Genomic DNA, 144,179 nt, shown 5'->3' on the forward strand with positions numbered 1-144,179 from the left:
TAGTCAAATCGACCCAGCCGTTCTGAACTAATGTGTTACTATACTTTTTAAAATTGTTTACATATAGATTTACAGAAGTAGGTGTAGGCAGTTCCTGTGACCCGAAACAGATACATAGGATTGGAGTCGTATTCAAAGTTATATCTTCATTATTTGGCAAATATAAGGATCTTAAATAAAAAAATTGTGGGCGTAATAGTAGGCGTGGTCAACATTTTTTTCTATATATATATATAAAACATTACATTTCAAAAGCTAATATATCACATTTTTAGGAATTAGTATGAATCGTTAAAATCAGTCCAGTTCTGTCTTTCGGTATTTTGTATTATATATATATGTATATATATATATATATATATATATATATATATATATATATATATATATATATATATATATATATATATATATATATATATATATATATATATATATATATATATATATATATATATATATATATACATACATATATATATATATATATATATATATACTAGCTGGCCCGGTCCGCTTTTAGCGTAATAAATCACAGATCTGACTTATGTAGGCGGCACAATTTTGATTATAAGCAATGACGCCATTATAATTACTCCAATTTTGATTATAAGTAATGACTTGATTATGAGTAATGACTCCATGACTAAATAAAAATTAATATTCATGGCAAAAATTATAATTACCGTCGGTTTTAAATATTTTGAATAGCCTGATCTTATTTTTCAGCTATAGGCTTTAATTGGATTGTTAAATACCTATATTATAAAGAACATCTATAATAGCCCCATGTAAAAATTCAGCTCAATTTTTGATATTGTAAAAAGCATTCAAATGAGCTATAATTTGAAATTTGTATTCCCAACGTTTAAAATCCCGTACTGGGTGGTATTCAGTTTTGTTCACCTCTTACTTGAAGGCAGAATGTTGTCAGAATAGCCAAAAAAATACTCTTTTGCTCCGATTACCGTAAGATGGGCATTAATTGTTTGTCATTTAAATTGTGCGGCGGAGATCCAATAAAGTTACTTTATAATTACGTATTTTTTCATGTTTCTGCCACAATTTCCGACTGAATGAGTCCCAGATTGACATTTCGGAGTTTATTTCATATAGACGTACATTCCAAATCTACGTTCCCAACCAATATTCTCTTGGGGGTTACAAATTCAAAAGAATACCAAATTTTCTTTTCTGACCACACATTGGTTGGGAAGTGGACTTGGGGGTATACTAATGTGGGGACTATACTTAAATAAATTCCTATGAGGATAATTATCTGTAAGATGATTTTCTACCCCAGGTAGCATCAAGACTAATATGCGCACTTTTCCGAAAAATAAAAATTTATAAGAAGAGGTTTTCTTCCCTCTTAGAAACAAAGATGTCAAATAAGGGCCAAAAAATGAAAAAAAGTGGCCAAGACCCCGAAAATACCTTAAATGATATGATGGTGATACCAAAACGTGATAATTTTTTGCAAAGATGGTTTCTTCTTAAATTATCAACATAAGCTAAAATTAGTACGAAAAATATGGTTAAAATGTAGAATATACTTGAAATCGGTTTGTTCCGTTATCAGGGGTTATGATCCATATTATGACCTGCCAAAGCGATTTAAGGTATCTTGAATGTTTATGTAGAATTTCTATTTTGCGTTCTTTATAGTCGGTATTTGACTGATTGCAGTCCCAATGTATTTTGTGTTTTCATTTGACAATTTATTGTCATATGAAAGAAGCAGGTCCACTTTTGGAAATGAACCCCATAACGCTTTTTTGGTCATTTTTGTTTGTTTAAATGTGTTCGCATCTTCCAGCTGAAGCACGATGTAGGTCGTGGAGTAGAAAGCATTTAACATCGTATTGCGCCCTCATTTCATTTTTAATATTATTCATTCAGAATTCAAACCAATAAAAAAATGTTCACTTCAATATAGAAAAAGAATCTTCAACTGGTTCGCTGATTTTTTTGCGGCAAATTTTTAAAGGTGATTACTAAATTTGTCGGTATAATGTACTATTATTTTGATTTTTCCCGATTCTAGAATTTTCGTATAAAGCGACAACGGATAATATTGTTATTTATAGATTTTATGTATTTATTGGGTATTAGGAATAAATACATAAAATCTGTAAATAGCAGTTTTATCCGTTGTGGCTTTATATTACCCAAAAAAAACCTACACATCATATTAGAATTCAAAAAAAAAACACTACAAATGTACATTCTAAAATAGTAAGTCAAAATGGAAAAAAATATGCAATATAAAACATTACTATTGTACATTTTAAAAGTCAAACTGAAAATGTTCAAATTTCACATTTTACGCGATTTTTTTTGGATTTTATTCTTTTCTGCCAAGAGGCAATTCCGAATTTGTCTGAATCATGTCTGAATGTCTTAAATCTGACCGGCGGTCTTTATGTTATAAGAGTAGTAACTAACACAACTTTCTTTTACATACAGAGAGATAGATTTAAAAGTAGGCGCGTTCCTCGGCCCCTAAATAAGTACTTAGGGTTGGATGGAAAGCAAACAGCATCTCGTGTAATAATTCTCAAACCGATATCTTCATTATTTTGGCAAATATAGGGATTTTAGATAAATCGATATAGTGGGCGTAAAAGTAGTCGTGGTCAATATTTTTCTCTCTAAAAATCTAACTCGGGGTATGACGAATGTTTGTACAAAAAATTATTCAAATCGGTCCACCCGTTCTCAACTGATTCCGTTACCAACAAAAAACAATTGATTTTTATATATATACTAGCTGGCCCGGTCCGCGTTGCCGGCCCATACTTTTAGTCTTTAAAGCATAATAAATCACAGATCTGACTTTTGTAGGCGGCATAAGTTTGATTATAAGTAATGACTCCATTATAATTACTCCAATTTTGATTTTAAGTAATGACTTGATTATGAGTAATGACTCCATGACTAAACATAAATTAATATTCATGGCAAAAATTATAATTACCGTCGGTTTCAGATATTTTGAATAGCCTGATCTTATTTTTCAGTTGTAGGCTTTAATTTGAGTGTTAAATACCTATATGAACATCTATAATAGCCCCATGTGAAAAGTCAGCTCAATTTTTGGTATTGTAAAAAGCATTCAAATGAGCTATAATTTGAAATTTGTATTTCCAACGTTTAAAATCCCGTACTACGTGGTATTTAGTTTTGTCCACCTCATACTTGAAGACAGAATGTTGTCAGAATAGCCAAAAAATTACTCTTTTGCTCCGATTACCGTAAGATGGGCATTAATTGTTTGTCATTTAAATTTTGCGGTGGAGATCCAATAAAGTTACTTTATAATTTCGTATTTTGTTGTTTCTGCCACAATTTCCGACTGAAAGACTCCCAGATTGACATTTCGGAGTTTATTTCATATAGACGTACAAATTCAATAGAATACCAAATTTTCTTTTCTGATGACACATAGGTTGGGAAAGTGGACTTGGGGTATACTAATGTGGGGACTATACTTAAATAAATGCCTATGTGGATAATTATCTGTAAGATGATTTTCTACCCCAGGATGTTTTACCCCAAGTAGCCTCAAGACTAAGATGCGAAATTTTCCAAAAAATAAAAATTTTATAAGAAGAGATTTTCTTCCCCCGGTCCGCGTTGCCGGCCCGTACTTTTAGTCTTTAAAGCATAATAAATCACAGATCTGACTTATGTAGGCGGAACAATTTTGATTATAAGTAATGACTCCATTATAATTACTCCAGTTTTGATTTTAAGTAATGACTTGATTATGAGTAATGACTCCATGACTAAATATAAATTAATATTCATGGCAGAAATTATAATTACCGTCGGTTTTAGATATTTTGAATAGCCTGATTTTATTTTTCAGCTATAGGCTTTAATTTGAGTGTTAAATACCTATATGATAAAGAACATCTATAATAGCCCCATGTGAAAATTCAGCTCAATTTTTGATATTGTAAAAATTGAATGCTTTAGCTATAATTTGAAATTTGTATTCCCAACGTTTAAAATCCCGTACTGGGTGGTATTCAGTTTTGTTCACCTCTTACTTGAAGGCAGAATGTTGTCAGAATAGCCAAAAAAATACTCTTTTGCTCCGATTACCGTAAGATGAGCATTAATTGTTTGTCATTTAAATTGTGCGGCGGAGATCCAATAAAGTTACTTTATAATTACGTATTTTTTCATGTTTCTTCCACAATTTCCGACTGAATGAGTCCCAGATTGACATTTCGGAGTTTATTTCATATAGACGTACATTCCAAATCTACGTTCCCAACCAATATTCTCTTGGGGGTTACAAATTCAATAGAATACCAAATTTTCTTTTCTGACCACACATTGGTTGGGAAAGTGGACTTGGGGGTATACTAATGTGGGGACTATAAATAAATTCTTATGAGGATAATTATCTGTAAGATGATTTTCTACCCCAGGGTTTTTTTCCGCAGGTAGCCTCAAGACTAAGATGCGCACTTTTCCGAAAAATAATTTTTTGCAAAGATGGTTTCTTCTTAGATTATCAACATAAGCTAAAATTAGTACGAAAAATATGGTTAAAATGTAGAATATACTTGAAATGGGGTTGTTTCGTTATCAGGGGTTATCATCCATATTATGACCTGCCAAAGCGATTTAAGGTATCTTGAATGTTTATGTAGAATTTCTATTTTGCGTTCTTTATAGTCGGTATTTGACTGATTGCAGTCCCAATGTATTTTGCATTTTGTGTTTTCATTTGACAATTTATTGTCACATGAAAGAAGCAGGTCCACTTTTTGAAATTAACCCCATAACGCTTCTTCGGTCATTTTTGTTTGTTTAAATGTGTTCGCATCTTCCAGCTGAAGCACGATGTAGGTCCTGGAGTAGAAGGCATTTAACATCGTATTGCGCTCTCATTTCATTTTTATATTATTCATTCAGAATTCAAACCAATAAAAAATGTACACTTCAATATAGAAAAAAGAAAAAGAATCTTCAACTGGTTCGCTGATTTTTTGGGGCAAATTTTTAAAGGTCCTTACGAAGTTTGTCTGTAGAATGTACTATTATTTTGGAATTCGATTCCATTGAAAAATTGTCGATTTTTCCCGATTCTAGAATTTTCGTATAAAGCAACAACGGATAAAATTGTATTGATTGGGTATTACGAATAAATACATAAAATCTATAAATAACAGTTTTATCCGTTGTGGCTTTATATTACCCAAAAAAAACCTACACATCATATTAGAATTCAAAAAAAAACAATATGTATATATATATATATATATATATATATATATATATATATATATATATATATATATATATGATTTATATATATGTATATATATATATATATATATATATATATATATATATATATATATATATATATATATATACATATATATAAATCAAGATATCGGGTTGAGAATTATTACACGAGATGCTGTTGGCTTTCCATCCAACCCTAAGTACTTATTTAGGGGCTGAGGACCGCGCCTACTTATATATATATATATATATATATATATATATATATATATATATATATATATATATATATATATATACACTTTTAGAAAAATAAACAAATCGTTATTATTTTTCCCGTTTTACATGAGGGGTTTCATTCACTTTTAAGGAACTAAAAATAAAAATACAAAAAATAATTTTGAACGAAAAATAATATGTGGAAAACTAAAGTGACCCAATTTTTGCTTGGTCAAAACTAAAGCAACTTTTGATTTTTTATTTTAAAATAATTAAATTTTGGCTAGTAGTCGATAGCATAACCATTATTTTTGAGAGCAGCTGCACACCTACGAGGCATTGAATCTATAACACGCTCTATTTGATCCTTGGGTGTGCTTTCCCAGGCACCCCGAATTCTTTAGAAAATGTTGTGCTTATTTATTTCCGAATCTCTCTTGATCTTCCTATCTACGATACTCCAAAGGTTTTCTAAGGAGTTTAGGTCGGGTGATTGTGCCGGCCATAACAAAACATGAATTTTTGACTCCCGCAACTAATATTTTTCACGTCTGAGCCTTTAATATTAAACGTAGACTCATCCCAGAAATAATAGAACTTTTTTAGTAGTAAAACTAGCAGAAGAGAGAACAGTTCGAAATGTCATTCTCATTTAGGTTTACTCAAAAAATAAGGGAACGGAAAATTAGCAGAAATGTGATAAAATGTCAAAATTCAAAATTCCGAAAGTAAACAGCCTAAATCGGACTGGTGAAACCTTAGAGAAAAGAGCGCCAACATTTAAAAAATGAGTATTGAAGAGGATAAGTTAAAATTAATAATTTATAATAATAATTAATAATCTGATTCCTCATTCAGCCAGTCCTCTTCACTGCTGGAATCATCCAAAAGTGAATACATCAGTTGCTCCATATTTTCTCTTTTTGTTTTTTGCACGACAAATATTAGTTTTTCCTTTAGTTTTCAAGTTGATCATTTTCTTTATTGAAATGTATCAATACATTTTTCAACCTTGTTAGCCCTGCCAATTAAATGTCAAATTTACAATATGCACATTTCTGCTCGGCCAAATTCATGTAGCTAAAACAAGCAGAAATGTGCACCACTCAGCGCCATTTTTTTCTCGAGAGAGCTGCAAGTTTTGCTAGTTTTTGGAGTACGGGAACGCGTTGTAGCAGAATTAGTGCTAATTGTACTAATTTGCAGGTTCTGGAACACAACTATTGTTTTTTCCATTGAGCTTGATTCCACTTAATATTATCGTTTCCGAAAGCCTTTTTGATTTTTTCAGATATAAATGGTTTTTTGATGTCTTACGGGCACGCAGACCAGCTGCCACTACTCGTCTACGCACTGATCTCGAGCTTATATCCAATGATTGCTCTCTCATCAATCCAGTTGAACTCTTAAATAGTTGTTTTTTATTTCTCTCACAATTTGTGGATCACTACGAGATCACGGCCTTCATCCGTTATAGACTGTTACTACTGATCCAGTTTCAAAAAACCGATTTAGTATACAGAAATAATTATGAAATCACATAAATATTTATGAAATATTTCTCGGATATGTTGTTTCTCTGTGATATGTTGTTTTGATAGTCACTGATAATTTGCGATAAATATCACAGTAAAAACAACTGAAATTGCAGCGGTTATATGAATGTACAACAGAGTTGCTTTTGTTTTGTCCAAGCCAAAATCCGGTTAATTGACTTTACCAAACATTATTTTTTATATAAAAATGAATTTTGGTTTTATATTTTAGCTTTTTAAAAAGTGAATAAAGTACCTAATTTAAAACAAGAAAAACTTTCTCATTTCTTAATTTTTGAAAAAGTTACGGGGCATTCATTCTCCTTGTAATTTCAGTTGCTTTAGTTTTGGCCACCATATATACACTGGTGGCGATATATACATATATGCACAATTATCCCAATTTATATGGGAGCTATACTAATATCTGAACCGATCTTCACCAAATTTGGCATACTAGCTTCTACACTTCTTCTTCTACACTCTACACCATTTGGGCAAATATTAGACGTTTGGTGTACAATAAAAGGTAAATCGGACGAAATTATATATGGGAGCTATATCTAAATCTGAACCGATCTTGATAAAATTTTGCAAAGGTATTTCTGAGCTGCATTTGATATATTTACCCAAATATTGTTGTTACAGTGCATATTACGGCTGCGGAGGACAAAAATAACAAATCGGTGAGCAATATATATGGGAGCTATAGCTATATATGAACCGATTTCTATCAAATTTTGCACACTTATTTTCAGGCCTAATTTGGTTGCATATGCAAAATTCCATACTATTCGGGCTGATATTACACGTTTGGTGCACAATAAAAGGCAAATCGAACGAAGATATATATGGAGATCCTCAAAATTAACTATGGGTCTATCTCGCTTCCTTCTCCATGTTACAACCAAATGCACAAAGACATAATACCCTTACCACTATGTGGTGTAGGGTATAAAAATAGGCCGTTAATATCGGCTTTGTTTCGTTTTGTATTTGGAGAAAATACAGAACAAATGGGTTGCAAACGTTACCCTACGCTCCCTTGTTCTGATTGTTCTTTTATTTTTTTTGTGTATCTGCACCTATAATCGTTATTTAGCTTCGAGTTGGATTATAATCATGTCTCCTATCCATCGTAAACACATTTGAATGTTTTCCATTTACAACATGTGTTCGTAATATGCAACAATGAAGCACAAATCAACAGTTACAAAGTTGCAGGACAATGTTGCATATCCAAAAAGGCCCTTTAACAAATCCTCTGAAATAACCCTCATTGCCTTGAAAGAAAATAAAACGATTTGATTTACATGTGAATGTATTTATTTGCGTTTTGACGATGTTTTTTTGTTTCGACACATTCGATAAATTATTTCGTTTGTTATTCGATAGATATACGTTGAAATATTAATATTTAGTTAGTTTTAAATACATACAATAGATTAGGATTGAAAAATAATTGGAAAACAATATGTATATTTGAAAGTTTATTATGTTTGTGGTGAGTAAATGTATATGTCTGCATTTAGTGGTACATTTTTTTTCTCGTTTAACCATTTGAATACGGTGTTAATTGCAGAATACATTATGAAAAGGAGAGGCTGGAAAAACAAACAATAATTTCAAATATGTTTTTGCAAACGTATGCGTATAAATAGACCTTCAACTCCATCAAACCAAATGTCGGTCGTCTGATAGGTCTGCACATAGTCCGAACGAGTCCGGCAGATTGCTATCTGAAATCTGTACGGTAGAATAATTTTGTTTTTCTGACATTTTGCTCTCTTTTAAGACAATTTTATATGTTTACTTGTGATTTAAAGCTTCTTTTTTTTGAAGGTGTTCTTGCACTCTGGATTTGTTGTTCTTTTAGAAGACATTTAAAAGTATGGTTGTGTTTTAGACACTGCATATATTATAGTACAATTTTTTACTTGGAATCCGTTCCCGTACACGAAAACCTAGTAAAACTTATAGAATAAAGTTAAATTTGAAGGATTGATATCTAGACATTAGACAGTTTTACTGATTTTCGTTCCCGTACTTTCTGGACAAATCAGTTCTCTCTCTTTCTTGAATGAAAAATTATTGAAATTTGTAAAAATTGTTGAAAAATACATATCATTACAACCTCCCATTTGCGTCGTATAAGAAAACATATAAAAATCTACTTATTTTTGACAAAACACTTTAACATTTTTTTTTAAACTATATTCTTCTACCATAAAAAACAGGAACACAACATATGTGTGAATCATGAAAAATATCCTTATGTTGTGCAAGATCACTTCAGAATTCAACGAACAAATCACAAGTCCATACGATATTACTTCCCAATTAGATTCGAGAGTTTGGACGTCAACCTCCAAATATAAACTTCGGACAGACACCAGAAGCCGAGCTCGTAATTTGCTTTGAACTCACGGTCTAAAGTCGGAAAAACTTGTACAGTTTGGTTGGCTGGATTGTATCATAGCATTTATTGTGTTTGGTGAACATACATACGTATGTGTGTTGGTAGTTTGCTCGTCTAATGTACATATTTCAAGGGCTAGTATTTGTTTGTTTTCCCATGTTTTAATTTTATTTACTTGTCGTTTATTTAGTCTAACTTATTGAACTACGTAGTGTGGTGTGTGTTGTGTATATCTATATTTATATATGTATATATTTATTATAGTTACTTAATGTTATTATTTGAAATAAATATCTTTTTATGGAATTTTGTTTTTTCCTTTAATTTAATATTTTTACATGCGACTACCCAGCTTAGATGTCAGTTCGTTTAAATGTTCCATTCAATTTAAAATTCTTTCTTAAGTTCACCATTGAGCTTTGTTTTTGAAGTTTCTTTGATTAATCTAGGTTCTTTTGCAACGATTTGTTGAAAAATTCGTTAATAATAGTAAAACTCTTACATTATAAATACATCATAGTTTGTATACATTAAAAATACAAATAAATATTTTCACTTTTTTCGGTATAGGGGCTACGACAGCCCCTGCTACCGAATTCTCTGAGGGGATCGAGGGGATCTGGCAGTCGTTCGTCTGTCGGTCGGTGTCGTTGAAAGAGTAATTGGAGGTGCGTTTGACATCATGCGTTTTAAGTTTGTTCCGCATTACAAGTGGTTGTTAGTTGTTGGGTCCTAGGTACATATCTGATGCCGCTAGCGGCTTTTAAAACGGCGAAACTTTATGTCTTCCGGGATTTTTAAATTCAAATTTAGTGATTCTTTGACTTCTTTGATTTACATGTATTACAGGCTGTTGATTTGAGGATACGTTTACATGTTCTGGTATGGCTTTCCGTCCGAACGTTTGTTTGGTCAGGTATGTACGCAGTTGTCACTGCATCGTAGTTAGCAAGGTTTCAAAGAGAACAAGTGAAAAGTATGCTTGGAATTGACTCTCGGAATGAATATTAAAGATGAATTGAATTAGATTTCGTTGTCATTGATGGCTTTGCTATGTATGTGCTGAGGTGAGCTCCAGTGTATTTTCGTATGTGCATAAGTGCTTTTGTTCTGTTCTGCCTGGGTAGCTGACACATTATTATTAATTTGTCTCATATGAGCGTCGTACAAAGATAAGTATGTATGCATGTATGTAGTAAGTAAAATATGTTCTTTATATATAGTTAGTATAGAATGTATGTGCATGAAGGGATTAGATCTTTATATGTCAGTTGCAACTGATTATTATGAGGTTATATTTGTATAAATAATAAAAGTTTCGATGTTAATTATGAAGTATGTAGTTAGTGTTTTTTATGTTAGTGTTTTATATGTTTGAATTCATTAGGATATAAACAAGTGGATACAGACATTCACATATGGGATCATACATGTTAATATGTATTCATTTGTTATTTATTGCGGATTATAAAGAAATATGTATTTGTTTGTATGCGCTTTGAAGTCAAGTCCTCTAAAGGTAGGCATTAGGAAGGAGTTAGAATAAGGATAACAACGACAGTGGCAAGAAGAACAAGTTCGACGGGGTATTCAATTGCAGGGGGATAAACAATCGAATACCCTTGTTGTACTACCAGTGCATAAGACGCAACTGGTCAAGGATGCGTTGCTTGAAGAACGTTCCCAGCATGCCGAAAACTGTGGAAATGGCAGCAATACCCATCATGGCCTGCATGATGCAATGTATGCCGGATAGATCTTCATCGTTTTGCTTTTGCCGATGTCGTTGTCGATGATGACGACGTTCTTCGTATTCACGCAGTCTCTGCAGGCGTTCTAGCTCTTCGTCAAAGTGTGGTATGATTGCAAGATTGACCACCTCAGTCTTCGATAAAATGTCTTCGTTGGCTATTTGGGAACCTTGGTTGTTGTTTTCCATTGCATTAGTACTCATTAGATTTGTATTGAGTTGCGATTTGGCTTCTTGTTCGCGGTGACGGGTTCGTTCGTCTAACATCGTATTGTCTCGACTGAAATCGAAATCGAAGTTTCTCGATCGCGATGACGTTGGATAATCGGCTAGATTTACTTTGGTCAGAAAATGTAGAGTAGTGGAATCAGAGTTTTCGACATTAAGGCTGTGAATGGGCTGGAGTGTTTGTTCTGTGGACGAGGAGGAGGAAATATCCTTAACACGGAACTGTTTGAACTGGTTCTTTTTAATGCCAAGTACCTCGGACAACGGTCGGTTGATCATGGGCAGAACGGAGTCTGTTGGTCGTATTATGAACGACCCCGTTGTAGGAGCCGTTTCTGGTGCTGGTAGAATTGCAGCTTGTTCCTCTTTTGCACTGGTTTTAGATGTTTGCGAATTTTTGTTTGAATGGTCATTCGCTGAGCCAAATCTAAGTTCTTCATCATCATCTACATCTGAAGACTGTTCTGAGTCATCATATTCGTCACTGCTACTATCAACCCCGCTGTTTGTTTTCTTTTCGGAATTATGCTCGGAGTTCTTGTTAAATTTGTGGGTTGTAAGGTTTCGTATCGGTTCATATTTGGAATTTTCGGAGTCTCCGCGATAAAGCAGGGCAACCTTGCCATCGGGTGTTAAGACAGGTGTAATTTTCGGATGAGAGGACGCCAAACGATGACTGCTCTCCGGATCGGGCGACAGGGCGTCAAAATCTGTAAAAGATGTGGACTTCTTTTCGTTATTTTCTACTTCCTTGTCTTCGCCATTTGTTGGTGTCTGCTGGTATACGATGCCAACTTTTCCCAACGGCGTGGAAATTATTTTAATGGCATCGTTTGTATTTTTGCGGAAGTAACGGCTATTTGACTTTCGTTTCGAATTAAAGAACCCATCGCTGTCTTCGTCGTCATCGCTGTCGTCATCATTATCTTCATCATCGTTAGCAAAATTGCCGCTGCTTTCTCGCAAGTCATCCTCCCCTTCGTCACCACTTGTATGGTCACCAATCAACTTTTGTTGTTTTCGCCGGTACTTGTTTATGTAGTCAAATCTAAACATGTCCGTTTGTTTGTCTTTGTGTGTGTTTTTGGATAATCTGCCGAAGTTACCACTGCCTTCTTCATTCACAAATCCTTGTTCGTGGTCTATATTTGAACGGGAACGCGCTTCCTTAGGCCGTTCTACGGCAATGGCAATACGTTCGTCGTCCTCATCATATCCCATGTCTTCTTCCTCCTCATCCAAGTTTGTGGATGACTGAATCAGACCCTTAGCCTCGGGCAACAATTCGGGTCCCCCATCTTTGTCATCCTCGCTCAAATCTCTGTCGTCGTCCTTGTCATAAAGTCCATCGTCGTCTTCCTCATCGTCATCATAGAAGTCAGTACTCGGATTTAATTGCATTTCTCCCGTATAATCGTTAGTCACGTCTTCAGTCTCATATTCGCTCATATAGTCGTCGTCTTCATCCAACTCTGCTTCACGATCCTCGCCGCTTATACTAGAACTATTGCTGTCATCCTCCTGTTCTTTAAATGTTTCCCCAATTCTTCGTTTAACATATTCATTAAATATGGTTTCTGTGACCTTAAAGCTATCCCCTAAAGTATAATTTCTATCTCTAAAACTATTACTACTACTATTATAATTACTACTATTATTATTACTATTTAAAATGGTGAAATTTTTATCTAAGCTGCTGTTGTTTATATGGGTAGTCGCATCTTTCAGTCAGTAGCACTTCTTCGTGCACCCGCACTTTCTTACGATGTCGAGATTTTTAATATACTTCCTATTGTTGCTGCACACCATGCGCACCTGAGAAAAAATATATAAATGCATTTATATAATGTTATAAACTTTTTATGTATGTTATCGTTCATAGCGACGTGATAAGACTTACCTTGCGTCTTCGTACGATTTTCGCAGCACAACATTGATTGCCGCAGCCTCCAACGCATTTGGCGTATTTCAGGGGCTGTCTAGACCTGCAATCATTTTCTGTGTAATACTCCCTCACTTGTTCCTTGCGACATGTCGACGTGACTGCAAATAATGACAAAAATTGGTTGAAGAATCGGTTTTTAAGTAAGAATGAAAGAAGTTTTAAGATGCGACAAATACGAAAATGTGGATAAAATCAATTGAAAATAAAATTTTTATTACGTGCCGTTTCATGGTACTTGCAATCTACCGCTAGCAATTCGTTGTTCGGCCCTTAATTATGGAATAAATAGCTGATCAGACGAAATTTATTGATGAAGCAACTAGTTTTTTCCATGGTATAATAAAATGGTATGGTGGAGCCATGTTGGAATCAAAAAGGTAAAGTCATGAAAACATTTGTTTATTCTTTTGAATAGCAAAAACAATGATTAGAAAAAAAACGCACACTGCGGGTGCGTTTGGATTTATTTTACCATAGAATTGAAATATTTAAGAGATCAACTATTTCAAAGAAAATGCAGATATTTCATTCATCTAAAAATATTAAATAATTGAGAAAAACTTATTGCATTCAATAATTAATAATTCAATAATTCTGACAGAAAGCGGACATAACCTTAGGGTTGTATTTGAGTAGTATTGTACCATAAGATTTAGCATTGTTCAACTCAAATCACTCTTTGAACAATGATAAAAAGGATCCATGCCTAACAAATAAGTACATTTTTGTTGTGACATTTGAAAATGTAAAAAATGAAATTTTACAACATGGAAAATTAAAAGCATGAATGAGTATTGAACGGCGTATATACATGCAAACGAAAAAATAAATTAGTTTTCACAAATAATGCAAAAATTTTGTAACAAAAAACATATTGTGTGAACTTCTGCATTACAAAAAATAAATAAATAGAAAAAATAAAAAATAATAGAATAATAATCACAACGTTTGGAACTAGTAAATATTATATTGGGATAATTTTAAAGTTTTTGAAGATTTTCATGGTTTAATTAATTGCTTGAAGTTCTGGATCTTGTGTATTTTGATAATAAGTAATACACATAATTCTAATTTGAAATATAAATAAAGTCAAATCACAACAGTGAAAAAAAGAATAAATTTATTGTCAAGTGTTTATCAAAGGTAGCCTACTCGTCCGACCAGCTATTGGCCTTGTTTCAAGGCGTATTAAATATGATTCGTTTCAAAATGTTGCCGTGAATGATGAATAGTGTCGTGTGAACTAGTTGATTCGAATACCATGGAAACGTGCTGTTAGTAATGGTATTTATGATGAATGAATGATTAATACCAGTATTTGTTGGGGGCTCTGTGGTGGTGCCCTCACCTTGATCACAATAACGCCCTTTTTGGCCGTGTTTGCACTTGCATTGGTAGCCGTCTCGTGAGCTGGAATTCGGTACGCAGCGACTCCCTCTTCGGCACTTGTTATTTTCACACGGATCAACCTTTAGAAGATTAAACATTATTAATTAATATTACAAATATATGAAGGCAGCTTACTTCTTTGCTTATGTGCGGAGTTTCGTCCATGAAGTCTTGCTCATCATCTTCGACATTCTCTCCTTCCAACAAGGCACAACCAGGTGTAATTTTTTGTTGGCGTGCCGCATTTTCAAAATCTACAAGCTTGTGATTAATCCAGACTTCACGCATGCAACCTTTGAAACTTGTGAGATTGCGTAGCTGCCAATTTTTATAGGCTTGTTGGGCAGGATCTGGGGGTAATCCTCCCAAATACAGGGGTGTTGTGAGTTTTAAATACTCATTTTGGCCTTCATTTATAATCGATCTTGCTAAACCACGATCCACCCTTAACGTAAAGTTCTTTTTGATAGACAACAGCTCGACTGAATGGTACTTACTGTCAGCTACCATTTCAAAACTGTACATTGTCGATACTGGATAATTACCTACGTCGTAACTAACCCGAATTCTGCCGTTAAAAAGTTCCACAGCCCAATGTGCATCTTGGCCGTCGTACATAAGGATGCCATTTTGTTCCGAAGTACTGAAAACAATCGTCACATTGGCGTCAGGCTTTGTGCGTAAGGGTTCCATTTCAACGAATGAGTTGTTGTGCACGAAACTTATACTCGTCAAGTATTCGCACCATTTGCCGGTGTAGCCTGGATGACACTTACATAAGTAATCTGAGCCGGATGGATTTGGTTGGAAACAAACCCCATGCTTGCACTCATGATTTTGACACGGAGACGTCTGTGGATACATCATGGATACCATATTGTGTCCTTCACAATACTTTCCAGTGAAGTCGTCGGGACACATACAGACATAATCGTTGATGCCATCCACACAAGTTCCTCCGTTTTGACATATGTGATTCTGACAATCGTCTATGTTGTCTGTACAATTTATTCCGTGGAAGCCTGGCATGCATTCGCACGTGTAGTGAGTGAAGTGGTCTTGACATTTGGCCCCATTAGCACATGGATTGAATTCCGGACTGCAGAACTCAATTTTCGTATCACAATATTCACCTAAAAAGTTAAAAAAAATTAAGTTTAGTTTCGACAAAGCGTAATAGTTATTTGACTTAAACTGCACTTACCGGTAAATCCAGGTTGGCATTCACATGTGTACGACTCAATTCCATCAACGCAAGAGGCGTTGTTTTGACACTTAATTTCACCTAGGCAATCATCGATATTGGTTTCGCAACGCGCACCAGTATATCCGGGAGCACACTGGCAACTGAATCGACCCTCCTCCAGTACAGTACATGTTGCATTATTTCGACAGGGGTTTCCATAACACGCATCGATCATAAATTCACAGTGTTTTCCGTGGTAACCAGGTTGACAGAGACACTGATAGTCCCGCTCTGGCAAGGACACACATTTGGCCTTATTCTGGCAGGGATATGTAAAGCAAGCGTCACACTTGGCCAGTATACTGTTACTCACTTTGCCCTTGCATACAAAACTGTGCGATGGAGTAGAAAGGATCAGCTTATCTTTCATATGTTCAGGTTCCGAACAGCTCGCAATACCAGGTTCAATATAGTCCAATTTCACCCAATCGGCGAACCATTTTAATGAGCAATCGCAATACAAGGGGTTGCTCCCTAGGGCTCTAAGAACAAATATCATCAAAAAGCTGTTAAAGTACATAGATATCTCTCGATACTTACATGTGTGTTAATGATTTTAAGTCTTCGAATGAACCCTCCGGCATCATTGATATTTGATTTCCATGCAAAGAAAGTACCCTCAAATTATTTAAGCCAGCAAGTGCATGCCTTTGGAGACATTGCAAATTGTTGAATGATATTATTCTAAAATTAACGACAATTTTAATAAAGTGACTATGACATAGTTCCAGTTCTTGCTGGAATCACACAAAGAAAAATTTTATGAGACATTTAAGAGTGTGTAGTACAGCGGAGACTCCTCTCTCTTCTCGTATATAAACTCAAATATTTTTCATGAAAATTTTCTACGTATGTCTTTGGATATACTTACAACGTAGAAAGTTTCGTTAAATTTGCAAACGTGTAGTCCGACAGTATATTAATTTTATTGTTACTCAAATCGCTAAAGAATGAAATGGAAGAAGTAGTTAATTTTCTGGAGACTAAAGCAAATAAAGCTATTACTTACAGACGTGAAAGAGACTTTAAGTGACGAATGCGATCACTATGTATCATGGAAATGTCATTGGATTCCAGGTAGAGTTCAGTTGTTTCACTTGGTATTCCACGAGGAATTTCTGTTAGGTTGTTTCGAGAACAGCGTACAACAGTGCCAGTGCATGTGCACATTGGTGGACAATAATCATCTCCCAAGCAGCCATCATTATTGTCCGACGTACATTTAAACTCGTGGTGGGGTAATTCTTGTATTTGCACATCACGAACCTTCGGCGGTGCAGCACAGCGAGCAGCGCCTCCATTCAGAGCTTTTTTCCGCAGCCAATCGGAGAACCATGCCAAATGACAATTGCAGTTAAATGGATTGGATGCAAGGTTGCTGTAAAACATTGTTCATTGTCAAAAACATTGTACTTGTATTGGCAGGATATATTAAGATCAGTTCAACGACTTTATAATACCCTACACCACTTTGGGAGAATTAAATCAAACAAGCTATGATTATAATTATAATTTAAAGTTCAAAGGACTAAATATGCCGAAGCATTGATATCTTTTCAATTCGGGCTTGTATTGCCCATTTGATGCACAATTAACTTGAAATCGGATAACGATATATATGGGAGCTATATCCAAATCTGAACCGACCTCGATAAACTTTAGTAAAAGTATTTCTAAGTTCTATTTTATATATTTCCCCAAATATCGTTGTTACAGAGTGCATATTACGGCTGCGGAGGGCAAAAATAATAAATCGGATGAAAAATATATATGGGAGCTATAGCTATATCTGAACCGAACATACTATTTGGGCTGATATTATACGTTTGGTGTCAGAGGCATTAAAACTTATAGAGACTTTCACACATCAAATTCCATTATATCGAAAATAATGAACATATACGTAAATGTGGACTAACTATACCGATTTCTGTCAGTAATATTAATTACGTACTTCAAGCCCCAAATTTCAAATAACTCCGTTGACCGTGGACCGATTTATTTCTTTAACTTGACCTGTCTATAGACCAGTCTTTCCTAAAGTATTGGTGGGTTCGCTAGTGGGTCGCGAGAAAATATTGAGTGGGCCCCGAAATTTGGGACGGATTAGATTCTTCTTTGTGGACAGAAGATGAAATGTTACGAGGAGTAATTGATAGTAAATTCTGCACTATACAACTTGATGAATCTTATGACGTTCACGGCATGCCTTATGTTTGTTCGACATATATGGCAAGAAAATGTGCATGAAGTATCAAGAAACTCCCGAATATATAATTGAACATCTACGGGACAAAGAGTTCGTGCTTAAATTAAAATATTTGACGGATATATATTTTTTTTCAAGTTAAACGAACTTAACTTGCATCTGCTTCGTTCAAACGAATCGGAAAATTTTGAAAGTCACGACAAAAGCGGTATCACCACCCGCCAATCGCGAAAAAAAGAATCTTCTACCGTTACAAGCAGGGGGCAAAAAGCAAAAATCAGCAGCGTTTTAGTGGAAACGTTTTAGATAATAAAATTATTTTTAAAAATCAAAAAGATGAAGAGTATGTATATGTATATACACATATCTAACACTATTAAATAGTACACTTTTCATTTTGGAATTCGGTCTTATGTGCCCAAATTCTATTAGAGAAAATTTTACTCATTTTGTGAATGTTAACTATAAAATTTGAAAGTTATATCCTAATTTGAACGCAAAGTTCCAAATTGTTCGTATTTGACCGAAGAAATGAGACGTTTGTTACTTCTACTGTAATATTGATGCAATTATGCAATCAGGGAACAACAAAGTTAAATACCACAGCTACCATTTTAAAAGCTGTAAAACTACATTTAACTATATTATAGCCTTCTTGCTTGCTTTACTTTCATATTTGTTGTTGCAGCAGCTCATACTGCTGTGTTCGATCTGACTCCTCTCGATCTGGTACAGGTTGGGTCCACAACGAGACTGGTGTAAGGTGAGTTGGTTTGGCTGGGCAGCGAAATGGGTGTAGCGTTTCATGTGGGCCTGTGCCACATGCTGGACAGATGCAGAACATCTGCTGTCAATCCGGGCCCAATAGGAATTGAGGCGGCTGTACCATCCGGATCTTAATTGAGCCAAAACTACTCGGGTTTGTCGGGGCCGCTCAGCTGTGATGGGAGGGGGTGGTCTCCTATTACAGCATTCACTCTATATCCTTCCATAACTTCTGAGACCGCGTTAGAGTGAATACTATTCAGTCCCGTTTGATAGACCTTTTGATCTAGAGTCTCTTTTATACCTGAGCGGAGGTTGCCTATTCACCATATGGTGATTCGGATGGCTCTGTCGGTAACACCCAAGCAGGTATTGCATTGACAGCATTTTATTATGCTGTCGCACCGATAAGACCTTCGCCTCCTCTTGTAGGTGTCGACAGGTGCCATGAGGAGGCACCCTGATGCGGTTCTATGGGCGGCATTCTGGCAGAACGGAATATTTTTCCACTGCCGGTATATCGCGTTGTAAGAGGTCAACAAAGTTTCCTTATCAGCTACCCAAGTAGTGCCGGGCAGAGGCTTGAGAACCTTGCTCCTATCGAATGTGACCCCTAAGACTTTGGGTTAGTTGGTGGTCGGAATTACAACTTCATTGACCGGCACATTCAAAGATAACCTCATCTCCGCAGTCCATGTGGTGAAATGTGTGGCGGATATCTTCATATCCTTCACAGTGTAAAAATCGGTTAAATCAACTATGTAAGCATTTAACCAATCGCATATGTCATCTATGATGGGTCCGGACGCCACGAGCGTACGTACAATCATATGCGTACATTATTATCTCTATGCCGTGTGGAGGACTTGGAATGTCAGAAAGGTAGAGGTTAAACAGTTCCGGAGATATCACCCCACCTTGGGAAACTCCGTGCTTTACTCTACGGAAACTCGATTTCTTGTTTCTGAATTTCTGAAACGTTTCAAACTTGGCCTCAAAGGCTTTTGATAAATCAAGTGCCACCATAACTGTTCTGTCACAAGGCCTGTTCTGGTTGAGTCCTTTGCCGACACGTGTGGAAATGGCGTGTATAGCTGTTGTTGTGATATGTGATTTTCGGAATCCGTGTTGATGACCAGCTACTTGGAAACACTGTCTTATGCTGAGGAGGAGTAGAGCATCAAGCGTCTTTGCCACTGGTGACAAATGTGATATCGGCCTGTATGAATCACTTTTGCTGGCATCTTTGCCTGGCTTCAGTAGCCCATTTTCATATTTGTCAATTGTTGTGGTGTCATATCAGTCTTTTGAAAATTGCGCGCTAAGGACATCGTTGACACGAAATCTTATATTGACTTTATTTTCTGCGAAAGAATGTAATGCTTTTTGTGCGTCGATTCTAATGGGAAACAGAGTGGTCCGCAATATATAGAGAGCCCTCTTGATGTCTTGCCTTTATTGAACTTAATTTCAATTAATTAAATCATCGAACAAGTAACGTTGTGTCAAGCCCAACATATAAAGTTGAAGTTATCGCCGTCTCGTACCGATACAAAAAACAGATACCCCATGGAGACATGCATACACATATATGAAACTACTTATAACCACTTAAGCACAGTGCCGCTAGGAGAAATGATGCTATGAAGTTAGTTTCTGTTGTGTATGCTGCGGAAGATGATAATGACGAAAGAGCAATGTGGGGGGAAAGAAAGTTTTTGTTACAAACAAAAGGCAAGTAAAAAGCAACATTAGACCCATCAAAATACAATTAAAATCGATGCATGATTTTATACAGAAATGTATGTACATATACGTGTGGGCAACTTTCCGAACTTTATTCGTTGATGGAAGCCTGTTAAAGTTAGCAATTTCGATATTGTAGCAGTGTGTACTTTTGGGGTAGCTGGACTCTATTTTTATGCACAGGAGGTCGTTTTTTAAAATCACATGTAACAATCGAAACCATTAACCCCAATTTAATTCGATCAGAACACACGTATAAGTAGCTGCAATTAAGGAGAACATACACACAAAACATTTGCTCGCAAACGTCCACACAAAAACAGACATTTTAAATGCAATTAAGAGAATCTTCTCGCTCGCCTTCTCGCCAAATTCAAAGTGATGTTAAACACGTAAAAGTATAAACTAGCACAAAACATAATTACTTTCGTCTGTATGTATGTATGCTCGTGGATACATACATGCATTCATACGTACATCGTACACATACATATAGCAATGACATTTAAGTGGCTGGTATACTTACAGGGACGAAAGTGATGTTAGAAACTCAAAGGATCCCGGCATTACACAAGAAATTTGATTGTCGTACAGATTCCTGTTGAGAATTCAAGTAACAGTAGACCGTTTGCAGGGTGGGGAATGGAAAGAAAATTCAATAATTGATACATTAGTAGTCACGTAATGGGACTAATTGTTTGCAACACCGCTACTTACAAAGATTTTAGCTGATGGAGACCCAAAAACATTTTGTTGGAGACTTCTTTAATTTTATTTTCGGCTAATTGCAGATCCTGTATGTGGGAGGCACCTTCAAATGCGTTCGCATCTATGCTATTGATTTTGTTTCGTCTCAGATCCAATTTCACCAAATGGGGCAAGCGGCCAAATAAACCGTCCGATGTTATTCGTCCCAAATCATTGTCATTCAGCAACCTAATAGGCAAATATTAAACGATTATTAGCTCACGCGTTTCCACAAGCAATATTTGAAATGGATTTGAATTATTACAGTTCGGTGGTGTGCAAAGGTATGTCACGTGGTATTTCCTTAAGACCTCGACCGGAGCAATCCACAATTGAGCCGTCACACTGACACTGTGCGGGGCAATCTGTGTCCAGACGACACTCTCCAGAGAGTTTCATTCGCATCTCATCCCAAGAACCTAAACACCAAAGAAAAAAGAACAAGCAACAGCAAATTGTATTACGTTGATCACACATAAGTAACGATGCATATGCATGTAACATAAGGATACATGTACGGCGATGCTTGAATTGGAGTAAACAAAAACAAAACAACTCACACTTGAATTTTTCCTCCCGCAATGTCTCAATACGTCGACGATGCATGCGCTTGGGCGATTCACACCGAGCACCACTTGTTTCAATTGGGTTTTTGTGCAAGTAGTCGGCCAACCATCTTAGATTACAATCGCAAATAAAAGGATTCTTTGCCAGATGCCTGTGGGTGAACGATAAGATGATGTTCTTTAAGTAGATTTGCAAGTGTTGTTTGGGAGGAGGTTTATGGTTTATTTTCAACAAAAAAGCGAATGTGTGTAAAAAGAGCAATAGATTGTTTATTTCACGTAGTGTCATACATAAAATCCCAATATACCGTGCCTACAACTCGACGATGCGCACTTAATATTTGTATTAGGGTTTCCATTATTGATTAGCCAAATAGGGCTCTATAATTTAACATGACCCAGGAGAAGATTTAATTAAAATAGGTATGCACGATAACCCAATATTTTGTACAAAATATTACAAAATGTTTTTCGATCATAGACAAATGAAAATTAGACTATGAAATCGGATCAAAAAATCGGATCAGCAGTTGTCGTCTATGTCGTTTCAGGTGTGTGAGTGAACATATTAAAGTCACTCAATTCCAAAATGTTAAAACAATCAAACAAAAAGAGTTAGTACAAATTTGTTAAATAATAAAAAAAAGTGAAAATTACGTGATGACATCGAAATATACGAAAATAATCAACTGAAAATCCTGAAAAACGATGAAATGTTTTCGAATTCGAGTAGGTCGACTGAGTGAATCAGCATGTTGCCTATGCGAAAGCGTGCATAAAAAACTAACTTTTCGTTGTCTATAAATTAATTAGTACATACCAAAAAAACATTTTCAATAAAAATATAATGGTTCAACCGTAACAGAAGAAGAGAACAGCTGGCCTTACCGTGTCGCCTTTAAAATAAGCCTTGAACCAATTTCACAAAGACACTCAGGGACCGAATTCAGGCCTTAGTCTTTTCTTGCGGTTAAAAGTTTTTTTGCCGATGGAAGAAAAATGTAACAAATGTTTCTCAAATTCTTATTTACAGCGTTACCTAAAATTCGACGTATTTCACCACACACATATAAAACACATATATTTATACGAACGTCGGGCGTAAAAATTTCAAGTTGAACAAAATTTGACAACTTCAACAATAATAACTGAACAATGTAAACTTTTGTAATTGGAAAAAAATTACAATTGGAAAATTTTAAAAAGGTATAAATTTTTACAACGTTTTTAGTTGGTAGATTCTAAGATATGGGTATTTGGGTAATATGTCCATACAAATCATTTTGCCATAGTGGGGAAGTTGAATATTTGTATACGCTACGTTGAATTTTGGGTAACACAGGTAAACGTGTATATTATCAAAATATTTTTATTTAATTTTGGCACTGAGTAGAAATATTTAACTGGATAAGTATTTTTGCAATGTTTATTGTATCGAAAGCAAAAATATATGATATTTTATTTATACTATTGCTCTTGTTTTGGGCCCTAGTATACTGGAATTTTGAACAATCATCTATGTGATGGAGAAAGATCAACACGTGACTCTAGAATTATAACAGTGCTATTGACATTTGGGTATTCACTTTATCACGAAACATCTCAACAATAAACGCACATTAACTAGAATGTCTGTTCAATGACTATAATTCGTAGGAGTACTTTTGTAAATGTGACAAAAACAGAGGATTAACATACATATTTGCACATTCACGTCCAACAGATGCATAGGGGATGCACCCGTGTCTTGAAAACAAAATACTTACAATGTCTGAATGCTCTTCATGGCATCAAAAGTCCCATTTGCTAGCGTCTGGATGTTGTTGTCGTACAGGGATAGTAAGCTAAGGCTATGCAAGTCGCGAAAAGCATCCTTGCGTATACATGAAATCTCATTGGCATTTAATAGCAGCAGCTGAAGTGATGAGAGTCCTTTAAAAACGCCCGAGGGTAAATCCTTTATTTTATTGCCATACAAGACACTGGAAAGAGAAATAAGAATACAATAAAAGAAAACATGAAAAACATATCATTGAACGGTGAAAAATATCGTTTGTCATTTGCAGATGAACACTCTGCATTCGAAGTAGAAGTGAATCCGCGCAACCACTCAAACTGGTTTCAACCATGCACATGTGCTCACAAACAATCCGATATGCATAACATACACACACGGATATATGTGTAGTTTTTTGCACATCATATTCATAAGTGTTGTGGGGTGGGAGCAGATATACACCATAAATGCTGCACTTTATGTCCTCCGCCATACGTTGGAGAGTATATTAATCCATTCATTCCGTTTGTACCTTCTCCATATACTCATGTTAGACCCTACAAAGTATTTATATTCTTCTAAGTCGATTTAGTGATGTTCGTTCGTTCACGATATCTTTCGAACAAATTGAGAAAGTAGGCTAAAATTTTTAACATATTTGTACATTCTCAGTTGGCAGGCAAAGAGTGATTAAGGGCATATCATCAACAAAATTGTTTAAAAATTGGTATTTGAATCTCGATATTGACAAAAACTTCTGTAGCAAGAAAATGAGTATGTAGTTGGTCGTTTTGGTGCAGCACTAATATAACGGTATCGCCCATTTTATGTTATTTTGAAGACTTTTAATGCAATCTCCACCCGATTTCGCAGCCAAAAATTAAACTAGCTCGAATATGACATCCTGAAGTTTTTTCACCGGAATTGTTTCAACTTTGGCATTTTAAGTTCGAAATGGATACTTCAGCCTATGACAGAAAATTATCTGTACGGGTCAACGTCTTCGTATTTCCCCCATATAACGGTACCTCCCGATATTCGGTATTGTGATGATTTTAGCGACATTATTCACCGGAATTGTTTTAAATTTGGTATTTGAAGTTCGTATTGAATACTACAGCATAAGGCAGAAAATTGTCTGTGCAGGTCCATGTCCCCATATAACGGTACCTCCCAAAATTCGGTATTTTGATTATTTTAGCGTAATTATTCACCGGAATTGTTTCAAATTACGTATTTAGAGTTCGTAATGGGAACTACAGTCTGTGACAGAAAATTGCCAATGCAGATTCAGGTCTTCGTATAGGCCCCATATATCAGTACCTCCTATATTCTGTATTTTGACGAGTTTAGGTACAATACCCACCGAAATTGTTTGAGATATCGTATTTGACGTTAGTAAGGGATGCTATAGCCTGTGACAGAAAATTGTCTATGCTGGTCCAGGTCTTCGCACAGCTCCGATATAACGGTGCCTCCCTATATACGATATTTTGATGATCTTTTTATGATTTTAATGATTTTATTTTTTGAAAATTTCCAAATTCGTTCCAAATGATGGATGGTATTCAATGTTCGGCCCGGCCGAACTTACTGCTTTTTAACTTGTTACTTGTTAGTTATTCCTCTTCGCGTGTTTGTGGGACACTGTTGGAAACACTTTACATCATTGCATTCATCATATGCAGTATGCAAAGCGAATCTTTTCGAATACTAAATAATGCCTGTTTTTGATTGAAAGAAAAATTCTCTACATGCTAAGTCAAATTTCGTATATAAATATTATATTGACCCAGGTAGTCATATACTAAAACAATACAAATGTTAATAAAATAAATATGTATTTTAATCTAATATTAGAAAACTACTTTCTTTATTCCATCCACTATTCCGTTTCTGACCACTGACCCCTTAAATATGTCGATAGTTATGTTCATCTGTCACTTGTGTATCTGTTGAACTGCGGAAATAGTATTCGCAATTAAGAAAATTCTTTGAAACATCGTTCGTTCATTGACACTTCTCCCGGAATAATTAGTATTGAAATGGTGAAATAATATGCACATCAAATTAGATCTAATTAGATCATTAAGGCTTTTCAGTGAAAGACTTCTTCCACACAAGGAGCTATTTCACAGTACGGACATTTTTTCAGAAAACATTTAAATAAGTCCGATATAGTGAATATCCTTGAACAATTTTACTTAAAAAATTCGCAACTGCTGTGCAAAAAGTCCATGGAAAGTGCTTCTTAAAAAATCACGACTGCTGTCCCTAAGGTCCATGGCTGTCTTAAAGTACTAAAAGTCTTCCAAAAATACTTTTTAAAATCCAAAAATTACGACTGCTACGGATATTTGATGTATAGGACACAATTAGTTTTATTTGAGGATTGTCAATCTAGCTCTTTTAAAATATCATCGTGTGTTCCTCAAGGAAGTCATCTTGGACCGGTTCTTTTTCTCTTAAAACGATTTGCCGACTTCAATAAAATATTCCCAGTATCTGATGTATGCAGATTATTATGTATGATATTTTTAAAACACAAGTCCAGTGAACAGTCAGATTTATTGCAATATGACCTCAATAACTTGTTTTCATGGTGCTATCAACATTTCATGGACCTAAATTTTAAAAAATGTAAACATATGTGCTTTTCACGATCTACTCCTTTATCAACTGAATATAATATTAACGGGATCCTAAATTATCTTTTAATAATCATATTATATCAATGGTTAATAACACTAATGGTGTTTTAGGATTCATAAAACGGTGGGCCAAAGAATTCTCTGACCCGTATATTACCAAGCAATTATTTGTATCACTTGTTCGGCCTATACAAGAATATGCTTCAGTCGTATGGGATTCTAATTATGCCATCTACTCCAATAACATTGAATCTTTGCCAAAATAATTTCTGCTTTTTTTGCCATATATTGGCAGACTAAAATTAATTATATTACCTACATTAAAAATCAGGCGTATTATGTTCAATACCATAATGGCGTATAAAATCTTAAATGGTAACGTGCCTTCGGACTCTCTTATTTCTACTTTCAGAATTAATATCTCATTCAGATTAAGCAGGTATTACCAAATTTTAAATACTGATTTTCACCGAACTAATTACTCTTTGGGTGAACCTATAAGTAGAATGTGTCTAGACTTCAATTCTTTGTATGATGTCGTCGTACAACAATAGATTTGTTTCACCGGCTGATGAAATATTTTCTGTAGCTGGTATTTCAATGCCTACTAATTTTCCACCACGATGGGAAAAAGTGGCATTGGGAACGTTCGATAATAAAAAAACCACGATTGCTGCCCTAAATGTCCTTGGAAAATTCTTCTTAAAATATCTACGATTGTTACCCTTATGTATCGTAATTTTTATACCCTACACCACAAAGTGGTAATTATACCCTACACCACAAAGTGGTAAGGGTATTATGTCTTTGTGCATTTGTTTGTAACAGGCAGGAGGAAACGAGATAGACCCATAGTTCCTTTTGATGATCTGCATAGAATCACATTCTGAGTCGATTTATGCATGTCCGTCCGTCCGTCTGTCCATGTATTTTTGTAAACAAAGTACAGATCGCATTTATTGCCCGATCCAGATAAAATTTTGTAAAGATCTTTTGTTTGGCCCAAGGACGAACCCTATTGAAATTGGAGATAATCGGTAAAAATTTAGATATAGCTATATATATCTTCGTCCGATTTGCCTTTTATTGTGCACCAAACGTGTAATATCAGCCCTAATTGTATGGAATTTTGCACATACCCCCAAATTATGCCCGAAAATATGTATGCCAAATTTGATCGAAATCGGTCCAGATATAGCTATAGCTCCCATATATATTGTTCATCCGATTTGTTATTTTTGTCCACCGCCGCCGTAATATGCACTCTGTAACAACAATATTTGGGGAAATATATCAAAAACATCTCAGAAATACATTTGCTAAATTTTATCAAGATCGGTTCAGATTTGGATAAAGCTCGCATATATAACTTCGTCCGATTTACTTTTTATTGTGCACCAAACGTCTAATATTTGTCCAAATGGGATGCAATTTAGCACATGCGACCGAATTGAGTTAAGAAGCTAGTATGCCAAATTTGGTGAAGATCGGTTCAGATATAGCTATAGCTTCCATATATATTATTCATCCGATTTGTTATATTTGTTACCCACAACCGTAGTATGCACTCCGTAACAACGATATTCAGGGAAATATATAAAATACAGCTCAGAAATATCTTTGCCAAATTTTATCGAGATCGGTTCATATTTGGATATAGCTCCCATATATATCTTTATTATTTCAAATTAATTGTGCACCAAATGGGCAATAAAATTCCGAATTTAAAAGATACAAATGCTTCGGCATATTTAGTCCTTTGAACTTTAAATTTAATTATAATCATAGCGTGTATGATTGAATTCTCCCATAAAAACTTTTAATTGTTATGTGGAGCTCTACTTAATTAGCAAAGTGGTGTGGGGTATCATAAAGTCGGCCCCGCCCGACTTTAAGACTTTCTTTACTGGTTTTATTCGCAATTGTGGTCCAAGTGTTCCTTGAAAAAGTTTTATTAAAAAATCTAAAAATATCCACGACTGTTATCCTTACGTTTCGAACAATATTTTTTTAATTCGCAATTGCGTTCCCATTGGTCCTTGAAAAGTCTTATTTAAAAAACTGTTTCATAAAGATATTTTTCTTACAAAATCCACGACAGGTGCGATAAAGGTGCTTTGTGCCTTCTTAAAAAAATATTTGAAGGATTTTTCTAAAATCATTGGAAAAACATTTTAAAAAGCAATTACTACATATTCGAATTCGCGTTTTCCAGCGGGAGTGACTGTAAAATGATGTTTTAAAATCTTAATAGGAATCTTAATAAAACACATCCTCAAAAAATTATCAACGCTAGTCCCACTAGTGATTATGTTTTATAAATACACATTTATTATAAATACTTACAGTGTGGTTAGTGCTCTTAGACCACTGAGTGCATCGTGGGCTATTCTTGAAATGTTATTGTTAGACAAATCGATTCGCCTTAAACGTCGGAAATTCGCAAACGCCTTCGGAGGAAGTTCGGTAATGAAATTTTGCTCAAGACGCCTGAAAAAATACAATTAAAAAGAGCACGCAAGCACATATAAATTTGACAGAATAAGGAATACAAATTCAAAAATTAGGATTGGTCAGTTGCAATTTCGTACTTCTTCATTCATTCATTGTACCATGGTATCAACATAGAACAATGATAATTCCACAAAATAAAAAGGTAAAAAATTATATGTTTTAATATCAGTGAACCATCCTAATTTTACATTGAGTCGGCTGATTCTTATGTTACGTGAACTTACAATTCTGTGGTATCTTCTGGCAGTGTAGCAGGGACCGCAGTTAAGCTCTTTTCGCGACAGTCAACAATGCCATCGGCGCATCTGCAAGGATGGGGACAACTATTCTCTAAGCCACATTCTAGCGGTGCATGTTCAGTTAGACCTAGAAAAAAGCAAATTGTCACTGCCTTGTTTTGGAACAATTATTGAATTATTTTTGTAACTGGCCTTGTCAAAAACAATTGCAAATACGCTTATCTTTTAAAATTGTGTTGAAATTTTAAATAGACAAAAAAGTATAGTTGTGAAACAATTATAAACATATGGATGTACGAGGTTATCTCTACTATTCTGCCATGCTGTTTTTTGAAGTCAGACCCACTTCTTACAAATGTTATCAAAACAAGTAAGAAGTCGTTATAGCCCGTTTTCTTTTTTAATTAGTTTTAGCATTGCAAATTTGAGAACATCTCACGAACATCTGAGTTTAAAATGCAAAACCATGTAAAATAAGCAAGGCCAGTATCATATGATGATATATGTTTGCAGGCGTTTTCTTTTTACCTGAACACTTGAACTCCTGGTCATGCAAATCGGCAACATTTTGTCCCTTAAGTTGTGAGGGCGATTGACAGCGGGTATATGGCGCGAGTCGGGGGGCATTGCGGAGAAATCGCGACAACCACGACAAATGACAATCACAGGAGAACGGGTTATCCGATAGCCGCAGAGCTCGCAATCGATTCAGTCCATTGAATATATTGTGTGGCAATGAAGTTAAATTGTTGTTGTTGAGTGTGCTGCAGGTAATAGTAAATGCGACATATTAGTAAATTTTTAAGCAAAAACTTTTGTTTTTGTACTTACAGAATTTCCAGATCGGCCAACCCTTTGAACGCATGTTCATCCAAGCATGTGATCTGATTATTGTCCAACTGGAGGCTACGTAAAGATTGCGCCCCTTTGAAAACTCTGCGACCTACAGTTGTAATCGCATTATTCGACACATCCCTTTACAAAAATAGACAAAAGTACTTTTATTAGTTGTGGGAAAAATGATCGCACGCTCTCGGAATGCACTGCATTTAGAGGGCAAGGCAATAAAATCTAAAACCATTCACCAAGCACTCGAACAAAGTTTGGAGTCGAGAACTTGTAGCGTAGCTAACAACATGTATGCGCATTGACTGCCAGGACCCCGAGAAACTCCGGTGGCCTGACTCGCTCGTCTGTTGTAAAGCCCCATACAAGTTTCCGACATTTCCAATCGTGCTTTTGCAAAGTGATCATGGCATAAAAAACTACTTACAATCGCAAAAGACTCGCTGAACTTGTGACAAAGTTATCAGGTATTGCCTTTAGTCGATTGTTATTAAGGCGTCTGCAGTCGTAAAAATGCGTAAAGATGTGAAGAGTTGCGTGCAGATAATCGAAAGTAAACACAAATAATATAAAAATAAACAAAACGTAAAAACAATTAAATCAATTGCATTCTAATTGAAAATGTTACCAAATCAATAATAAAATAACTCCACTACAGACAGGTAAGTAATGAAATACTGAATAATTAATCTAAGAACAAACAAGTTTCATTCATATTTTAAGATCGATGGAAAGCTTCAAAAATATGTAATACAAGAATGCATGTGCATGTGTACAGATTCACTTTGATTCCGTACACACGCGACCAACTCAAACATGCTAGTGATCAAGGACCGACACTTACAATCTCTCGAGGGAAATTAGATCCTGTAGGGAGCCTTTCTCAATGGTATGAATTTGGTTGTCTGTCAGTTGACTGTAATCGAAAAGTAGAAATCACTTTAGAATTTAAGGGAGTTGTAGCATAACATCATACTCACAGTATTCTGAGTTTTGTTAATCTTTGAAAATCGGACTCGAAAATCACAGTTATATTGTTCCCCTGTAGGTCTCTGAAAAAAAAAAAACACAGAAAAAGAAATTAAAAATAAGTTAAAATAAATAGTACATTTACAAATAATTGTTATTTTTTATTTAGTACTGGCTGGCTAAAATGCATTAGTTATGAATTTTCATTCCCTCTACCAACATTGTCGAGGCTCGAACAAATCTCTATACTCGGAGACCAAGCAGGCCCACCGTACGATCCACCCCAATAGAGACCCAGGAGATCGATGAGGAGTTTATCGACCTCGACCTCTAAGGTGCGGTAATCGAAGAGGACTCATCACTAAGTGCGAAGTTCTAAGAAAGCATCGACTTGATCTTACGTCGCAACCAACAAACCTTTTAAAATTAATAAATCTGTCGACTGGCAAAATAAACAATTAAATAATGCCAAAAGTTTTTCTTTTCGTCGTGTCTTGTGTGTCTAAGTATAATTTCGTATACTTGTTGCGTTCATTTAGTTTCGGTGTTGTGTAGTTGTTGCATTTACCGCCAACAACAAATTTCCTGTAATTTAGAACCAATAAAACAGATCCCTCGTCCTTGTGGGAAGTCTTTACAAACATCTTTTTTTTAACATTAAAAAAATTAATTTTAGAACTGTTTCATATTTTCATGTGGATTGTTTTTAAAGAGGTTAGTCAAAAATTCTAAGAAAAAAATTGGTGGATGGAGTAGCCTCTAAATAATTGTGCTCTCGAAGCTGGAATTATGTTTGGTTAAAAAATGAAGCCATCATCTTGTACAAAATTATTAGTTTGTGAAAGTTTTTTTGTGCTGTTAAAGCAGAATTTTGTAACCATTTGATATATAATTTTGTTGGGTTATAAGATTCTAATCTTTTATTTCTATTTTATTGAGCGTTCATTAATTGTTTTCTTATTGTTGAGGCTGTTGAGTTGAATGCAACACTCATCTGTTCTTATACCCTCCACCATACTGTCAAGGGTATATTAAATTTGTCATTCCGTTTGTAATTCTTCGAAATACTCATGTTAGAACCTCCAAACTACATATATTCTCGATCACTTAAAATTTTAAGTCGATTTAGCGATGTCTGTCTGTCTGTTGTAATCACTCCATCTTTCAAACGAATTGAGATAAAGGCTAAAATTTTGCACACATGTGTATTTTGAAAGTAGGAGGGAAACGTTCGTAAATGGGCATGTCGGTCCAAGTTTTCGTATGGCCCTGATATAACGGTATCTTCCAATATTCAGAATTTTGATTATTTTAGCGACATTTTTTAGCGGAATTGTTTCAAATCTCGCATTTAAAGTTCGTAATGGGTCCACGTCTTTGTATAGTCTCCATATAACGATGTCTTACGATATTCGGTATTTGGATGATATTAGCGACATTATTAACCGGAATCGTTTCAAATTTCGTATTTTAAATACGGAATTGGTACTACAGCCTATGACAAAAATTACTTATGCAGGACCACGTCTTCGTATAGCCCCGAATAGCGATATTTTTCGACGGATTTTTTTTGTGCTCTGAAATTTTTAAAAGTTCCTTCCAAATGGTGGAGGTTATTAAAAGTTCGGTCCGGTCGAACTTAGTTGCTTTTTTGCTTATTATTACTTATATTTGTATATTTATACCATACAACACTATGTGTTGGGGGTATTATAAGTTTGATTGGGCCAAAAATTATGTAACACCTCGAAATATTGGTTTCCCACATAGAAAAGTATATATGGATCTTCCTAGCTCGCCGAGCTGAGTCGATCTAGCTATGTATGTCCGTCCGTCCGTCTGTCCATGTTAATTTGTAATCACTCTACAGGTCGCAATTATGGCCCGATCTTCACGAAATTTAGAATGGAGGTGGGGCTAGAGTCAGAATAGAACCCTATTTCTTTTGGAGATGATCGCATAATATTTAGGGGTTGAAATGGACCAAAAACTGAAAAATTTCTTGATTTTCCAGTTGCTCTACAGGTCGCAGTTATAGACCAATCGACACGGAATTTCGCATGTAGCTAGAGTTTAGGGCGGGGAAGAAGCCTACCAATTATGGTGGTCATCGGATAATATTTAGCGGGTAAAATAGACCATGTTTTTTGTGTTGAAAAAATTCAAAATTTTTCATTAAACCGCGAATATTTTAAATCCCGGCGAAATCACAAAGCCATGACAAGGTTACTTCTGACCTTTAGATTGATGTTAACATCCAACAAATCGGATATATAGCAAAATATGTGCGATATATATGTCTATCAAAGAAGATATGCTTGAAAGGTCTCTTATATGTCGAGAACGAGTGAACTGATTTCGGCAGGAAAGAAAACCCGTCTAAAAAAGTCGCATAAAAATATCTCTCTAAAGATGAAAACATTGATTTTGTAACATTTTCTCATATTTTTTCAATTTTGTCATATTTTTGGCATATTTTCATTTTGAATTAAACATTTGGTAATATTTCTACAGCTAACAAAACTAAGTAGTTAGGATATCAGGATATCATATACAGATCGCATTTATGGCTCGATCCTTACGAAATTTTGCATGGGGATAAGATGAGGGTCAGAATAGAAGCCTACTCTTTTTGGAGATGATCGCCATATATTTAGGGGTTGAAATGGACCAAAAAACTGCAAAATTGTCAGCCTGTCGTATTTATCGCCTGATCCTCACGCACATTTGAATGGGGGTTACCGGACATTGCAAAAGCCAAACAGTTTTGGATGGCCATCCAAAAATATTCAATGTGTGAAATAGTTTGCCAACTTTTGTAGACAAAACACAAAAATGTCCATTCCAGTGACTTTTTGAAGAATTCACAAATAAAGGAAAGATGCACTTCTGACTATTTCGGTAACGCTGATTTCGTTAAGGAATATAGTCAAATGTCTGTATCTCATATAGATGCGTTTCAGTCAAAAACCAATAATAAATGTTAATCTTTTGCCACTTCTGAGAGATTATAGGTCTTTGGGAAATATTGGTTCCAGATCTAGGAAGACCGTTTACATGCAACATCTACCAATAAATTGGAAATGAGCAAATTAGTTTAAGTTGCTATTATTCGAAAATTAGAGAACGAAACCTGATGGTTTTCTTTTATTATTTGTTACAATATCTTGTGGAATTCTTTCGAGTATCTCGCATATATAAACTGTATCGTTTATTATAGTGTTGTAGGGTATTCAACGGTCGGCCCCGCTCGACTGTAGCCTTTGCTTACTTGTTTTTCAAGTAAAATTTGTATCCCTAACATCTTTTATGATCGAAGCCTACCTAACCCCAGTGCAGTTTCTATAATGCTTTCATGTAATGGATCTACCGGATTTAGGGCACTTTTGGCATTACGCGCTTTTTAAATGAACTTTTTGAAATGTGGATCGGATTTTATCTACTTTTTTAAAATTCTCAAAATACGTAAGTACTCGTTTAAAGAAGTGGACTGCTTATTGAAGTACCAGGAATAGAATTTGTATTGGATCGTCTATCTGCAGCCAATTTTTAATATCACATATAAAACGGTACATTGCTTGAGGAATTCCTAACGTTGCATACTTGACAATGAAGGCATATCGCGTTTTTAATCACTATGTAAATATGATTTTGCCTTGTCATTTGTTTGCGATACTAATAATAGCATCTCTGACGGAATGTTCAAAATTCCACATTTAGAGTTCATAATGGGGTTTACCTCTGGTGGCAGAACATTGTCTACATTGGTCCACGTTTTCCTCTAGACTTCATGTTAAAGAACTTACACATCACATTTTTTAACGGATTTGCTTCAAATTCTGTGCGTGCATACATTCACATAAAAAGATTTATCGGAACAAGAAATTCATGTGCAGCAGTAAAAAAATTGGGTTGCTGAATTTAAACGTGGTCGTACAAACATTGAAGATAGCCCACGTAATGGACGCCCAAAAACAGCAACAACAATAGAAATTGTAGCCAAAGTGCATGATATGGTTTTAAATGATCGACGAATAAAAGTGCGTGAAATTACAAATATCATGGGATTCTCAAATGTCGAGTCCATTTAATATTGAATGAAGAACTACAGATGAAAAAGCTTTCTGCAAGATGGGTGCCGCACAGGGTTTAAAATGCTAACGCAAAATTAGCAATAGAACCGAAAATTTTCAGCTTTGCCTGCTAAAAAATCTTCACAAAATGTAGCCTATCAATGAGCTACGCCAATAAATAGCAACACATTACAAACAATTTAGCCGAGAGAGCTAATGCTACTTAAAATCGTCAGCAAGGACAAAATAGCAGTGAGCGGCTGAAGCTAAAATGAAATTAGCCTTAACATCAAAAAAGCAACATGACTACTGCTGCCAATGTAGATTTACCAGGTAACCGCATCGGCGAATTGCTACAACAAAGCAACTTTTGTGGCACCCTCAAATGTCAAAATTGGCACCTAAGGCGCCATGACATTTAAAGTTTGCGGCAAATTTGTTTCAAACAATCAGAAACGAGGTATTTGTTTACATTTTATGCAGTGTGTGAAATTAAGCCAAGTAAAAATACGACTCTCGGGGACCATTGCAACAGCCCCAAGTTGATAGTTATCCGCCGAAATTTTTATACAAGCCCACAACTGCAGTATCTTCTACGTCGTCGACAAATACCACTAATATTCCAGCCAATGTTGGTGACCGGAGGTTACACCGACTGCAACACATGGCACAACAGTAGCAAGTGTTCCGAATCAAATGGTTTTAAAGAAAGAACATAGCACCAATATCGCCACCAGTAAAAGCCCTTTAAGAATGCCCAAATTCCCCAAACCATACAAAGAGTTTTCACAGACCACAGAAGGCTGGTGGAGCTGCTGCTAGTGGAAGTTTGGATAAGACCAACTGAGTCATAGCTCTCGTGAAAAGCTGGAGCAGCAAAGTAAAATGGCTACACAACAGAGTCAGGCCGTAAAGGGCTAGCATTGACCCAAACAAATCAAAGAGGAGGATCCACGAATGCTGCAAGCCTTCATGGCAGCGGCTGCTGCAGCCGCCGGCTCCTCTGAGCCACCTGAAAATGTCCACGATAAATTACATTTCAAGGCCAGTGCTGAACATAATCTCAACACCTAGGATTTAAAAAAAAATTGCAACACATGACATGAATTCACCCCACGGAACATTTTTTAATTTTTTTGCGGCAATTCACTCTAAACTTGCGCTTAAATTTTGAAATACCAGACAAAAATACTTTTAGTGAAGAAGACATAAACAAACTTTGTTTTTCGGTTGCATTCATTCATTTATGGCTAAATAGCTATGCGCTGAGCTAAATAGCTGATCATGTGCTATTTTAGCGGTGGCTATCAATATTTAATAGCAGTTGCACTAAAAGGCTAGGCCTAATTTCAATAGGTGCTGGCTTTTAAACTCTGGTGCCGCATTTGTTAACAGTCGATCAAAAACACATAAGAATGAACATTTCTCAAGCTTGTTTGGATCGTTTTAGGCGAAATAAAATGGATTTTAAGCGTCATTTCATAACTGTTAATGAGACAAGGATCCACAACTATACTTCAGAGACAAAAGAACAATTCAAACAATGGACTGAAGCTAAAATCAACGAATTAAAGTATGAGTTGGTTGACGACCCACATTATTCTCCTGATTTAGCTCCTAGTGATTTCTTCTTGTTCCCAAATCTAAAAAAAATCCTTGCTGGCAAGTGTTTTACCTCAAATGAAGATGCAATTACAGTTGTAAACCACTATTTTGAAGACATTGATTAAAACTATTTTAATCAGGGGATAAAGTTGCTAGAAAAGCGTTGGACTAAGTGTTTTGAAGTTTCAGGAGATTATATTAAAAAATAAAAATATTTTTGAAGAACTAACTATTCTCTTTCATTGATAGGCTAAAAAGTTTCGTCATGGTGAAGGGTATTAAAAGAAAGGCCGAACCTTCCGAACTTACCTGTTACTTTTTACAATTAATCGGAAAGAATTGTCGTGCACTTTGTACAGAGCTTACTGAATAACAAATATTGGAAAAGTACGTAGACGATGTTGTTATAATGATATATTTATTAGAAGAAAAAAATCAGTTTTTGTTCTTTTAACAAAATACTTTCACTCAAATAGTTCATATTCAAAAGTAATCCTGAAAATAATTTCTATTGTGTGAATTGTTTTCAATAATAAAGAACCCATTTTCAAATCATTGATCTGTTCCAGAACTGAAAGAATGCTAGCCTGTTTCCTACTATAACCGGTTTTCCCTTAATGATATCGAAAAAAATTCACAACCAGTAAATTCTTGCAGGTTCGGGAACAGAGCATATTTCAAAACCAAAATTAATATTTAATGGGCAATAAGTATTACAATTCTTTGGCGTTTTTAATACCTTTAAATAACGTTTTTTTGAGTATGACCTTGTTATCGCGAAGATCATATGTTTATGAATTTATTTGAATATTTCGCTTTCGAGACGAGCTTAATGACCTGAAGTTTGCTGTGGAAAGGAAAGCCCGAGAGACACTATCATTTTCAGATCATTAAGCTCGTCTCAAAAAAGAAACACACAAATAAAACCTTTAAATAAATCACAAATTATTCAAATTAACTATAATATTTCTTCGGAGAATACATGTTTTGTTGTGCTCCACAATTGGTATTTTAATAAAAAATATAGCAAATATTATTTTAAACGGCACTTGGTTATAATAATTCTTTGGACAATCAGTCGACTAGAATACGACTGATAGCACCAGTCACAATAAAACCCACCCAGCCCTGATCAACCTTCATGGACGCTGGCACAAACTTACACGCAGCTAACTTGTGCATGTTTCTTCAATTTACGGAACTCGGTGAGTTCTTAGTTGAAAATGCAATATTTGGTATAATGTTTTTTTTGGAAAAAACGCGAACTGAGTGTGATTCTCATTCATTTGTGAATGCTCCAAAATCGTCACATCAATGCTGCAAGTGACTATTCCATACGTCAGGATGAAACTATGATATTGGTAGCGAACAGCAAACATTGCAAGGCTGTAAGTTTCGTTCTGAAAGTAATACGAAACAAAGTCAAATATTGCGAAATATTCGTTACGTACATTTTCGCGCTTTTCCATTAAATAACAAGTAAAAAAACAGCTAATCTTTTCCATTGAGAGATGTGGATCATAGTATAGGAGTTTGCGAACCACATTTGCATAACTATTTTTTATCAATCTGACAAATCGAACAAAAAACGATCTAGCTTTCATTACAACAATTAGCCATTCTTCGTTTTCTGAATCTATTCATGGAAAAGTATATGTAAATAGTTTAAACACAAAAATAAAAATTATGATCTCTTTTTATTTTCGTCAGCTGTTCGACCCTGACTACACCACTATGTGGATAGGACATTTTAACATAGTTAACATGGACAACTACTTTAAGTCAATACATGGTACAATGAATTCAAGTTAGGGCAGAACTACCATATGATTTTAATTTTTTTTTTATTTTTCTGGCTTAATATGTCAACTTAATTTGTTTATGTGTGCGTATTCTTTTCAATAATAAAAAAATTGTTCAGAAAATATTCAAATTCGGTTGTTTTCAAAATGCTTACTGCAACATATGCATCGACAAAATCTACAGTTTTTGTCGCGAAATAAACCATAAGAGATATATAGAACATGATTTAGAAAAGAAATTTTGAACTATCATTCAGTCTTCGCGGTTTTAAATTATTTATTCAAAATCAATGCAACAAGTTGTTTGCTTTTTCATTGTTTTGATAGTAATTCCGACATTACAAGCCAAACAGGTAGACCTCTATACTTGCAATTTTTTCAAAGTTAGCCTACCTTGTCATGAGTCAATCTATCTATGTGCGTCCGTCCATCTAAACTTTATATGTCATAATTTTGATTGGATCATTGTAAAAGCGAGCTGTAGAATTATCCAAAGAATGAGGGGGAAATAAGAAATGATTTTATTTTTGTGAATGTTTTGATCTATAAAGAGGATACCACAAGCGTCGATGAAGCTTAGAAAAGTTCGGAGATAGGATAGAAATTCTGACATGTGTCACATTTTATATTTTTGGGCAAGCGTTTTTTAGATTCCGTAATTTTGAAGCTTATAAAATTACCTAATGGGATTGAAAATCTCCTGAATATTAAATAAAAACATTGTTAGAAAATTTTTGGTTTCTTATAATTCTAACTGAAAATACGCTTATAATGGGTTTTAAATACCTTAATATATTGAATGTCGGGAGGCACCGTTAGATGTAGACATACGAAATTGGAAATAAATAAAATGGCGATTGGCATGTATTGAGTCATTTACAAAAGATCGCCGGATGAATGTGATGGCCCATCTCAAGGAAGGGTACGCATAGATGTTCTGGGCATTCTTGATCAGAACTAAACTTAGTGTTTCACATTTATTAAATTCAATCCAAACTTCTGAAAGAAATTGTAAATATAGGTCCCAATTTCGATATATCCCCTAAAAAGTACCTCCCATTCTCGGCATTTTGTTGCTTTACAAAAAAAATGTTAATTCCAAAAATATATATATCAAAAACGAATATGTAAGCAAATGTAATTGTTGGGTATGAGAATATATTTTTAGACAGATTTAATTCTAATCCTGTTTTTTCCTTCCTAAAAAGGATTTTGGTGTGAATTTTCCAGAAAAAAAAAGAACTTCACCGAAACAGAAAGAAAATATACTCAAAAGAGGTAAAGAGTTGCTTCGCTTGGCCGAAAGTGGTGAACTACCGAATTTGGTTTTCTCCGATGAGAAAAAATTCGTTGTCCAGCAGTTTGTAAACAAACAAAATGATCGTGTTAACTTGCCAAAGAGGTCAGCTGAAAATGTGCACCGTCGGTTGGCCACCAGAACTTGAGCGCCGGCCATGGTGATGGTGTGGGCCGCCATAACAGCCGATGGTCGCTCTCCGCTCTTATTAATCGACTGTGGCATCAGAATAAATGCCGAATATTGTCGCGAAAATATTATGGAGGGTGTATTAAACTCTTGAGCACGCAACCTTTTGGCCGCAGACCTAGGATACCAATCTGTTGGACTATTGTGTCTGGAGTATTTTGGAAAGCAAGGTTGGCACTAAAAAATACCAAAGTGTCGATCACCCTAAGCAATCGCTTCGCCGAGAATGTGCCAAAATACCGCAGAACAACATTCGGGCAGCGTGTGACAATTTCATTGGCGGTTTGAAGGCCATAATTCGTGCTAAAGGATGACCAATACGAACAAATCTAAACGTATTCTAAAATTTGATGGTATTTCCTACATTTTTTGCTTTCATTCAATAAAATTTAAAAAATTAAAAATTATGGCGTTTGACTTACATGTATACATGTATAGGTTTAGCTACTACATATTGCCGTCAATTCGATTTTTAGCTAATATTTAAGTGAAAATAAAAATGGAAGAAGCAATATTATATACCAAACAAAAAAAAAAGTTGCGAAAAGTTAAGCTGGACATAAATCAGATATAAAACTTAGACACCAAAATAATAAACCAAAAATAGCACTCGTGACCCACTGTACCAACTCAACTCATAATCCAGACTTTGAGAGTGGGAGAATATTCGAAAGTGATGCTGCATATTCTTAATGTGCCAGCAACAAAACGTATGAACTTTAAACGCATTCGACAACAGTGTTTTAAGCTACAGAGTATTGATACCAAAGCAAAAAATACATATAGATCGCAATACAAAACGAAATAACAGTTAAAAATTGACTTGCCGATGGTAGTGAAGCTACTCTACTTTAAAACAAATATTATACTTGACCTCATAAACTAGCCATAAGAATGAAAAACTATGTGATAATTAATGAAATGAGTATTTATTGTATACTATTTATCCTGAAGATGCAGTTCAGTTAATTGCGAAATATCGATATGAATAAAGAACATATTTATAATAATCTGATCTCGAGCTTGAATAGTTATTTAATTTTTGGAAAACAGGTTCAGCGATAGATCTCATATACATTTTTCATCCGATTTGAGATTTAAGCCTTTCGTATGGTGGAGGATATAAATAGTTTCGCATGGTCGAACTTCACTGCTTTGTTTACCTATGCGCATTAGAATATTCATTATCTTCGTCCATGTGACTAAGACGTTGAAAAGGCATAAAATTGATCGGTTTTCATCCACAGCTCGAACGCTTGAACATTGGTGAGTTAAATTGGCCCGATTATCGTCACACTGAAAGGCTGACATGATATGTTCCGCCATCTGTTTCCATCTATGAAAATAACGTTTTGGATCAAAAATTGAGTTCAGTACTTAACTAATTAGATAAAAATCTAGTTTGGGTGTTTAGATTCATGTCATTTAATATGTAAAGCTACTTTTTATACATTTATGTTAACCATTTTATAACATATTTTAAGGCACTTCGCCCAATTTGTTTCCAGAAAGGAAACGCTTTACAGCATCGTACAAAAATTAGAAGGTAGGAAGCTTCAGAATTAATAATAACAAATGCAACAAGTTGCTAGTGACACTTTTCTCATAATATTTTAATATAAGAGAAAATTGCGAAAAGTAAATGGACGACGAAAGTTTTTAACAACATTGGGTCCCTAATACGATGACAATTCTTTTCTTCCCAGAACGCGAAGGTGTAGTATCCACAAAAGCTGTAAATATGAATTTAAATTTCAACAGAATTCGAAAATTTTCAAAATTTCAAAATAATTTTTTGTTTATTATTCAAACCAATCTGTATCTGAATAAACTGTATATAGTTTTAACATTACAAGACTACCAAAAGAAAAAGTTGTATTCAGGTGCTTGCTCTGCCCTACCTTAATTGTGCCATGCTAAAGTAGTTATATATTGTTGTGCGCACTTAGAAGTCTGCTACAAGTGTTCATTTTAAAATATGAAAAATCACTTTACATACGACGCTATCAGAAATATTCGAAATTTGAATACCCTTTCGGAAATCATATGCATGTATTTCAACTTGTTGACTTTGAATTCATCATCCGATTATTTTTTTTAATATAATAGGGGAGGATAGTAATTTTTGTTGGTGCAACGCCTAAGAATATACTAACAAAAAATATAAAAATCCGATAATGGCCTTTTTTATACCCTCCACCATAGTATGGAGCGTATATTAAGAATGTCATTTCATTTGTAACACCTCGAAATATACATTTAAGACCCCACAACTTGATCAGCATAAAATTCAATGTCGATTTAGCGATGTCCGTTCGTCTGTGGAAATCACTCTAGCTTCCGAACGAAATGAAGTACATTGATAAAATTTACTTAAATGTATATTATGTCTGCAGGACTTTTGGTATTGAAAGTCCATTGTCCACGTTTTGGTATAGCCCGATATTCGGTATTTTAATGATTTTAGCGACATTATTCACTTTTTTTTTAAATTTCGCATTTGAATATTGTAATGGCTTATAACATAAGTTACCTATGCAGGTCCATGTCGTCGTATACACCCTAATATAATAGCTACATTCGGTATTTTTAAGATTATAACAGAATTTTTAACGGATTTTATTGTTTTTGAGAATTGGCATATTCATGGTGGAGGGAATTCAAAGTTCGCCCCAGCCGAACTTACAGCTTTTTTACTTGTTGCTAATTACCTGGCCTAGTAAGACAAATATCCAAAAGTAGATCATATTTCATTCATCACAACACACATTTTGTGTCCTGAGTTTATTATGAGTTAAGAACCCTATTTTTTGGCAACAATTAATTTTAAATTAATCAAGCAAACACATTTCTGTTTAATTAACGGGTCGTTTTTTTTAAAGATTTGCCTACCCACAACACGAAATCCGTTATAAAACCCAACCAGTATACATTACAGAAATAATAAAAAGTTTGCAAACAAAGATTTTTTCTATACTTACAATCTCTCAACGTCAGCAGATATTTTACGTGGAACCTGCGTCAATCCACGATGTGAACAGTCGACCGTTAATCCGTTGCAAGAACACACTCGGGGACATCGAGACTCGGTAATTGAGCCCAGACCGATGCCGGGAATATGTATGCCTACAGAACCGCCACCAAATGGATCGGCGGACACCCTCGACGATATGCAAGCTGCGAGTACCACATAACCAGTAAGTATCCGAAAAAGTAACCAGAAAGGAGAAACGTGTACGTTTCCTCTCCGTGTGCCTCCTTTACACCGAATTGGGGCTTTGTAATTCCGCATATTTAGTCTTGAACATGGGCCAGACACGAAGTAACCCACGAATATCCAATGCTACTAATTTGTATGAGGATAAAGTTGTACAATTATCACTAATATCACACTTTCGCACTCATTAATTATATGTTTATTTCACTTTATTTGAATATGTTGTGCACTTTAATAAAATTACGAACGACTTCGTATAACTTTGAGCATGCATTTATGTTTCACTTTCTTTCTAAAGAGCAGATCATTCGTTTGCGGTATTTTCTAACACAACGCATTTGTAGATCGGATGCCGACGGTTTTCATTTGAATCAAAGAATATTAACGCGACCGAGGCATAAACATGCCTTCTGTACACTGACTTGAAAATATCACAAACTCTTCAGTTGCCCTTAAGTGACTACTTAAAACACACCCAGATGATATCGTATGGGAGAGCGCCAGTGAGCGAAGAGAGCGAAATGTAAGCAAGAGCGGGTTGGGTAAAGAAAAGTACCACCAGAAGAATTTGTAAGGCGGCGGCCTGGCGATCGATGATTTGCTCTTCGGAGTTTATTTTTAGTGTAGAAAACAGCAGGTAGTTATCAGAAAGGCTTATTCGTTGTTGTAGTTGCTGGCGATCTTGTCGACGTCGTTGCTATGGTGGTTGTTGTTGTTGTTGTTACCAACTGTAGCATCTGAATACGAATGTTATCCGGTACATCTGATCATTTGCTTGCCCTTAAGTAGACGGCACTGAACATCTGGAATTGAAGAAGATGAAAAGAAAAATATTGATTATAGAGATGCGTGTGTGCGTGTATATGTATCCATTTCATTATTGTTATGTAGGTATCTGCTGTTAGAAGGGAATATGGGACAAACCATTTTTACGCTATATTCAGTTGTTTATTGTTCATTATGGAGAAAAACATTGATAACAAGAGATAAATGTCATAAAAATATTCAAAGTCAATTTGCAAATTTCCACGGTCTTTTAGCTATCTGCATCGACGGCCAGAAGGGCGACAAGACAACCAGCCAGATCATAAAATACACTTTATGATCAGACAAACGATCGAGACTTGAGACGACGACAGAAAGTCTATTCAGTCGATGGTGGTAACTGGTCAGTGGAGAGTACACCACCGCACACCAATGCTGGTGATTGTTGATTTGAGATTCGAAGCAATTGACATCAAATCATTTCATCTCAATTTAACAATGACAGACAGTTCAGCCATTCCTCTGTACACCACTTTGTTGGAAGATATCTAAATTGTACATACATAAATAAAACATGTACACATACGTTTATGTGTAATATAGCATATGTATGCAGAATCTACCATTTTCTTGGTCATACTGGACATAATAGGTGTGTCTGGTTGCCCTAAAATTTGTAACAATTGTTACAAATTGTTACTAGAAGTCGTCTGTTAACCCGAAAGTTCTGCAAAAGAGAGCGGTTGGAGAGAGAAATTTTGACAGTTCTTTCAGTGAGAGTTTGCAAATTCTTGCTGGACAAATTTCTTCTTGCAATCACTTGCAACTCTTCTTCTTCTCATTCATCGACATTCAATCAGATGTTTTCTATTGCTTGTTTATTTACTTTTGTGCTTTCAATTTGAATTTTTTTTTAATTAGCAAGACTAATAGTTTTTGGAGAACAACTTTACAAAATGTGAAAAACGTAAATGTTAATATGTAATAAGAAAATAAAAGACTATTTCCAACATTTTTATTAAAAAACTTGTAAAATTAGTATTGCTTCTTTTGTTTTAATTCTCCTTATGGGGGACAAATTGGTTTGTTGTGACAAATCAGCTGATTAGTGTCAAGCTTCTACAGGAATACCGTCTGTTTACTTTTCGCAATTTTCCTTGCAACAAAAAAAAAAAAAAAATAAAAAATAAAAAAATAAAACTACCTTTTCTCTCAGAAAGAAGTTGCTGAACAATTACTGCTGGAAAAGTAACCAGACACACCTAATGTCTTTGCGGTTGATGAGTTAATTCATAAGAACTTCTTCAATCGTATATGCAAACAGGACCATATTCGTTGGGTGCGAGGGGGCTCGGACATTTTTTCTACATTCTACATGAAAAAGTTTACGTTTTACTAGTCGATCCCCCCAGTGCTTTTGAAATGCATTTCTGTGTACATACGCAAGTAGTTTTCTCACGAAATGTCCACAGCAATCAATTGTCTCTAAAGGTCATTTCATTTAAAAGAGTTCCCTAAAAAATAAAAATAAAACAATAAATATTTTTGATGATTGGGCGCATTTGATATCATGAGTAGAGCTGACATTTGTTTACATTAGAAAACAAAAAAATTTGAGACGTTTAAGATATAGGTATCGAATATTATTATGTAAAGAAAAATTGACATTTCACTCTTCTAGCGTTCTTCGTTTATTTCGTCAATAATCCAATAACAAAAATAACTTTTCACATCACAACTTTTCAATTATCTGGAAACTTCAAAACTCAAATGAAAAAAAAAAAAAATAAAATACTTTCTTCCTTTGTTTTTTTATCACATTTCCTGGCTGATGTAGTTTCTGTAGCCGGTGTGAAACCATTGCTAACCCGCTTTAGTCCGGACTTTGGTGTGTACGCGCTCTCTACGTATAGAGAGGTGGCCCCCGCGGTCGGCATGTGCGGGTGTGAGAGGCGTGGGAACGAACGAAAAAAAAAATTGGATAGAAGTTGTGTTTGCCTCCCTGAAGAAATCGTACTGGCCCCATATAACTGTGCCTCCCGATATTCGGTATTTTAACTATCCTTGGTCACACTTAATTTTCTCTCATCTCTTGTGGTAGGTCATTTTATACATGGATCCAAGCTTTCCTATATCCAAATACAACGGTAGCTCCCATGGTACAATAAAAAGGTAAGGTAGAACTACCACCTGATTTTTTTCTAAGTGTGCCCGACTTCTGCCAATTTTGTGTATCTATTTATTGTTTTGGAAAGTGAAAACAAAATGTTTTCAAAACCAATGATTGGACAGTTTAGCCTTGAAATTGAAAGATAGAACAGTTTGGATATATTTTTGAGAGAAATCTAGCCATTTCATTTCCAGCATTAGGGTTGTATTTCTATAGTTTTACGGAGCAGTTCTACCTCCATATTGTGGTATTTTGATGACTTTATGACACTACACTTTGAGAATTAGTTACTTAAAATCATAAGTGACCTGTCAGAAATTGTGACGCATATGACATACTTTTCCGACTTATAGATCCACGCTTTCCTATATCCCCATACAATGGTAGCTCCCTATATTCGGTGTTTTGATGACTTTAGCCACAAGTAAGAAGTTAGTGGACATACGTTAAAGTAAATTATCACATTATTCCGTGAGACCGAGCATATGATACACTACACTCTGAAAATCAGTTACTCAAAATAATTGTGACGCATAACATACTTTTCCGACGTATCATACATACGTCGAAAATGTCATAATAATATTAAACAGAAACACCCTGATTGAATATTTGTCAAGCTTATTATAATTGTTAATGCCCGAAATCATCTGTTAAATCGTTTCATACATTTTATCAACAGCTCTTTTCTGGTTGCAGAGAGTAAATCTAGAAAGAAAAGCAATAGCTTCAGGTCTTAAGCTTGGCTGTTTTGGATCAACAACACACAGGTGCTCAATTCTTGTTCTGTGAAATCTGAGATAAAAATTTGTATACAAGCGACAAAAAGAAGTAAATAAATAGAAAAGTTCGGAGTGGCCGAAGGAGAAGGAGAGCCTCAGAAACAATAGCACATCTACTCGACACTTGCACTACACTAACGCACAACCATTACACAACAAGACACAAAAATATTGGAAAAATAATCTACATGATTATAATCAAATCATTAAAGATCAATGAACGCACTACATAGTACTACAAATACCACCCGAAGCCCATACTAGAAACCGACAACTATACCATATACTGGGATAGATCAATACTGGTGAATAATCCACCAGATATAACCATACCAAATAGACCAGATATGATAATCATACCAAGACAGCATACACAGCACACACAATAATAGATTTCGCAGTCCCACTAGGCAACAACATAGTAGAAACCATCAACACAAAGAAATCTAAATACCAACCATTATGACAGTACCTGAAAAACTCATTATCACTGCAGAAAATAGAAATTCTACCAATAGTAATAAGCTCTTTAGGTACTATACCAATGGAAACTACAAAATCTATAGAAAAGTTTAACTTACGTAGCAAGATCCTAACCGAAATGCAGAAAGCTGTGCTGATAAAGACAACATCAATAATAAGGGAAACAATCGAATAAGAAAATATAATGGATGCTTTACATCCCAAGAGAGCGTAATTTACCTTGTCAAATTTCACTGATTTGTGTATGTCTAATGAATTCATAAATATACATTTTGATAATGAGATGTTATCAAATGAATCACTTTGAAAAAATTGTAAACATATGATTTTATCATCTTAGTTTTACAATGATTTAGCCTTACATTCGGAATTTGTTGGGCTAACTCAAAGTATGCAATCTAACAAGAAAAAACTTAAATTTTTTTCCAAATATATTACATAAAATTTGAAGGTACATAACCCATAGGATCTACCATGGCTGAATAAGAAAGATTGCTCAACTTCGAAGAAACAAGGAAAATGCAATTCTGTACCGGAGTTTTATAGTGGGAGATATATCCAAGTCTGAACCGATTTCAATATAATCTGGCAAATTTATTTTTGTTCCATTACACATTCGAATTTTGTAGACTATATCTGTAATAGATCAATAGATATGTGCATATAAAATCTAAATTTTTTGGAGTTACCTCCGATTTTGATTTCAAAAATGTATGTAGCCTATGTTACTTTCTGCCAATGTTGTAGTATACTTGGAAATTTTCAGGAAAATCTATCAAATGTACAAACATTTTCCTCGTTTATAGATATAGATGTATTAAATTCTTGTGGTGAAAAACGCCGGAACCTACGTCGGTTTTATTAGGCATGGGTGTTACATTAAGGGCTGAATGTCAACTAATTTTGCTTTTTAAATGAACATATGTCGAGCGTGGCATGGTACAATAAAAAGGTAAGATAGAGCTTCCAGCTGATTACAATTTTTTTCTAAGTGTGCCCGACTTCTGCCAATTTTGTGTATGTATTTGCTGTTTTGAAAAACAAAAACAAAATACTTTCAAAATCAATGATTGGAAGAAACTTAAATTGCGTGGCCAGCATTAGTAATATTAACCAGATTTGCTATGGAATTGAAATATTGAACACTTGGATCATATTTTTGAGAGAACATTAAGGCATTTCATTAATCTTTCGCGCTATTTGACTCATTTTAGAAATTAACAGAAAATACTAAATTAATGAAAACGACTTGTTGCCTATAATTTGGAATAATTCTGACAGGAAGCTGGCATAGCCTCAGGGCTGTTTTTCAGTAGTTTTACGAAGATGTTCTACCTCCTTATAATGGTTAATTTTAAATTTCGTACGCTCCATTTATATAAAAATGTGTTTGTTGTGAAAACGTTGACTGAGCTCGTCGAATTTGTCGTAATGCTATTAGGTCTCACTATTTTGCAACCAACATACTATGTAAATGCAAAACACTTGTCAAATGATCAAACTACAACTGGTCACATATTTAAAACCGTCACATCTGGACTTTTGCTTTGCCCTAAACAGTCCCACATCCCGAACCCGTGCCTTTGAAGTTTCCTGTCATACATAAATCAAAGAAATTCTTTTGAATTTATTTTTTTTTCTTCTCAAACGAATGTTGATGTCAGAATATTCATACACTTTATGTACACGCAGATACAAATAAAAGGAAAATTCCATAGCAAATTCAAAGCATACCACGCATCTTTCGGTTTCGGATACGTAGCCCAGCTTAGTTCTAGTAGACCTTCCTCTGTAAAATTTCGCACACATTCATATACATATATACACATGTAAGAACAAGCACAACTCAATACACCTTCTCTGCAATCAACAACAACAACTACAAACGACAATTGAAGGTACTCCAATGAAGCATTGCCAGTGAAAGGGCAGAATTCTTGACTACTTACAACTGGGAGACATCATACACACATATACGAAGTTGTGGTATGAGTAATATAGTTTCTGCAACTGGGGCCTAGTGTCTCTCCCTTCTTCTGTCGACTAAGATAGCAAACAACAATCAACATCGAAATACCACAATATGAAACCCAATATTTTGTAGCACTTTCAATGACAGTAATCATGCGCCGAAACTGTCGCGGTCTCCAATGGTCAACCGAACGACATGCGACCTGTTCACATTCGTACGGAATGATGGACAGGCACAGATATTGTCATAGTTGTAACATGCGTAGTAGGAAATGAATGTCTTCCCTCAATCATTTCATTCAATTCTGTAAGTTATTTTACTTGGTCGGGCGAAATCAGAGTTAAAATGGGATACAAGTGTTTTCTTATTGTGGACAGAAAGAAGAACCACAACACAAACAATGACATATGATATTGGATGAATGATGCTGTGTATGTTGTTTTTGACGAACAGAGTCGATTGGGTCGGATGGAGGTCGTCGGAGAGAAAAAAAACTTTGGTACTCAAGATTCGACGTTCGTTTGGACGAACGAGACAACGAACAGTAATGGTGTTCTGTCAATTAAAATCATGGAGATTTCATTCAAATCCGAAAGAGGCTTTATTTAAATCTATTGTTACGGTTTGTAAATTGAATCTCACACATTGCGTGTGTGTGTGTGTTAGTCACATAGGAACGGACATTCCATGTGGACAATGCCTATGGCAACGATGTTTCTTTTCTATTCATATTGTTTAATCAATTTATTACATTTCATTTTTGCTTCTTATTTCTCTGTATTTCCCTCTTCCTATTTATTAATTATCTTAAAGCAACAAAACACAATCCGGATGTTATGTTTGATTCTTTTTTGTTTTTCTGCTCTTTCCCTCCGAAAACTTTTAATACTTATATCGGGATGTGTGCAGTGTGTGCTACGACGCCGCTACGCCGAGTCAATAAAGAAAAGTACAACAATAACGAACGTAGAGAAGTCCCATTCATCAACACACACACACACACACACACACATTTTATTGACTGTTGCATTCCTTTGGGACTGAAACACATTCCCCTGTTTGCCTTTCCAACAACGTAATTTCTGCATTAAAACACACGAACACAAACATGTTGCTGGCGCACACTCTCTCAATCCACATTTCCACATAAAGCAGATAAACAAACAAGCAAACAAACAAAAGGTAACAAGCAACAAGGTGGAACATGTAAAAGAAAATACCCCAAAATCACAATATACGCACCGACGAAAGAATGAGCACGAACACACACACACAACCCCACAAAAGAGCAGGCATCGAGACGATAACAAAATACATACATAATAATTCATAATTTATTACGTTGTGCACTGGCATCAATTTTATTTATTATCTGCGTCACTTAATCTCAAGCTTACTCACAAGTGTTTTCTGCTTGTCTGTCGGGATGTCTGTCTATCTACATGACTGACTAACAGTCTGCTGCCCTTCATTTATGTGCTTGGGTTTTTGGAGCGTGTGTTTTTGTTGTTGTGTACGTTTATCGATGGGCGATGGACGCCAGTACTTTTGATACCTATTTTCCGTACTTTCGTAGTTATCATTAAAAACATTATGCTATGACTTCAGTGCTAACCTTCTATGGGCTGTCCTATCAATGAGTCGGACTTAATTTTTAAAGACCTAGTTGTGCAGGTATGAGCATTTAATCCATTATTTCTTTCAAATTGAAAAAGTGCTAGTTTTTTCGTACATACTCATCAAAATGCTCAATGCCAAAGACGCGGTTCAATCGTCGGAACTAAAGATATACGTCATTGCCATTACATTCGTTTTTTTTACAGAAGATTCACATCATTCTTGGATCACAAGCATGAAATTATAACCTGATCTTTGGCATGCCAATTTTCAGCAATTTCTTCGCATGTAACATTACGTCTCTTCTCATGTAACATACACCGATGTTCAATCAAAAGTTGCAGAATTTCTTCTGGTCTGAACTCCCTGATATGCATATAATTTGACCAGGGGATGGATTCTTGATCTATGAAAATATGAAATGAAAAATATTTCCTTTATAAAATTTTTTATTTGACATATCTTTTCCTTATGTAAGCCACACACGTTACAACTGGTTGCACAACTGGGAGAGGTTGTATTCAAGATTGTATCGTTTGTGGCCCGGTTGTACGAAGTTGTGCCTCGGTTGTATTGCAAGCCACACACGTTGTACAACTTGGAGAGTACTCAAATTGTGTGTTTCTGTCACAAACGATACAACTGAGTGCACAACTTCCTTGTACAACTTCACTTTTCGTAGAGCTTATTTGAGTTAAGATGACACCGGAAAAAAATTCTCTGCTCTATAATTGACTAAATAGCTATTATTTATAATTAACTAGCTGACCCGGACCGCGTTGCTGGCCCGTAGCATTAGTGTATAATGCATATTTTTAAGAATCTAATATAAGATGGTTCTTTGAAAAACCTAAACTTTGATATAAATGTTGACTTACAACCAAAGGTTTAAAGGTTGTAAAGGTTTTTTTTTTCAAATTTGGTATTTGATGTTCCTAATAGATGATACAGCCTATGACAGAAAACTGTCTGTGTAGGTCCACGTCTTCGTATAGTCCCCATATAATGGTATCTCCCTATTTTCGGTATTTTGATGGTTTTAGCGACATTATTCACCGGAATTGTTTCAACTTTGGCATTTGAAGTTCGTAATGGATACTACGGCCTATGACAGAAAATTGTCTGTGCAGGTCCACGTCTTCGTATAGCCCCCATATAACGGTGTCTCCCGATATTCCGTATTTTGATGATTTTAGCGACATTATTCAACGGAATTGTTTCAAATTTGGTATTCGAATGGATACTACAGCCTGTGACAGACAATTGTTTTGCAGGTCTACGTCTTCGTATGGCTCCCATATAACGGTACCTCCCGATATTCGGAATTTTGATGGTTTTAGCGACATTATTCGCAGGAAATGTTTCAAATTTGGTAATTGAAGTTCGTAATGCGTGCTACCGCCTACGACAGAAAATTGTCTGTGCAGGTCCACGTCTTCCAATGCCCCCCATATAATGGTACCTCCCGATCTTCGGTATTTTGATTGTTTTAGCGACATTATTCACCGAAATTGTATCAAATTTGGTATTTGAAGTTCGTAATAGACACTACAACCAAAATAAAATTTGAGTCAAATCGGCTAAGCAGTTCTCAAGTTATGTGGTATTATACTTTTTTTTAAGTTTTATACATATAGTTTTAAAGAAGTATGTGTGGCCAGTTCCTCTGACCCCAAGCAGAAACCTAGGGTTGGAGGGAGAGTCGAGAGTACGCCATATACTAACTATTGAACAGATATCTTCATTATTTTGCCAAATATTAGGATTTTAGGTAAATCGAGAAATGTGCGCAAAAGTAGTCGTGGTCACTTTCTCTTTGCATAAAAATCAAACTCGGGGTAGGGCGAACATTTAAATTAAAAGTAGGCGTGGTCAGTTCCTCAGCCCCCAAATAAAAACTTAGTGTTGTGTGGAAAGTCAACAGTATCTCGTGTAATAATTTTCAAATTGATATTTTCATTATTTTAGCAAATATAAAGATTTTAGATAAATCAAGTGAAAGTAGGCGTGGTCTTTAAAAACCTAACTCGGGGTATGACGAACGTTTGTTCAAAAAATTATGCAAATCGGTCCAGCCGTTCTCAACTGATTCCATTAGCAACAAACAACAATTGATTTTTATATACATCATTATATACATATATTATATACACATCATATTAGAATTAAAACACTACAAATGTACATTCGAAAATAGCAAGTCAAAATGGAAAAAATCATGCAATATAAAACATTACTATTGTACATTTCAAAAGTCAAAATTAAAATGTTAAAATTTCACATTTTTACGCATTTTTTGTATTATATCCTTTTCTGTCAAGAGACAATTCCGAATTTTGTCTGCATCGCTAAAATCAGATAAGCGGTTCTTGAATCATAAGCGTAGTAACTAACACAACTTTCATTTATACATATTGATATATTTCGATTAAAAAGTAGGCGTGGTTAGTTCCTCAGCCCCCAAATAAATACTTAGGGTTGGATAGGAAGTCAACAGTATCTTGTGTAATAATTTTCAACCCGATATCTTCATTATTTTGACAAATATAAGGATTTTAGATAAATCGAAATAGTGGGCGTAAAAGTAGGAGTAGTCAATATTTTTCTCTTTAAAAACCTAACTCGGGGTATGACGAACGTTTGTACAAAAAATTATGCAAATGGGTTCAGCCGTTCTTAATTGATTCCATTGCCAACGAACAACAATTGATTTTTATATATATAGAATAAAAGCTATTGAGTCAATTATAGAGCATGATTTTTTTCCAGTGTCATCCTTACTCAAATAAGCTCTACGAAAAGTGAAGTTGTACACTAACTTCTATCGTTTGTGACAAAACAAAAACACAAAAACATGTAGCTGAAATCATCAAAATATCGTATATAGGGAGGTAGCGTTATATCGGAACTGTGCGAAGACCTGAACCAGCATAGACAATTTTCTGCCATAGGCTGTAGCATCCATTAAGAACTTCAAATACGCGACTCAAACAATTTCGGTGGTTATTGTACCTAAACTCGCCAAAATATCGAATATTGGGAGATACCGTTATATGGGAGCTATACGAAGACGTGGACCTACACAGACAATTTTCTGTCTTAGGCTGTAGTATCCATTACGAACTTCAAATACCAAGTTTAAACAATTCCCGTGAATACTGTCGCTAAAATCATCAAAATACCGAATATCGGTAGGCACCATTATATGGGGGCCATATGAAAAGGTGGACCTACATGGCCCATTTACGAACTTAACCTGCCTACTGGAAAAATAAACACGTGTGCAAAATTTTAGCCTTCTATCTCAATTCGTTCGAAAGATAGCGTGAATACAACAGACAGACAGGCGGACATGGCTAAATCGACTTAGAATTTTACGCTGATCAAGAATGTATGTACTTTGTTGGGTCTGACATGAGTATTTCGATGAGTTAAATAAATTGGGAAAATTAACAACCATTACTATTCGGGTCAACCCTGATAATATAGGTAGACGCATCGATTCAGGTGACGGGACAATGAACTGTCAAACCAATTTTAGAATTGAAAAATTATACAAATTTGTAAAAATTGTTGAGAAACACATAGTGTAATAACCTCCGATTGGAATCGTATAAAAAACCTATAAAAGTTTACTTATTTATGAAAGAACATTTTAAAAATTTTGACATATCAGTGTTCTCAAGCGTAGATGCATCTACATGTATTCTTCTACCATGTAATTTACCAATCACAATAATTCAATATATGTGTTCTCCAATCAAATTTATTGTGACTTGTCAATTATCAGGGTTAATCCGGTTAGAGATTTTGTATGTTAACGTTGAGGTATTGCAATGCATAAAAACGCTAAAGTGCTAAACAGAATAAGCGTATTGAGAGTTTGTGCGTGTGAAATATTGTGCGGTATCGGTAAACCCGCCTTCCAGAATGTATACATTTAATAAATCCAGTGGGTATCATTACATATACTTTAATTCTGGCAATCGGTGGATTTTATTTAACATACACTCGTTCCGTTAAGACCTATACGGTCTTTCTGCTTTGCAATTTGAAGTTGAATTTGTACGCGTCAACACGTGACACAAAAAGACATAGTGCGTCTATTCTGCTTCCCTATAGGTCTGCGCGATATATATTTTTTTTACTAAATCGCAAGGAACACTTGCTGAGAACAATTTAATTAGTTATCGAACGACATTCAGTAATAAATTGAGTGTTTAGCGTTTTAATGTAAAGTTATGGTAGAAATTGTAAAAAGCTTATAATCTGCAAAAATTAGATCCAAACATTTACTGCTCTCTCAACTTTCTCCAGTAACATCCAGTAAACAGCGCACGGAACTGTCAATGTTTCTCTCATATTTCGTTCTTTTCAACTGGACAACAACAAAAATACAACATTCAGTAAATCTTGTAACAAATGTTAGAAAATGTGGAGCATGGCGCAATAACAAGGTGCTTATGCAAATTTTAAAAACCATATGCAATGTCACTTTTTTGACAATTGTTTATCTTTTGTTCTGTGATTTCAATCAGAATAATTCATTTTTACATTTCATTTGGTAGTCAGCTGGGCCATGATGTGGAGTATAAATACACACATTAGGAGTTTCCAGTTATTTCCCAGTAATATTTTCTTGCAGGAAAAGAAGTTCACTCAAATGAAAATATGAAAAAAGCAAACAGACTATTTCTAGTAAGAATTAGATATCGAATAAATACATAATTTCAACGATAAAGACAAATATTTATTATACATATTTCGTAGGTCAAACGAGAGCATTTGTGCACAATTCACGAATAACAAGTTGGCCCTAAAATTGTTCTCTTTTGTCATTTAATATGTTTCAAAATAAAAAAAACAAAAACGAAACACATGGTATGTAAAAGTACAACAGATGATTTGTCGAAGGAAGGACGCGTTGTTCGGCTGTGAGAACTGTAATCTGAGCCATACTTTCAGAGAAGAGTTTACTAACAGAATATGAAATTGATACAATGTCCCATTGTATGTGTGAATGGATAGTCCACCATATAAGCAAAAGGTAGATGCGTTCCTATCAACAAATTTTGATTACAATCCATTAAAAATGCAGCGCACTCCAGTCAACATAAAAAATGAACAATGTGTCACTTAACAAGCTATTCTTAAGACTAATAATATTTTTCATTTATGACAGCAGTTTCAAAGCATGTCCAAAAACACGATCTCTTTGGTTTTTTTGCACGAAATTAAATTTCTTGTCATGTTGTTTACTTTCAATTAATCGGTTAATGTCTTTAAAGAACAAGTGTTAAATTTGATTACAGTTGAGTGAAAATACTAGTTAAATGAATTGTTTGGTATGACAAAATTATTTTTGTAGATTTTGATTAGAGAAATTAAATGTTTGTTGCGATCCATTACGTAGATATGCACACGTATACATATATCCATGCATGTACAATGATATACAGGTTGATCGCATTTGAAAAACTTAACTCTGTAACCACAGTCTTGTAACATCCAAATAAATAGAGAAGTATAATAATAAGAGAAATTTGCTGAAAAAAAAAATGAATCATCGACTTTAACTTTTCACAATAGCAATGTTTTAAAAAATCTGTAAGTTCGGCCGGGTCGAACTTTGAATACCCCCACCATTCGGAACGAATTTAGCAATTTTCAAAAAATTAAAATTCGTTAAAAATTCTTAAAAATACCGAATGTAGCTGTTATATTAGGTTCTATATCCGACCTGGACCTGCATAGGAAGCTTTTCAGAAGCCATTACAACATTCAAATGCTATCTGTCGTAGGCTGTAGTACACATTACGAACTTCAAATACCAAATTTGAAACAATTCCGGTGGATAATGTCGCTAAAATAATCAAAATATCGAATATCAGGTTTTACCGCTATATAGGGGATATACGAAGGCGTGGACATGTACGAACAAATTTCTGTCATAGGCTGTAGTGTCCATTACGAACTTCAAAGACCAAATTTGAAACGATCCCGGTGAATAATGTCGCTAAAATCACCAAAATACCGAATATCGGGGGGTACCGTCATAAGGGGACTATACGAAGACGTGGGCCTACACAGACAATTTTTGTCATGGGGTGTTGTATCCATTACGAACTTCAAATACCAAATTTGAAACATTTCCGGTGAATAATGTCGCTTAAATCACCAAAATACCGAAAGAAGGGAGGTACCATTATATGGGGGCTATACCAAAACGTTGACCTACATCACCCATTGTCAATGCCAAAAGTCCTGCAGACATAATACACACTTAAGTAAAATTTTAACAACCTACTTCATTTTGTTCGGAAGCTAGAGTGATTTTCACAGACGGATAGACAGACATCGCTAAATCGACATAGAACTTTATGCAGATCAAGAATATATACTTTGTGAGGTCTAAAATGTATATTTCGAGTTGTTACAAACGGAATGACAAACTTAATATACCCTCCATATTATGGAGGGTATATACCTTTTTATGTCATGCTTAAATTTTGCCAGAAACGAAAGCTCAACAATCAATTTTCAATAAATTTGATAGGGGAATTTTTATGTTGTACGTTTTCTCTAGTTCCAAATCGGGCCATGATTGTACAGGTCGCAATCATGGATCGATTATCACCAAACCTGAAATACTAATTTTTAGGTAACTTCGGTCAAAACTGTCAAAATCAATTCTATTTTTGAAAACATTGCTTTTTTGGCGCACAAAAAATTTAATTTGACGAAGATGTGTATGGGAGCCACATTTAAATTTGGCCCTTACACCGATTAAAGTTATAACATGTTTTCTATAGTACATATTATTGTGATTGGTCAATTGTCAGGAATAATCCCGATAAAGATTTGTATGTAAACATAATTTTATGTTTTAAATAGTGCTCACCCTGTTACAATTCGATAAAAAAGATTTTCACAAAATTTAAAGACATTGTCTGTAACAGCTGAATTTAATGACGCCAATCTTATGATCCGAAGATGTTTTCATATTTTCTGAAATTACAGCTCTAGAAAAGGGAGAAAGCCTGCTTTAAAGCCATAATTCGAACGGTTTTATGGTTTTTTTTTCAATTGTGGGAATATTGATTTCCCTTTTGCAATTACATAGTACTTTAGAAGAAGAACGTCTCATCTTTGGATCGATATAAGTTGTTTTAATGTACTGTTAAGTGTTGCCATAAATATTATAATGGTCGAAGTTTTGTGAAAATCGGAACCTTGCTTAGCATTAAAAGAACCATTGGGAGGAGGATGTCCTTTGCCTTCGTTTTTTGACACCTAACTTAAATCTGATGTACACATTATCATGTGCGAAGTTTAAATCAAAGATTCTCTTGGTTTTAACAATTTTGAACATTTGTGGGGTGGTACGGGACAGATACTGACGATCTCCGCACGACAGATGTACATCGCTAGATTTGTTATAAATAACATAAAACTGATTTCGACCTATGAGACCTAGGACCTTAAACCATTATTTCGTTGAGAAAAATTTTGAAAAATGTACATATTAGAAAACAGAGATTTTATATGCTGAAACAATTCATGATTACAAAATATTAGATAAGAAAGGCGTTCTACACGCAACATTATTAAAATGCTTTATATAGTCTATCTATTAAAAAAAATAATAATAGAGACGTAATTATTTTTTTTTTAAATTTTGATTGTATGCACAACAAATGGTATATTGTCAATTGCTGAGCTATTATGATTTGCTATGCGCTAGATGAGATGGTACAGCTTGCTTCCAATGAACTCAGGCGATGGATTATATTAAGGTAGTTTCCGCGAATTGACAAGCCACTATATGACAGGTAAAGATCCCATTTAAATGTCTCCAAATGGGATTATTAACGCGTACCTATTTAGTACTCATGTCATATTTCAGGTGACAGCCAATGTCTCTGAAACATATACATATCCCTTTAACATTTGTTTCTTCCACAAATTGTAATCACAAAAAAACCCAAAATTATATGAGCGCAGTTTATAAACTGTCTGTGGGTATTTGTACATATACCGCAGTTTAGCGCTGTATCCGGAGAAGTAGGGGTACAAACAAAATGGCGTAGCTTTTAAAATTACCACGAACGTCATTTACAAGGGGCCAGGTAGAAAGAAATACAAAGTATTTTATTTTTTATTTTTATTTTCTGTTGTAGCTTCCCTTTGTGTTGGCTGTTCTTCTTTTATGATGTAGGCTCGGTGAGTTTCCCATGGTTAGTGGTATGTGAAATACAACATTTGGAAACAGACATAACAAAGAGTACAAACTGTTGCTTTCAGCAGGTTGTACACGCAAGCAAACAACCACACACCGTTGTAAAAAATTTAGGTAGACATCGACCTGCTTTCCACTATCGACGATGCCTTCGTTTCGGAGGGTGAAAGAGCACCAAATGTCATAGAGCATTTCGTTCTTAGCGTTCTTTAATGAGATATCCTTACCATTTTTAGACGATAAATAATAAATGATGAACCTTTTCAAGGTATCCACCCACTGTTTAAAATCCCCCGAATAACTACAGGTTGCTGTACTTAAAAACAGCAACAATAGAAATAGCCTTAGCAATGACTCATCATGTCTCGCAATTAGTTTTCTTTTAGAAATTAGGTAATATTTAATGAACAACATGATGAGAAGAAATGCAGGAACTAATGTGCCTATGACAAAATATAGACGCTGGGGGTGTTTGCTATACAAATTTGTCAAAGAAAAGAAATTTGTTTGAAGAAATAGTCAATGAAATTGACGCTAATCAAGAATGTCATAATGGCATCTCAAATTATTAATTCCAAGAGTTAAAAACGGTATGGTAACCTTTACAGTGGTTACATTACATATTGCAAGGGAGAAATATCGTTTTCAAAAGCTCAATGTTTACAAAAATTTCTTCTGATTCAATTGCTTTTGTATCACACCCACACACACGGTTTACAAAATTAAAAAAATTCGAATGAATCAGGGAATACCTTCTACAGATATCGTTTGGCAAACTAGAACTACAATCCACATAGTATGGAAATCCCTAATGATTGGAAGCCATAGACGTTTTTATATAGATAGCAATCGAAACTGTTTGCTCATATGCGTTTTTTCAAACCAACATTCTATAAAATTTGAATTTGAAGGAGTTTTACAACTACATTTTATTTTCCTTAATTCCATCATCGTTCTTTAAACAAATGCTTCAGTTAGTCTCAGTGTTCCTTCAGCATTTGACCATTTGCTTACGTATACACTTTTTAGGGAACGTAGCAAAAAAATGATATTGCAATGTTAAAATATGCGAATTTACTGATTTACTAAAGTTATTGATCCTATGATCCTAACCTATGAATTATTTACAACTAGATTCGTATGTTCTTCTTTTGCAAAATTTTTCATATCTACAGAGTTATTCAAAATGTAAAGCAGTGCGCAAATATTGTCCAATATCGCACTTGTGCCAAGTTTGAACTATGAAATGATTTATGTTTTGCAATATTTTTAAACTTTTGTGGAGGAGATAACGATATTGTCCATCTCCGACCCCAATCTAAGTTTGGTAAGACGTCTTTATTAAATTGGATGCTCGCTTCGAAAGTTATCGTGTTCATGGGAAGATTGGCTCGAAAAGTACTAAAACCGATTTCGTCCAATAAAACCCAGGGTCTAAAACCGTTACTTCGATGAGGCACAATCCGGCCGTATCAAATGATATATGCCCTACGTAGCCATAAGGCTATAACATATTCCATGCGACAAATTTCGCCTTAACCACAGTTTTCATTTCAATCACATCGGCCTATATTTTGTATGTAAACGCGCTATAACATTCAATAACAAAAACATCGTTTACGTAAGTGTGTTGACAAACAATGGGACGTTGATGTTCGGTTTTTAGGACACCACATGGTGCCACTCAGTAACGAAATAAAAGAACAATTAAAAAAGGATGATGAGTCAGTTTGAGGCATTTAAGTGACTAAGTTAGTAATTTTAGAATTTATGGCGCTTTCAGGCGAAACACCACAGGTTGCTACAAGTTGGTTGGAGTATAGCCCTTCTCTTTGCGATGGATACAGGACAAACGAAGGGCGATGAATTAATTGACATATCCAGATAGATTCATTTTATCAAAAATAATATAGGACTCTACTTTTGATTTAAAAAAATCAGTTACATTTAGTTGTGTATTCGTTTCAGAGACATACCCAATAACTTTCTAACAATAAAACAGTCGATATATAGAAATTGGCAATTGTTATATAAAATAAGTTAATAAGCAGTAAGTTCGGCCGCGCCGAACTTTGAATATCCTCCACCATTTGGAACGAATATAAAATTTTTCAAAAAATAAAATCCTTAAAAAATGCTGTTAAAATTAAAAAAAAAAAAAAAACCGAATATAGTCGTTATATTGGGGTATATACGACGTGGACCTACATAGGCATTGTTTGTCATAAATCATTACCATATTCAAATTCGAAACTTGAAATAAACGGTGGATAATGTAGCTAAAATCATCGAAATATTGTATATAGGGAGGTTCCGTTATATCGGAGCTGTGCGAAGACCTGGACCAGCATAGACAATTTTCCGTCACAGACTGTAACAATTCCGGTGAATAATGAAAAATGAACACATGGACCTGCACAGACAATTTTGTGTCTTAGGCTGTAGAATGGTAGAAGAATATAGGTAGACGCGTCGGACAATGAACTGTCAAACCAATTTTGAAATTGAAAATGTTGAAAGAAAAATTATTTAAATTTGTAAAAATTGTATAGGTTTCAAGCGAGTAACTTGATCCGATCCTTGTCAAAAACCATTTGCATATTCGGTAGTAAGGCTCCTAGAAAGTAACAAGTATACATCTGAAAATAATTTTAATTGTGTTGACTATATATTGTAGCATTCGGCTATATTCCTAGCGGAAAACTGTAAAAATTGGTTTTTAGAACAATTTTATTAAGAATATAAACACTATTGAAAAAGCGATACAGTGAAGATATTTTTCGGTTCCTTGAAAACAAAAATTTATATTTTATTTTGTATTGGTTAAGGGTGGATACATTGGCATAATTAACAAGTAAAATAGCTGTAACAATTTTCTTAAAAAAATAAAAATAAGTTAAAAATTCTGTTAAAATCTTAAAAATACCGAATGTAGCCGTTATTATTAGGGTCTAGGCATATGCAAGTTTTTTCATAAGCCATTAAAATATTCAAATGCGAAACTTGAAAAAAAATCGGTGAATAATGTAGATAAATCATCAAATTACCGAATATCGGGAGCTACCATTATGTGGGGGCTATTCCAAAACGTGGACCTGCACAGACAATTTTCTATCATAGGCTGTAGTATCCATTACGAACATCAAATACCGAATTTGAAACAATTCCTGTGAAAAATGTCGCTAAAATCAACAATGTACTGAATATCGGGAGGTGTCGTTGTATGGGGGCTATACGAAGGCGTGAACCTAATTCATTTCGTTCGGAATCTAGAGTGACTTCCACAGACGGACGGACATCGCTAAATCAACATAGAATTTTATGCCGATCAAGAATATATATACTTTGTGGGGTCTAAAATTATATATCGATGTGTTACACACGGAAAGACAAACTTAATATACCCTCCATACTATGGTGGAAGGTTTAAAAATTGTGTTGTTGTGTATGTCATGAATATGCGACTGTTCATTATAACCTACAACACTATGTGTTGGGGGTATTATAAGTTTGATTGGGCCAAAAATTATGTAACACCTCGAAATATTGGTTTCCCACATAGAAAAGTATATATGGATCTTCCTAGCTCGCCGAGCTGAGTCGATCTAGCTATGTATGTCCGTCCGTCCGTCTGTCCGTCTGTCCATGTTAATTTGTAATCACTCAACAGGTCGCAATTATGGCCCGATCTTCACGAAATTTAGAATGGAGGTGGGGCTAGAGTCAGAATAGAACCCTATTTCTTTTGGAGATGATCGCATAATGAAATGGACCAAAAACTGAAAAATTTCTTGATTTTCCAGTTGCTCTACAGGTCGCAGTTATAGACCAATCGACACGGAATTTCGCATGTAGCTAGAGTTTAGGGCGGGGAAGAAGCCTACCAATTATGGTGGTCATCGGATAATATTTAGCGGGTAAAATAGACCATGTTTTTTGTGTTGAAAAAATTCAACATTTTTCATTAAACCGCGAATATTTTAAATCCCGGCGAAATCACAAAGCCATGACAAGGTTACTTCTGACCTTTAGATTGATGTTAACATCCAACAAATCGGATATATAGCAAAATATGTGCGATATATATGTCTATCAAAGAAGATATGCTTGAAAGGTCTCTTATATGTCGAGAACGAGTGAACTGATTTCGACAGTTCTCATTAATTCAGAATGGCCTCTTGGCAGGAAAGAAAACCCGTCTAAAAAAGTCGCATAAAAATATCTCTCTAAAGATGAAGACATTGATTTTGTAACATTTTCTCATATTTTTTCAATTTTGTCATATTTTTGGCATATTTTCATTTTGAATTAAACATTTGGTAATATTTCTACAGCTAACAAAACTAAGTAGTTAGGATATCAGGATATCATATACAGATCGCATTTATGGCTCGATCCTTACGAAATTTTGCATGGGGATAAGATGAGGGTCAGAATAGAAGCCTACTCTTTTTGGAGATGATCGCCATATATTTAGGGGTTGAAATGGACCAAAATGGCCAACTTTTGTAGACAAAACACAAAAATGTCCATTCCAGTGACTTTTTGGAGAATTCACAAATAAAGGAAAGATGCACTTCTGACTATTTCGGTAACGCTGATTTCGTTAAGGAATATAGTCAAATGTCTGTATCTCATATAGATGCGTTTCAGTCAAAAACCAATAATAAATGTTAATCTTTTGCCACTTCTGAGAGATTATAGGTCTTTGGGAAATATTGGTTCCAGATCTAGGAAGACCGTTTACATGCAACATCTACCAATAAATTGGAAATGAGCAAATTAGTTTAAGTTGCTATTATTCGAAAATTAGAGAACGAAACCTGATGGTTTTCTTTTGTTATTTGTCACAATATCTTGTGGAATTCTTTCGAGTATCTCGCATATATAAACTGTATCGTTTATTATAGTGTTGTAGGGTATTCAACGGTCGGCCCCGCTCGACTGTAGCCTTTGCTTACTTGTTTTTTACTTGTTATTGCCGTTATAATTATTTAGAAGTTGTAAATAAAATTTGCACAAGAATAAAGGTACTGACAAATATCAGGCGATTCTTTAATTTAAATTTAATAATAAATAAGAATCATTTTATTTCAATATAATAAAATACAGTAAGCAAAGGCTACAGATGTTCCGGGCCGACCATTGAAACACATAATTGAGCTACTTTTAAAATCACTTCAACTATCAATTATTTTTGATTGTTAGGTTTTATAATTAATTAGATTCGCTTTTGATACCGAAATATCCAAAATCGAAGTCGCTTCTGGCAGTGGTAAAATGTGCAAAGTAGAATTTTCGTAAATTGTCGAAAAAATCACTTGCTCGTGAGACTACATATATTTATTATTTTTTACGCCCTTTACCGCGCTAATGGTAATTCATAATCTTTAAATACCCTCTCCACAAAGTGGCGTAGGATATAATAATCATAATATTACTAGCTGGCCCGGTCCGCGTTGCCGGCCCATACTTTTAGTCTTTAAAGCATAATAAATCACAGATCTGACTTATGTAGGCGGAACAATTTTGATTATAAGTAATGACTCCATTATAATTACTCCAGTTTTGATTTTAAGTAATGACTTGATTATGAGTAATGATTCCATGACTAAATATAAATTAATATTCATGGCAAAAATTATAATTACCGTCGGTTTTAGATATTTTGAATAGCCTGATTTTATTTTTCAGCTATAGGCTTTAATTTGTGTGTTAAATACCTATATGATAAAGAACATCTATAATAGCCCCATGTGAAAATTCAGCTCAATTTTTGATATTGTAAAAATTGAATGCTTTAGCTATAATTTGAAATTTGTATTTCCAACGTTTAAAATCCCGTACTGCGTGGTATTCAGTTTGGTCCACCTCATACTTGAAGGCAGAATGTTGTCAGAATAGCCAAAAGAATTACTCTTTAGCTCCGATTACCGTAAGATGGGCATTAACTGTTTGTCATTTCCCAACCAATATTCTCTTGGGGGTTACAAATTCAATAGAATACCAAATTTTCTTTTCTGACCACACATTGGTTGGGAAAGTGGACTTGGGATATACTAATGTGGGGACTATACTTAAATAAATTCCTATGTGGATAATTATTTGTAAGATGATTTTCTACCCCAGGGTTTTTTACCCCAGGTAGCCTCAAGACTAAGATGCGCCCTTTTCCGAAAAATAAAAATTTTATAAGAAGAGGTTTTTTTCCCCCTTAGAAACAAAGATGTCAAATAAGAGCCAAAAAATGAAAAAAGTGGCCAAGACCCCGAAAATACCTTAAATCATATGACGGTGATAGCAAAACGTGATAATTTTTTGCAAAGATGGTTTCTTCTTAAATTATCAACATAAGCTAAAATTAGTACGAAAAATATGGTTAAAATGTAGAATATACTTGAAATCGGGTTGTTCCGTTATCAGGGGTTATGATCCATATTATGACCTGCCAAGGCGATTTAAGGTATCTTGAATGTTTATGTAGAATTTCTATTTTGCGTTCTATATAGTCGGTATTTGACTGATTGCAGTCCCAATGTATTTTGCATTTTGTGTTTTCATTTGACAATTTATTGTCATATGAAAGAAGCAGGTCCACTTTTTGAAATTAACCCCATAACGCTTCTTCGGTCATTTTTGTTTGTTTAAATGTGTTCGCATCTTCCAGCTGAAGCACGATGTAAGTCCTGGAGTAGAAGGCATTTAACATCGTATTGCGCTCTCATTTCATTTTTATATTATTCATTCAGAATTCAATCCAATAAAAAAATGTACACTTCAATATAGAAAAAAGAAAAAGAATCTTCAACTGGTTCGCTGATTTTTTTGCGGCAAATTTTTAAAGGTGATTACTAAGTTTGTCGGTAGAATGTACTATTATTTTGAAATTCGATTCCATTGAAAAATTGTCGATTTTTCCCGATTCTAGAATTTTCGTAATAAGCGACAACGGATAAAATTGTTATTTATAGATTTTATGTATTTTTTGGGTATTACGAATAAATACATAAAATCTATTAATAACAGTTTTATCCGTTGTGGCTTTATATTACCTACACATCATATTAGAAAACACTACAAATGTACATTCGAAAATAGTAAGTCAAAATGGAAAAAAATATGCAATATAAAACATTACTATTGTACATTTTAAAAGTCAAAATGAAAATGTTCAAATTTCACATTTTTACGCGATTTTTTTGGATTTTATTCTTTTCTGCCAAGAGGCAATTCCGAATTTGTCTAAATCGTTAAAATCAGACCTGCGGTCTTTATGTTATAAGAGTAGTAACTAACACAACTTTCTTTTACATATAGAGAGATAGATTTAAAAGTAGGCGCGTTCCTCAGCCCCTAAATAAGTACTCGTGTAATAATTCTCAAACCGATATCTTCACTATTTTGGCAAATATAAATCGTAATAGTGGGCGTAAAAGGAGGCGTGGTCAATATTTTTTTCTTCAAAAACCTAACTCGGGATATGACGAACGTTTGTACAAAAAATTATGCAAATCGGTCCAGCCGTTTTCAACTGATTCCGTTACCAACAAACAACAATTGATTTTTATATATATAGATTGAGTATCAGGATTCAGGAAGAGCTAGCAGACGAAAACGTACAACTATAAACTCAATCGATCGCAAACTGGACTATGTTATGTTGCCCTTAAAATCCTTTACAAGATTCCATAGGTTTTTATTAACTGTGCAAATAATAAATAACATTAATCTGCAATATACCCACACGTCCTGTCTGCTCTGAAAGCAGTGATGACAAGGGGTGGTCGACATTTTATTTGATTTTAAGTATGTAATATCTGTATAAGGGTTCAGCAGTTGGAACGCAAAGGCAGATTTTGTATTTGAACATTTTTATTAGTTTGCGAATTCTCGCAGGGACCGAACAAGCATTGTTCAACTGTATTCATGACTAACACATACAGACATTCGTACTCACGCTTCTCTTGCAGAGCAAATGTCATTACTAAATTGCACTTTGACACACATCATCTCATGAAAGGAGGGGTACAAGGGGATGTTTCCTTAGTGTGCGTTGTTGTTGCTGCTGTTGTTGAATGGTATGGGAATTAATAAAAATAAAACATATTGATAGATACGTTCTCCCGTGGCAGATTATTGGGAGTGTATTCATTATTTTTGTATGCATGTGTGTGATGAGTGCAATATAAATTGGTCGATTTAGGAATAATGGCTGAGCAAGCAATATTTACTCAGTTTTAGAATTTCATCCTTAAAGTAATGGTTGCAGGATGTATGTGTGTGTATACCCTCTTGCATATGTTTATATGTAGATATGTGCATTAAGGATTTTGTCATTCAATACGTAGATGCGAACAGAAATATGTAGTTTAGTTGGCATGAATGGCCAAAAGGTGCGAACATACACATATATTGGTGTCCGAATAATTAAAATACATACGAATACGATACAAATGTTGTGGGTCAGATAATTCATTTGGTGTTTATTGAAAACACTGAGGGTTCTTAGGTAATCATGCAATGGGGACAAGACACCAATTACCATCCGATTTTTTTAAATAAGGCTATTCATTCTTTTGGCCTATTTTTTGGATATTTTCAAAGTAGAAATATAAACATATTTAACGAGTTGCGAACGACATGATTTGGTACTTAATTTCTCGTAATTTGTTAAAATGAATTTTGATCACTCCAAACACTTTGTGTGTGTTTGTGCCTAGAAATGACGAACACAGACCTCATATGGATCAAAATGCGATAGAACAGACTGTGCATGGTGTCGTAACATGGTTTGCATCGGTATATCTATGGTAAACACTTGCCACACACATACTATTTCACAATGGGAGAAACATTCCTTATGACATGTATAAGGAACGTAGTCAATGATGGGGAATATGGAGATGGAGAATATTTCGATAAATTATTATAAAATAAACATTCTCTGCACTCTGAAAAAAAAAAAAAACACATTAATATCAACATGAATTCTATTGTCCATAACATGGGTGATAGACAAGATCGTTTCACTTGCTGTCATGCCTGGAAATATCATATTGTAGTGGCTGGCTGTCTTTCTTTTCTACCCTTCGTCGCTTTATTATATTCGTATACATATTCGTATTACATAAAAGTGGCGTTACGAACACAAGGTGGCATATATTCTGTAAGAAACTTTATTACAAAATTAGATCAGAGCAGGAAATTGAGGTCGCCAGTAAATCATAAAAAAAGTTCGTTTCGAAACAGTGGATCAATTATTTTTTGGTATATTATTTCGGTTGGAAGGAAACATTGTCCCTTACAATATTTTATTCTTGAGAATAATCGAATCCAGCGATATTGGCTCCACATAGTTTTGGCTTCGCTTTCCTTTTAACTTGTTTTTTTTTTATAATAAACTGATTTAAAGGACCTGCCAATAATTTCAATAAAATCCTAAAGCAGACACGCCGAAACGTGGGTCGATGAAAATGCCATGCCAAAGAGTTGGTAGAACTACGCTTTACATTTCAAAAATGAATTGCATATTTTGTGGTTCATGTTCTTGTAAAAATAATAGCTGAAAATACTATCGAATAAAAAAACTTTACATTTGGCCGAACTTGCAATGCCCTCCTACCTAATACATGAACCCATATAGACAATCTTCTACTACAAGAATTTTTATCTATTGCGAGTCTTAAATACCAAATTTAAAAACCAATTTCGTGTAAAAATTTGACTAAAATCATCTATATACCGAATATCGGGCAGTTGCGTTACATTGAAGCCGGGGGTCAATCTGGACGATGCTCTAGAAAGTCTTAATACTAAATTTGGAACAATTTGGTGGAAAATGTGACAAAATTTTCAAAGCTCTACGTCAAATAACGTAACGTAATTCTGTATTTGAGCAGTATCAAGAGTTACCGCTATTTCGTAGCTATACCAAATAATAAACTTACACTGAACATTTTCTGCAGGAAGGGTTGACTGGGTTTACAGGTTTATCATCTTGGAACCTAAAATTAAAAGATGAGTATCGCCTACTTGAAAACTACATCTAAAAACTAAACAATTTTTGATATCCGAAGGTACTGCGGACAACATTGAATTTGTAAATTTTGCAATTTCGGGAAAAATAATATTGAAACCCCACATCCAGTTCATGACTTCCTATTTTCCTAAAACCAAATTTCCAGCACTATCTGTTCACCCAATATCAAATTTTATGAAATATAGTACTATTGAGAAATTTTAATACAATCATAGTGCACATTTCCGAAACCACCTCTTTATCACAAACCTACCACCAAGTGGGATTCCATTACTAAAACTTCAAAATTTCAGCTTTATCCGTTCACCCTAAACCAAGCGGTTCCAAATTTAGAAACCCTTATTACATGTCGCACACATAGTATTTTCCCACCTTCATATATCAAAATTACTTTCCATACCAAATTTTTAGCCAATTTTTTAGCTCTAGTCGTTCACATAATACCAAATGGTACAATTTTAGAAGTTTAGTGCCATTTTAGACCTTTTCGTAATCTTAATGTTCGAATTTCGAAAACCCCTTTGGTACATCTACATCTGCACTCCATTAGCGACTGAGCGTTGATTCTTGATCAGTCAGTCAATTACTTCACTATTCTTTTATATATATTGATTCCTGTACAGAATTGCTCTTTTCCAAGGTCCTTTTAACCCAAGCAACCTATTGGGTAGTGCCAAAACTTTTTTTAATTTGATTGAAAAGTTTTGATATTTCACTAAAAACTAGTGTATATTATTAGTATTATTATTAATTAATTAATTATTTTGGAGTATACATTCAAAATCTATATCTGCGTATTATGCATATTAGCACAGTAAATTCGTATATATGGTGCCTTCTTACAAAGACATAGAAGTGTAAAGATAGGACAAGACAGAGCAAAAATATGGCAACCCTGTAAAAATACCTCTGTTGTTATGATATCGTAACAACATAGTTAGCAATGTTATGCGATTTAAACCGCTTAGGCAATATGCAATTTATTTGGAAAGTCTATGAAATATAATTTTGAAACCCAATTTTTGGATTTTTCAAAGTTTTGTTTGTCATTTTTTTCTATAAATGTGTTTTTTATATTAACATAGACCTGTCATGAACTGTTATCTAGATAGTATGGACACAAACCATTTGCTCAAAATGCATTTTGTCTAGTCTTTACCATTTTAGGTCTTTGCTTCTTACGCTGTCATAACAAATCCTTTTTAAAAAATTTCAAATTTAAAATTTGTATACCTAACAACAAGATCACATAAGAGGCGAATGGCTGAACAATGTGAGTCGAATTCAAGATGCTGCCTTCATTTCCGTTTCGTTTACGAGGTTACGAGGGTTGCCAACTGTTGCGAGGTAAAAATCACTACAAACAAGTTTTAAAAACCACCACAAATCTCAACTACGAAAAATTTTCAAGCATGTCATTTGACATAATATTTTTTAATCTGACTTGAACATAAAACAAACAAAAACTTCAAAGATATACTGACATAACGAAACCAGTAAAGAAAGCCTTCAAGTCGGGCGGGGCCGACTTTATGATACCATATACCACTTTGCTAATTTAGTAGAGCTCCACATAACAATTAAAAGTTTTTATGGAAGAATTCAATCATATACGCTATGATTATAATTATAATTTAAATTTCAAAGGACTAAATATGCCGAAGCATTTGAATCTTTTAAATTCGGACTTGTATTGCCCATTTGATATATATGGGACCTATATCCAAATCTGAACCGATCTTGATAAAATTTGGCAAAGATATTTCTGAGTTGTGTTTCGTATATTTCACTTAATATCGTTGTTACGTAGTGTATATTACGGCTGTGGGTAACAAATATAACAAATCGGATGAACAATATATATGGGAGCTATAGCTATATCTGAACCGATTTCGATCAAATTTGACATACTTATTTTCAGGCCTAATTTGGTTGTATGTGCAAAATTTCATACTATACGGGCTGATATTGCACGTTTGGTGCACAATAAAAGCCAAATCGGACGAAGGTATATATGGGAGCTATATCTAAATTTTGACCGATTATCTCCAATTTCAACAGGGTTCGTCCTTGTGCCAAACAAATGATTTGTGCAAAATTTCATCTGGATCGGGTGATAAATGCGAACTGTACTTTGTTCACAAAAATAGATGGACGCACGGACGGACGGACAGACGGACGGACATGCATGCATCGACTCAGAATGCGATTCTATGCAGATCATCAAAAGGAACTATGGGTCTATCTCGTTCCCTTTTGCCTGTTACAAACAAATGCACAAAGACATAATACCCCGACCACTTTGTGGTGTAGGGTATAAAAATAGTATTGTAATTTTTTTGGCAATGTTTAATAATTCATATAGTTCTTATGTTAACATACATATATATGTTAGTCAGTGTATTTCGCTAAAGTAGTTTTTTTCTCTTTGATAATTGTCACATATAACGGGAACCCCAACAATTTGGAATTTTTTGTGTTTATATTTCATCAAATGTCCATCTTAAATATCCAAACTTAACTTAGTATATTGCAACATTCACTCATTTCTCATTTCGTAAATATCATTTTTTTATAGAAACCACTTTCAGTTGACTTGCCCTTTCACACTCACTTGCTTTGATATTCATCCACTTCACTGGAATCAATGATTTTCTGCTTCAAAGTGAAAACGTCACGTAGACTGTTGTTAAATCACCTCTAGAATCATAAGTGTATATACATAGATAAGTCAGACGAATATACACACAGTGGATGAAAACGTTCTTGTTTGTATTCAAAGACAATTTTGAAAACTGCGTGGTAGGAAAAGTTCAGCAGTGCAAGAACTCAAGAGTTGTATAACAAGCATCGATGTTCGCTGTTAACGAACAACCGATTTTCGCCACAACTACAAGATGTCAGCACAAGCTATGAATAATATGTATTGCATCCACTGTGACTCTGTCGCCTGTTAGCTCTACCATTACGAAACACCCTCTGTGGAGTTAATGGGTTGTAATTAATGTCAGTCATACGTAGAACAAAGCATGTTGGCGACAAGGAGTCAATCTTGTTCAACCTCTTCTCTAACCGATAAATAAATGGTATAGTCGTTATTATCTGTAAACCTCAAGGAGAAATAATAACCAGTAAAGAAAGTCCTAAAGTCGGGCGGGACCGACTTTATGATACCCTACACAACTTTGCTAATTTAGAAGAGCTCCACATAAAAATTAAAAGTTTTTATGGAAGAATTCAATCATACACGCCATGATTATAATTATAATTTACAGTTCAAAGGACTAAATACGCCGAAGTATTTGTATCTTTTAAATTCGAACTTGTGTTGCCCATTTGGTGCACAAATAATTAAAATCGGATAAAAATATATATAGGAGCTATATCCAAATCTGAACCGATCTCGGTAAAATTTGGCAAAGATATTTCTGAGCTGTATTTGATATATTTCCCTGAATATCGTTGTTACGGAGTGCATATTACGGCTGTGGGTAACAAATATAACAAATCGGATGAACAATATATATGGGAACTATAGCCATATCTGAACCGATCTTCACCAAATTTGACATACTAGCTTCTAGACTCAATTCGGTCGCATGTGCATTTGGGCAAATATTAGACGTGTGGGGTATAATAAAAGGTAAATCGGATGAAGTTATATATGGGAGCTATATCCAAATCTGAACCGATCTCGGTAAAATTTGGCAAAGATATTTCTGAGCTGTATTTGATATATTTCCCTGAATATCGTTGTTACGGAGTGCATATTACGGCTGTGGGTAACAAATATAACAAATCGGATGAACAATATATATGGGAACTATAGCCATATCTGAACCGATCTTCACCAAATTTGACATACTAGCTTCTAGACTCAATTCGGTCGCATGTGGCAAATTCCATCCCAATTGGGCAAATATTAGACGTTTGGGGTATGATAAAAGGTAAATCGGATGAAGTTTTATATGGGAGCTATATCCAAATCTGAACCGATCTTGATAAAATTTAGCAAAGGTATTTCTAAGCTGCATCTGGTATATTTCCCCAAATATTGTTGTTACACAGTGCAAATTACGGCTGCGCAGGACAAAAATAACAAATCGGATGAACAATATATATGGGATCTATAGCTGAACCGATTTCGATCAAATTTGGCATACTTATTTCCAGGCCTAATTTGGTTGTATGTGCAAAATTCCATACTATTCGGGCTGATATTACACGGTTGGTGCACAATAAAAGGAAAATCGGACGAAGATATATATGGGAACTATATCTAAATTTTGACCGAATTTCAATAGGGTTCGTCCTTGGGCCAAACAAATGATTTGTGCAAAATCTCATCTTGATCGGGTAATAAATGCGAACTGTACTTTGTTCACAAAAATACGTGGACAGACGGACGGACAGACGGATATGCATAAATCGACTCAGAAAGTGATTCTATGCAGATCATCGAAAGGAACCATGTTTCTATCTGGTTTCCTTTTGCCTGTTACAAACAAATGCACAAAGACATAATACGCTGACCACCTTGTGGTGTAGGGTATAAAAATGAAGAGACAACTAGTTTTAATCTTTTACCTTTTTTTCCTATGCACCCCTTGTATATGATCTATGATTTTATATGTGATTAAATAATTTTCAAATGGCTTGAATTTGATATTTTAGAATTATAATGGGTATAGCACATATAAGAAAAATTATGTGTCCACATTGAAAGTCATGAAAATTGTAAAGGTCTTAGCCAAGTTGTATTTTATGAGCTGTAATTGACAATTATATGGATTTACTCTATTTTTTTTTGTTTGTGAATTAGGTAGTCAAATTAAATATTTTGAGTTTTTCATTTAAAATTTGAATTTTGTTGTGGTAATATCGGATGACGATGAACGGGTGGCTTATCGTTTATGTTGGAAAATTACACACAAAAATTAAGAACATGAAAGAAAGTTGGCCTTCCCTTAAACCTTTTGGAATAGTGTTCTGAACAATATTTTCAACTGAAGCAAAATATTGCAAGAGTTCAGGAGTGTGTAGATCCCTACAATACATGGGGTACTGTAGAAGATCATTGGATCCACATACACATAAGGTTTATGTTAATTACCAATCTACAGACCTAAGATACATTTGTGTAAAATTTTATCGAAAGTTAGAGAAATTTCTACAGGCGTACGGACAGACGACATGTCTAAATCGATGTCCGTCTGTCTGTTGAAATGACGTAGAAGCTTCAAAATTTGGCAGATATTCGGCATTTTTATTATTTTTGTCACATTTTGCACGAATTTGTCGAAAAATTTGTATTTGTAGGTCATAATGGATTCTAGCTCTGGTTGCTAAACATTGTATGTATAGGTCAACGTTTTTGTATAGCCCTCATATAACGGTACCAGCCGATATTCTTTATCTTTATGATTTTTACCACATTTTTCCACAATTTTTTTTAAAAATTGATAATTGTAGTTCATAATGGGTTCAAGCTCATGTGGCGTGACTTCGTATATATAGATTTCTTTTCATATGGCGCACATATAACGCATACCCACCGACATTCGATATTTTGATAATCCTAGTCACATTTACCAACGAAATTGTTTCAAACTTGGTATTTAAGAAGATTTGGCAGACAATCCCTGAAGTATAAAATTTTCTATAGAGGTTCCAGTTTTGGTATGGCCTCCATATAACGGCCTTACTCACGTTATGGTTTTTTTATACCCTCCACCATACTATGGAGGGAATTTTGATGTTTTTAGCGACATTATTAACCGGAATAGTTTCAAATTTCGTATTTGAAGTTAAAAATGGATACTACAACCTAAGACAAAAAATTGTCTGAGCAGGTCCACGTCTTCGTATAGCCTCTATGTATTTGAAGTTCGTAATAGATACTACAGCCTATAACAGAAAATTGTCTGTGCAGGTCCACGTTTTCATATAGCCCCCATATAACGGTACCTCCCAATATTCGGTATTGTTTGAGATGTCGTATTTGAAGTTCATAATGGATGCTACAGCCTGTGAGAAAATTGTCTATGCAGGTCCAGGTCTTCGTATAGCTCCGATATACGGTATTTTGATGATTTTAACTACATTATTCACCGTTTATTTCAAGTTTCGAATTTGAATGACTTATGACGAACAAAGCCTATGTAGTTCACGTAGTAGAGACCCAATATAACGGCTATATTCGGTATTTTTAAGATGTTAACAGAACTTTTAACGGATTTTATTTTTTGAAAATTTCCAAATTCGTTCCAAATGGTGGATGGTATTCAAAGTTCGGTCCGGCAGAACTTACAGCTTTTTAGCTTTTTTTTTTTTTTTTTTTTTTTTTTTTGAAAAGTTGAAAAGCATACGTCGGTACTAGTAGTTGCAGTTAAAAGTGGAACACGATTAAATTCAAATACTTTTATATAAAAATGTTTCCTTTACCCTCCACCATACATATGTATATTAAGTTCGTCATTCCATGGAAATAATAATATTAGACCCAACAAAGTCTTTATATTCTTGATCAGCGTAAATTTCTAAGACGATTTAGCCCTGTCCGTTCGTCTGTTGTAATCACGCTACAGTCAAAACGAATTAAGATAGAGGGCTAAAATTTTGCACAGATCTGTATTTTGTCTGCAGGCAGGTCAAGTTCGAAAATGGGCTATATCGGTCCACGATATCGTATAGCCACCATAAAATGGTACCACCAGATATTCGGTATTTTGATGATTTTAACCACATTTTTCTATGGAATTGTCTGAAGTTCTACACAAAGAGTTTTTTATGAGTACTTTGCCCCCTGAAAGAGAATTGTATATATAGGTCCATGATATCGTATATCTCCCATATAATGGTACCCCCCGATATTCGGTATTTTGATGATTGTAGCCACATTTTTTAATGCAATTGTCTGAAATTCTACACAAAGAGTTCTTTATGAGTACTTTCCACTCTGAAAGAGAATTGTCCATATAGGTCCGCAATATCGTATATCCCCCATATAATGGTACCCCCCCCCCCTGGTATTCGGTATTTTGATGATTTTATCCACATTTTCAACGTAATTGTGTGAAAATTCACACAAGGAGTTCCTGGTGAGTACTTTATCCCCTAGAAGAGAATTGTCTAAATCGATCCACGATATCGTATATCCCCCATATTATGCCCCCTATATTCGGAGGAGTTCCTTGTGAGTACATTACCCCCTGGAAGAGAATTGTCTATATAGGTCCACGGTATTTTTATGATTTTTGCAACGTTATTTACCGGAATTGTTTCAAATTTCGTATATGAAGTTCGGAACATTTACTACAGCACAAATTACTTATGAAGGACCTCGTCTTCGTATAGCCCCATATAACGGTTTTTATTTGAGCGTAATTTCCGACGGATTTTTTTTGACACTTTTCAAGTTTATTCCAAATGGTGGAGGGTAAAAAAAACTTAGCTGCTTTTTTACTTGCTTCTTTTGTTTTTTTTTTTTTTTTTTTTTTTGTTTTGAACATGAATTTTGTCCAAAATTATTTATAAAGCGTATTGATACAAAAAATGTATAAATAATGTTTTAACATTTATTTCTTGATAATTTAAAGGAACTAAGAGAAATTAGACTGGCGAGAGAGCTCTTGCCTTGAGCAGCACTAAAATAGACGATCGAAACAGCAGCAACAACAAATCAAACATGCAACATTTCAATGTACATGTTTTCTCCAGTGACTTGCTCCAGCAAATGCTCCACATTTCTCTCTTTTGCTGGACTTTTGCATAAAAACACAACATCCAGTAACATTTTGTAACAATTGTTACAAAATATCGAGTAACAAGCCACTCATATTAATCAAATTGTAAGATCGTCGGTGTCTGTTTGATGCGATCTCTGCTTGGGAATCAGTTAGAAAATTTTAATCCGCATTTATCCACATTGGATTAAATCCATATCTCAGAGCAAGCGGTGTTTTTTAAACGTTTAATGCAAATGTAATTCAAACAAGTCAATGATATTATGCTAATTAACATCCGAGCGATGAAAGTGTCACTATGGCTAGCATATTGATCTCAAAAAATTGGATCGGATCGGAGGTGCGGTCGTCTAATCTGTGTGAAAATAACCATAATCAACAAGATATTAGGCTTTTGAATAAGTGTCCAATTTAATATGTATATTCTGGATGTAGGCACAAACATAGTTTCATTATTCCGATTAAAGTATAACAATCAAGAAAATAATATACTGAAAACAACCAATACATAACATCAAAACTGTATTTTTTTTTTTGTATTTATAATTATGATCATGTTGCGACACACATTGGGGCGAAAACAAAGAGATTATTTAAATTGGACATAATAACACATAGGCATTAACCCCGTATTACAAGCTGCATGCGTTAGCACCGTGTTCTGCTGCTAACGGATTTGTAATGGTGGGAAGTGAAGCCAATCAATGCTGAGCTGGGCTGAGGACGAAGAACTCAAAATTAATAATTTATTGTGAAGGAAAGCGTTTAACCTTATGCGATTTTATTAAAAATTTCTCCAAAAGAAAATTGCAGAATATGAAAGCCTCTAATCGTTTTTTATTGCCATTTTATGGTCATTCTTTAAATAGATTTGTTCGCCAATTCAGAATGTAATACGTAACAACTGTTGTAATAGCTGTTGCAACTTTTGGTACAATGCGACACTGTGTTGTTTTTCCATACAAATTCTGTTTTATATTTCATTAGTAATATGATTTCGATCCATAGGAGACTCACATTTGAAATGTTACCTATCAATCATAGATGGACTTGTATGCACGTCAACATCAATAAACAGACATATGCGGATAATTTTTAATAGTTGTTTCTATAATTTTAGTGCCAATTTGGATTATGTTTTTGTTTGAAAATTATAAAATAAGTAAAAATTCGGCAAAAGAAAGTTATTTTAAAATGCTCTCAATGAGCTGTTATAGGCATTTGACATAAACGATGTGATCATGTTTCTAGTCCTCCGAAAATCTCGTTCGGATTCGCTCGAGTAAAGAGAGAAACTAGCTCGAAGTCAACAAACTAACTGTATTTTTCGGGTTTTGCTTGACTAAGAGCGGGCACGCTTTGCTCGTTTTAGAGGGGAGCAGATTCAACTCTTGCTGAGCACTTTTGCAACTTTTGTGTTTGTATGCATATGTTTTTTTCTCAACCCACAGCTGCATACGAAATAAAATCAAACAAGTTTGAAGAGCATTGTCGCAAATCGCTGCTAACAAAGCATATAGTAGTGTTGTTGCTTTTGTTGTTTATGCACACAAATTCCTCATTCCACGCATTCCACGGCGGCACGAAATCCAGTTTACACAAACCAGCCAACAAAATGTTTTTCCTCTCGCTTTCACTCTTAGAGCTAATTCTTACTCTATTTCGAGCGATTTGGCTTCCACTCTAATTTTTCTGTAAGAGTGAATTCGGACAATGCTTTGCAATGTGTTTGATTTTGTTTCGGAATTAAGCCGAACAAACATGCCAAGACGGTTCTGAAAATACCTATACATAAAACTTTAACAACAGTATGACAAAAGCTGAAAATAGTGCTTTAAAAGAGTAACATTTGCTCGTTTCTGAGCTAATTTTGCCCCCCCCATTCTAAAACGGGTAAAGCATTCTCGCCCTTATTCGAGCGAAATAGAAAAATAGAGTTTTCTCGTTTTGTTTTTTTTTACTCCCAGGAGTGCTCCTGCTCGACTTCGAGCGAGATTCATTCTTTGCTACCGATTTTCCCTTTATGATATCGAAAAATTTTCTCTCAGTAAATTATTTCTGTTTTATTTTGTTTATTTATAGTCCAGAGCCTAAACTCTGGAGTTAGCAAAATGCTCATAAAACATCACAATTGTCCTTTGAACGATCAAGAGATATTGATGACGTCCACGTCAGTATTAGTGCATTTAACAAACCAACAAAGCTTATTTCAAGGAGTTACAAATGGAATTACGGACAAAATATACCTTCCATAGTATGGTGGAGTGTATAAAAAGGAGCTCGAAAGCCGTAACATGCAATCAATTACGATCAACTGAATTTCCTATGAACAACTTTGTTAGTTACAGTTAGTGGTCAGTGACGGGGTCTCGTCCGAATTTTTGGTCTTCCCTTGCTAGTTTCATTTTAGATTCAGCCTTCAACAAATATGTACGTGTGGTTTATTCGTTTTCATACCCACCCATTCATACCCACACCCGCATCCGCACTGGGTTCGAAAAATGACATATATGTATAATAATTTTTTATCAGAGCCTTTATGTGAAGTGCCATCAAGAAAATTTCGATTGTTCCTATTTAGTTTGCTCAAAATGACCGGACAGACACGAATGTAGGTATTCACATTAATGCTTGTATGTTTAAATTAATTGTCTCTAAAAGTTGAAACACGAAAAATGAAAGAAAAAATTTCCTCAATAAAAAAAACTTCTTAATTGACTACAAAATGTGACCAGGGCATACTACATACCCTTACCTTGGCAACGCTCAATTTATGTTTGTATGTGAAGATGTAGAACTTGATCGTCTCGTTGGTCTAAGGTAGAAATCAAGTAGTGTCTCTACGCCATAATCCATAACAGAGATGACCGTCAATGTTTTCCCACAGCTTTTCGACCACATTTCACAATGTTTTGTTGTCGTTAGAGATGAAACCAACAATAAACAACGGTAGGTTTATCCGTCGCCCGTTCATTGGGAGAAACGAAGCTGCGCATGATAAATGCTTCATCTCGTATGTGGCCAACAGTCAATGGAAAAGAGAGAAAAAAATAGCTGCTCCAAGTAGAATCATTGCCATCCAATACAGGTTTTTGGCGAGGTACGTACAAATGCCCGTAATCAACGGCATTTTTAAACATTAAAACAGTCGGCACGAAAAATGTTTGTACAACGTTTTAAGTGCGGGAATAAATAGCATTAATCATAACATTGTATTATTGGTCATTTAGACAGTATTTTGACGCAAACAGCCGTCTTTTACAGTTTTAAGAGAGCGGGATTTAAATCGAATTTGAAGAAAGAACGTGTCAAAAAAATATATGAATATGGTATTTGTTTTCAAAAATATTCAAAAGTCGCTGGCTAAATTCGATTTCGAAAACAATGATATCCAATTCAATATTCGATTTGTATACTTTCTATTTAAAAATATAATTTTCGTTAAAGTGTTTGTTACTAATTGTATCAGCGAAGGTATATTCAGAAGAGTGTTCAGTACCCAGCACCAACATTTTATTACCCGATTTTTCCCGTTTTGGAAGTTAAGTTTACAAGTTATAATGATTTTTTCGTTATACAGCTTTTACTCCCTATTAAAAATTGAAAATGCTCAACAATTTGGGTTGAAGAAGAAAATATAGAAACCAAAAAAAGTTTTTATTTAATACAACTAGAACATAATTAATTTTTAATTTTTTAATTATTTTTTTATTTTAATTTTGTTTTCTCATCAATGAAGTCTCTTTAAGAAGATTGATGTGTCGAGGACAATGGACAATCTTTGCAGTCGATGTTCGATATATTGAAATTCAACTGCCCACATCTTTGTTTTGAGTAATTTTTTTCATATACAAATCCATTGCAAAGGAAGCAAAAATCCATAAATCCCGCCGGAATTAATGTTTGCCTACAAAGCTATAAAATGTAAGTACAAAATGGCGTTATTACCATATAAATATTTGTATATCACAATTGTTCAAAAACTTAACTTCAAATTTTGTTAAACCAAACTTTATTTGTACAGTATAGAGTTTATCTTTGTTATGTACTGTACAGAATAATGTTATGTACATTAAAACGAATGTAATTAGACACATGATTTCTAAATGCCAATATGAAGAAAAACAAAAAAAAAATATATTAAAGTTATAAAATAAATTGACTTTTTACAAAAATAAAATCACGATAAAAAATAATTAATAATATTTTGTTATTAAGTCATCCAAATGGTAGTTATCAGAACAAATATGCACTTTTCAAAAATATTTTAGGACTCTTTTGAAAGGATGTGAATAAAACACCTTTGAGAAATTACTTATAATGTTGGAGCTCTAGTTATTCCATTTTTATTAAAAATTCAAAAAAAAAAAAAAATCAGTGCACCATTGGAATGATTTTGAATAGGACTCTCAGTAACACTGGATTTGAACAACCCGGAATGTTTGGTCCCCCGATATTTGACCAAAATTAAAAATTGTATATGTTTTACTATGGAGACCACTGTGCGAGAATAGAAGGAGGCGCCCTCCCAATCAATTGTCAATTAGAAAGTGCCTGAATAGAGCATTCAGAAAATATTTTATTTAAAGTCCCTGTTATTTAAGGTCCCTCGAAATTTGACCATTATTAATAATATATGAATTATAAAGCAATGCATCTTTTAAAGGACTGAAATAGATATGATTCTCTTCATAACAGAGTGATTATGGCAGTTATGCATAGCAGTAATGTAACATTCCCAAATTGTGACGTACCCCGGCCAAAATAAAATATATTACTTTCGTACATTTTATTTTATATATTTATTTATTTTTTTATATTTAATTCTTAAATAAATTTTGTTGGAATTGATGCTATTGGCTAGACCAAACATTGCTGCCGCTGTAAGTAGCGGATAGCTATATTTTTAACTCTTTAGTACAGTAAGTCACAACTGTTAGCAAGAAGTTGTCTCCAAAATTAAAGTTTGAAATTATTTGGTGTATTGCGACATGAGATTATTAATGGAAATAAGTTCGAATACTAAACAACTTTTTTGTCAAAAAAACTACAATTGATCTCATTGTATACACATGTCATTTACATATCTGTACTTACTTACCATCTATGTTCACATTTTTGAAGTTAAGCTTTTTATCACATTTTTCAAGTTAAGCTTCTTATCGTTCTACAATGTTATCGCTTTTCTAATATTCTATTAATTTTGGGTGAAAGCGGAAGTTATTATGTGCAAGATAACTTGGAAAGAACACATTGTTCATTTCTTGCCTCCATTAGAACCATTTGACAATTTTAAAGGAAAATATGATGGAAAAAAACCATGATGGTATCCATGTATATGTACATAGATTGGGGTTTGAAAAAAATTCATACTCTGGAATTCCATTTACAACATAAAATTCCAGTGCAATCGATAAAAAAAAAAACATATTTCTCGTCTTCAAAATACCGAAAATTGAGTAACATCGTATCATGGAGGTTATGGTCGCATAATAACTGTTTTTTAGCTGCAAACCAATTTAAAATACATACAGAACTGCAGATATTTCAGCAGCAAAATTTGTTAAATCCTTCGAAATACGGAAGATTGAGTCTTGCCGTTATGAGAGGTAATTTATCCTTTAAAGAACCAAATTAAGGTTCTGTTAAAGCATTTCCTTTTCAAAATAGCTACGGAAATCTTATACTAGATAAAAATGTTAATCAGAAAATGGATGTATTAAAAGCTTTCAGCTAGTTTTTGAATTTGCTGCCAGTTATGAAAACACTAATATTAGGCTGTCGCTTCGTTGCAGTTTTCGATTTTATTTTCGATAACTGCGATTGTCATCTGTGCTGTAAATACTTTACAGCCGTAGCACAGTCAAACAGTCTCTTATCGTCGTTACATATTGAAAGATTCAATTATCAAATTTTCATGCTCATTTTCAGCAAAATTCTTTGCTTGAGCAGTCATGTACTTTTAAGCTATCGAGATCGTGCTGCCCATCCAATCATATTTGCTCGCACATAAAGATTCCGTTTGGACAGTACCAGACGGCATGTGCCTTACATATGTAGAAGTTGCACGTATCAATTGAAAGGACATAGAGCATAACCTATTTTCATCTAAAATTCAATTATAAAAAAATATTTTTTTACAAAATATTTGATTACATTGTTAATCAAAGAAAATTAGAAAACGTTCCAAGTGTGATAGCTAAAATTATTAGCAATTCTGACATATACAGGATAACAATGTGACAACACATTACATCTTGCACGATGTAATTTTTCCATCAACACATTGAAATGTGTTTCTTTCCAAAAAAAATCGACTTTTTTATCGTTATGACACTCTTTGAATCGAAAATGGTATTCTTTAGAGTATTGAGATATTTGATTCCACTAAAACACAGGCTTAAGGGCGCTCTTAAGAAATTACGAACCTTTCTAAAATTTTGGTTGCATAAATTAATTTATAGCGGACAACAAGCATAATCTCAAACAAATAGACGTCTTATATACACACATACATACAAAGACGTATACAAATACATATTTATTTGAAATATGTTTTTAAACTATCCAATCACCTGTATTTAATTGTTACAGAAAGTTTTTTTCACTGCCTGTACGGAAACGAATGTGCCCACAAATCATTGGTGTACATTTATTTGAAATCTTACAATAACAAATAGTAAACTCGTACAAAGATAATTTCATTATTTATGACGCAAAGATAAGCTAAGGTCGATGTACTTTCATTCTTGGAATGATAGTGACGAGCTCTTCTTTAAAACTACAGTTTGAATAAAAGATATGAACAAATTATAAATTGATATTAACGCAAGTGATTTGTATCAGCAGATCCATCGACGTATAAAGTTGTACGCAAGAAAAGTAACGAATTACGACCCTAGAAAACTTTGAATCGAGAGAACGTAATTGAGTTTGCATTGGTTTGCAAAAACTATCCACCATAGGGACAAAAAAAATGCTTTTAAAATTATAAAACAAGCCTATAATTATTTCAAGGAATATTTTTCAGGGTTCTATAATGGTTCGAAATGATAGCTGATTAGGTGCTAACCAATAAGACTGACACATTGTACACATTTACATATTCGGAACAAAAAAATTGAAAATAAAAAAAATATGATGACAATTATTTATCTTTATCTATATATATAAAAATCAATTGTTGTTTGTTGGTAACGGAATCAGTTGAAAACGGCTGGACCGATTTGCATAATTTTTTGTACAAACGTTCGTCATACCCCGAGTTAGGTTTTTAAAGAAAAAAATATTGACCACGCCTCCTTTTACGCCCACTATTACGATTTATCTAAAGTCTTTATATTTGCCAAAATAGTGAAGATATCGGTTTGAGAATTATTACACGAGATGCTGTTGGCTTTCCATCCAACCCTAAGTACTTATTTAGGGGCTGAGGATCGCGCCTACTTTTAAATCTATCTCTCTATATGTAAAAGAAAGTTGTGTTAGTTACTACTCTTATAACATAAAGACCGCAGGTCTGATTTTAACGATTTAGACAAATTCGGAATTGCCTCTTGGCAGAAAAGAATAAAATCCAAAAAAAAAAAATCGCGTAAAAATGTGAAATTTGAACATTTTCATTTTGACTTTTAAAATGTACAATAGTAATTTTTTCCATTTTCACTTACTATTTTCGAATGTACATTTGTAGTGTTTTTTTTTAATTCTAATATGACGTGTAGGGTTTTTTTTGGGTAGTATAAAGCCACAACGGATAAAACTGTTATTTATAGATTTTATGTATTTATTCGTTGTCGCTTTATATAAAAATTCTAAAATCGGGAAAAATCGACAATTTTTCAAATGAATCGATTCTACCGATAAAAAATCAGCGAACCAGTTGAAGATTCTTTTTCTTTTTTCTATATTGAAGTGTATATTTTTTATTGGTTTGAATTCTGAATGAATAATATTAAAAATGAAATGAGGTCGCAATACGATGTTAAATGCTTTCTACTCCAGGACCTACATCGTGCTTCAGCTGGAAGATGCGAACACATTTAAACAAACAAAAATGACCGAAGAAGCGTTATGGGGTTAATTTCAAAAAGTGGACCTGATTCTTTCATATGACAATAAATTGTCAAATGAGAACATAAAATGCAAAATACATTGGGACTGTAATCAGTCAAATACCGACTATAAAGAACGCAAAATAGAAATTCTACCTAAACATTCAATATACCTTTAATCGCTTTGGCAGGTCATAATATGGGTCATAACCCCTGATAACGGAACAACCCGATTTCAAGTATATTCTACATTTTAACCATATTTTTCGTACCAATTTTAGCTTATGTTGATAATTTAAGAAGAAACCATTTTTGCAAAAAATTATCACGTTTAGGTATCACCATCATATGATTTAAGGTATTTTCAGGGTCTTGGCCACTTTTTTCATTTTTTTTGGCTTTCCTTTTCTTTTTTTAGGGTCTTATTTGACATCTTTGTTTCTAAGGGGGGAAGAAAACCTCTTCTTATAAAATTTTTTATTTTTCGGAAAATTTATTTAAGTATAGTCCCCACATTAGTATACCCCCAAGTTTACTTTCCCAACCAATGTGTGGTCAGAAAAGAAAATTTGGTATTCTATTGAATTTGTAACCCCCAAGAGAATATTGGTTGGGAATGTAGATTTGGTATGTACGTCTATATGAAATAAACTCCGAAATGTCAATCTGGGACTCATTCAGTCGGAAATTGTGGCAGAAACAACAAAATACAAAATTATAAAGTAACTTTATTGGATCTCCACCGCACAATTTAAATGACAAACAGTTAATGCCCATCTTACGGTAATCGGAGCAAAAGAGTAATTCTTTTGGCTATTCTGACAACATTCTGCCTTCAAGTATGAGGTGGACCAAACTGAATACCACGCAGTACGGGATTTTAAACGTTGGAAATACAAATTTCAAATTATAGCTAAAGCATTCAATTTTTACAATATCAAAAATTGAGCTGAATTTTCACATGGGGCTATTATAGATGTTCTTTATCATATAGGTATTTAACACTCAAATTAAAGCCTATAGCTGAAAAATAAAATCAGGCTATTCAAAATATCTAAAACCGACGGTAATTATAATTTTTGCCATGAATATTAGTTTATATTTAGTCATGGAATCATTACTCATAATCAAGTCATTACTTAAAATCAAAATTGGAGTAATTATAATGGAGTCATTACTTATAATCAAAATTTTGCCGCCTACATAAGTTAGATCTGTGATTTATTATGCTTTAAAGACTAAAAGTACGGGCCGGCAACGCGGACCTGGCCAGCAAGTTATTTATATTTACAATTATTTCCGAAGTTACGACCTGAAAATGGCTTAAAATTCTAGACTTCTTCCTTATTGCAGTCGAATCTGCAAAGAGAGATACAAGAATATTTTGTTGTAAAAATTGTGTAACTTTTAAGACAATTTGTGCAATAAATTTTCATCAGATGAACTTGGGCAGCAGGAAGCTCTTAAAATTGGATTGCATAGTTAAACCATTTCAAAACAAATTACCAACTAATATATCACCAAAAGCAAGTGAAGAGCTTATTGATTTATCGGAAAATACATCAAGTATCTTGCCTGTTTGATAAAGCAATCAATGGCCTATCCCCCTTTACTAACTCAGCGACTATGGTCAGTAAAAACTAAACACCATAAATAGGGCACATTAAACGTACTGCAACCCAAAACTACTAATATAGAAATTCATCCTAAATCTATAATGACAAAATATGGCAAACTTTAATCTCTTTCTAATGAGTCGGATTCCAGTAAACTTTGGGAACCACGACATTAACAAGATTATACATTGAATTATATTAATTACTGGCTGAACCGGTCCGCGTTGCCGGCCCGTAGTTTTTGTCCATAATGCATATATTTCAAAGCATAATTATTTACAGATATGTCTGATGTAAGTGTTCACGTACTGAGCCGTGGGCTTCAATGTGAGAGTTAGGGACTTAAATGTGTGTATGTGCTATACAAATCAATAAAAAAGTATGCATCAACCTTACACTCATGTAAGGGCTCAACTTAATTTTTAGTATTGTAAAAATCTTAGCAAAATTTTCAAGTCAAATGAGCATTAATTTGGAATTTGCTATGTTTTATAAACCTCATAATTGAGGGCAGAATGATTTAAGAATAGCCAACGTTAATTACTCTTTTACACCCATTACCATAGCACCTCAAATTGTGCGTTAGAGAGTCCCCATAAGTCCCCCTAACAATATCCGCCTGTTTGTCCGCCAAAGGGTTATAGATCGTCGGACCTGGGGTGCTATTATATGGTGTAAATACTTAAAATTTACACCTACACATTTTCAGTCAAATCCTTTGGAATATATGGTGAAGACCTTCGAAATTGTAAAATTATAAGGTACCTTTATATGGGCACTAATCCGAAACATCGACCTACGTTGAAAACTTTCTTCTGTCCCCTTATAATCTCTTCTAGGGGGTAAAATAATCATAAGGAACTCCTTTCGTTTATTTCCAGAAAATTTTATTGGAAAATGTGGGTAAAATCGTCAAAATACCGGGGGTACCGTTGTATGGAGGCTATACTACAGCGTGGATCTATATAAACAATTCTCTTCCAGGATGTAAAGTACCCACAAAGAAGAGTTTCAGACAATTCTATTGGAAAATATGGCTCAAAATACCGAATATCAGGGGGGGGGAGTACGGCTGTATGGATGCTATATGATATCGTGGACCGATATAGCCCATCTCCGAACTTGATCTGCCTGCAGACGAAATACTGATCTGCGCAAAATTTCGTCCTATCTTTATTTCTTTTGACTCTAGCGTGATTACAACAGACGGACGGAAAGGACAAATTTTACGCTGATCAAGAATATATACACTTTGTTATGTCTAAAACTGTTATTTCAATAAGATACATACAGAATGACGAACTTAATATACCCTTCATACTATGTGTGGTGGGGGTATAATAAGGCAAAAATATAAAAATACTTGAAACACATAATTCATATTTGATACAATGCACAGTGGTCGCTGCCATTGGCCAAAATTCAAAAAAAATTAAAATCAGATATTTATTGTCAAATGTGTACCCATGAACTCTTAAGAGGTTAAGCTTTTTAGAAAACATAATAATCTTGGCTTCATTCTAAAGGGGCACTTTGAAAATAGCATCAAAAAAGAGAAAATGTAGTTAGTTGCTTTTTTCAGTGGGATCAGTTAAAAAAAAGAGTAAAAATAGATCTGTATTACAAAATTAAATACATTTTAAAATGACAATTCTTGGCATAATTATTGAAAAGCAAGGTATTGACTTATTTTTAGTGCAGTAATTTGTGTGTTTAATAGTTGTGTATAATATAGACGATGTGAGTGTTTTGAGTTGCCTTTAAGATTAATTCTGAAAAAAAAATTGGATTTCAGTTAATGTTTTCATTGTTTTCCCCCCAGAATCCTCCAATGTGTTTTTTTTTCACGCCATTAGTAATGGTCTAGAAGTGCTAATTTAACTTTCAGATTTTGTCAGATTTGTATGTTATGCCCAATATACTGAAGTGACTTCGCTCCAATTTTGTCAGTTCTATGGTGCTAGTGACATAGAATATGTTTTTGTTGTTTGGGATTGATAAGGATATAATTGAGGGGTGTTCAATAATGTTGCCTGCATTGTCTTCTGAGTATAATAATAATGTCCAAAAATTTAAGGCCTTTGCACTGGAAACGGGTACAGAGTTAACAAATAGATATCCATGGCACTATATTCCACCCGCAGCTAATAACATTTTAATACATATAAATTTGTCATTGTATCGATTGGAGAATTATAGGAGGTGGCCGTGGAGTCTAGAAACAAAGATATAAAAAAGTTTCGACTAAATCATACCCGAAAAAAAATATTAATCGTCTTCTTCTGAGCTCTGACCCTTTTATAACGGGACAGCGAACGTTACTAATCAATAAAAAAAATCTATATTATTAAAATCTGCATTTGATTTACTTGAATAACACTGAAATGTATAAATATCTATTAGTAACTTTCATTTAATTTTATATTTTATATATCCCCCTTTACAAGGGGATTTGTATAAAAAATACTTCTATTTTTGGAGGTACCTTTACAAGGGAATTTGTATAAAAATACTTCTATTTTTGGAGGTACCTTTACAGGGGGACTCTACCTGAAGGCGGGCCGTTCCAAATAATTTTCAGTAAGACTATTTTTTAGATCTTTAGAACGTAAAATGTCAAATAACAGAGCAATCTAGTGTGGAAATGTGACAAAAATTGGGCAAATAACCCTTATTCGGGAGGTACGTTGTAAGGGGACCATGCCAAAACATGTATCGACCATATCCATTTCGTCAGATTTTTTATTTTTATCCCATCAAGGTACCATACCAAATAATCATATTGATATCTGCACTCAAAGTATTTTTGGCCGCTGTTCCCATACGACCTCGACCACTGTGCAATGGTTTTACATGTAATCCATAAGACTATATCAAATTTGAAACACTGTCGCAAATTCTGCGAAGTATAGGACATAATAATTGAAGTCCTTTGTGTATGTTTAAGGAAATACATAATGGGCTCTAAAAAATTTGGCCTGGGAACTCAAAACCTCTTTTGATTTTGATCTACTAACCGAATACTATCACCTCCTCTCAAAACTAAACAACCCCCAGATTGTATGTAGCACATTTTATTATTCGATATTGTGTATAGTGCCCTGTATAATAGTACCTGTGTTTTTAATATCTTGAAGGATTCGGAAGAATTTTCCGAAGATATAAATCCTCTTCTTACAAAATATTCAATTAGGTCCACCATTTTGCAGTGCCTCTTCATATTCAGTATTTCAATGATTGCAGTCCGAAAGAATTTTGTATTTCGATTTTTCATTGTCCACATTTCGATATAAGCCCCATATCGCTGTCTCGCTCATTTTTTTACCCTCCACCTTGGAAAGGAGGGTATATTAACTTTAACATATTTATTCGGTATTTTGATAATCCTTGTCACATTTATTCACGAAATTGGTATTTTAGAAGATTTGGTAGATGAAAATCCTTGAAGTATACAATTGTCTATAGAGGTTCCCCCTTTTGGTATGGCCCCATATAAAGGCGTCACTCACTTTATGGCTTTTTGATAAGTTTAACTGCATTGTCCAAACGGTCTTACTGGTATTAGAAGTTTAAAGCGGAACATGTTTGAATTCAGATACTTTTATATAAAAAATGTTTCCTTTACCCAAAGTGGAGGGTATTAAAAGCTCGTCCTGTCCACACATAATTTTTTTACTTGCTGTTTGTTTAAATCTTTTCGCATCTAATTTCAATTTCTTTATCTTTCATTCAGAATTCAAGACAAAACTACAATAAAAAATGTACAAATCAATATAGCATGTCAAACTGAAAAACATTTCATTACACTGTGTAGAAAACAAGTTCCCATATCTGATTTGCGAATATACAATGGATTTGTAAATAAACATATGATTTCGTGTGTTTACCTTCTTAATTATACCATGGTTTGTATGTACAGGGTGACACGATGAAGCCACTGCTCTCTTCTTTTGTAAGACATTTGTAGGAGGTTTATTCATTCTTTATTCTTTTGACAACGTCTAATTGTCAAAATGTACATTTATAAATCCATTGTATTTACACAAATCAGGGATGGGAACCTGTTTCCTGTGCAGTGGAATTTGACCAATGAAATTACAGAAAATGCAGAAATGAATTAGCTAATATGAAATGAACACCCAACTTTACTCTTTCGTGGATTTCAGTGTCTTTGCGAGTTTATTTCAGAACAAACTAAGTATCCAACAGTGTTCTATTTTCGTCATTTAAGGTATGTTTTAATGAAAATTAGTAAGAAAGTGTTTGTTTTCACATTTTATGCCGAGAATTGTTGTAGCTTAATTTTAAGTACCCACTACATTTTATATACTATATAGATACACAGAATTCAGAACTGTGGACCTGCTTAGAATTTTGTTTTTATTAATATTATTATTATTTATTTATTTATTTATTTATTTTTTTTTTTTGATACCGAACGTGTTACTTGTTTTACTTATACCAACATTGAAATAATTATTTTGAAAAATGCGACTAAAAATGCAAATTTAGTTCGCTACATTATGATTTGTGGCCTATTATATGCAACCTACTGGTAATACAGAAGGTTGTTTACTCACATTACCATTTAATAGATTATTCGGCACATGCATCTCACAATTTTTTTCATGGCCATTTTAATTTTCTGGAGATTTATTTTGAACGCTTTTCCGCCACATTCTAACGTTTTTGAGACAACGTTTGCTTTAGGTAGGAGATTCGTAAAAATATTTTAAAGTGCTTGCCGGATACTGTCGTCTACAATGTAAAGGACATACATTTGCATGTTTGTACAAAATAACAAACTCATGGATTTTTCAAGTTTATTGCAAATGAAAACTACAATGGCAAAACAAATTCATACGTACACACACACATGTCATAGTACTAAATCTAATCAGTACTTTATTGGCGATGTTAAGTAAACAAGTAAATACGGTGGTGTTTGAAAGAACGTCGTTTCCGTATAAACTCTACGCATCACTCTACATTGGTTTTTGGATTAATGCTAATGTTTGAAGCTTGTTCCGTCGAATCCATACTGGATTTAATGGGACGACGAACAGACGGACGAACAATATTTGAACGCAGAGCGTTTACTCGGAGATTTAGTTGGACATTTGAAACTGGCTAGAATGAACAAGGATGAATTTGTTGTTTTTCTTGTTCAAATAATAATGAATAAAATGGAAATTAATGTCGATTTCTTTATAGAAGAAGGCGCAAATGATAGCGTTCGTACATGAATACAAACATACATACGTTTGTATGCTTTATTTATTATTTCATATTGTTATTTTGTATAAGGGTATCTATCGTAAATAAAAATGTTTAATTTGCACTGTCAGCAATTTTTAAGAACAACGTTACATGTCTACATGGAATCGAGAATGCCTCGGTCTACGTTTTTCACCATGAAAGTTTAACATATGGATTTTATATGAATGTCAACAAAATGCGTTGTTTTACGAGTGTGAGGGAGTAAAATACAAAATCGGATGAAACATATATATGGCACCTAGAGCTATATCTTAACCCATTTTCACCAAATTTGACACACTTTCTTCCAGACTAAATTCGTTCGTGTATGCCTAAATCCATTCAATACGTTCTTATATTAACCATTTCCTCCACAATAAACCTGAAATCGAGTAAAGATATGTATGGGAGATATATCCAAATCTGAACCGATATCGAAAAGATTTGGTAAATGTATTTCTGAGCTGTATTTTATATATTTCTTCTAAAAATATCGTTGTTACGAAGTGCATATTACAGCTGTGGATGTGAAATTTAACAAATCGAATAAAGAATATGTATGGGAGCTATAGCTATATCTGTGCCGATTTCCACCATATTGAAAATTCTTCCTATTTGGGCTAATATTATGTATACATAAATTATGTACAATAAAAGGCAAATCGACGAGGATATTTATGGGAGCTATATCTAAATTTTGACCGATTATCTCCAATTTCAATAGAGTTCATCCTTGAACCAAACAAATGTTTTGTGCAAAATTTCATCTTGATCAGACAATAAATGCGACTTGTACTTTGTACAAACTATGACATATACTATACCCCCATTTAGGGCGGAGGACGTTTAATTTAATTATCCACTAGAGAAGGTATTGCCTCCTGCGAACTTCAAATGACAATTTTGATATAATTCCCTGGAAAAAAATTAGAAGGTACCGTTTTATACGGAATGCATGAACGTTTTGACCCGTTTAGGTAATTTTCTGTCATAGGATGTGGTACTCATTACGAACTCCAAATACACAATACCGATGTACAATAGTCTGGGCCTATCTAGATAATTTTCTAAAAGAGAAAGTAGAAAGTATTGTCAACACCAAATACAAAATTTGAAAAATTCTGTTGAATATAGAGTGCTACCGTCATATAGAGGTTATGGACCTGCATAGGCAATTTTCTGTCACCCATTACGAACCTCTTATACAAGTCATAAAATCATTCATATTGGGAGTACAAACTACTAATTTATAGGAAATTCGGTTTAAAACAGTAACTAAAACCACGAATACACCTTATATCTACCGATAGAGTTATATTGCAAGCTATATGGGTTAAATAATTCCATTTAATTTGTAGATTAGTATGTTAATAATAATATAAGTTAAACAGTAAAACTAAGGGCCAGCTAGATTGATATAAGATACGACTGAAACAATATGTGTATCTGCGCACTCGATATTATATAATAAATGAAAATGCCAATTTTTATACTGAGAACTGTGAAGAAAAAATTGTTCTTTAACGTTTTGAAAGTTTAACTGAAGGCTTTTTCCGAACAAGTTTAACAAATTTTGTAGAAACATATTTGAATTTCCCCATTAAAGTAAACATTTTTACTGGATGTTGTATTTTACTTTTTAACATTTTTTGATAATAATTAGTAAAAACTACATCCGCTCTCTCGAAAGAGTTTTCTAATTAAAAATTACTGAAAAAGTATCCAGACAAACTTAATATGAAAAAAAACTTGTTAGAGTTTAGTTAAATTACATTTATTTATTAGTGAAGAATGAATAGACACAATCCCTGTAGGTTCCATTGTATTTTGTTTGGGGATAAAAATGTTATGTTGAGCAGAGCTTTGAAGACCGATCGGTAAATAACTCCAAGGATATTTTTGCATCTTTATTATTGTACCGAGGGTTTACTTGTATCGAGAACTTACATATCATTTGAAAAAATATTATTAGCAGACTTTTTAGGTACATCTTTACTGGGTTCCAAAACTTAGGGTTTACTTCTGAAAGGGGATTCATCCGGTAATTTGTATTTTAACCTTTTTTGGGTGTCAATAGAATAAACTTTATAGGCAACGTAGTTTCGTCCGACGATAGCATGTGGTATGGCTTTTTTGTGTTTTCCTCTTTTGTTGCTTTTTGTCTGCTTAGGGTGAGTTCGGCAGTTTCGTTGGGCGTAGCGGGAAGAATGAATCCCAACGCTTAGCACTCGGCAAAGTGTACAACATGTTGGTCTACTAAAAATTAAATGTCAATGTAAGAGTCACCACTTCGTCATTTGCCCACTGAGAGTGTCGAAAACCACCCTCAAAAAGCTACTCTAATAAAAGTACCGCAAAAGGAGTGATGATGGAACACCACACACGCACATGGATAAAAAACTTATGAACAATAAACAACTGCGACGCAAACGTCTGGATTGTACATACGAACAGCATTTAGACATAGATTCGTTTTCTAAATATTATGAAACGGAATTCCGGAAAACTTACGTATTTTCTCATCAGCGCAACTATGCTGGTGTACAAACATTTACGTATGCATGTAATCTTCAGTCCGACAATCGGCAATTCTGTTGTTGTTGCTGTTGTATTAAGTTTTGTATCCAATGATGATTCTGCCGATGACGACAATAATGGACAGTTGAAAACTGTTTCGACGAAGTAATTCCCACTTTTTGGCCTTTCAGCCTCTGCCCGAATCAGTGATTGAGGAAAATGGCCAAGAGTCGTCAGCCGATGGGTGTGTTTGGTCGTTTTTTGCAAATGGCTATGAATGGAATTATCAGAAATCCGTTTACATCGCGGATCTATCTCACACATCAATTCCTTATTTTTTATTATTTCGCATTCACTTCGGCACTACCACTTCACTTTTGAATACTTCGTGTCGTTTTGTTGCATTTAGCGTTTTTGATTTTCAATTTTCTTTCTTGCTATTTTAGTTGGGCTTTTCTTCTTCACTTGCCTTCCTTACAGCTTAGTATTATACACATTCTCACAAACTTGCAGAGCCCTAAATATGTATTCGAGCAATTTGACCGATTCGGTTTTAGCTATATTGGACAATTTTGTTGCAGAATTTCGCAACTGATCTGACCAACCAGACGTTTTCCGAATGGCTAAAAACTAAAAAAACAAAAAATCACTTTGAACTTTGCCTTGTTCGAGCCTTATGCAAAGTGTGGCAATTGGAGGACCAGGTAAGAAGAAATTCACGTTTATTCACACCAAATCGAATGCTGGATTCTCTCTAACAACAACAAGGCAGCAGCACACTGAGTTGTCTGCAACATTTGAAATGTACTTCACAATGTATGTATGTGTATAATTTTGATTGTTGTATTTTTTTTTTCTTTTTCACACAACTCTAAAATTCAGGTTTTTTACGGTTCAGAAACGCGTATATCCGTCGCACAACAGATACGTACGAAGTGAGAAGTGAGAGTAAACTAAATGCTAAATGCAACTTGAAGTAGTTGGTAGGTTGGTTACAAATGCTCAGGCTCGGATACCACAGACCAACAAAGAGCGCTCTCTGGATACATTAAGCAGCACACACACACATACTTACGCGCATACATGGAACATGGATACGTTCCACAAATGTAATTTTCTTTCATTGTTCCTCATGTCTTGTCTTCTGTTGTGTGGTGTGATTTCATTTGAGAGCACCAAGTAATGGGTCATGTTTGGCCGAACATATGGGCTATTTAGGAGTTTGCGTTCATCATCTCTGTAAGTTGAGAGTGTACGATGTGCGATGTACGGAAGTGTTCAGAAGATCGTTTGACTAGCCCTTGTGTCAAATGGAGTTATTTAAATTGGAAAATCATTGTTCATGATTTTTATTTTATTTTGATTATATAGCGAGGTATAGCAGTCGTATGATACATTTGTTTTCGTCTGCACATCTTCAAGACCTTATTTCAAACAACATGACTTATAAAGGTTTTCTATCATCTATTTTTAAAAACTGATAAAACGGTAACAGTCACTTTTTGTTACAATATTTGGTCTGTTGCAGAACTGCAAGAGTTTACATTTTTTTACTATGATAACCGATTTTTCCTAGTTTTTTGATTTTCTTTGATATAAGGGAAAAAGCAGTTATCGTAGTAAAAAGTTGTCAGTGCCAAACAAGCGAAAGCTATTATTTTCGCTATAAAAAATGCAACAGAAAACGTCTGAAAAAAGATAAGAAGGATCGTTTCGAACAAAAGATGTTTTTTAACGAATCACGCCGAAATTAGAAGTGTGTGATGTGAATTTATGAATTTTCGGAACATTTGGTTGCGCAATTTACACAACCATATTCTTTGAAGGTTTTATTTAAATTTTATTTACTTTCTAAAAAGAAAATATCAAAACAACTGACTAAAAAGCTGTAAGTTCGACCGGGCTGAAGTTTGAATTTGGAAAGAATTTGGCAATTTTCAAAAAAAATATAACCCGTTAAAAATCTTAAAAATACCGAATGTAGGCTTTAAATACTACGACGTGGACCTTTTGTCAGAAGTCATTGCAAAATTCAAATGCGAAACTTAAAAAAAATTGGTGAATAATATAGCTAAAGTCATCAAAATGCCGAATATAGGAAGGTACCGTTATATGGGGGCTATACGAAGGCGTGGACCTGCACAGACAATTTTCTGTTATAGGCTGCAGTATAATGTCGCCAAATTCATCAAAGTATCGAATATCGGGAGGTACCGTTATATGGGGGATATACAAAGACGTGGACCTACATAGCCCATTTTCAATACCAAAAGTCCTGCAGACATAATATAGAGATTTCCACAGACGGATAGACGGACGGACATCGCTAGATCGACATAGAATTTTATGCTGATCAAGGGTATTCCCTGCCTTACCCCCTGGAAAACAATACCGTCGTGCTTCACTAATAAACAAATGTTGTTTTATATAAACAACAATAATGGGATTAAGCCTGACGATTTTTGCAACAACAAAATACTACGGTATCCCAAACAAACATGCCAACACTGTTCTGATCAGGAATATATATACTTTATGGGGTCTAAAATGTATATTTCGAGATGTTACAAATGGAATGACAAACTTAATATACCCTCCATATTATGGCGGAGGGTATAAAAATCACAAATGATTATGGATATTTGAATAACATTTGTGTCGAAATTCGCAATATTTCATTTGTAATTCCAGAATACATCTGTAATTTAAAATAAGTTAACGGCAGTAAGTTCGGCCGGGCCGAACTTTGAATACCCTCCAACATTTGAAACGAATTTGGAAATTTTCAAAAAATAAAATCCTTAAAAAAATCTGTTAAAATTTTAAAAATACCGAATATAGCCGTTATATTGAAGTCTATACGACGTGGACCTACATAGTCATTGTTTGTCATAAGCCATTACCATATTCAAATTCGAAACTCTTAATAAACGGTGAATAACGTATAGACAATTTTCTGTCACAGGCTATAGCATCCCTTACTAACGTCAAATACGACATCTCAAACAATTTCGATGGGTATTGTATCTAAGATCGTCAAAATACCGAATATAGGAAGGTACTGATATATGGGGCCTATACGAAGACCTGGACCTGCATAGACAATTTTCTGTCACAGAATGTAGTTCCCATTACGAACTCTAAATACGTAATTTGAAACAATTCCGGTGAATAATGACGCTAAAATCATCAAAATACCGAATATTGGGAGGAACCGTTATATGGGGGCTATACGAAGACGTGGACCTGCACAGACAATTTTCTGTCTTAGGCTGTAGTATCCATTTGGAACTTCAAATGTCAATTTTGAAACAATTCCGGTTAATTATGTCGCTAAAACAATCAAAATACCGAATATAGTGAGGTACCGTTATATGGGGGCTATGCGAAGACGTGGACCTGCACAGACAATTTTCTGTCTTAGGCTGTAGTATCAATTTCGAACTTCAAATCCCAAATTTGAAACAATTCCTGTGAATAATGTCGCTAAAATCATCAAAATACCGAATATGGGGAGGTACCGTTATATGGGGGCTATATGAAAACGTGGACCTACATGACCCATTTACGAACTTAACCTGCCTACTGGAAAAATAAACATGTGTGCATAGCCTTCTATCTCAATTCGTTCGAAAGATAGCGCGATTACAACAGACACGCAGACGGACCGACATCGCTAAATCGACTTAGAATTTTACGCTGATCAAGAATATATATACTCTGTTGGGTCTGACATGAGTATTTCGAGGATTTACAAACGGAATGACAAAGATAATATACCCTTCATAGTATGGTGGAGGGTATAAAAATAAATTCTAATTCGAGAAACCCATTTGTAACTCGTAATATTTAAATTGTTATTATATAATACTAACAATTGTTATTATATAATCCCATTTGAAGTTCGTATTATCTAATTTGTAATTCGATACATTTTATTTGTTGTTCGAAAAAATCCAGATTTTCGAATTTCAAATGGAATAATTCGAATTACAAGTACAAAAAAATCAAATTACAAATGGAATAATTCGAATTTGAAATGAAATAAGTCGAATTGCAATTGTAATTATAGAATAATATTCGAAATGTATTGAATTAAAGATATAATTCTCGAATTATAATAGAAAGATTACGAATTAAAAATTCTATAATTACAACTAAAATGTTTCGAGTTACATTTGGAAAGGTTTATGTTAAATTTTGCGAGGCCGTTAGGTCAAATGTGGATTGATATCCACCATTTTTGCCCAGTAAGTTCTGAAAGGGCTATTTATTTTTTATACCCTCAGCCATATGGCTAACGTTTTAAGACCATAGGATTCTTTAGACCAAATCAGTTTTAGAACATTTGTGTGTCGATCTAGGGCTGTTCGTCCGTCCGTCCATCTGGCTGATGCGCGCGAAAACTCTCAAAAGGGAGCATCCGATTTGGTCTAAACTTGGTACATTAGGTCGAGTTTGGAGATGCTGGCCGACCTGTTATAGCCCTTATAAAATGTGAAACAAGTGTCCGATTATATTCAAACTTCGCATAACTCAATACTTCTATCAACACAAGAAGAAGATCGGATGGAATGGACTAATACTTCTGGCACGTCCCCCACAACAGGTCAGTTTTTTGAATAAGAATGAAACACATAAATAAGCATCGGATGTCTTTCAAACTCGGCACATCCTAATATTTCTATCAACACAAAATCTGTTGTGAATATCGGTTCGCTCCTTCTGGCACCTCATAATTTCTGGCACTCTCATAATTTGCGAAACAAATCAACGATGCTTTTCAAATGTAGGATATCTAAAAAACCGGAGATCTAATGTGGGTATGGAATCTATCGACCAACTCCTTCTGGTACCTCTCTCAAAAAAGTTCAAAATATTGATTATAATTTATTTGCATAAAATTGGGAATAAATGTTAAATGTTCTTTAAATTAACAAAAATTATTACATGTCTCATAAAATGTGAAGGAAGAAGGCGATATAGTACAAATCTGGCACATTTTAAAATTTATATCAGACTTGGGTCAGATATAAAATGGACAATATTCGCCCACCCTTCGGAACCTCCCTCCATAAAGGGTCAACAGCTTGAACAATCATAACTTGTTAGCGTCAAATTACAACTGATTCTGTCATACAATGTACGTAATAACTTCAATAAACCAAACGATGCACAGTGGTCACCGCCATTGGCCCAAATTAAAAAAAAAATGAAAACCAGATTTTTATTGTCAAATGTGTGCACATGAACTCTGAAGGGGTTAAGCTTTTAGAAAACATAATAATCATGGCTTTATTCTAAAGGTCCACTTCGAGAATGGCATAAAAAAGAGAAAATGTTTTAGATTCATTTTTCAGTGGTATCAGTGCAAAAGTGGAGTTAAAGTAGAACGAAATTAAATACATTTCAAAATGACAAATCTTAGCATAATTATTGAAAAGCAAGGTATTGACTTATTTTTAGTGAAGTTATTTGTGTGTTTAATAGTTGTGTATAATAAAGGCGATGTGAGTGTTCTGAGTTACCTTAAAGATTAATTTTGCCAGTAAAATTAGATTTCAGTTAAAGTTTTAGTTGTCTTTCCCCTTTAATCCTCCAATTTGATTTTTTCACGCTATTAGCAATGGTCCTAAGATTCTAAAAGTGCTAATTTAACACTCAGATTTTGTCAGATGTGTATGTTATGCCCAAAATACTGAAGTGACTTCGCTGCAATTTTGTCAGTTTTATGGTGAGCTTGTCTGCGGAAATAAGCGGAATTGATAAAGATGTAATTGAGAGGTGTTCAATATTGTTACAAGCATTGTTTTCTGGGTACAATATTGATGTCGAAAAATTTAAGGCCTTTGTACTGGAAACTGCTGAAGAGATAACAAATAGATATCCATGGTACTATCTTCCACCCACAGTACATAAAATATTAATACATGCACCCAGCATTATAAAATATACCATGGTATCAATTGGAGAATTATCGGAGGAGTCTGTGGAGTCTAGAAACAAAGATACAAAAAAGTTTTACACTCAATCATACCAGAAAAAATTTTCGTGTTTCAATAAATATAGATCTTATTAACCGTCGTTTTCTGAGCCCTGAACCTTTTATAACGGGACAACGAAAGTTAACAAACAATAAAAAATCTATATTATTAAAAGCTGTATTTGATTTACTTGCATAACACTAAAATTTATAAATATACATTAGTAACATTGATTAAATTTTATATTGAATTGTTATTTTATTTTGTTTGGAATTGATTTGTATAAAAAATACTGGAGGTAACTTTGCAGAAGGAACTCTACCTGAAGGCGGACCGTTCCAAATAATTTTCAAAAAGACTATTCTTTAACTCTTTAGAATGTAAAAAGTAAAATAACAGAACAATCTGGTGTGAAAATGTGACAAGAATTGGGCAAAAAACTCTTATTCGGAAGTTAAGTTGTAAGGGGACCATGCCAAAACATGCACCGACCATATCTATTTTGTCACATTTTTTATTTTTATCCCATCAAAATACCATTACCAAAGATTCATATTGATTTCTGCCCTGAAAGTATTTTTGGCCGATGTTTCCATACGACCACCCTCCACCATTCGAAAGGTACTTGAAAATGTTCAAAAAATACCGTAAAATACCGCTTAAATGAAACCCGCTATACGGCGACTATACGTAGACCTGTTATAACGGTATCTCCCAATAATCGGTATTTTGATGACTGTAGCTACATTATTCACCGATTTTTATACCCTCCTCCATACTATGGAGGGTATATTAAGTTTGTCATTTCGTTTGTAACTCCTCGAAATACTCATGTCAGACCCAACAAAGTATATATATTCTTGATCAGCGTAAAATTCTAAGACGATTTAGCCATGTCCGTCTGTCTGTCTATGTGTGTATCTGTCTGTGTGTGTGTGTGTGTGTGTCCGTCCGTCTGTCTGTCTATCTATCGAACGCTATCTTTCGAACGAATTGAGATAGAAGGCTAAAATTTTGCACACATGTATATTTTGCCAGTAGGCAGGTTAAGTTAAGTAAGTAAATGGGCCATGTAGGTCCACGTATCATATAGCCCCCATATAACGGTACCTCCCGATATTCGGTATTTTGATGATTTTAGCGACATTATTCACCGGAATTGTTTCAAATTTGGCATTTGAAGTTCGAAATGGATACTACATCCTAAGACAGAAAATTGTCTGTGCAGGTCCACGTCTTCGTATAGCCCCCATATAACGGTACCTCCCGATATTCGGTATTTTGATGATTTTAGCGACATTATTCACCGGAATTGTGTCAAATTTGGTATTTGAAGTTCGCAATGAATACTAAATCCTAAGACAGAAAATTGTTTATGCAGGTCCACGTCTTCGTATAGCCTCCATATAACGGTATCTCCCAATAATCGGTATTTTGATGACTGTAGCTACATTATTCACCGATTTTTATACCCTCCACCAAACTATGGAGGGTATATTAATTTTGTCATTTCGTTTGTAACTCCTCGAAATACTTATGTCAGACCCAACAAAGTATATATATTCTTGATCAGCGTAAAATTCTAAGAGGATTTAGACATGTCCGTCTGTCTGTCTGTCTGTGTGTGTGTCTGTCCGTCTGTCTGTCTGTTGTAATCACGCTATCTTTCGAACAAATTGAGATAGAAGGCTAAAATTTTGTACACATGTATATTTTGCCAGTAGGCAGGTTAAGTTCGTAAATGGGCCATGTAGGTCCAAGTTATCATATAGCCCCCATATAACGATACCTCCCGATATTCGGTATTTTGATGATTTTAGCGACATTATTCACCGGAATTGTTTCGAATTTGGCATTTGAAGTTCGTAACGGATACTACAGCCTAAGACAGAAAATTATCTGTGCAGGTCCACGTCTTCGTATAGCCGCCATATAACGGTACCCCGCGATATTCGGTATTTTGATGGTTTTAGCGACATTATTCACCGGAATCGTTTCAAATTTGGTATTTGAAGTTCATAATGGATACTACAGCCTAAGATAGAAAATTATCTGTGCAGGTCCACGTCTTCGTGTAGCCCTCATATAACGGTACCCCCGATATTCGCTATTTTGATGATTTTAGCGACATTGTTTACCGGAATCGTTTCAAATTTGGTATTTAAAGTTCGTAATGGATACTACATCCTAAGTCAAAAAATGAGCCATGTAGGTCCAAATTATCATATAGCCCCCATATAACGGTACCCCCCGATATTCGGTTTATTTGATGATTTTAGCGACATTATTTACCGGAATGGTTTCAAATTTCGCATGTGAAGTTCGTAATGGATGCTTCATCCCATGCCAGAAAATTGTCTATGCAGGTCCACGTTTTCGTATAGCCCCCATATAACGGTACCCCCTATATTCGGCATTTTAATGATTTAAGCTACATTATAAAAAGATTTTTCTTCAAGTTTCGCATTTAAACATTGTAATAACTTATGACAAAAGTTGCCTTTGCAGGTCCACGTCGTCGTAAAGGCATTCGGTATTTTTAAGATTTTAACAGAATTTTTAACGGATTTTTTTGGAAATTGCCTAATTTGTGCCAAATGGTGGAGGGTATTAAAAGTTCGGCCCGGCCGAACTTACAGCTTTTTACTTGTTTTTCTAAGTTTCGCATTTAAATATTGTAATGGCTTTTGAAAAAAATGACTTATGTAGGGGCCAAAATGTTTGCGTGCCCAAGGCTTTAATACACCCTCCAGAATATTTTCGCGATAATATTCGGCATTTATTCTGATGCCACGGTCGATTAATACGAATGGAGAGAGACCATTGGCTGTTATGGCGGGCCGCTATCACAATGGCCGGCGCTTGAGTTCTGGTGGCCATCCGAAGGTGCACATTTTCATCTGACCTCTTTGTTTACAAACTGCTGGACACCGAATGTTTTCTCATCGGAAAAAACCAAATTCGGCAGTTCACCACTTTCGGTCAAGCGAAGCAACTCTTTAGCTCTTTTGAGTCTATTTTCTTTCTGTTACGGTGTAAGTTCTTACATTTTTTGGAATTTCAATGGCTTTACCACGACCTCATTTTTCAATATTTACCGAATGGAGAGGTTGTATTCAAGATTGTATCGTTTGTGGCCCGGTTGTACGAAGTTGTGTCTCGGTTGTATGAAAAATCAAAATTTTTTGATATTTGGCATGTTGTACCAACCGATTGTAACGTTTGTGGGCATGTCGCAAACAATTCCATTTTGTTTTTATTATTGAAGAGGCAACACAATTGTTTCGCACATCAAAACAATACGAAATCCAATCAAATGTGTGATTTTAATCTATATATATAAAAATCAATTGTTGTTTGTTGGTAACGGAATCAGTTGAAAACGGCTGGACCGATTTGCATAATTTTTTGTATAAACGTTCGTCATATCCCGAGTTAGGTTTTTGAGGAAAAAATATTGACCACGCCTCCTTTTACGCCCACTATTACGATTTATCTGAAATCTTTATATTTGCCAAAATAGTGAAGATATCGGTTTGAGAATTATTACACGAGATGCTGTTGGCTTTCCATCCAACCCTAAGTACTTATTTAGGGGCTGAGGAACGCGCCTACTTTTAAATCTATCTCTTTGTATGTAAAAGAAAGTTGTGTTAGTTACTACTCTTATAACATAAAGACCGCAGGTCTGATTTTAACGATTTAGACAAATTCGGAATTGCCTCTTGGCAGAAAAGAATAAAATCCAAAAAAATCGCGTAAAAATGTGAAATTTGAACATTTTCATTTTGACTTTTAAAATGTACAATAGTAATGTTTTATATTGCATATTTTTTTCCATTTTGACTTACTATTTTCAATTTTAGCTTATGTTGATAATTTAAGAAGAAATCATCTTTGCAAAAAATGATCACGTGATCATGATTTAATGTATTTTCGGGGTCTTGGCCACTTTTTTTCATTTTTTGGCCCTTATTTGACATCTTTGTTTCTAAGGGGGAAGAAAACCTCTTGTTATAAGTTTTTATTTTTCGGAAAAGTGCGCATCTTAGTCTTGAGGCTACCTGGGGTAAAAAACACTGGGGTAGAAAATCTTATCTTACAGATAATTACCCTCATAGGAATTTATTTAAGTATAGTTCCCACATTAGAATACCCCCAACTCCACTTTCCCAACCAATGTGTGGTCAGAAACGAAAATTTGGTATTCTATTGAATTTGTAACCCCCAAGAGAATAGTGGTTGGGAACGTAGATTTGGGATGTACGTCTATATGAAATAAACTCTGAAATGTCAATCTGGGACTCATTCAGTCGGAAATTGTGGCAGAAACATGAAAAAAATAAGAAATTATGAAGTAACTTTATTGGATCTCCACCGCACAATTTAAATGACAAACAATTAATGCCCATCTTACGGTAATCGGAGCAAAAGAGTAATTCTTTAGGCTATTCTGACAACATTCTGCCTTCAAGTATGAGGTGGACTAAACTGAATACCACGCAGTACGGGATTTTAGACGTTGGAAATACAAATTTCAAATTATAGCTCATTTGAATGCTTTTTACAATATCAAAAATTGAACTGAATTTTCACATGGGGCTATTATAAATGCTCTTTATCATATAGTAAATACCTATATACTCAAATTAAAGCCTATAGATGAAAAATAAGATCAGGCTATTCAAAATATCTAAAACCGACGGTAATTATAATTTTTGCCATGAATATTAATTTATATTTAGTCATGGAGTCATTACTCATAATCAAGTCACTACTTCATCATCATCATTACTTATAATCAAAATTGTGCCGCCTACATAAGTCAGATCTGTGATTGATTATGCGTTAAAGATTAAAAGTACGGGCCGGCAACGCGGACCGGGCCAGCTAGTCTATCTATATATATAAAAATCAATTGTTGTTTGTTGGTAACGGAATCAGTTGAAAACGGCTGGACCGATTTGCATAATTTTTTGTACAAACGTTCGTCATATCCCGAGTTAGGTTTTTGAAGAAAAAAATATTGACCACGCCTCCTTTTACGCCCACTATTACGATTTATCTGAAATCTTTATATTTGCCAAAATAGTGAAGATATCGGTTTGAGAATTATTACACGAGATGCTGTTGGCTTTCCATCCAACCCTAAGTACTTATTTAGGGGCTGAGGAACGCGCCTACTTTTAAATCTATCTCTTTGTATGTAAAAGAAAGTTGTGTTAGTTACTACTCTTATAACATAAAGACCGCAGGTCTGATTTTAACGATTTAGACAAATTCGGAATTGCCTCTTGGCAGAAAAGAATAAAATCCAAAAAAATCGCGTAAAAATGTGAAATTTGAACATTTTCATTTTGACTTTTAAAATGTACAATAGTAATGTTTTATATTGCATATTTTTTTCCATTTTGACTTACTATTTTCGAATGTACATTTGTAGTGTTTTCTAATATGATGTGTAGTTTTTTTTGGGTAATATAAAGCCACAACGGATAAAACTGTTATTAATAGATTTTATGTATTTATTCGTAATACCCAAAAAATACATAAAATCTATAAAAAACAATTTTATCCGTTGTCGCTTTTTACGAAAATTCTAGAATCGGGAAAAGTCGACAATTTTTCAATGGAATCGAATTTCAAAATAATAGTACATTCTACCGACAAACTTAGTAATCACCTTTAAAAATTTGCCGCAAAAAAATCAGCGAACCAGTTGAAGATTCTTTTTCTTTTTTCTATATTGAAGTGTACATTTTTTTATTGGTTTGAATTCTGAATGAATAATATAAAAATGAAATGAGAGCGCAATACGATGTTAAATGCCTTCTACTCCAGGACCTACATCGTGCTTCAGCTGGAAGATGCGAACACATTTAAACAAACAAAAATGACCGAAGAAGCGTTATGGGGTTAATTTCAAAAAGTGGACCTGCTTCTTTCATATGACAATAAATTGTCAAATGAAAACACAAAATGCAAAATACATTGGGACTGCAATCAGCCAAATACGGACTATATAGAACGCAAAATAAAAATTCTACCTAAACATTCAAGATACCTTAAATCGCTTTGGCAGGTCATAATATGGATCATAACCCCTGATAACGGAACAACCCGATTTCAAGTATATTCTACATTTTAACCATATTTTTCGTACTAATTTTAGCTTATGTTGATAATTTAAGAAGAAACCATCTTTGCAAAAAATTATCACGTTTTGGTATCACCATCATATGATTTAAGGTATTTTCGGGGTCTTGGCCACTTTTTTCATTTTTTGGCTCTTATTTGACATCTTTGTTTCTAAGGGGGAAGAAAACCTCTTCTTATAAAATTTTTATTTTTCGGAAAAGGGCGCATCTTAGTCTTGAGGCTACCTGGGGTAAAAAACCCTGGGGTAGAAAATCATCTTACAAATAATTATCCACATAGGAATTTATTTAAGTATAGTCCCCACATTAGTATATCCCAAGTCCACTTTCCCAACCAATGTGTGGTCAGAAAAGAAAATTTGGTATTCTATTGAATTTGTAACCCCCAAGAGAATATTGGTTGGGAATGTAGATTTGGTATGTACGTCTATATGAAATAAACTCCGAAATGTCAATCTGGGACTCATTCAGTCGGAAATTGTGGCAGAAACAACAAAATACGAAATTATAAAGTAACTTTATTGGATCTCCACCGCACAATTTAAATGACAAACAGTTAATGCCCATCTTACGGTAATCGGAGCAAAAGAGTAATTCTTTTGGCTATTCTGACAACATTCTGCCTTCAAGTATGAGGTGGACCAAACTGAATACCACGCAGTACGGGATTTTAAACGTTGGAAATACAAATTTCAAATTATAGCTAAAGCATTCAATTTTTACAATATCAAAAATTGAGCTGAATTTTCACATGGGTCTATTATAGATGTTCTTTATCATATAGGTATTTAACACTCAAATTAAAGCCTATAGCTGAAAAATAAAATCAGGCTATTCAAAATATCTAAAACCGACGGTAATTATAATTTTTGCCATGAATATTAATTTATATTTAGTCATGGAATCATTACTCATAATCAAGTCATTACTTAAAATCAAAACTGGAGTAATTATAATGGAGTCATTACTTATAATCAAAATTGTTCCGCCTACATAAGTCAGATCTGTGATTTATTATGCTTTAAAGACTAAAAGTACGGGCCGGCAACGCGGACCGGGCCAGCTAGTATATATATATAAATCAATTGTTGTTTGTTGGTAACGGAATCAGTTGAGAACGGGTGGACCGATATGAATAATATTTTGTACAAACGTTCGTCATACCCCGAGTTAGGTTTTTAAAGAAAAAAAATATTGACCACGCCTATTTCCACTTGATTTATCTAAAATCCTTATATTTGTAAAATAATGAAAATATCGATATGAAAATTATTACACGAGATACTGTTGACTTTCCATACAACACTAAGTATTTATTTGGGGGCCGAGGAACTGACCAGGCCTACTATCTTTTTCAATGGAATCGAATTTCAAAATAATAGTACATTCCCCCACAACAGGTCAGTTTTTTGAATAAGAATGAAACACATAAATAAGCATCGGATGTCTTTCAAACTCGGCACATCCTAATATTTCTATCAACACAAAATCTGTTGTGAATATCGGTTCGCTCCTTCTGGCACCTCATAATTTCTGGCACTCTCATAATTTGCGAAACAAATCAACGATGCTTTTCAAATGTAGGATATCTAAAAAACCGGAGATCTAATGTGGGTATGGAATCTATCGACCAACTCCTTCTGGTACCTCTCTCAAAAAAGTTCAAAATATTGATTATAATTTATTTGCATAAAATTGGGAATAAATGTTAAATGTTCTTTAAATTAACAAAAATTATTACATGTCTCATAAAATGTGAAGGAAGAAGGCGATATAGTACAAATCTGGCACATTTTAAAATTTATATCAGACTTGGGTCAGATATAAAATGGACAATATTCGCCCACCCTTCGGAACCTCCCTCCATAAAGGGTCAACAGCTTGAACAATCATAACTTGTTAGCGTCAAATTACAACTGATTCTGTCATACAATGTACGTAATAACTTCAATAAACCAAACGATGCACAGTGGTCACCGCCATTGGCCCAAATTAAAAAAAAAATGAAAACCAGATTTTTATTGTCAAATGTGTGCACATGAACTCTGAAGGGGTTAAGCTTTTAGAAAACATAATAATCATGGCTTTATTCTAAAGGTCCACTTCGAGAATGGCATAAAAAAGAGAAAATGTTTTAGATTCATTTTTCAGTGGTATCAGTGCAAAAGTGGAGTTAAAGTAGAACGAAATTAAATACATTTCAAAATGACAAATCTTAGCATAATTATTGAAAAGCAAGGTATTGACTTATTTTTAGTGAAGTTATTTGTGTGTTTAATAGTTGTGTATAATAAAGGCGATGTGAGTGTTCTGAGTTACCTTAAAGATTAATTTTGCCAGTAAAATTAGATTTCAGTTAAAGTTTTAGTTGTCTTTCCCCTTTAATCCTCCAATTTGATTTTTTCACGCTATTAGCAATGGTCCTAAGATTCTAAAAGTGCTAATTTAACACTCAGATTTTGTCAGATGTGTATGTTATGCCCAAAATACTGAAGTGACTTCGCTGCAATTTTGTCAGTTTTATGGTGAGCTTGTCTGCGGAAATAAGCGGAATTGATAAAGATGTAATTGAGAGGTGTTCAATATTGTTACAAGCATTGTTTTCTGGGTACAATATTGATGTCGAAAAATTTAAGGCCTTTGTACTGGAAACTGCTGAAGAGATAACAAATAGATATCCATGGTACTATCTTCCACCCACAGTACATAAAATATTAATACATGCACCCAGCATTATAAAATATACCATGGTATCAATTGGAGAATTATCGGAGGAGTCTGTGGAGTCTAGAAACAAAGATACAAAAAAGTTTTACACTCAATCATACCAGAAAAAATTTTCGTGTTTCAATAAATATAGATCTTATTAACCGTCGTTTTCTGAGCCCTGAACCTTTTATAACGGGACAACGAAAGTTAACAAACAATAAAAAATCTATATTATTAAAAGCTGTATTTGATTTACTTGCATAACACTAAAATTTATAAATATACATTAGTAACATTGATTAAATTTTATATTGAATTGTTATTTTATTTTGTTTGGAATTGATTTGTATAAAAAATACTGGAGGTAACTTTGCAGAAGGAACTCTACCTGAAGGCGGACCGTTCCAAATAATTTTCAAAAAGACTATTCTTTAACTCTTTAGAATGTAAAAAGTAAAATAACAGAACAATCTGGTGTGAAAATGTGACAAGAATTGGGCAAAAAACTCTTATTCGGAAGTTAAGTTGTAAGGGGACCATGCCAAAACATGCACCGACCATATCTATTTTGTCACATTTTTTATTTTTATCCCATCAAAATACCATTACCAAAGATTCATATTGATTTCTGCCCTGAAAGTATTTTTGGCCGATGTTTCCATACGACCACCCTCCACCATTCGAAAGGTACTTGAAAATGTTCAAAAAATACCGTAAAATACCGCTTAAATGAAACCCGCTATACGGCGACTATACGTAGACCTGTTATAACGGTATCTCCCAATAATCGGTATTTTGATGACTGTAGCTACATTATTCACCGATTTTTATACCCTCCTCCATACTATGGAGGGTATATTAAGTTTGTCATTTCGTTTGTAACTCCTCGAAATACTCATGTCAGACCCAACAAAGTATATATATTCTTGATCAGCGTAAAATTCTAAGACGATTTAGCCATGTCCGTCTGTCTGTCTATGTGTGTATCTGTCTGTGTGTGTGTGTGTGTGTGTGTCCGTCCGTCTGTCTGTCTATCTATCGAACGCTATCTTTCGAACGAATTGAGATAGAAGGCTAAAATTTTGCACACATGTATATTTTGCCAGTAGGCAGGTTAAGTTAAGTAAGTAAATGGGCCATGTAGGTCCACGTATCATATAGCCCCCATATAACGGTACCTCCCGATATTCGGTATTTTGATGATTTTAGCGACATTATTCACCGGAATTGTTTCAAATTTGGCATTTGAAGTTCGAAATGGATACTACATCCTAAGACAGAAAATTGTCTGTGCAGGTCCACGTCTTCGTATAGCCCCCATATAACGGTACCTCCCGATATTCGGTATTTTGATGATTTTAGCGACATTATTCACCGGAATTGTGTCAAATTTGGTATTTGAAGTTCGCAATGAATACTAAATCCTAAGACAGAAAATTGTTTATGCAGGTCCACGTCTTCGTATAGCCTCCATATAACGGTATCTCCCAATAATCGGTATTTTGATGACTGTAGCTACATTATTCACCGATTTTTATACCCTCCACCAAACTATGGAGGGTATATTAATTTTGTCATTTCGTTTGTAACTCCTCGAAATACTTATGTCAGACCCAACAAAGTATATATATTCTTGATCAGCGTAAAATTCTAAGAGGATTTAGACATGTCCGTCTGTCTGTCTGTCTGTGTGTGTGTCTGTCCGTCTGTCTGTCTGTTGTAATCACGCTATCTTTCGAACAAATTGAGATAGAAGGCTAAAATTTTGTACACATGTATATTTTGCCAGTAGGCAGGTTAAGTTCGTAAATGGGCCATGTAGGTCCAAGTTATCATATAGCCCCCATATAACGATACCTCCCGATATTCGGTATTTTGATGATTTTAGCGACATTATTCACCGGAATTGTTTCGAATTTGGCATTTGAAGTTCGTAACGGATACTACAGCCTAAGACAGAAAATTATCTGTGCAGGTCCACGTCTTCGTATAGCCGCCATATAACGGTACCCCGCGATATTCGGTATTTTGATGGTTTTAGCGACATTATTCACCGGAATCGTTTCAAATTTGGTATTTGAAGTTCATAATGGATACTACAGCCTAAGATAGAAAATTATCTGTGCAGGTCCACGTCTTCGTGTAGCCCTCATATAACGGTACCCCCGATATTCGCTATTTTGATGATTTTAGCGACATTGTTTACCGGAATCGTTTCAAATTTGGTATTTAAAGTTCGTAATGGATACTACATCCTAAGTCAAAAAATGAGCCATGTAGGTCCAAATTATCATATAGCCCCCATATAACGGTACCCCCCGATATTCGGTTTATTTGATGATTTTAGCGACATTATTTACCGGAATGGTTTCAAATTTCGCATGTGAAGTTCGTAATGGATGCTTCATCCCATGCCAGAAAATTGTCTATGCAGGTCCACGTTTTCGTATAGCCCCCATATAACGGTACCCCCTATATTCGGCATTTTAATGATTTAAGCTACATTATAAAAAGATTTTTCTTCAAGTTTCGCATTTAAACATTGTAATAACTTATGACAAAAGTTGCCTTTGCAGGTCCACGTCGTCGTAAAGGCATTCGGTATTTTTAAGATTTTAACAGAATTTTTAACGGATTTTTTTGGAAATTGCCTAATTTGTGCCAAATGGTGGAGGGTATTAAAAGTTCGGCCCGGCCGAACTTACAGCTTTTTACTTGTTTTTCTAAGTTTCGCATTTAAATATTGTAATGGCTTTTGAAAAAAATGACTTATGTAGGGGCCAAAATGTTTGCGTGCCCAAGGCTTTAATACACCCTCCAGAATATTTTCGCGATAATATTCGGCATTTATTCTGATGCCACGGTCGATTAATACGAATGGAGAGAGACCATTGGCTGTTATGGCGGGCCGCTATCACAATGGCCGGCGCTTGAGTTCTGGTGGCCATCCGAAGGTGCACATTTTCATCTGACCTCTTTGTTTACAAACTGCTGGACACCGAATGTTTTCTCATCGGAAAAAACCAAATTCGGCAGTTCACCACTTTCGGTCAAGCGAAGCAACTCTTTAGCTCTTTTGAGTCTATTTTCTTTCTGTTACGGTGTAAGTTCTTACATTTTTTGGAATTTCAATGGCTTTACCACGACCTCATTTTTCAATATTTACCGAATGGAGAGGTTGTATTCAAGATTGTATCGTTTGTGGCCCGGTTGTACGAAGTTGTGTCTCGGTTGTATGAAAAATCAAAATTTTTTGATATTTGGCATGTTGTACCAACCGATTGTAACGTTTGTGGGCATGTCGCAAACAATTCCATTTTGTTTTTATTATTGAAGAGGCAACACAATTGTTTCGCACATCAAAACAATACGAAATCCAATCAAATGTGTGATTTTAATCTATATATATAAAAATCAATTGTTGTTTGTTGGTAACGGAATCAGTTGAAAACGGCTGGACCGATTTGCATAATTTTTTGTATAAACGTTCGTCATATCCCGAGTTAGGTTTTTGAGGAAAAAATATTGACCACGCCTCCTTTTACGCCCACTATTACGATTTATCTGAAATCTTTATATTTGCCAAAATAGTGAAGATATCGGTTTGAGAATTATTACACGAGATGCTGTTGGCTTTCCATCCAACCCTAAGTACTTATTTAGGGGCTGAGGAACGCGCCTACTTTTAAATCTATCTCTTTGTATGTAAAAGAAAGTTGTGTTAGTTACTACTCTTATAACATAAAGACCGCAGGTCTGATTTTAACGATTTAGACAAATTCGGAATTGCCTCTTGGCAGAAAAGAATAAAATCCAAAAAAATCGCGTAAAAATGTGAAATTTGAACATTTTCATTTTGACTTTTAAAATGTACAATAGTAATGTTTTATATTGCATATTTTTTTCCATTTTGACTTACTATTTTCAATTTTAGCTTATGTTGATAATTTAAGAAGAAATCATCTTTGCAAAAAATGATCACGTGATCATGATTTAATGTATTTTCGGGGTCTTGGCCACTTTTTTTCATTTTTTGGCCCTTATTTGACATCTTTGTTTCTAAGGGGGAAGAAAACCTCTTGTTATAAGTTTTTATTTTTCGGAAAAGTGCGCATCTTAGTCTTGAGGCTACCTGGGGTAAAAAACACTGGGGTAGAAAATCTTATCTTACAGATAATTACCCTCATAGGAATTTATTTAAGTATAGTTCCCACATTAGAATACCCCCAACTCCACTTTCCCAACCAATGTGTGGTCAGAAACGAAAATTTGGTATTCTATTGAATTTGTAACCCCCAAGAGAATAGTGGTTGGGAACGTAGATTTGGGATGTACGTCTATATGAAATAAACTCTGAAATGTCAATCTGGGACTCATTCAGTCGGAAATTGTGGCAGAAACATGAAAAAAATAAGAAATTATGAAGTAACTTTATTGGATCTCCACCGCACAATTTAAATGACAAACAATTAATGCCCATCTTACGGTAATCGGAGCAAAAGAGTAATTCTTTAGGCTATTCTGACAACATTCTGCCTTCAAGTATGAGGTGGACTAAACTGAATACCACGCAGTACGGGATTTTAGACGTTGGAAATACAAATTTCAAATTATAGCTCATTTGAATGCTTTTTACAATATCAAAAATTGAACTGAATTTTCACATGGGGCTATTATAAATGCTCTTTATCATATAGTAAATACCTATATACTCAAATTAAAGCCTATAGATGAAAAATAAGATCAGGCTATTCAAAATATCTAAAACCGACGGTAATTATAATTTTTGCCATGAATATTAATTTATATTTAGTCATGGAGTCATTACTCATAATCAAGTCACTACTTCATCATCATCATTACTTATAATCAAAATTGTGCCGCCTACATAAGTCAGATCTGTGATTGATTATGCGTTAAAGATTAAAAGTACGGGCCGGCAACGCGGACCGGGCCAGCTAGTCTATCTATATATATAAAAATCAATTGTTGTTTGTTGGTAACGGAATCAGTTGAAAACGGCTGGACCGATTTGCATAATTTTTTGTACAAACGTTCGTCATATCCCGAGTTAGGTTTTTGAAGAAAAAAATATTGACCACGCCTCCTTTTACGCCCACTATTACGATTTATCTGAAATCTTTATATTTGCCAAAATAGTGAAGATATCGGTTTGAGAATTATTACACGAGATGCTGTTGGCTTTCCATCCAACCCTAAGTACTTATTTAGGGGCTGAGGAACGCGCCTACTTTTAAATCTATCTCTTTGTATGTAAAAGAAAGTTGTGTTAGTTACTACTCTTATAACATAAAGACCGCAGGTCTGATTTTAACGATTTAGACAAATTCGGAATTGCCTCTTGGCAGAAAAGAATAAAATCCAAAAAAATCGCGTAAAAATGTGAAATTTGAACATTTTCATTTTGACTTTTAAAATGTACAATAGTAATGTTTTATATTGCATATTTTTTTCCATTTTGACTTACTATTTTCGAATGTACATTTGTAGTGTTTTCTAATATGATGTGTAGTTTTTTTTGGGTAATATAAAGCCACAACGGATAAAACTGTTATTAATAGATTTTATGTATTTATTCGTAATACCCAAAAAATACATAAAATCTATAAAAAACAATTTTATCCGTTGTCGCTTTTTACGAAAATTCTAGAATCGGGAAAAGTCGACAATTTTTCAATGGAATCGAATTTCAAAATAATAGTACATTCTACCGACAAACTTAGTAATCACCTTTAAAAATTTGCCGCAAAAAAATCAGCGAACCAGTTGAAGATTCTTTTTCTTTTTTCTATATTGAAGTGTACATTTTTTTATTGGTTTGAATTCTGAATGAATAATATAAAAATGAAATGAGAGCGCAATACGATGTTAAATGCCTTCTACTCCAGGACCTACATCGTGCTTCAGCTGGAAGATGCGAACACATTTAAACAAACAAAAATGACCGAAGAAGCGTTATGGGGTTAATTTCAAAAAGTGGACCTGCTTCTTTCATATGACAATAAATTGTCAAATGAAAACACAAAATGCAAAATACATTGGGACTGCAATCAGCCAAATACGGACTATATAGAACGCAAAATAAAAATTCTACCTAAACATTCAAGATACCTTAAATCGCTTTGGCAGGTCATAATATGGATCATAACCCCTGATAACGGAACAACCCGATTTCAAGTATATTCTACATTTTAACCATATTTTTCGTACTAATTTTAGCTTATGTTGATAATTTAAGAAGAAACCATCTTTGCAAAAAATTATCACGTTTTGGTATCACCATCATATGATTTAAGGTATTTTCGGGGTCTTGGCCACTTTTTTCATTTTTTGGCTCTTATTTGACATCTTTGTTTCTAAGGGGGAAGAAAACCTCTTCTTATAAAATTTTTATTTTTCGGAAAAGGGCGCATCTTAGTCTTGAGGCTACCTGGGGTAAAAAACCCTGGGGAAGAAAATCATCTTACAAATAATTATCCACATAGGAATTTATTTAAGTATAGTCCCCACATTAGTATATCCCAAGTCCACTTTCCCAACCAATGTGTGGTCAGAAAAGAAAATTTGGTATTCTATTGAATTTGTAACCCCCAAGAGAATATTGGTTGGGAATGTAGATTTGGTATGTACGTCTATATGAAATAAACTCCGAAATGTCAATCTGGGACTCATTCAGTCGGAAATTGTGGCAGAAACAACAAAATACGAAATTATAAAGTAACTTTATTGGATCTCCACCGCACAATTTAAATGACAAACAGTTAATGCCCATCTTACGGTAATCGGAGCAAAAGAGTAATTCTTTTGGCTATTCTGACAACATTCTGCCTTCAAGTATGAGGTGGACCAAACTGAATACCACGCAGTACGGGATTTTAAACGTTGGAAATACAAATTTCAAATTATAGCTAAAGCATTCAATTTTTACAATATCAAAAATTGAGCTGAATTTTCACATGGGTCTATTATAGATGTTCTTTATCATATAGGTATTTAACACTCAAATTAAAGCCTATAGCTGAAAAATAAAATCAGGCTATTCAAAATATCTAAAACCGACGGTAATTATAATTTTTGCCATGAATATTAATTTATATTTAGTCATGGAATCATTACTCATAATCAAGTCATTACTTAAAATCAAAACTGGAGTAATTATAATGGAGTCATTACTTATAATCAAAATTGTTCCGCCTACATAAGTCAGATCTGTGATTTATTATGCTTTAAAGACTAAAAGTACGGGCCGGCAACGCGGACCGGGCCAGCTAGTATATATATATAAATCAATTGTTGTTTGTTGGTAACGGAATCAGTTGAGAACGGGTGGACCGATATGAATAATATTTTGTACAAACGTTCGTCATACCCCGAGTTAGGTTTTTAAAGAAAAAAAATATTGACCACGCCTATTTCCACTTGATTTATCTAAAATCCTTATATTTGTAAAATAATGAAAATATCGATATGAAAATTATTACACGAGATACTGTTGACTTTCCATACAACACTAAGTATTTATTTGGGGGCCGAGGAACTGACCAGGCCTACTATCTTTTTCAATGGAATCGAATTTCAAAATAATAGTACATTCTACCGACAAACTTAGTAATCACCTTTAAAAATTTGCCGCAAAAAAATCAGCGAACCAGTTGAAGATTCTTTTTCTTTTTTCTATGTGGCAGAAACAACAAAATACGAAATTATAAAGTAACTTTATTGGATCTCCACCGCACAATTTAAATGACAAACAGTTAATGCCCATCTTACGGTAATCGGAGCAAAAGAGTAATTCTTTTGGCTATTCTGACAACATTCTGCCTTCAAGTATGAGGTGGACCAAACTGAATACCACGCAGTACGGGATTTTAAACGTTGGAAATACAAATTTCAAATTATAGCTAAAGCATTCAATTTTTACAATATCAAAAATTGAGCTGAATTTTCACATGGGTCTATTATAGATGTTCTTTATCATATAGGTATTTAACACTCAAATTAAAGCCTATAGCTGAAAAATAAAATCAGGCTATTCAAAATATCTAAAACCGACGGTAATTATAATTTTTGCCATGAATATTAATTTATATTTAGTCATGGAATCATTACTCATAATCAAGTCATTACTTAAAATCAAAACTGGAGTAATTATAATGGAGTCATTACTTATAATCAAAATTGTTCCGCCTACATAAGTCAGATCTGTGATTTATTATGCTTTAAAGACTAAAAGTACGGGCCGGCAACGCGGACCGGGCCAGCTAGTATATATATATAAATCAATTGTTGTTTGTTGGTAACGGAATCAGTTGAGAACGGGTGGACCGATATGAATAATATTTTGTACAAACGTTCGTCATACCCCGAGTTAGGTTTTTAAAGAAAAAAAATATTGACCACGCCTATTTCCACTTGATTTATCTAAAATCCTTATATTTGTAAAATAATGAAAATATCGATATGAAAATTATTACACGAGATACTGTTGACTTTCCATACAACACTAAGTATTTATTTGGGGGCCGAGGAACTGACCAGGCCTACTATCTTATCTATATGTATACAAATCAGTTCAGAACGGCTGGACCGATTTGGATATTTTTTTAAATGTTCATACTACCCTACTATCCTACTTCCAAATTTGAAACAATTCCGGTGAATAATGTAGCTAAAATCATCAAAATAATTATATAATAAATATACCGCTAAATGGTGGCTATACGAAGACGTGGACCTGCACAGACAATTTTCTGTCATAGGCTGTAGTATCCATTACAAACTACAAATACCAAATTTGAAACATTTCCGGTTAATAATGTCGCTGAAATCATTAAAATAACGCATATCTGCAGTTACCGTTATATGGGGGCTATACGAATACGTGGACCTGAATAGACAATTTTCTGTCTTAGGCTGTATTATCCATTATGAACTTCAAATACTAAATTTGAAATAATTGCGTTGAATAATTTCGCTAAAATCATGAAAATACCGAATATCGGGAGGTACCGTTATATGGTGGCTATACGAAGACGTAGGGTGCAGTATCCGATACGAACAAGAAATACCAAATTTGAAACAATTCCGGTGAATAATGTCGCTAAAATAATTAAAATACTGCATATCTGGAGATACCTTTATATGGGGGTTGGTAAACGAATACGTGGACCTGAATAAACAATTTTCTGTCGTAGGCTGTATTATCCATTACGAACTTCGAATACCAAATTTGAAACAATTCCGGTGAATAGTGTCGCTAAAATCATCAAAATACCCAATATCGGGAGATATCGTTATAGGGGGGCTATACGAAGACGTGGACCTACACAGACAATTTTATGTCATAGGCTGTTATTACGAACATCAAATACCAAATTTGAAAAAAACAAAAAACTTTAAAAGTCTTGACATATCAATGTTCCCATATCATGGTTGTAAGTCAACATTTATATCAAAGTTTAGGTTTTTTCAAAGAGAAAACTTAACTTTACATCTTATATTAGGTTCCTAAAAATATGCATTATACACTAATGCTACGGGCCAGCAACGCGGTCCGGGTCAGCTAGTGTATATATAAAATGGAATTTTAATTAATAAAATGAAATTTCAAAAATTAGTATTAAATAATAGCTATTGAGTCATTCATAGTCATTCATGTACAAAGAGGTTGTACACTAAGTTGTATCGTTTGTGACCGAAACACATAATTTGAGTACTCTCCAAGATGTACAACCAGTTGTATCGTGTGTGGCTTGCATTGTAAGAACGTTTCCCATGTAAAATAATATTACAGTGGAAAATATGAAAAATTGCTGTTGTTTTAAAAAAAAATTGTACATTATTTTTTTATATAGAATGCCTACTTTTTACATAGTCCACATTTACGTACATATAGGTTCATTTACCACTACCTCGGGGTATTTATTGAATGTAACTTCTTTCAAGTTAGGAATTCGTAGTGTTGCTTCCATACTCGACATAAAACTATTAACATAGATACTCTTGGATATTATTCTGTTGTCTGGCATTCAATTTCTTTCTACCTAGGCGTTTTAATCGGATTTATATCGCAGTTCATTTTCCACGCTTAGTCATACGTGATCCTCAAAAAGACAAAAAAGACACATTCGGTAGAAAGTAAAAAATAATATATGTGTGCATTCATGCATTCTCTTCAATGGACGGGTGCGTATGTGTATGTATAAAAGATCCTTCCTGTTATTTGTGCGCTACTCAAAATGTTCACAGTTACATTCTTGCGAATATATTGTTTCGTGTCTGTGTTTGAAAAGGTGGTCATTTCCGAACGTGCGTATGACTAAATTGTTTCGATTTCAAAACGCATAACACCGCTGTTTGTCTGTTAGAGGACGTGAGGGCACAATAAGACGTCGTATCTGCTATTTTTGACGACATTTTTTGCTCTTATTCTTTTTTAAATACCCGTAGTTATGCCCATTACACATATTATTTTTATTAGCCCAAATGAATATGTTATCTAAACACAATTTCATCTGTAATTTGTCATAAATTCAAACATTGCATACAATTTACGAGATTTATAGCAGGAGATCTACAAGAGTATGCAGTGTGGATCTAAACTTCGTTTCAATAAAGCAAAACTCCCGTTCATATAGGCATTTTGGCAAAAAAATTTTCCTTCCACAATGAGACACATTTTAAATCTTTAAAATGTTTTATATATTTTCTCTCCGATAGTTATGAACGGAATATCAATTGACTTTAGTTGAAAACGATTTCTAGCAAATTCAAAATTTTCAATGTCAGTTTTGGGCAGGGTACGATGAATACAAGGTAGGGCATAACTACCGATTCATTTAATTGTTTTGGCTTGGCTTTTACCACAATCCTGTTTTATATACGGCCGTATTACGAACAAGTCAAAAACAAATAAAAAATTAAAACAAGTAAGCAATGGCTAGTCGTGCGGGGCCGACTATGTGATACCCTACAACACTACAATATATTTTAAGCCTCCTTATGTCCAAATCCGTTTTGGAAGATTTCGCTTTTGAAATTATGTCACACATCACTGCCCAGATATTAACCTTAGCATATTGACCAGGGATATTTGCCCAACATTTACGCACTCCGTAGTTGTTGTGGTCCATTATTAAAATCCAATGGTCATCCAAAATGCTAGAATTCTTCCCTGTCCCTAACTCTCTTCTCAGGCGCGTCGATTGGCTTCAATTGTGTGATGAGGTAATCGTTTCTGTTTTGGTTCATTTGAACCCCTAAATATTTTGCGATCATTTCCAAAAGCAAGAAGCCCCTCTGTATCTCTAAATTTAGACTCATCTATATGATTTACTTGTCTACGATGTTTGGCTATATTCGTCAAGGAAATCAGCATAGGAAGGCAGAAGTTCACCTTTTGAGTATTTTGAATATCGCCTGTAAATAATGCTGGTATTTTTCTACACAAAAGTAGTGGCCCATTTTACCGTTGTCCTAAACTCTAAATTCGTGCGAAATTTCGTGTCCTTTGGTTTCTATTTGTGACCTTTATAATGGCTGAAAAATCAGGAACATTTTTTGTTGTTGGTCCATTTCAACCTCTAAAAATATTGCGGACATCTTTGAAATCAATAGGCCTAACCCTACCCTTGGGAAAGATTTCGTGAGGATCGGACGATAATTGCAATCTGTATACAATAACCCCAACCTGTGTTGTAACGTGAAAAAATATTACAAAATGTACTCTTCAATATTAGAAGTCAAAATGAAAAAATCGCATGCGATACAAACTATGAAAAAAATAAAATAATGTCACAAAATACTACAAAATCTATATTAACATCATTATTGACACCTTTTTAAGCGATTTTTTTAGATTTTATTCTTTTATGCCAAGAGGGCATTTTAAATTGACAAAATTTGTCAAAATCGGTCCAACCATTCACGAGCTATACGCATTCTAGCTAACATCCTCTTCCTTTGTATATAAACATTGTATATATTTCGCTACATATATCCGATATATCTACTATCGGTATTTACGTAACGGTCAGAATTGACATCTTCGTCCATTTGTGATTTCGTCGGATTAGAAATATTCGCGGTTTAATGGAAAAATTTGACTTTTATTTAACACATATGTTATGGTCTATTTCACTCACTAAATACTACCCGATTACCACCAAAATTGGAAGGCTTCTGCCCAGCCACAAGCTCTAGCCCCATGCTGACTTCCGCGTCGAATGGTCTATAATTGCGACCTGTAGAGCAACTACAAAATCAGGACATTTTTCAGTTTTTGGTCCATTTCAACCCCTAAATATTATGCGATCATCTCCAAAAGAAATAGGGTTCTATTCTGGCTCTAGCCCCACCTCCATTCTAAATTTCGTGAAGATCGGGCCATTATTGCGACCTGTGGAGTGATTACAAATTAACATGGACAGACGGACGGAAGGACATACATAGCTAGATCGACTCAGCTCGGCGAGATAGGAAGTTCCATATATACTTTCCTATGTGGGAAACCAATATTTCGAGGTGTTACATAATTTTTGGCCCAATCAAACTTATAATACCCCCAACACATAGTGTTGTAGGGTATGAAAAATCAAGTAAAAAACATGAGTTCGGCTGGGCCGTACTTTTAATACGTGGAGGGTAAAGGAAACATTTTATTTTTCATTATTTTATAAAAAGTGCCTAAATTCAAACGTGTTTCACTTTAAACTTCATATCACCAGTAAGACCGTTTGGAATGTAGATAAACTTACCAAAAAACCATAAAATGAGTGAGTCTGCCACCGGAATAGAACCCATTATGAAATATAAACATCAATTTTTAGACAAATCCGTATAAGAATCTGGCGAAAATCATCAAAATACCAAACATCGGAAGGCACTGTTATACGGGGGCTATTCCGAAACGTTGACCGATATATCTCATTTTCAATACCTAGACACAATACAAATCGTTCTGCCAAATTTTGAAGCTCTACGTCAAATAATGTGGGCTGTATCGTGATTTCAACAGACGGACAGACATCGTTAAATCGACTGAATTTTATGCTGATCATGAATATATAACTATATATATAACGGAATGACAAAGTTAATATACCTTTCCAAGGTGGAGCGTATAAAAATACGATTTTCATTGATAATTTTACAAATGTTTTGCAATGTTAGACAATTTTAAACAAAATTATTTGCACGAAATCCATTTCAGAACATATGGATTCGATGTGGAACTGTCAATTTGTTAATCTGTCTGACAGACTGGTGCGCACGATAACACTCGAAGGTACTTCCGAATTTTTTCCAAACTGGGTGCGTCGTGGTTGTTGTTTATTGAGTATTTCTATAAAATGTTTATATTTAATTTTTTTTGAATTTCTGTTGCACCTATATTGTAATTTTTCCTTTATAGAATGAAACGTAGTTTTTCCAACAAAAAGTGGTGTTTTATAAATGTAAGGCCCCACAGGCAATCAAACAATTTTTATTGAAACAATTTTGGGGCTGTTTTATAAGATTCTGTGGACCTGAATCCGTTTCTAGCTCGAAGGACAGGATATTTAAAGTGTGAATCAATAAAGTATAGAAGATTCAGGCCTATCGAACTCCAAAGAGAGCAAAGGGAGGCAAGAAGATTTTGTATCCGTATCCGGAATTTAGTGACGAGAATTCGGCTATTCTCAACTTCAGAACCTTTTACGACTACGGGATGCGCTAAAGGGAATGTGCTTGAGTGATCCAACAACTGTCGTTGATTTTAGTGCGTAGTTACTCGCAGTCCGCAAAGGTCCCAAAAATAATAAGCAAACATTTGGAATGAAATCTGATGTCAAACCTCTGATTTCAGAGAGGGTTATGCGGGTTATGGGTTATGCTTTGAACATACTGAATAATAATAGTCTGTAAGACAGATGATCGATTTGAATGTTGCATGCTCTGGAAAGATGACTTTCAATCGTTTCCTCAACGCTTTCTTAATGCCTATAAGCGCCTCCTGGGTACAAAGAAAAAATGGAGGAGGATCCTGAATATGTACACAAATATTGTGAAAAAATTGATGATTACTTGAAAAAGGGATATGCTAGAAAACTGTCACTAGACTAAGTGATGTCTGTAACTACAACAAATAAAAAAGCTGTAAGTTCGACCGGGGCGAACTATCAATACCCTCCACCAAATATCGGGAGGTACCGTTATATGTGGGCTCTATGAAGAGGTGGACCTGCACAGACAATTTTCAGTCTTAGGCTGTAGTATCCATTACGAACTTCAAATACCAAATTTGAAACAATTCCAAAGAATAATGTCGCTAAAATCATCAAAATACCGGATATCGGGAGGTACCGTTATATGGGGGCTATGCCAAAACGTGGACCTACATAGCCTATTTTCAATACCAAAAGTCCTGCAGGCATAACATACATTTGAGTAAAATTTTATCAATCTACTTCAATTAGTTCGGAAGCTAGAGTGATTTCTACAGACGGATAGACGGACAGATGGACGGACATCGCTAAATCGACATAGAATTTTATGCTGATCAAGAATATAGATACTTTGTGGGGTGTAAAATGTGTATTTCGAGGTGTTACAAACAGAATAAAAAACTTAATATACCCTCCATACTATGGTGGAGGGTATAAAAAAATTTTATTTACCTCACTTTGGACTTATGAGTGCAAGTAAAGCAGATAATCGTCTTGTATTTGATGCCGCTGCGAAGGTTGATGGTATGGCGATCGGGAGATAATTCGAAACCGGTGTTTGCCATGCAGAGAATTACATTTGGTGTTACATGTTCACAAGGTTACGAAGAGATGTGTATATATGTGGGAATTATGCTTACCAGTTGGCTCAATTAATTAAAACGCTGTTTATTTAGTCAAAAGTTTTAAATAAAAGTTTATTGAATAGTGTTAGGGGTATTTAAATGATGTGAATGTTTAATGAATTTAATGAAATGAATTGACAAAATGGAGAGATGTCTTAGCACGTCTGTTCTGTACCGCGTCGTCGTATGCACTGATTGTTGGTGGTTAGTTGTTGTGTCTGTGTGTATAGGCTTAGTTTGTTTTTTTTTTTTAGTCCTACAACTCGGCCATCCTGCAGTCTTGCGTATCGTCATCACTTGTGTTGTCGGGCCACGACTTCATAAACTCCGCACAAGTCGATGTATGTTTCGGCCCTTCACTGCTACCAATTTTTACTACATCGTAGGTGTTGTTCGCTTTAACCTTCACGATCTTGTAGGGACCCAAATACTTTGGTTTGAGCTTGAGACCACCTCCAAGCTGAGTTCGTTTAATTGCTACAACGTCATTCTCTTTGTACTGATTTGCTGGTTTACGTTTTTTATTGAATATACGTCGGTTTTCTTCTTGTACGGCAAGAATCTGTTGTTTTGCAGTGTTTCGTATAGATTCTCTCTGTTCGTCGTAAAGAGTAATAAGTTCTTGATCAAGTAGTTCTTTCAAATTTAAGTCTTCTCTGGTTCTCATTTTGGTCCCAATTAGCATTTGAAATGGTGTTGTATCTACACTTCGCTGGTATGATGAATTTATAAATTGTTGTACTGCGCCAACATGCTTATACCATTTTGCTGGATCGTCGATACTTAGTTTTGAAATTACGGAAACTATGATACTATTGAGTCTTTCAATTTGACCATTTGCACGAGCAAGTCCGGTAGTTATCGTAAGATGATTTATGTTCTCTTCTTCACAATAAGTTTTGAATTCATCACTCGTAAATGCCGATCCTCGATCTGAAATGATTCTGGCTGGGTTACCAAAAATGGTACTTTGGCTTTTGAGTCTGGAAATAGCGTCTTTGGCAGAAGTCGTTTTCGTGGGATACAACCAACTAAATTTTGTGAAACTATCAATAACGGCAAAAATATGGTTGTAAAGTTTACTGGTTGATTGAAGAGGTCCCAGAAAATCGATATGATAGGTATGTAGAGGAGTATCATCTTTGGGTATCGGGTTTAATTTGCCTTCCTGCTTGCCACGTTTTCGATTTAGAACAACACACGGAATACAATTCGAGATATGCTTCTGGATTCTCTCTTCTAGATTTGGAATGTAATACTCTTTTGAGATTAACTCTTTGGTTTTCTTGACTGAAAAATGTCCTCTTTCATGAGCATTCCTGATGATTTCGCTTCTCATTCCTTTCGGTACAACTATCAGTTCATTATCATCTACTAGTTTGTACAAAATATCTCCTTTCATGAAGTATTCTTTATAGTCAGGTTGTTCTTTCAAAATTTCTCGGATGGTGTTGAGATCGTCGTCATGTATCTGCAATCGGCTTATTTTCGACGTTAAATTCTGTTCATTGATTATCATTATCGGGTGTCTGCTTAAAGCATCAACGTGTTTCATTTGTGTTCCTGGACGGTGTTCAATGATATAATCATATTCTTGTAAGAATAATACCCAACGCGCAACTCTGGTACATAAATCTTTTTTGTCTAATGTCTTTGCAAAGGCATTGCAATCAGTGACTATTTTAAAATTCATTCCAATTAGGTAAACTCTAAATTTGTCCAAAGCTCGTATGATTGCTAGTACTTCTAGTTCGTAGCTGGTGTATTTTCTTTCGGCGTCACTGGTTTTCTTACTCATATAATAGACTGGATGGAGAAAATCGTCTTCTGGTGATTTTTGTAAAAGCACAGCTCCATATCCATCTATTGACGCGTCTGTGTGAACTTCAGTCTCATAATTCTGGTTGAAAATTCTTAAAACTGGTACTTCACATAGTATCTGTTTAAGCCTATTAAAAGCTGTGATATGATCGTCGTTGAATCTAAACGGAGTATCTTTCTTCTTTAAGTCGGTTAACGGCTTGGCTATCAATGCGAAGTCCGGAATAAATTTCCTGAAGTATCCGGCTAATCCAAGGAATCTTTCTACTTGCTTAGTATCTTTTGGTTGTGGATAGTTCGCCATAGCTTTGATCTTCTCTGGTGTTGGTGAAATCTGTTGATTTTCAATAATATAACCAAGAAACTGGATTCGTCTTTGTAGAAAATGACATTTCTTTATGTTAAGTTCCAATCCGTACTCCTTGCAAGTATTTAGAACTCTTTCCAAATTGGATAACGCTTCGTCTTCGGTCTTCGCTGGAACTATAACATCATCCACATATGGTAACGCTATACCTTCGCGTGTTAAGTCTCTAAATATTGCATTTACATAGCGTTGAAAAATGGCAGGTGAGTTGGTCAACCCAAAAGGTACTTTACGAAATTGATATTGTCCATTATGCGTGACAAAAGAAGTAAATTTTCGACTATCGGCGTTGACATTGACATGGAAAAACCCATTGCGCAAATCTATGGTACTAAATATCATTGCTCCTTGAAGTCGATCGAGCTGGTCTTCTATTAATGGCAGTGGAAAATGGTCTTTCATAATGACTCTATTAATTTTCCGATAATCCACGCACAGTCTGTATGCAGAGTCTTTTTTCCTGACTAGGACGATTGGACTACAAAATTCCGATTCTGATGGTTCAATGATACCTTCCTCAAGCCATTGGTCAATCTGTTCGTCAACTATTATTCTTTCTTTCAGTGGAAGTCTTCGAGGTGTACAATATATTGGTGTGTCGTCAATCAGGGTAATACGCATTTCTACATTCGTCGTTTTAAAGTTGCCTAAAGGTTTAACTTTATTCTCATTCGCGTTTTTACCGAATCCGACCAAATGGAAGTTTGATTTTAAAAGTTTCGGTTTACCCAAACGATTATATACGGTTTCGGAAACAATGTTGAATCTACTACCTGTATCGAATAGTGAAATAAACTCAAGTTCACCGAATTTCACATTTTTCCTCATGATGTCATCGGAAATTAAACGTACATTGGTTTTTTCATTTTTCTGGTTTTTCAGAGGGCAATCTTTTGATATATGTCCGAAATTTTCGCAATTGAAACACTTTAGTCCCTTTCCCTTATCCTTACACGATTTTGATGAATGTCCTTTATTTCCACAGTTGAAACACAGAATATTCTTATCACTTTTACCATTCGATTTATCGGCCGAATACTTTGTTTCGTTATTGTTTCTGTGTTTGAGCCACATCATTTCATAGCACTTCAATTTTTCCTTAAACTCTGTTAGATTACGCGTACCATAAAGTATTGCTTTATTTGAAGTAGAATCTCTAATACCGTCGATAACATATTGAATTAATGCACTGTCCTCAATAGAACCACGGGATGCCAATTCCTTCATATGCAGAAAGTATTCATGGACACTTTCGTTTTTGGATATTTTTCTTTCGGTGAGAAGTTTATGCAGTTGAGCACTGTTCATAGTTGATCCAAATTCACATAAAAGAGCCGTTTTTAATTTGATCCACGTAGTGAGTCCTCGTTCACTTGAAACGAATAGCTTGGCTAGACCAGTCAGTGATTTTTTTGCAAACACAAATTTTTGTAAATCATCCCAATACATCACGCTAGCCATTTCCTCAAACTCTTCGAGCCACGATTTTATTGACAGTGTTCCAGATCCATCAAACGATCGGATTGAATCTTCAATGTCTCTAAAACTCATTGGAAATCTTGGTGCATTTACGTTAACGACGTCATACTGTATTTCACACGGGGATTGTTTTTGCAAATTTTCGTTGTTTCTTGTTCTGTTTTGATTAAGTCGTTTTTTTGGTTTAACTTCTTCCTCGTATGGATTGGTGTTTTTTGTCGATTTGTTATATTTTATTGCATACTGTGCGGCGCCCACGTTAACATCATTACGATGTTCCTGCTCATCATCATTATCGTTGTTGTGTTGAAAAACTTCCACTTTGTTGTTTCTAGCATTGACTATGGTTTTATCGTGTACGTCGCTGTCGCTGGCTGAATATTGTTCTTCATCGAATTCATCCTCCTCGTTTTCGGTGTCGTCACCACTTTCAGTTATAGCAGAACTCAGCAGCATACTCTTTTTTAAATTCACAAATACATGTTGGAACAAATCTTCCTCGTCGTAGTCGATTCCCAACAAACAGCAAATAGAAACCAGGTCTGATGTTGTCATGTGCGTCTTCACATATTCTGCTTTCTGCTTGTACTGATCGTCGCCTTCACTGAAACTGAAACCTTCAAACATCCTCAGCCGTTTACGATTACCTCTGTCTCCTTCGCTTTCAAAAACAAATTGATGCAGCATTGCCACCGTCGCACGCTTCGCCGTTAGCAGATTATTTCGAACCACTGCAAAGTCTCCGAGCACAGGCATTTCGAATGTTTTTGTAACCGTCGTTTTTGTTTTTTTTTTTTTTTTTTTTTTTTTTTTTTTACTTTTACACGTTCTTTTTCGTTTTGCTCGTTACTTTGCTCGCTGAAGACAAACTCTCCTCGAATTCTCTCTCTTACACGTCGCTCGTGGTTTTTCTCGGAATCACAATTATTGAATTTCACAATCTTCACTTTTTCACTTAAGATTTTGGTTGAGCACCCAAATTTGTGGGAATTATGCTTACCAGTTGGCTCAATTAATTAAAACGCTGTTTATTTAGTCAAAAGTTTTAAATAAAAGTTTATTTAATAGTGTTAGGGGTATTTAAATGATGTGAATGTTTAATGAATTTAATGAAATGAATTGACAAAATGGAGAGATGTCTTAGCACGTCTGTTCTGTACCGCGTCGTCGTATGCACTGATTGTTGGTGGTTAGTTGTTGTGTCTGTGTGTATAGGCTTAGTTTGTTTTTTTTTTTTAGTCCTACATATATGTATACGCTGATATTTGCGAAAATGTCCAAATAGACCTGTTCTGTCCGATCATGTCTATATTTGCATTTCTTGCTGATTTCATGATAACGGAAAAGTTATTTATGCAGAGGGTTTGGATGTCGGGAGTTGAATTGGAAGAAGAGATAAACGACGATTTGTACAAGTATAGGAAATGGTGGAATCACGAATTGCCCTCAATTGAATCTTTTAATATGGATCGATGCTAACATCCACGATTTCTGGAAGCAGATGCAGAGTTTCGTATTGGAGAATAGGATCGAAGGACGAATTTCGGTGTGATTCAAATTCTGTTATATTTTGGGTACGGTCTGATCATCGGCTGGATACGCCATTTGTTGCTAACATGGTTGCTGAAATATTGGAGTCAAGTAAAATTAAACAATGGCGTTGGATACCCGGTAAAGAGAATCCCGTATATGAGACGGGTAAAGTTGTCTGCAAAATACAACCTGGATAGTACATGGACGAATGGGCCAAAATTCCTTTATGAGATTGAAGAAATATGGCAAAAACAACGTTTAATTGAAACCTCAGATGAAAATGTTGAAGTGTTGCGGTCGAAATATGTGTGTGTCGCTACAAAAGGTGCGATTCTTGTACGCCCATAGTTGGAAATATCTTCCAACTATCGTAAATATAAAAGAACTATGGCGCATATCTTGGGATACATGAAAAATTTGGGGAGAAAATCAACGGGGAAACAGATATTTACATGCGAACTTAGTGCTGAATAAGAATATATGGTCGAACAATATGTTAGAAGATTCCACAAACAGGAACTCTTTAATGATGACTACTCCAGTTTGCAAGATGTTGGAACTGTGGCAAAGGATAGCGAATTAAAAAGTTTAAATCCGTTCCTACAATGGACAATGGTATTATAAGAGCAAACGGGCGATTAGAAAACTCTTATTAGCTTTCTTATTCGGCTAGAAATTCAATAATTCTTGCGAAAAATGGCGCCTTTTCATTCCTGATTGTTAATTACTATCGCCGAAAGCTGTGTCAACTAAATCGAGCAACTGTTGTAACCGAGATACGACAAAAATTCTGGACTATTGCAATTAAAAGAAAGTATTGTAGAAACAAACATGCAAGTCCTTCACAATCGCAAATGACACCCCTTCCATTGGCCATTCAGTTATTGTGGAGTTGATTTGTTTGGACCTTGCGCTCTTACAGTTCGAAGAAAAAACGGGTAGTCCTATTTACAGTTAAACAACTGTGAAAGCTATCTTGCAATATTGGCAAGTACATCAACTAAGCTAGCCCCACTCACAAATAAATGGAAGGTGGTGGCTTGGGAAAGCCTTACACACGTTGTGAATTCGCGCCCGCTTATTCATTTGCCTAGATCATTAGATGGATTGCTGAAGTGGCCATTGTACAAATTAAGGATTTTAGATACAGATTAAGCATTAGTAAATCTTATATGTATATCGCGTTTTACGGGGAGTAGGATGTCGTTTACTGAGTATTTCTGTAACATGTTTATATTTGATTTTTTAACATAGAATGCTTTGAAACATTATACCTATGTCTAGAAGTAATTGCTCATATTTGTCAATTTTTAAATAGTAATTTAAAATGATCAGTGTAAATTGTTTCGTAAGTTTTATTTGAACTATTTTAAATTTCTGTAGCAACTATATTGTAATTTTCCTTTAAGAGAATAAAACGTATTTTACCAAACCAAAACTGGTGATTTATAAACGTAAGGCCCCGCAAGCAAACAACAATCGTCGATCAAGTTCGGAGATTAGAAATCCTTCTTATTGATTGATGGAGTTTCAACCTGGCACATGGCAATATTTAGGTAAAGCGCTAAATGATCAAAACTTGGAATAATAAGGCAAATTGTCAACACATTCCTTCTATTTTTTCATAACCCAATATTTTGCTACAATATATATCTGGTTTGCAGATCTAGCAGTTTTTGGTTAGACCCCAACATTAAACTATTTTTTCACGACTGCGACGTAACATGTTCTACGAACGAACCCAGTTGAAGTTGTTAAAAGTCCGTTCGACTTTTACCAATTTGAGGGGGGTGGTATATCTCCTATATATAACGTAATATATGCAAGAACGTAATATATGCCAAAATTAATTTAATTTAGACTATCCAAAATTTAAAGGTTTTAATGCGGATTTACCATTAATTTCATAGCAAATGCCAAGCGTACAGGAAACTGCAATCTTTTGACATTTCTCTTGCGATTAGAGAACTCGAGGTGGCAACATACTTCGCCGTAATAATCCTATTCTCAATTAAATCGTTGTGTAGTTTTTTACTGTTAGCCTTATACCAAAGGCTTTGTGGCTCAAAGCTTCTTAATAAAATCATATCCCAATCTGAACCGATTTCAATATAATTTGACAAAATTTATTTTTACACCAAATTCCGTCACACCTTCCATATTTCATTGAAATTGGAGGTACATACCGTGTTTGGTGCATCAAATATGTGAAATCGGCAAAGGATATATATGAGAACAATATCCAAATCTTAACCAATTTCTAATTAAGTTGTCAAAATTATTATTATAACCAAATTCCGCCACACATTCTGAATTTCATTGGAGTCGGACATACATATCGTGTTTGGCGCATAACATAAACTGAAACATAACATGAAATCGGCCGAAATATATATATATATATATATATATATATATATATATATATATATATATATATATATATATATATATATATATATATATATATATATATATATATATATATATATAGGAGCTATATCCAAATCTGAACCGATTTCAATATTATTTGGAAACTGTATGTTCGTTTTTCGTTACATATTCCAAATTTCATTGAAATTAGTGATACATAGCGTGTTTAATGCATCAAATACATGAAATCGGCCGAAAATATATATGAGAGCTATATCCAAATTTGAGCCGATTTCAATATAATTTAGCAAATTTATTTTTGTTCCAAATTCCGTAATGCATTCCTGTATCGTGACTGAATAGTTTCAAAGTAATTATCATTCATTTGATTTGAATTTTCCCCACGGGTCCTTTTTTGTCCCTTCGTTACATTTTGTCCACTACTCATTTATACGTCTTGTTTACTTCGTAGACAAAGACAAATGTAGTTACAAAATGTAACGAGTAGCTTTAAACCCCGCTTTGCGACATCTTAGCTTTTTTAATTCGCTAAGATCTCTCGCTCCTTGGTTCACGACCAGAAAGCATCAATCCCCTACATCCTGTAAAAAAGGTAATTTAATTGTTCCACGAACAATTATTCAATAAAATATACAGTCCACGACTGCATTGAAATAAAATTCTAAATATTGTGTTTTATTTTCTTTTACTTTCATTTTGCAACGCAAACATTGGTCCTTCGAGCCGGATTATTTTCAACAAAACTAACCCGTCTCTTTTTTCCTTTTACAAAGGCAAAAATCGACTTCGTCGAGGACAACAACACCCACACAAAGATCAACGATCAACAACAAATTTTTTATTTTATTTATTCTTTAAATAAATTTGTATCAGCAACACAGGTATGTACACATCTTTATTTTACAAATAAATAGTGACATACAGTAATTCTCGTGTTGTGAAAATTAATTAAAAAGCCGTCGGTCGTTTTATAGCGCGTCCGTCCGTCCATTTGCCGTCGGTAAATTTCATTTCAAAAACAACAATCAGTGTCAAGTCCGTCACTATTTTTTGTTTACGACAAAAAATCACACACACAATCACAGTGAATTCGTTTTCATTTCCATTTTGAACTGCATTTTATTCCATTTCGCGCATTTCTTCTATTTTTCATTTTGATTTATTGATATTTTGGTGTTTTGTTTTTCATTTATTTCTTCTTCTTTCTTCAAAACACCAAAATCATCACAACAACAATTACCATATGAGAGAGTAATTGTCATCTCTGCTGATTGTTGCCACCTTGTGACATATTTGACACTTACATTTAAGTACCATATGATCGAATTTATTAGGGGTGTTCACACTACCTAATATTATACAACATATCGATCAAAATATTTTAGTGCCATTTTCGGATATTTTTTGTGTTGAATCCTACGGATATCAACAAAAATTAAATTTTATTTGTGTTTCGACACTGTGCACCCTATATCCGGTCTTATTTATTAAAATATTATTATTTTCATATAAATATAATATAACATATTATATATTAAATCAAAAATTATTTAATTTTTTATAAAACATTTTTTGATTAACTTTTTTTGTTGTTGTCCGCTACCGATTGAAAACGTGCATCTTACAGTCCGTGCACCCTACAGTCGGTTTTATTGACATTTTTAATATTTTTTTCGAATTTTTGATTTTTATTAAAAATTTTTGATATTTTTTCGTTGGCAATTGTTATCTTCGATACTTTGTCATAGTTTTCGTGTATTCTACGATACACTGAAAACAATTTACAAAATTTGGAATACACTGAAAGAAATTTTGAGTTAATATTTATTTTTTTTTTCTTAAATTTTCTACATTTTTGTGGTTTAATCACGTTAAACCTCAATATTTTTGCTGTATCTACGATACTTCATTACGATTAGTCAACGACTAATTATAAAATCAGTGTATTTTTAATAAAACACATTAATTTTCTTGAAGCATCACGTGCTTTAAAGTACATTTTATTAATATTTTTGTGAAAAACGTTAACTTTTTTGGATTTTCACAAAAAATATTCGACATTACGTGTCAATTTCTAGAAATTAAAGCATTTCGTGCAAGTCTTTCTAGATTTTTATATTTTTGCTAAATATTTCTATATCTTTTTTAAAGATTTCATTATAAGAATTGTTTTTCAAACAATTTTTTGAGAATTCTTGGTGTTTTTGCTACTTTTTCTGCAGTTTTCTTAAACAAAATACAGTTTTCTACGAAAACTTTAGACATTTTTCTAACTTTTTTTCTGAATTACGTTCATTTATTTAAATAAAATGCCACTCACACCTCTAGATTTGTTCATCCGAGCTACTGATGCTTTGGTTAAATTTGATGCCAACTTCAGTTCCCAACGGGACGACGAGCTCGATGTCTATATTTTAGAATTACAGGGAGCTGAGGTCAGAACGTTATGGGAAAAGGTGAAAACCGTTTTCGACAAGTGTCTTAATTATTTTGCTGAAGAAGACAGTTCAGGTGAGGACATCACTGCCGCTGACACAAAATACGATGTCGCATTTAGATGTTATCTAAAAGTATTGGCTTCCATAAACAGGAAGTTAGATGAACTTCGGGCTCCGCCTAAGTCATCAATGGCGACATCTTCTCCTCAGGTTAGCGTAGGTAATAGGTCAATCAATCAGCCTACTCCTCGTTCCGAGGATAGAGCTTCGAATTTGGAGGCTTCGCCTCATTCGCCCATATCGTATAACTCATCACTCACATCCTGTGGTGGTGATAATTCTGGTCATAGGTTAAATTTACCACCCTGTGACATAGAAATATTTAATGGCGACTTTCTTTCTTGGCCTACGTTTAGGGACTTATTCTCGGCAGTGTACATTAACAATACTGGCATAAGTGACATTGAACGTTTATGTCATTTAAACAATAAGACCAGTGGCGACGCCCATGACATAGTGGCTAAGTTTTCACTTACCCACAAAAACTTTGGTCTTGCGTGGAAAGCTCTAAAACAAACGTACGACAATCCACGTATATTGGTGAACCACCAACTTAAACTTTTATTTGACCTGCCAGTATTAGACAGTGAGACAAGTTTAGGTCTAAAGAAATTACAAAGAGGCATAAATGGGTGCATTTCGGCCATGTTAAATTATGATGTGCCAACTGAAGGCTGGGACCCTATTCTAGTGTTCATATGTCTTCAACGGCTCCCCAAAAATAGTGTCACACTTTGGGAACAAAGTATTAAAGATAAGTCCGCCTTGTCTTCCTGGGAAGATTTGGATAAGTTTCTTACAGAACGTATCCAAACTCTCACCTGCCTTCGTGACATTCGAGGTATTGATAACGTCAAACCTCAAAGTAGTAAAAAAGTTCGTTCACATTTCACGAATGCTGGCACGAACCGATCCCCTACTTTCACACCTCGTAATTCTCCTTCGACATCTAGGCCATCCCGAGCATCCTCCAATAAAACATGCATTTTATGTCCACGACAAATGCATCATATCAGAGCATGCCAAAAATTTCTAAAACTTTCAGTTCCTGAAAGAATTAACACCATTAGGCGACATAATTGTTGTTTAAATTGTCTGTCCCCTAAACATTTAGTCAACCACTGCAGTAGTCCATACAATTGTAGTAAATGTAATAAAAGACATCACACTCTATTACATAGAGATAATTCCACGTCTTCGACTGCAGCAACTTCTGAAGTTAGGAACGTAGCTTCTTCTGATCAACCCTCCACTTCTTCCGGTCTAACTTCCAGCTCTGCTAATAGACAGGTATTTCATACCGCTCAAAGTCGAAATGTTCTATTAGGCACGGCAATGGTGAACATCGTTCACCAGGGTACCACGTACCCTGCCAGAGCATTAATTGACCCTGCTTCAGAAGCTTCTTTTATTACAGATCGCTTACAGCACATACTAGGCATCGCCTCCACTACTACTGTTGCTACCATTTCTGGTATTAATCAGGCAGTTTCGACTACGTCGCGCAAGTTGTGTTCAATTTGTATAAGTTCTCCATTGGATGCTTCGCTTTCAATGGAAACTACTGCACTGATTTTACCTTCCATCTCTGGCAATCTGCCTTCTTTTTCTGTCAATAGCGACTTCGTTTCTCGTTTGCCAATCTACGTTTGGCTGATCCAAATTTGTTCAACAGTCGCCCTGTTGACCTTTTGCTGGGAGCAGATCTTTATTCGAAGATTCTGCTACAGGGAATTCATACTAATATATTTGGCTCCCTAATAGCACAAAATACGGTCTTTGGTTGGATCCTTACTGGTTCTATTCCCCCTCAACATTTATCAGTTTTTTCAGTTAAAGTCAGTCTATCAGACGAAGAAAACCTTAACAAGGTTCTTCTTCGTTTTTGGGAACTGGAGGAAGTTCCTAAACGTCCAATTTTGTCGCCCTCCGACCAGTTTTGTGAGGCAAATTATAAACGTACCACACGTCGGGATTCAGAGGGCAGGTACGTGGTCAGCCTTCCCTTCAAGACCGAGTTAGTTGGACAGGAAAACTTAGGATTTTCCCGTAATAATTGTTTACGACAATTTCTTCGAAATGAGGCATCTCTTCTTCGAAAGCCACAAATCAAAGCAGTCTACGACCAAGTGGTTAATGAATATTTAGATTTGGACCATATGAGGCCGGTAGTTGCCGCGTCAACAAACTCTACGGTTTGTTACCTCCCCCACCATCCAGTAATAAATCCCGACAAACAGACTACCAAGCTTCGAGTGGTTTTCAACGCCTCGAATAAAACCTCCAATGGGAAAAGTCTTAATGATATTTTACATGTGGGTCCCACTCTGCAATTAGACTTAGTATTTCTTATTCTGAGGTGGAGATTATTTAAATTTGTTTATAACTGCGACCTCACACAGATGTACCGCCAAATACGTGTCGATCCGGCACATACTCCCCTACAGAGAATACTTTTCCGGGATTCTCCTCAAAAACCTGTTCAGGATTTTGAGTTGCAGACGGTGACATTCGGCGTAAACTGCGCCCCCTATTTAGCCATACGGACGCTTTTACAGTTAGCTGACGATACTGACGATGAATATCCTCTCGCTGCACACATACTACGTAGGTGCATGTACGTCGACGACGTGCTAACAGGATATCATGACTTGCGTACAGCTTTAAATTCTCGCGATCAATTAAGATCTGCTCTTTCGTCCGCCAAATTTGAGTTGAGGAAGTGGACATCAAATGACCGTGCTATTTTGCAAAATCTTCCTACGGAAGATTTAATAGACGCCAAAGTTCTTTCTTTTGTGGAAGCTAGCAGTTCCAAGCCGTTAGGTATACGTTGGAATGCTCAGCTTGATTTGTTTTTCTTTAGTGTGAATGCTCTCCCCACCAAAGCTCACTATACAAAACGAGAAACATTGTCCACTATTGCCAAACTATTCGATCCTTTAGGTTGGTTAGGCCCCGTAATTGTGACAGCTAAAATTGTTATGCAGAAAATCTGGACAGATAAAATCGGCTGGGATGACGCACTTCTGTCTACGACAGAACGTGATTGGCAAAATTTTGTGGATTGCTACCAGGATGTGAATTCCATTCAAGTTCCTCGGTGGGTCCATTATACGCCAAGTTGTTCCGCCGAACTTCATGTCTTTTCTGATGCCTCAGAAAAGGCATACGCGGGGGTGATATATATTCGGATTATAACGCCGAATAAAGACATTTATACTCACCTCCTGACCTGCAAAACTAAGGTAGCCCCCCTAAAGACAATTTCCTTACCACGGTTGGAACTTTGCGGAGCCGTTTTGGCCTCCAAATTATTAAAAAATATTATAGATGAAATTGACATTTCATTTCAAAAAAATTTACTGTTGGACTGATTCTACGATCGTCCTCTCCTGGCTCAACAAAAGTCCATCTACGTGGACGACATTTGTTGCCAACCGTGTTAGCAAAATTCAGGAGATAACAGACGTAGGTAATTGGCATCACGTGCGCTCTGAAGATAATCCCGCTGATTTAGGCAGCCGGGGGGTTTCGCCTTCCGAGCTCGCCTCCTCTAATCTTTGGTGGAATGGACCACATTGGCTACGCCAAAATAGTTATCATTGGGATTTATCCAGTTTTCCTCAGCTTGACACCGAAATTGAAAAGCGTGCTGTCAAGACTCATGCCTCTTTCTTCAATAATTATTGTGACCCCTTAGAAGATTTCTCTTCGTTAGATAGGGCTCTTCGAGTCCTCTCGTATGTTTTTAGATTTTTCCATCGGACTCATCCTGCTCATAGAGGTCGACACATTTACAATGAGAAGGCCCTTACTAGTTCAGAGATAAAAGCGGTTAGATTACGTCTGGCTGTTTTATCTCAAAAAGTCCACTTTGCAGATGAGTACCAGTCTTTGTCAGATAAGGTTCCCTTAAATGCAAAGAGTTCTCTTTTACCCTTAAATCCATTTCTGGATGAATTCGGGGTAATTAGGCTTAATGGACGCTTGTCGCAATCACCTACTCTGTCTTACACAGAAAGGCATCCCATTATTCTGCCTCGCCAAAGTCGTTTCACGCACTTACTACTTCAATTCATACATGTTATTTCCATCCACGGTGGAAATCAACTGATGTTACGCATCATTAGAATTGAATATTGGGTCCCACGACTCACATCACTAATTAAAACAACTATAACTAAATGTAAAACATGTTTCTTGGACAAAAAACGGTCTTGCTCTCAGATAATGGCTGCCCTTCCTCCGGAAAGAACAGTATTATCTAGACCCTTCACCACTACTGGTGTTGATTTCGCAGGTCCCTTCGACCTTAAATCGTTTACAGGCCGCTTTTCTAAAATCACCAAAGGTTACGTCTGTGTTTTTGTTTGTTTTTCTACGAAAGCAATACATCTTGAGGCTACTTCTGATTTGTCTACGACAACATTTTTAGCGGCCTTTCATCGCTTTATCTCCAGACGCGGTTGTCCAAAAACAATTTTTTCTGATAACGGCACCAACTTCGTTGGAGCTTCTAGGGAAATAGAAATAATTTTAAAACAGTTCTCCGTGAAAGTCGTACTAACTTGTGTTCCACATTGCAGTATCAGGAACTTTCATGGCAATTTATTCCCGCTGGCGCCCCCCATATGGGTGGTCTATGGGAGGCCGCCGTAAAAAGTTTTAAATTACATTTTCGAAAGCAAGCTAAGAACTTCAAATTTACGTTTGAAGAGCTTTCTACGATTCTTTCCAGAATCGAAGCTTGTTTAAATTCACGTCCTTTATGTCCCATAAATGACAACCCCCAAGATATAGTAGCACTGACACCAGGGCATTTTCTCATTGGAGCCCCAATCCTTGCTCCTCCGGAGCCAGTAATTGAAGAGTCGCCCTTACATCTTGTAAATCGGTTTCGGAAACTGAAAGCATTTACTCAGCAACTCTGCTTACGGTGGAAAGATGAGTATTTGAAAAGTTTACACAAAAGATATAAATGGAAGTTTCCGCAACGCGATCTACAGAAGGGTGATTTAGTCGTGGTTCGGCATGAAAATCTTCCTCCCACTTCGTGGAAATTAGGACGGATTATAGCGGTGCACCCGGGTTCTGATGGTCGAGTACGAGTCGCAGATATCCATACGGAAAATGGCACTATCCGACGGCCAATTGTAAAATTAATTGCGCTACCATAATTGTCATAGTCCATGTTTTTCGATTCGTATTTGTACCCTCATTATTTTTTCGCGAGAGGAAAAAATTTTTAATTGATGGCCGCGAACGCGTCGCGAATTCTTGGGCCATGACAATTTAAAACGACCTACGGTTTTTGATGGTCATCCTGGCCAATAATTTCAATAATTCACTCCTCATCGTTGTATTGTTGCATCCTCTCTATTTTCACAGAAGATGGAAAATTTAGGAAAGATGGCTGCAACTCTCCCCGATTATGAGGACGACGTCCCCATGTCCGATGAGGAAAGGGAGCTCGATGCCATGATTACCCCCATCTCCGATGAACCGATGGTAACTGGGCCCCCTGAAGCTGTTCCTCCCTCGGAGGAAAATTTAAAATCTGAAAATCCGTCTACGACGGTCCCTGAAGCTCCTTCAGGAGACACTGTGGTCACGCCACCTTCTTCGGCCCCCTGCCGAAGCAACCAGGGTTCGAGTACGGCATGCGTTCTTTGCGACGGTAAGCATCACTTACGTGATTGCAAAGAGTTTCGCGTGATGCGCATTGAGAGAAGGCTTCGAACAGTCGCACTTCACAGATGCTGCGGCAATTGTTTGGCGTCAACGCATTCTCTACGAGATTGCACCAGTCGGCGTTGTTGCACTGTTTGCAACAAGCAACATCATACGTTGCTCCATCAGCCTTCTCTCCAAGATAAAACGCCAGTGCGCTCATCCCTTCAAAATCACCCCAACAACTCGAAACCGTCCAAAAAACTACGCAAGCGTAGATCTTCGAAACGTCCGTCCGCTAATATTTCCCAGCTTCCAATTCTTGGTCCCGGCATCGCTCCCCGACATAATGCGGCACATTTGGTGGCACCCCGGCCTGTATCCGCCATCCAGTCTGTAGCTACGCTTGGGCCTACGATGGTGGTACAGGTCATTATGGCCAACAACCGGATACCTGTCAGGGCACTTCTAGACCCATGTGCAGGTCACAGTTTGATCTGTCGGTCTTTGGCCGACTGTCTTGGACTGTGTCCTGTAATTGTGGGTCCAGAAAGATTCTGCCAGTTGTCCGTCGCCTCTTCGTACGACGGTACGCAACGCATTTCTTTGTCGGCGCGAGTGATAAATCTGGCGCACCTCATATCTCCTTCGGAGTCTGTGTCCGAGGGCCTAAAAGACCATTATGCTGGCCTGCAACTTGCCGATCCTCGGTTCTACGAAACAGCCGCAGTCAGTTTGGTTTTAGGCCCAGAAGTCTACCATAAGGTAATGAAGCCTCAGACCTATTCTAGCCCTGGTTTCCCATGGGCCCAGCTCACCATTTTTGGCTGGGTAATTTCGGGCCCATGTAATATCTAAAACCCTGTGAGGGGCAATCTTCAATTGCCTCTGGCTCTACGAGCCCTCGTCACAAGACTCTACGAGTCATTTGTTATAAAAAAAAAACAAGTTTATAGATCTGGTCTCTACGAGCCAATTACGATCTCTGCTCTACGAGCAAAAACTTGTATCATTGTAAAATGTTTTTTGAAAAAAAGTAAAAAAAAAAAATAAATAAATAATAAATAAAAATAAGAAAAATTCAACAACAAAAAATGTACACTTATATACCTTTTTTTTATAATTTTGCAACAGCAGGATGTTGCAACGCGGGCGGCAATGAATAGTTTCAAAGTAATTATCATTCATTTGATTTGAATTTTCCCCACGGGTCCTTTTTTGTCCCTTCGTTACATTTTGTCCACTACTCATTTATACGTCTTTGTTTACTTCGTAGACAAAGACAAATGTAGTTACAAAATGTAACGAGTAGCTTTAAACCCCGCTTTGCGACATCTTAGCTTTTTAATTCGCTAAGATCTCTCGCTCCTTGGTTCACGACCAGAAAGCATCAATCCCCTACATCCTGTAAAAAAGGTAATTTAATTGTTCCACGAACAATTATTCAATAAAATATACAGTCCACGACTGCATTGAAATAAAATTCTAAATATTGTGTTTTATTTTCTTTTACTTTCATTTTGCAACGCAAACAGTGACTGTATCTGTCTAATCTAATTTTTTGGGAGATATCTACGATTCTGATGCTATATCTCCAGTCCCAAGGAGATGTATATAGCATATGTTACTATCAGGCGATGTTACAGTATATTTGGAAATTTTCAGGAAAACCTGTTCAGCTGTTTTCGAGACTATAATTTACAAACAAACTAACATACAAACATTTTCCTACCTATCTTTTCTATGTCACTCGTCCGACAGCTGTTAAAATTATTCCAGTGACAGCTCATTATATTGTTTACAAGTATACGAAAGCATTTTGATGAGAATTTTCCAGAAAAAAAGTTATTCGTGATGGAATTCAAGCGTGATAGTGTGATTCCTTTATATTCGGCTGGAAAACCTCACGTGGCTATCGTAGAGCACTCCAGCATTTAAATGTGAATAAATCTTTGGTATCTCGTACCATCGCTCGTTACCGTGATACTGGTAGCGTAGCCCGATGTCAAGGAAGTGGACGGAAGAAAACAGCAACATCAGCACCAATGGTTCGAAACCCGCCTCGCAATGCCCGAAAAATAGCTCGTGAGCTGTACATATCGCAATATTCCATTCGGAAAATATTGAAAAATGAGCTCGGGGTAAAGTCATTGAAATTCCAAAAACTGCAAGAACTTACACCGCAACAGAAAGAAAATAGACTCAAAAGAGTTAAGGAGTTGCTTCGCTTGACCGATAGTGGTGAACTGCCGAATTTGGTTTTCTCCGATGGGAAAACATTCGGTGTCCAGCAGTTTGTAAAGAAACAAAATGATCGTGTTTACTTGCCAAAGAGGTCAGCTGAAAATGTACACCTTCGGTTAACCAGAACTCAAGCGCCGGCCATGGTTATGGTGTGGGCCACCATAACAGCCGATGGTCGCTCTCCGCTCGTATTAATCGACCGTGGCATCAGAATAAATGCCGAATATTATCGCAAAAATATTCTGAAGGATGTATTAAAGTCTTGGGCACGCAAACATTTTGGCCACAGCTCTTGGATATTCCAACAGGACTCAGCGCCATCGCACTCAGCACGCGCCACCCAAGAATGGTTACAAAATGAGGTTCCTCGCTTCATTTCCAGTGCACAATGTCCACCAAAATCCTCGGTTACCAATCCGTTGGACTATTGTGTCTGGAGTATTTCGTAAAGCAAGATTGGCACTAAAAAATACCGAAGTGTCGATCACATCAAGCAAGCGCTTCGCCGGGAATGGTCCAAAATACCGCACAGCAACATTCGGGCAGCGTGTGATGGTTTCATTGTCCGTTTGAAGGCCATAATTCGTGCCAAAGGTGACCAATTCCAACAAACCTAAACTTATTCCAAAATTTGATGCTATTTCCGACATTTTTGCTTTCATTCAATAAAATTAAAAAAAAAATAAAAATTATGGCGCTTGACTTTGTTGCAGTTTTTTTATCTTATTCTGTATATACGTTATAGGGTCTGTCATGAATGTTTCAAGGAGTTACAAAGGGAATGACAAAGCTAATATACCCTCCATAGAATGGTTAGGGGTATAAAAGCAGAAATTACTTCGGATTCTGTCACACAAGTTTTTCTTTCATTTTTAGACACGGCACTTATTGATTGAATCGGTAATAAAGAACGTGTTACCCTCATATAACTGTACTATCTAATGTTTGGTATTTTGATAATTTCCACCACATTTTCAAAATTTTTTGTTACAAATAATGCACATATAACAAACATATAATGCAACAATGCACAAATAATTTAAAATCGGATAAAAATATATATAGGAGCTATATCCAAATCCGTCGTGCCAAATTCCATCCCATTTGGGCAAATATTAGACGTTTGGTAAAAGGTAAATCGGATGAAGTTATATATGGGAGCTATATCTCAATTTTGACCGATTATAATGCGAACTGTACTTTGTTTACAAAAATACATGGACAGAGGGACAGATAGACGGACGGACGGACATGCATAAATCGACTCAGAATGTGATTCTATGCAGATCATCAAAAGGAACTATTGGTCTATCTCGTTTCCTTTTGCCTGTTACAAACAAATGCACCAAGACATAATACCCTGACCCTGACTAATACTGTGGTGTAGGGTATAAAAATAAATTGCTTTGAAATTCAAAACAAAATCAATCAAAATTTGAATTATCTGTCAAAATGGTTTTGGTAGAATAATTAGTCGATGAGGGTGGTGCTGCCTGATATTTTTATATATACACCGTAAGAAATATTGGAGCACATTTAAACACATTTAAAACGAATATTTCCGAAATAGTAGAAAAAATTCTAAGATTTATCTTTTGACAAAATTTGTATATAAATTTACAAGTTAGAAGTAGAATTTCATTTCATGTGAATCGATTAATTAATTGTCCTTCCAAATTAGTAGACATTTCCATATCCCCAGTTTTCTATGAAATGATATGTACGTACTAATTCATTTTGTTTGTAATTCAAAGAAATAGTCTTTTTGGACCCAACACAGGATATGTGTTTTTTATCATCGTAAATTTCTACGACTATTTGCATGTATCCATATGTCGGCCTGTGGTGATCGGTTTTATTTTTGAAATGGTCAACTTGGATGATTAGCATGTTATGTTGTTGTAATTAAAAATTTTATCACAACTATTTAAAATTTCTGTTGAAACAGACAAAACCAACTTACATGGTTATGCTATTTCGTTCAGGTTGAACGAAA

The 144,179-nt window shown here is 34.9% G+C and overlaps 1 protein-coding gene across 1 annotated transcript; it reads right to left on the reverse strand.

The window, feature by feature from the left end:
• Nucleotides 1-8,328: 8,328 nt before the first annotated feature.
• On the reverse strand, nt 8,329-95,427 carry LOC101896782 (protein slit). Its single transcript, XM_059125070.1, is given in 22 exon segments — nt 8,329-13,237; nt 13,323-13,465; nt 14,680-14,836; nt 14,892-15,889; nt 15,961-16,484; nt 16,543-16,686; nt 16,874-16,945; nt 17,012-17,380; nt 21,249-21,320; nt 21,440-21,658; nt 21,735-21,888; nt 22,030-22,187; nt 23,802-24,017; nt 28,810-28,953; nt 29,202-29,343; nt 29,745-29,980; nt 30,048-30,191; nt 30,490-30,561; nt 30,907-30,978; nt 31,043-31,114; nt 42,979-44,017; nt 94,467-95,427. Coding segments are annotated over 21 exon segments (6,582 nt in total). The 5' UTR covers nt 43,290-44,017; nt 94,467-95,427; the 3' UTR covers nt 8,329-11,074.
• Between the last annotated feature and the right edge of the window lie 48,752 nt (nt 95,428-144,179).

The sequence above is a fragment of the Musca domestica genome, unplaced genomic scaffold (assembly GCF_030504385.1).
Source record: "Musca domestica strain aabys unplaced genomic scaffold, Musca_domestica.polishedcontigs.V.1.1 31, whole genome shotgun sequence".
Taxonomy (NCBI): domain Eukaryota; kingdom Metazoa; phylum Arthropoda; class Insecta; order Diptera; family Muscidae; genus Musca; species Musca domestica.